Genomic DNA, 144,179 nt, shown 5'->3' with positions numbered 1-144,179 from the left:
ACTAGCCTTCCCACTCGAACCATGCTTTCAGCTCTTCATTATGGTACTTGCGCCACAAGTTGTGATAGCAGGCTTGCAGCACCAGCTGAAGGAGTTGAAGGCCCACTTCTGACAATACAGAGCATACAAGAAGCCATCACTTAGCAGAACAGCAATTAAAAAAAAAACAAATTCCACAAATAATTAGAGTAGAGTTTTGCAGATTCATCTCAACCATCCATGTATTGTGAAGCTAATTGGATTTGCAGCACAGTAAGCTTCAGTCCACTTGCAGGCACCTCGGTCTGGTTTACAACTTGATAACTCGAGATCAGAGGAAAATAGCTTGCAACAAAGACAACTTCGCTCTCCCCCTCTGTAATGCCTCTGGCCTTGAAGGAAAATTAAATAAAAAAAAAAAAAAACTTCCAGTTAGCGGCTAATAAACATTATTTCGAATGGATTGATAAACAAAATGAGCATGAACATGACAACCTGCATGACAATTTGTTTTTGTGTCGATGGTACACGACGCGAAAATTTTAAGCTATGGATAATATATATCCGGGCTTCGTACTGCCCAAGGTCCTTACCACACTACTTCGCGTTGCTCGGGAACAACTTGTTTGGGTCGCGTCACAGTCCCCAGCGTTGCGCTGCGATCGAGGTGAAACGGCGTAGAGCTGCGGCGAAGATCCGCGCTAAGCCGCGCTTGGCCGGCTGGCCTGTCAGGTTGCGCCAGTCATTCAGCGGGACAGGAGGATTGGCCCGTCTTGCAAGCTTACACGGCAGCACGCGCCGCTTTTGCGGCCACTCTGTTCGCCCGACTCCGACCTTAACATTAATTTTTTTTATTCACTTAAAAATACATAAGCAGTTACTCCTGCTAGCTGACTTTTCGGAGTGAACGATAAAATTACCGGTCACGGCAATTATTTGTTCCACGCGTCCTGGCAGACTTCTAGAGGGTAGCAGCCACCTCAGGTCGTGCGCGGAGTCTCCCACTCTTTTTTTATGCTACCTTGACGGTGGCATTTGAATCGCAACCGCGAAGCGGTTCCGCTCGTTTTCGTCATAGAATCCACGTGAGTGTATTCTACGAGTAAGACATTATTGCCAAGCATGCAGCTGCGGCCGCGCTACCGACCTTTCGTGCTCAAGAACGCATTTCAACATCCGAGAAATCGCTTTGTGTTTATTGAGTACAATTCCCAACTCCTGCTTTTTCGCAAAGGTGAAAGTAAACAATTATTTTGCGTCAGAATAAGCTTGAATGACGCGTTTCCTGGCATTTTACAATATTCCGCAATATCCTCGTAGCGACATGCCTTCAATCAGCATGATTCTTGCCTTTGTACAGAAAAGATCATGCGTGCATGTCGGGCTGACATTTTTGTTTTTCTTAGCATTATTATATCTTATTCTCGGATGTGTGGAGGGAACGGAATCTCGAAAGGTTTCGCGAGAAAAGGTTTATTTCTTGAGAAAAAAAAGAAAAAAAAGACTAACATCAAGGCGGCAAAACCGTTTTGGCGTGTTGTGATTTCTGCCAGGCTTTACGGCACATAAAAGAGAGAAAAAAAAAAGAAAACTCCCGAGATTTGGCACAAATAGTAGTCTATAATTGCAATATATAAAAAATTTGTACCATTCTGTAAAATATATATTGTGCGTAAAAAATTCACAAACATGGCTACTTTGTTGTTTTTACCTAATGTTTGTGATTTGTTATCTCGTAGAGTTTGTAACAGGTATTGCCTAATATTTTTTTCACAAGTTCTCCACATAATGGTCTATCGTCCATACACAATGGGTCGCTCGGAATTATACAAACAAATATTATTAATGATCTAAATATCGCTGAAAATGAGAAGTCCCGCAACTTCAACATACAAGAAAAAAAAAAACATATCCTTGATTTTTTTTTTGCTAATTTCAGTGAATCATTCTGCACTATATCGCCCTGTGTTACGATTAAAACGTGGTGCATTATTTTATGTCTGTTAGAAATACAGCACTTCGAGATGCACAAGTTCGTCTACTTTTACATTTTTAACTAATATCGGTTCGCTGTTATCTCGTAAGGTTTTTAACCTCTACTATTATTTTACTCAAATATTCTTCTCAAAGGAACTATCTTAGATGTATATATTGTTCTTTTCGTTTATAATTGAAAATAATTACAGCGCTTCAAACATGTCTCTCTGTAAAATGCTCTGCAAATTCAACATGCAACTAAAAAAAAAAAACACAAAACAAGCTGATTGTTGGGTAAAAGTATACTGCACCACATTGCCGTGCTTGTCATTAAAATGTGTGTTGCTTTAGTTTGTCCCAGCCAAAAACACAGCGCTTCGAATTGTACTAAGTATACCCTCCAGATTAACATGTTTGTCGCTAGCTGCCGCAGCCTCAATTAGTCCCACGTTCTATGAAATAATCTTTTCATAATTGTATACTTTGTTTAATTTGTGGCCCAGCTTTAGTTTGAGATATATAACTCTCTAAGAACATCGATTAAGCAGTAGTTCAAAGTTCAACTGCATCCTTCCAGTGACGAGCCAAACCATCATGCTTATTTTAAATGTCGCTGCTAGGTAAATGCGTGAACTGAAACACAACTGCCCATGAAGAAACGAACACAACTCCTCGGTTTGCGCCCTCGGGGTAGGGTACCGGACGCAACACCTCAGCGTTTCGAGCACTCAGCACACGGCCATTTTTCTTGGCCTCCATCGAGTCAGCTTTCGCCGCTCGTTACAAGACAACGCTGGTTTAGAGCTAAGCAAAGTGCGTCACTTGTTGAACTTTCGCCAGGTTGAAAGAGCGAGTCCCGCGTGACCGGACGACTGGAGCAACATGTTGTCACGAATGGCAATTGATGAGGCGATGATAGTTAAAGAAGTTTGCGGGCATCTTCTAGCTCCGATTACCTCAAACCCTGTCTCCGGATGAATATGACACTGCAATACTTCGCTCTCGGCAAAAGGGTTTATTCACTCACTCATTGCCTGGGGGGTTCCGGGATCGGGGGACGGTCAACAGCGAGGCCGGGGGAGAGTCCGCTGCCACAGCAGCTTCTCCGAGTCCCAGCGGTGGTCGTCCACACCGCGTCATGGGGACGTCGTCGTCCAGGGTCGCTGTCCGGTCCGCTTGTCGAGTCCGCCACTCGACGTAGTGCCCGCACTCCCTGCGCCAGCGTCCATCGCCGTCCGAGCTCGCCTCCATGACCGGTCCCTTGTGAAGTCGGCAGCCCAAGCCCTCTTCCTTTGTCTCCTTTCCCCTCTTAAGATTTTCCCAAGTCCTTGTCCCGCCGACCGTCCAATCGGGAACCTTGCCGCGAGCCGACCCTCCGACGTCAGCGCTGGGTGAGGGGGCGCTTGCCCCGTTCCTCCCGGAGAGCTCGGACGTTCCGCGACAGGACGGCGACGGAAAACGGGAAGGTCACGGGGAACGAAGGAGCGCCCGACGGTACGGCGGCGGGGACCGGGAAGGTCACGGAGCGCGGGGGAGCCAGGGAGAGGGTCCCCACACCTCCCCTCCCTCAAGGCTCGGACCCCGGGGGGCCTGAGGTTGCGTGGTCCCCAGGACCCTTGGCAGGGAGCTCGTTCAGCTGAGTGTCACCGATGACGACGAGCACCCTCGATGATGATGATGGCATCAAACCAAGCAGGTCAGCGGTGAACGTTGATTCACTGGGAAGCTCGTGACCGACGGAGCACGGTCCACGAACTGGTCCGGAGCACCACAGCTCACAACACGGACGGGCACTCAGGCACACACAACACGCCGGCACTTAAAGTTCGCTTCCGTCCCTAATGTAACAGACAGCGAATCGCGCAAAAACGAATAGCGGCACGCTATATCAGACAGCGCTACGAAACCAAAATCTTTCGATCGTTGGACATGCCACGAAATAATAACAAAACTTTTCATTTCAATACTAACGGGCAGGCAATCATCAAGAACGTCAAGCTACACGTTCAAGAGGTACATAAGAGGAAAACCATTCCTTAACTAAAAAGTATGAGCACTCATTGTATACTCAAATCGTACATACGCCCACTATACAACATTTGCTCCTATCAAACTCAACCGCATCCTTTTAAAACAGTAAGCAATTTACCAGAGCGTCAGAGCCGCACACCTCTGACAACACTATTAATCTCCAACACATTCGCGAAGAACGTACAAAACCTCAAGAGCTAACAATAACCCCCCGTAAAACAGAAACGGCCACAAATCCTGTCCCGTTCGCCAGGTGCGACTCGAAAAAACAGGCTGCCAACAACCCATGACGGGCACTCATGCACTCGGCGTTCGCGATACCCGAGCTACAAACACGTTACAGCCAAGCTACGCAGCACGCCATCATCAGAGGGGGTAATCACCTTACTGAGAGGCCGTTGTTCCGTGGTACCGGCCACTTACACCAGTACAAAGGGAACAGTACCTGGATTGTGCGAACAGCAGATCTCATTGGACAGCCTATTTACAAAGCTATGTCCGTAACGTCTGGGCATGTACCAGACGTTACCGCTTCACCGCTCGGAGGTGACCACCCAACTGGAGCGACGAGCGCGTAACGGCGGTCCGCACCGAACCCCGCACGGGCTCGATAACCGCGACAAGCGCATCGACGCACGTTAGAGTTCTCCCTCGGCCAAACCCCGACACCGCATAACTAAAAAGTCTTCCAGCTGATGTCAAGGCCGGCCGGGATCGAGCAATAAAGCATCCGTCAACGCGTCTCGCGACTCTTCAACGTTCTCGAATCGAGCAACGTGTTCACATACAAACGCAGTAGGCTGCGCACAAAGCTCGCCCCCAGCCAAGTCAACACGCCGCATGACTGAAAAGTCTTCTTGCGACTGTGAGGACAGGCAGGGTCCGAACAATGTAAGTATCCCACACACGCACCTCTCAACTTCCGCGCAACGAGCGCGATACCGAAATGCCAAATTATCTAACCGGCCAGTCTTGGAGATGGACGAGCTAATAAACTATATTTGCTCTGCATAAACAGTTTCCGCAGCGTCGAAGTGTCTACAGCATTTACCGCCGCATTCCAACACCCGCTACCCATTCGTGCAAAGGCTGCAGTTAGTACAGCGACGGGCTGACCCAACGCACAACAGTTATAGACCGCCGACGGCCATGCCGCTGCCATAATTTCTAGGCTTCCCGGGCACGTACCCGCCGACGTGAACCGTACGTTTTCCCGGCCCAACCGCGCATCTGCACAGGATAAAACTATGAACAACTCGTCACATCCTCGCAAGACCGCCACTCCCCTCGTGCAGGTTTTCACTGCACGAGCCCAGCTCTTTTCCCACCAGCTGTCTTTTCTCCCCTAAATCTATAATTTCACTCCAGCCCAGGTCTTTGCACGACCAATTACGCTCTCTACGCCCTCGCGTCCCAACGCGAACCAAAGCACGGCTGAGAACCGTATCCGGCGGCAGCGCAAAGCGCGCGCTGGCCGCCGCTCCTCCGGAAACGGAGAAAACGAAATAAAAGAGTAGCTCCCGCCGCGAGGCTCAACGATCGATATGGCGGTGTGAGGATCCGGAACAAACTGTGAACAGAATTAAACGGAATCAACCTCACGACTCTACGACTAGAAACGCACGGGTCATGCCCATCGCGTCAGACTTGACTCCACGGAGCATTACACACGCACAGCCACTGCTAAAGTGAAAACGGAAACTGTGGTTTTCGGGATTCCGATGTCCACGCACCGGACATCGCGTACCCGGCACGATTTAGTGGGCTCAGCCCCTAAATGCAGCCTCTGGCCAGAAGGTACTCGTTCAAAGCGATCTTGGTCGGAACCACAAGAGCGCATCCGTACCTTAAAACGCTGTCAACTAACGACGCTCAAAACCGCGCCGACAGCTCAAGCAAGGCCAACTGGGAGCTAGCATGCGGTCAAACCGAGACGCTAGTCTCCTCCCGGACAAAATGCAATGCGGGAATAATTTCCAAACACAGTACATGCAACCGCCATCCGCAATAGGTGCGTTCTCCACCCGGAGCGATGCCTCTCTAACGCGTCCGATCGGTAACAAGCGGTCCAAACCATTACCTCGATACGCGAACAAAGGCGGTTAGGCGCATCACATCCCCCAAAGCGTGAGCTGGCATCTTTCCCAGCAGACGTGAACGGCCGGAGGCGTAGGTGGGGGGACGCCCGACACTACAGGCCTCGAGGGGTGCGGTATTTTCGACGCACACAGCGCTCTTGCGCAGCAGGATCAACCTGCCAGCATCCAACGGTGCGCTGGACAGCAAATACTCATGGCGCTTCTCGTAACGGGGGATAAGTAAATTCCTGACAGGCTGGGCAAAAGGGTTAATCCCTTAAAACAGCGGTCAAAATCCGCGCCTCCTAGTCAGACAGGCGATAATGTCAGGACCTCCGTGCGGCGCTCCCGCAACGAAACTTCGTGCGGCGCTCCCGCGACAAAGATGACCCCCAAAAAGAGCGAGAAACAGTGCCCCAATTCAACCGGAAACAGGTTAGGAATCAGAATGCCTGCCTGATCTAAAATCAGGCCCCACGTTGCGGCGCCAGTTTATGCGGGCATCTTCTAGCTCCGATTCCCACAAACCCTGTCTCCGGATGAATATGACACTTCAATACTTCGCACTCGGCAAAAGGGTTTATTCACTCACTCATTGCCTGGGGGGGTTTCGGGATCGGGGAACGGTCATCAGCGAGGCCGGGGGAGAGTCCGCTGTCACTGCAGCTGCTCTGAGTCCCAGCGGTGGTCATCCCCACCGCGTCATGGGGACGTCGTCGTCCAGGGTCGCTGTCCGGTCCGTTTGTCGAGTCCGCCACTCGACGTAGTGCCCGCACTCCCTGCGCCAGCGTCCGGCGCCGTCCGAGCTCGCCTCCGTGACCGGTCCCTTGTGAAGTCGGCAGCCCAAGCCCTCTTCCTTTGTCTCCGTTCCCCTCTTAAGACCTTCCCAAGTCCTTGTCCCGCCGACCGTCCAATCGGGAACCTTGCCGCGAGCCGACCCTCCGACGTCAGCGCTGGGTGAGGGGGCGCTTGCCCCGTTCCTCCCGGAGAGCTCGGACGTTCCGCGACAGGACGGCGACGGAAAACGGGAAGGTCACGGGGAACGAAGGAGCGCCCGACGGTACGGCGGCGGGGACCGGGAAGGTCACGGAGCGCGGGGGAGCCAGGGAGAGGGTCCCCACAAGTTAAACGTTTAATGAAGCGAACTTGTGCCAAATATAAACATAAAACAGAAGATAACGATACAACGTCGTGGGCGTCGATGTCCGCGTAACAGCAGGATCGCACGCTGGGGCGAGATTGACTCCGCTCGCTATGCGGAGTCCTATGTACCCTCGTGGGTTTCTGGAATATTCGGCGTAGAACATTCGGAACTTGATCAGACGAGAATGATCTCGAACTTACGAGGACGCCAAGTTGAATTAATAAATAAAAGGAGAGTCAGTTGACTGGAATCGATCGTACACCTTCCGCGCGACAGTCAAGCATGGCAACCACTCGGCCACGCACGCGCTCACTCGCCGACGGGCGTGGCATTGCTCCCCCCCCCCCCCTTTAAAAGCGCATCCGTTCGATGCGACTTGCCGGGAAACAAAACAGCAAAACAAACAAAAATAATGGCAAACTACGTAGACTTGTGCAACACAATCCTATCGAGCGCATTACAAAACACAATTCACAGTCATATCGATCGTAGTACGGCTTGAGGCGCACAACGTGGACGACTTCCGGTCGTGGAGGGCGGCGTGTCGAAGTCCATGTTCCGTCGGGCATCATCTCGTAGTTCAGATCCCCGATTCGACGAAGCGCGTTGTAAGGTCCAAAGTAGCGCTTCAGAAGTTTCTCGCTGATACCACGGCGACGAATCGGTGTCCACACCCACACCCTGCCTCCGGGCTGGAAGTGGACGTCCCGACGAGGAAGGTTGTAGCGGCCAGTGTCGACACGTTGTTGGGCTTTAATCCTAACTCTGGTGAGGTGACGGACTTCTGCCCGTTGGCCAACCACCTGGGCGTCGTAGCTTCCGTCGACAGCCGGTTCGTGGGGTTACACTGTGTCGTCACCTTGCGACAATGCGCTAGTTGAAAGGCTGTAACCCCGGTGGTCCCTTGTACGGCCGTGTCGAAGGCAAATGTGACGTGCGGCAACACCTCGTCCCATGTCTTGTGCTCCACGTCGACGTACATGGAGATCATGTCGGCGATGGTCTTGTTGAGCCTATCCGTCAGCCCGCTGGTCTGCGGGTGGTACGCAGTGGTGCGAGGATGGCTGGTGTGGCTGAGACAAAGGATTTCTTGTGTCAGCTGGGCCATGAATGATGATCCACGGTTTAAAGACATAACTTCGGGAGCATCGAGCCGGAGGACGATGGACTCGATGAAAAACTTGCCGACTTACACAGCAGTCGCTGAAGGAAGGGTTTTCGTTTCGGCGTACCGCGTGAGGTAATCTGTGGCGTCGATTATCCATCTGTTTCTTGGCGGCGATGGTGGGAAATGACCAAAGTAGATCCATCTCCATCCGCTAGGACGGTGCGGTCGGGTGAGCAATCGGCTGGAGGAGGCCTGCCGGCTTCGTCGGCTGTTACTTGCTTCGCTGGCACTCGTGGCACGACCGTGAGTAGAGCTGAACGGTCTTCGGGAGCTTGGGCCAGTAATACCTTTCATGAATTCGGCACAGCGTACGGCTGTAACCAAGGTGTCCGGACGTCGGGTCATCGTGGCAGGCTTGGAAGAACTCCTCTCTAAAGTCGGTAGGGATTACCAGCAGCCAACGTAGGACGAACGTCGGCTGGGCTCTCGAGAAGACACGGGAGATGGTACCCCCCTCGTCCTTCGAGGTGCTCGATTAGCGCGCAGAACCCAGGATCGTCCCTTTGACGTCGTGACATGTCGATGTTCACCGCACCTAGGAAGCACTCGTCGTCATCGTCGGCGTTGCTACCAGGAGCTGTCTCGACAGGGGCTCTGGACAGGCAGTCGGCGTCGCTGTGCTTGCGGCTTCACTTGTAGACCACAGTCGTGTTAAACTCCTCCAGTCGAAGGCTACATCAAACGAGACGTCCTGCATGGTATTTTAGGTACGCAAGCCAGCAGAGCGAGTGATGGTCCGTGACAACGCGGAACAGGCTCCCGTACAAGTACGGGCGAAACTTTGTGATTGCCCAGACGACCGCAAGACATTCCTTATCAGTCGTGGAGTAATTTATCTTCTCTTTGAACAGTGTCCAACTTGCATAGGCGATGACTCACTCGGTGGCTTCTTGAATCTGAACCAGTACCGCGCCAAGTTATGCGTTACTTGCGTCCGTATGAATCTCGGTTTTCGGATCTTGATCGAAGTGTCAAAGAACCGGAGGAGTCTGAAGTTGTCGTTTCAGATCGTTGAATGCCTGCTGTTGCTTCTTGGGCCATTCAAACTTTTGGGCGTCTTTTGTGAGGTTTGTGAGTTGTGTGAAAATTCTTGCGAAATCGCGAACGAAGCCCCGATAGTACGCACATAGTCTAAGGAATCTTCGAACGGCCTTCTTGTCTGTCGGCGCTCGAAATGCCGCGACGGCGCCAGTCTTCCCTGGGTCTGAGCGAACACCATCATTGCTAACCACGTGGCCTAAGAACTTCAGTTCGTCATAAGCGAACCGACATTCCGATGGTTTGAGAGCGTAACCGGCGGTCTGTAGGGCCTGGATAACAGCTCGGAGTCGTCGCAAGTGCTCGTCGAACTCGGTTGAAAACACTACGACGTCGTCAAGGTAGACGAGACAGCTCTGTCATTATTGGGGAGGAGGACAGACCGTTACGCCCCAAGCGGTTAACTTATCAACTACACGGATGGGGACAACAAATACAATGACGCAGCGCTCGGCCGACATAACCGAACGCCGCGTCAGCGTTCGGCTGGAGTTCGTGTTCTCCGGCGAGGGGGAGGAGGGCTCTTTTCTTTCCACGACGGCCTGCATGAACAATGCAGCATGCACGATCCCAGCTTAGCACAAAAGCCGAAGTGGGTCAAGCTCGCATTCTCTGAGGATAGATCCGGCACTTAACGTCGCTTCGTCCATTGTTAGTATTTTTTACATTAAACTGTGCCCCGCGCTCTATTGTAGAAGATGACATGGCCATGCCCATAAGTCCTGTTGGCATGTGCACAGGCCTTGTGTTGAGTAAACACCGAGCGTGGGGAAAACAAACGGGTCAGAGCGCCCCCTATAGTTCGATCTCCTGCCCAATAGCCAAGCCAGTACGGTGTCCGTGACACGCTGGAACGTTGTTGGCGCCGTGTATAGTCCAAAGGGCATTTAACTCGTACAGTCCATCTGGCGTGACGAAAGCTGTCTTTTCTCGGTCCCGTTCGTCGACTTCGACCTGCCAGTAGCCGCTCTTCTGGTCGATCGATAAAAAATGTGGATAGCGGCGCAGCCGGTCTAGCATGTCGTGTATGCGGGGGAGTGGTAGACGTCTTTTTTCGTCACCGCGTTCAGCTATCGTTAGTCCACCCATAACCTAAGCGTTGAGTCCTTCCTTTTAATCAGTGCCACCAGAGGGGCCGATGGACTCCTTGAATACTGAATTATCTCATGATTCAGTATTTCTCGAGCTTGCTCCTGGATGACCTCCCTTTCTTTTGAGGAGAATCGGCATGGCGATGGATGCACAGGGGTTGCATCGTCCTAGGTAACAATCTGATGATTCGCAACCGTGGTTTGGCGCACCTTCGACGACGTTGCAAAGCAGTCGCTGTATTCGGCGAGGCGATCAGTCAGCTGCTGTCGTTCTGGGCCCGCAAGCTTGGGGTCCATGTCGAGCTGCGCTAGCGATGTAAGTCTTCCTGATGCGACGATGATTCCTCAGTAATCGCGGTGACTTCGGCAAAGTTTCCGAGTTTCTCAACATGGGCCCACAGCTGCACCTTAAGTGAGGTCTTGCGTTTCTTGTCGGAAATTCGTCACGAGGACCACAGTGCGACCATTTTGAAGTTCAGCTACTCCCCTTGCGACGCCTATTCCTATTTCCAGGAACAATTGAAGGTTACCTTCCAGAACAACTTCGCCGCAGGTAGCTGCAACGGTGACGACGGGTACTAGAACACTTTATCGCGACGGTAGATTCACGGGGTCGGCAGCTACTCGGACGGCGGCTGACTCAGTTGGGGTTTCTCTGAAGGCGGAACAGTCGTCCGCCGCGCCAATCTGTTTTCTCCAGGGTTGATGACAGCGTCGTATTCATACAGATCATCCATGCCAAGAATGACGTCTCTGGAGCAGTCTTGTAGGACGACAAATTTCACAGGACACGTTTCGCCATGAATTTCGATGCAAGCAGTCCACATTCCGACAGGCGTGATGAGGTGTCCTCCAGCGGTGCTCCAACCTCTTTTAGTGGCTGTCTCTGGCAAAAAGGGCACGCTTCATGTTCGTGGCTTCCTTGACGAAATCTTCGACGGTGGATGGGGGTTGCGGACAAGACCTCAGAAGATGGCATCCTTTACGCTTCGCATCAGGATCCGCAGCTTCTTTTCGTCGGTGGCTTGAAGGTCGGCGCAAGCGACCAGGCGCAGAACATCCTCGACAAAACTGGTGATACTCTCGTTTGCGCCCTGGGTCCTCATTCGCGTCGATATTGGTTGGTGAATGTCCGTCTCAGTGCATCCTTGGGGGCGGTCCATGATATCAACGAAGTTTCGCGATCCTCGAACCAGTACCTGGCCGTTCCTTCGAGTGCAAAGTAAAGATTCTGCAAGCGCTGTTCGTCCGTCCATCGGTTGTGTTGGGTCACTTGCTCGTACGGTTGTAGAAAGTCCTCGATGTCTTCATAAGGCTCACTATGGAAGTACGCGGGCATACGGGCAGCGACGAGTAGGACAACGACGGGTGGAGTGGTCATCGTCGCGGTCTTTGGTTTCTGCAGCAGGGGTCCGAGTTCCGGAGGTTGGCCTTTGGTGCGGCGGCTTGCTCGGACGTCGGCGTTTTCTGCGAGGGGAAGCCTTCCGGGGTTGAGCACTTCACTTGGCTGTGATGTTTTCGTAGGTGTACCCTTAGCGGGCATAGAAAGCGATAGCCAGCACCTTCACCACAATGTCACGATTGACAACTGATAAGGCGATGATAACTGAAGAAACTAAATGTTTAATGGGACGAACTTCTGTTCAAAACAGAAAGGAAACACAAGATAACAATAGAGCCCCGCAGACGTCGATGGCGGCGTAACAGAACGATCGTACGCTGGGGCGAGACTGACTCCGCTCGTCATGCGGAGTCCCTAAGGTCTCCTGGAACATTCGACGTTGAACGTTCGGTGCGTAGAATATTCGGCACTTGATCATACGAGAATGTTCTCGAACGTACGAGAACGCCAAGTTGAAAGAATAAATAAAAGGAGAGCCCACTCACTGGAGTCGAACCTAGACCTTCCGCGCGAAAGCCAAGTGTGGTTACCACTCGGCCACAAACGCGCTCGCTCGCCGACGCGCGGGGCAATATCATAGAGTCACGAGGTCTGAATTACGTTCATGCGGAGCCCGACATGCAAGCGAGCGTGACCAGCGCAGTTTAGAGGGACTTACAACTTTAACTCGCTGTTGACGCGGGCAATAGATAATAATTTTGGTAGCAAAACTAAAACCGTAGATCCTAAAAGACCCGTGGCTTGTGTTATTGGGCCTTAATAGGGAGTTTTCGTAGACCGCGTTGCCCCCTCCGCTAAGCGTTCCGCAACGAAGAAGTTGCTACTGTGCCGGCGCGCCGATAGCCTTGACTGTGGAGTTCCCGCTATCGTAGCGGATTACGGAGGGCCTTGCGGGACGGCGAAAACGATCTACGAAAACTCCCTATTGAAAGCAAACACGGTAAACGGAGGCTCCGATATCTAAACAAAATCTCAAGCTCCTAAAGGCGTAACGTGCGGCGATGGTCATGGGATTACGCTGTCGGCAACGACGCCCGTCTGAAGAGCGCCGATAAAACTTTATCTGGTGGCGGCTTAGCGCGTGCGTGTGGTCTAGTGTACCTACCTTACACCCTGGTTAAAGTAAAAATAAAAACAAAGCCTGTAGCATTGTGTGCAACGTGACTTTTGGTTGTGTTTGAAGTCCCGCCTTCCCTCGGCTTATTGAAAGAGAGAGAGAGAGAGTTGATTGAGGTAAGACGTTCAGCGTTTAGTGCAAACGTAAATTTAGTCACTGCATAAAGAAAGACACGGTGTGAGTTGTTTAATTTAGAACTGCATCATAGACAAGCCCCGTTTAGTTGCATCGTTGCACAGCGCTCATCAGCTATGGCAGCGACTTTCAGCGTCGACAGAGTTTTTTGTGCTGACTACCACAGTAAACACTAGAAAAAAGTGACAAAGCAGAGGAATATCCGCAGCGTGCAAGGTCTTGGTATTGTGGGATTCGACTTGCCTTACTGCACCACGAGGTCGATCCACTCCGTAGCTCGATGTTGAGGACTGCTACGGCCGGGCCCGTCCGGAGGCTGCCGTGGACTCCGAGGAGAGGATTCACTCCAAAACACAAAGATACTGAAGAAGCGGGTTTATTTGGCTCCTGTGCCACCACGCTGTGCCACCACGCTGTGCCCGTCGGCCAAACTAATAAAAGAAAAGAACGGAAAAAGGTCGGCACTGTCCCATTAGACAGATTCACCTGGAGGGGGCCCACGCTGCCGCATTAGGCAGATTCGTGGAAAGGGGAAAGCTCCAAAAAGAACGAGGCTCCGTGGCCCAGAGCCTTCCCCGACGAGAGACCGGGCCGCCGTTCGCGGCCGCTTATCTAGCCAGCGGAAAGTGGACGCGCCCGGGGTAGGTAGTGTGGCTTATCCCGCAGATGGGCCACGTCCACAATCATTTCCGAAGGGTGCGCCGGAGGCACTTTCACCCAAAAGGGCGAGGGAAGACACGCCCTCTTCGAGGAATGCGGCCTTACCCCCGTATCCGGGATGACGTCGCCATAACGCTCCCACGGCCTGCTTGTGCTAGGCCTAGATAGGGAGACGGGAAACTCGTGGTTCCCACAGTATCAACCACCTGTAGAAGATTTTGCACCAGGAGACATTTGTAGAAGAGAAAGAAACAGACTACCTCTGCCAGGACTGTTTCCAGCACTGCAACCGTGAAATACACCGTGTGCAGGAAACCTGTGACAGTGTGGAGGACACGTTTATCCCAGATATTGAAGCCGTCGAGAAGCTGAATCGTTATCTACTGCCCAAGAAAGTGTCATTCCTGAAGCCACCAAGTCAAGGGAAAAGCCGTTGCAGAGAAACTTACGGAAAAAGAAAACAAGCCGAAATGGAAAATGCCATAATCAACAATATTCGTACGGGGATTCGAACGGCATATGGCCCATTTGACGTCCGAGGACCATCGCGAGGGGACTGCAACAGGGGCAGAGAGTGGATGCAGAACTTTTGTCTCGCATACGCTGCATGTGCTTCCCACCAAGAACGCTGCCGGCGACTGACGCTCCTTCTGCCATATCTGCCTAAGAAAGAGATAGAAAGTATTGTACCGGAGGCAACTCCGTACATCATCAACAAGTCTCAGAAACTGAGAGATAACCATGGTGTGTGGTCAATACCAGATCCTTACTCAAGATGCAAGATGAGCGAAGAAGAGTTGTCTCTAGCTCTTGAGTTTTATACTGAGTACTAACTGGGCTGCTCTAGAGAAAGCCCCAACCAGAAAGACGTTTTTTCTGCGGTGGGTAGTGACGAAAACAGTACATGCCCAAGCGTTTCATGACAAGGTATACATTCGCGAGGCGTTTTGTCTGTTCAAAAGTGCACACCAAGAAACGAGGATTGGCCTCACTAGGTTTTACTTCTTGCGACCCCGTTTGATCAAGTGTGCACCCCAGAAAAGTCACAAATGAAAAGAAAACACAGCTGCTGTGTTTTCTGCCTTTCGACCATGGAATGTGGACGAACAGTTTAAACAATCTACCGCAACTGTCTGACGAAATTCTCGGAGGCCTGTGCGCTTGGCGACAACCTCGTTGAAGCAGCGGAGCAAGTACTACGCCTTCGCTGTGGAAGTTTACACACTGTGGTTTGTCACCAGCCTGTACACAGGCCTCTGAGGGTTTCTTCAGGCAGTTGCGGTTGGTTGTTCCAGATTTTATGGTAAGAAGGTGGAAAACACAGCTGCTGCGCCGTATCGCACTGCCGAATGGTTGTCCATGATGCCTCCACCGTGTAGCAACAAGACTTCCTAACATTAAAATGGCGACGCGTTCTCAGGGTTGTCAGACCACCAAATAATTTTGCATAAGGTTTATTGAGATAAGGCAATTTTCTCTGTAATAGACCCTTTCACAATCCAGTAAAACAACATTGGCGGTCACCATCTCTTGAACGCGAAGCCTGTAATGGCATCAGATGTCCTTGCCCAACACTGACGCAACATTCATTGTCGATCTAAGCCAAGCCGAGCTCACGCCGAATGCTTGCCCGGCCCTTGTGTCCAATACATGCCCAGAGTGTGTGCTTAAACAATGGCGGACTTAGATAATTAGGGCTGCAGCTACCATACTCTTGTTCACCTCTAAGCTGAGGCTGCGGTGGAAGCTACGTCTTCGTTAGACCAGTCATACGCCTCTCTTTTGCCTCGTCATCACGCTCCCTGCCATACCCATGCGCGGAGAGCCGGGTCAGGTGATAACAAGGAGGCAGCGGATTGGTCCGGCAGGCACGTAGCTCCCACTGCAGTCTCAGCTTAAGGGTGAACGGAGTATAGATGGCGCACACTTTTGAAAAGGGTTTATTCAAGGGTTGATGACAAGCTGTAGGGGGCTGCAATACAAATGGCAGAACCGCATACTGCAATATTTGCTACACGGGACAGGGTCTCATCAAGCTGCAAGCCATGCAGCTTTTCGCCCTATCTCCCGCGTTTGTATATAAAGGAAATAAATTATTTATTTTTTATTTATATTCACTCGTGCCGTATTACATTTAAAATACCTAGCCTTTGTTCTTGTCGTGGGCAACACTGGATCCCACCACTGCCACCATGTCGTGGTAACGACGACAACTGGTTTATTGCATACTATATGTGGTCTTGTGGGCTGTCAGGCTGGTGGCATCGATTACACGATGGGCCTTGTCTGACAACCCTCTTTCGCGTCTTTCTGCTGGTGCTTGCCTCATGACGTGCTGCACTCGGCGGTGGGCTGCGATCTTGCTCATAGCAGTTTTAAATTACTTAGAAAAAAAAAGAAAGAGGGTGACAAACCTGTAACAATGTAGCAAACAGAAATGTTTTGGGCTGGCTTGACACGAAGAATTTTTTTCCACACTTTGACATCGCAAGGCAAAAACAATTTTGGAAGTTTCACGGTCTAAACCAACAAGCACGCCCCACCAAAGGATTGATGTTTCATTCCCACCCACTGACATTGGCCTGACAAGCAGCTGAAATCTCATTTTACTTTGAAGTTACAATAGCTGCAATGGACTTTTTCCACGTACCGACGGCACCATGCGGTTGCTGCACGAACTGAAAATTGAGCAAGTGACTTCCGCTACCAATCGATAATGGCAACTACGCTACCATTTTCTTCGCTCTCTGAGCTGCGGCGCTTGGGCGACAGCATGCGAGCCACGCGAGCAGTACGAAGGTACGCAACTGCGACTTTCGTACCTACCCTAGTGAAAAATACACCAGGCCGAGGGCTGGTGTGACTTGACGTTACACCAGACTTTTTCACAGATGTGATTTAAGACATTTTCACACCAGCAATCTGGTGCTCTGGTGTGACACCAGAAATCTAGTGTGCTGGTGTGACACCAGCAATCTATTGTTCTGGTGGGACATCAGGTTTTGTTGGAGTGCGATACCAGAGCACCTGTTGATTGGGTGTTGCATTACTCACAAATAAGTGTACAATGATAAGTTTGACAATAACGCTGATGTCATAATTACTTTATTCAAAAAAGCAAAAAGGACAACAGTAAACTTTCGGAAGCTTTACTGTTGTAGGGAGTTGGCTAGTGTTTTTTTTTTAAATAAGCTGCACAATAAAATACGGCAAAAAGGATATCCTTACCTCATTTTTGCAAATTCTCACGTCAAGATAACCTCCTTGCGTCAAGCCAAGCGATGTCGGCATCCAGTGTTGTTGCTCGCGCTGACAAACTTTTTATTCCACCAATTTATCCGAATTGTACAACAGATCTGATCTTGGCGGATCTTGAAGGATCACGAAAGCTAAAGAAGAACATATTCTATAGTCTTTCTTTAGTTGTCTCAGTCACTCATATCATTTATGACTGCCTGCACGTAAATGTAGGATTGGAAAGTGCCCACACCCTGTCGTAACCTGCAGAAAAGTGGTCATTCCGGTTGACACTTTGCCCAAAATCTAGTCACTCGCTTTCTGCTGTAGTCAAAGCCTGAAACGGTACTTTGCCTACCTTTTTTTCTTAGAGTGTAGAAACAAGTAAAACAAGCTACCGCACAACGGTTTTGTCTGAAAAGGTTAAAAGTTTGCGAAATACATAAATACCAAATATTAAATATTAGATATGAATAAAGAAAGCTTTTTTTGTTATTAGACTTTGTTGCTATCTTTTAGATCATTGCTTGGTTACTCCAGCTCAGACAATTTTTCCATTGTTTCCACAACTTCCGGAAAGGAAATTGTTTTCTTTCGTAGTTTTTTTTTTTTCGGCCTTAAAAACTTCCGGGAACATTTCATCTCCACTTCTATACCTTTACAATTCTGACAGTATCATGCGTCAGCTGCCACGAACAAGCTTTGCTCTTTCTTCATGGTAAAGAGCACTTTCATCGCTCCGCTGGAGAAGCACAATGCTGTGCAATAAGGATTCGTAAGGAACAATACGGTACTCCCAACCAGTGTGTCAGATGAAAGGGTGCTAAGCGTGGCAGTCGATATCTTCACAAACAAATAAGGCAAGATATGACACGAGACTTTCGAGAGCAATCTCATGCTCAAAATACTCAAGCAATGATGGCAACAATAAAGATTTGAATAAACCCTTTTCCTTGGTTTTTTTTTTTTTTTTTGAGGACAGTAAATTTGGAAGTAACGCCACGAAAGTAACGGGTTACTTTTTGGTGTAACGGTCTCTTACCGCTGCTATTGATGGGTGATTTTAATTATCCTAAAATTCTTTTCAGGCTGAGTGGAGCCGATCGTCTAATTCATTGTCAGTTGACTCTGCCAAGGTTTTAGAAGTGCTTCCCGATTATATTTTGCTTCAAGTAGTTCATAAGCCAAAAAGAATAACGGCTACTGCATCTAACATTTTAGACCAACGTCTGTGCCTAACTTAATCGGTTTAATCAGTTATCTTTTAGGTCTTAGTGATAATTTAGTATTGCATTTTACGGTATGTGCTCCGTTGAGTCAAAGATCAAGATAAAGTTATTAGAGATTACAGCAAAGCCAATTTCAATACCATTAACACTGAATTGGGAAAGTTTTAGATGCTTTTTTCTAGATATTCTGTGAACGCTGTGTGGTGATAAACTGGTCACTTTTTAAGAAGAGGTGATTTCAAATACTAAAAAAATGCATACCACTAAAAAACAAAATCTAAAGTCCTGATTCTCCATGTTCCAAAAGAGCGCGCCTCAGGTTGACCAACAAAAAGAAACGCCTATTTTAAGCCGCCATGCTGACATCGTGTCCTGTCCAATAGCAGAATTATTTAGTTGCTGCTCACTGTTACAAAAGTGCTCTTCAAACTGTTAACCTTAATTTCTTTGGTCACTCTCCTCCAGTCGTGTTATCAAAGAACAAACGTCAATTTTGAAACGTAATGTCGCACCGTGATAGACCCTCCATTATCTCACTGAAAACACCAGACGAAAATTTTATTGATGTGTCACTATGTGCTGCAGTGTTTCAGCAAGTGTTTATTACGTAATTTTCTAACACGCCTAACATTGCCACTCCCACTTATCATTTTAACTTTCTTCCGTTAAGGGATCCCGTTATGATTAGTGCTGATGCTGGTTTGAATATCCTAAGTGGTCTGACGCTGTCTTGGGCAATCAGAATAAATAAAATTAACTCAAAATTCCTCAAAACTACAGCTCTTTCCTAACTATTTCACATATATTTAGTACTCCCTTGACACTTCATTTCTACTTAGCGACTGAAAAATTTGTAAAGTAATTGCCTTGCACAAATCTGGTAATGAGCACTGCCTTATCAATTCTAGGCCTATCTCACTAACCACTGTTCCCTGTAAAGTATTTGAACATGTAATCTATACAGAACTCGATAACTTCCTGGATACGAATTTGTTATTTTCACCAGTTTAACATGGCCTTAGAAAATACTTTTTTTGTGAAACGCAACTCCTCTCTATCACCAACAATTTTCGTACAGCTCTTGACAGGAATCTCAGGCTGACTACATCCTGTCAGATTTTTCAAAAGATTTCGACAAGGTGTCACATAAACCTCTATTGCTTGAGGTAGGTAAACGTAATATTGACACTAACGTGTTTAATTGCATTGTTTCATTTTTAAACAATCACTCTCAATTTGTCACGAGTAACGACGCTAACTCCGGTCCCGCATCTGGCACTTCTGGTGCACCTCAAGAGTCAGTTTTAGGTCCCTTGCTTTTTAGCTTTACACTATTGACTTATACTCGTGTTTCTTATTCAATCAAACAATTTGCTGCTGACTGTACTAGTCACCGTGTTATACGCAGCGACTCTGACTCACAAAAACTGCAAAATAATTTAGGTTTGATCTTGCAGTGGTGTGAACTCTGGCCAATGCAGCTTAATACTACCAGATTGAAAACGATTCGCATAACACGTAAAGTTAAATTGTCTGCTACCTATAACCTTTATCACACCCCCTTACCGCTTATAGATTCATACAAATATCTCGGCGTTCCTTGGATCAATATGGTGCCAATGACTGCCCAATAATAGACAATAGAGTGGGCACGGCAACAACGTTTCAGTGATGACTGCTAACATCCCACTACTATTCACTGTGCAGCTCCTGTGCCTGGTCTATAACGGCGGCGTTACTTCCACCCCCCACACGGCGGAAGCCATCGGCGCGGAGATGCCCCCGCTGATTTTTCTGGCCGACGCGTTTCGTTACGATAACTTCGACTCTGGATCGCTGGCGCTCCTTTTTCCGTAAATGCGGCCACGCATGACAGCACTACGGGCATCGACATCAAGTGCATCGGTACCGCCTACAAAAGCTGCCGCGCGGGAATTTTCTACCAGTGGGCTCGGGAACAACGTTTCAGTGATGACGGCTAAAAACGCACTACTATTCACTGTACCAGTTAGTAAGAAAGAAAGTTCCGGTTACAAGTGACTGCGTTGTCTCGTAGTGTTGCCGTGCCCACGGTCGTGTTTAAAGCGTTTTCTCGACTTACTGTTGCTACTCAGTGGTGACGTTGAACGTAACCCTGGCACCATGTCTAAGATGGAGGCAAAATCGTTGTCGAAAATAGAAGTAATTGTTACCCACTTACACTCCGGCCAGGGAAGTGTTTTAAATTAACTAAAATAAATGAGAAGAACCAAGTCGTACGAGTGAAACGATATCCGCTCTAAAAATGCGTGTCGGGAGTAATGAAGGTAACATTGCCATTTGTAAATCGAAAATTTACGCAACAACAAAGATGGAGATAAGGGTAGAATTCGTTCTGTCGGACACAGCACTTCAGCGTCGTTCGGACGACGCCGAAAGTCGTTCCCGTTGAGCTAACCTACTTTGCTTTGGGCTAGAAGCAGTCTTAAGTAGAAACGCGTTACTCGTAACGCGTTACTGTAACTTCGTTACTTTTTTGGTAACTTGTAACTGTAACGAGTTACTTTTTTAAATAACGTAACTAGTAACTGTGGTTATATTCATTTTTTTTTTTAGGTAACGATAAAAGTAACGACTTTACTTTTGTCGTTACTTTCCAGTGTTTTATGAATAATATATCACTGAACGAGTGCAATTTATCCATGCCTTGCCCTTTCCAAATCGTCTAATCCGACATTTCGAGTGTCAAGTTGGCCTTGCACAAAGTTGTGAATACGTTCTTTCTCGCGAGTCACGACCCGAATATAGCCACGTGTAGATTTTATGAAAAAATATATAGTTATCTTTACGCGCCCGCTTGTACTTTGTGACTGAACACTTACATCTTAGTGTCTTAAAGTACTATCTATGTTGTGATTTTTTTTTTGTTTTTCTGTGCTAACGCTTTTAATCGGGTGAATCAACTGTGAAACAACAATACACGCGGAGAGCACTACACATGTCTCGCATTTTGATTAGCTCCACTACTCTGGCGTGGAAACTCTCAAACACTAACTTCGAGATGCAACTGCTGCTAAGTTACAATATGAGAAAAAGTACTACTTAGACTCTAGCCAATTTCTTCAATGTGCCCGACGTTTCGAAGCCAGCTCGGCTCCTTGTTCACGGGTGACTGTATATGGGCCCAAAGGTAGCAACCTGTCGTCGTTTTCTTCTCCTCTCTCTTAGCTTTGTTTTCCTCTTCTGTTTCTGTGTGAGGCGCACTTTAGCCCGTGTATAGAGCTGCTTGGAAGCGTTCCGGTGGAGCGGTTCAGATTGTTGCTTGGATTTTGTATATGGCAAGATTCTATTAAGAGCCGCTTTCTCCAGTTTCTTTCTGTGTCGAGGATGAAACTCCTGTCAAAGCCAATGACGTGGCCGGTCTTCTGAGCATGTTCCGCCAGCGCGCTGCCTTGGAGTTCTTTCTTCTTTACGTCATACTTATGTCTACGCAGACGTTCAGGAAAGTTCTTCGTTTCCCCCACATAAGAGGCGTCGTACTCGGCACAAGGAATTTGGTAAAGCAGGCCTTGAGCTTTTTCTTTTGGTGGACGATACTTTGGAAGAGGAAGAAAATGGCCTAGAGTTGAGACAGGTTTAAGCGTAACTGCAATGCCGTACGGTCTCAAAACGCGGGCTAGGACCTCGCTTGTGCCATGGAGGTACGGGACGCACATGCGGCTGGAGGTGTTTTTGTTCTTGGATTTAGGAGGGTGACGAAGTTGTTTGTATATTTTGTTGACAAATCTCGTGGGGTAGTTGTATATCCGAAGGTCTCGCTTTAAAATATCGACTTCCATCTAAGCTAAGAAAGAGGAGAAGAAAACGACGACAGGTTGCTACCTTTGGGCCCATATACAGTCACTTGTGAACAGGGAGCCGAGCTGGCTTCGAAACGTCGGGCACATTGAATAAATTGGTTAGAGTCTACGCAGTACTTTTTTTTTATTACTTACCTAACCAGGCGGAGTTCCGCCGAAATGTTTACATTTAAGTTACAATATGAAGTAAAAAGCGTCCTTTTTAATTTCACGCAATAAAACATTGTGAGGGGCGTTTTCTAGTATTTTCTAATTTTCGGGGGTGTTATAAAAAAGTAACTGAAAAGTAACGTCGTTACTTTTTAAAAGTAACTGTAACGAGTTACTCTTTGTTGCGGTAACTGTAACGGTAACTTTGCTACTTTTTTCTAAACGTAACTGTTCCTGTAACGAATTAGTTTTTTAAGGTAACTTACCCAAGACTGGCTAGAAGACGCAGCCAGGGAAACATGGGCCGAGTCGGAGAAACTTGTTTTGGACGTATGTAACGATAAACATGGCATACAGATTAACGCCGATACAATAGACAGGACTCATCGGATTGGCAGGTTTAACCCAGATAAGAAAAGACCTATTGCCGTAAAGTTTGCTTTCTTTAAACGTAAGAAGCTGTGCTACGGTCATCCTACAAGCTAAAAAATTTAAACATTTCTGTTGGCGAGGTTTTCCCTAGAAATGTGCAGCTTGCGAGAAAAAAACTGCTAGACTTCGCCCGTACACAGGAAGGTGTTAACAAAGTTCGCGTTGACAAACTGTTCGTAGGTGATAAACAATATATTTTTAATTATGAAACTTGCCAAGTCTGTGAAGCTACCACCTGAGTAGCCAGACATAGCTTCGGTGAAACTGCAACTTCGAAGTTAAAGAAAATCAATGATAAAAAAAATAGCAAGTTCACTCTCAGTTTTGTTTACTAATATAAGACACGTTATCCGCAATGGTGATGAGCTGTCATCAGTTATTGCTGCGTCATCTAGTGATGTTGTTGCTCTAACTGAAACATGGCTTTCTAGTGCTGTCCGCGATTATGAAATTTCTGATTGTACTGAAAGTTATAGGTTTTTTCGTTCTGATCGAATTGAAAGACTTGGTGTCGGGGTTTTAATCGCAATAAAAATTAACCTTGAATACTATCATGTAGATATTGCTTCATCACTAGAACTCGTATACGTGCGTTTGCAGTGTGTCTATAGAAATGTTATTGTGTGCAATTGCTATCGTTCTCGCAACGCGACCGCAGACTTTTGCTCCAAGTTACACGATACTTTAAATACAATTTTGTCTAGATGTTCTCTTGCGCCCATTTTAGTGCTGGCTGACTTTAACCAACCCCTTATTGATTGGACTGGTGCTTTCCCATCAACGACTTGCAATTCGCCCGCTTACTCCGATTTTCTTGATCTTTGTTCTGGGTTTTCTTTTTCTCAACTTGTTACTGAACCTACTTGCATTACCGATACTACAGTTACTGTGTTGGATCTAATTCTTTCCACTGACCCTAGCCTCGTCTCTTCCATAACCCACTTACCAAGAATTAGCGATCATTGCATTCTACACTTCAACTTGCATACTCCAAAGCGTATTTCGAATAAACCTACTAAGCGATTCCATGATGATTGTAAGGCAAATTTCGACGCAATGAATAACGAGTTAGCTGCCTTTCTGGAGGAATTCCTACTTTCCTTTTCAGAACGTTCGGTTGAAATTGATTGGAACTTGCTTAAAAATAAGGTAAAATCTCTACTCACATTGTTCGTTCCATGTAGGTCCTTTGTTTCTAAACCACAGTCTCCTTAGTTTAATGGCACACTAAAACGTCTTTCTAATAAGAAGAAACGTTTTTTCCGTGCTGCGAAGTCTTCTCCCCTTACTGCTTGTTGGGATCTTTACAAAGAAGTTTCGAGCTCCTATAGGAATGCTGTGACATAGGCCAAAACAATTTTTTTAAGTATAACCTTACCTTCCATGTTATCCAATAGCACCAAACAGTTTTGGAATGTTGTGAACGGCCCCAAAAATATTGTTCTCTCACTCACAGGGGATGATGGTGTAGATATTCCGAGCGAGCACTGTGCATCTGTACTAGATGATATTTTTGTGAAAGCCTTTTTTTAGTGATGTTGACTTTGACTGCCCCACTTATCCTGTTTATAACTTCTTTCCAATGGACCCGCTTGTTTTTGATTATGACGGGATTGTTAAACTAATCGATGATCTTAAAATGTCCTCGTCGAGCGGTGTCGATAACATGAGCTCTAAATTTTGTAAATCTACAAAAAGTTAACTTTCAGTTTTCTTTCTAAAAATTTTCGAACAATCATTTGACCTTGGCATTTTGCCGGACGATTGGAAAATAGAAAAGCTGGTTCCGCTTCATAAATCAGGTAACACACATAGTCCTCTTAATTATCGGCCCATTTCCTTAACCAGCACGCCCTGTAAAATTTTAGAGCACATCATTTACTCTAATATAGTTAGTTTCTTAAATTCTAATTCTTTTTTTTTACCCTCGCAACATGGTTTCCGGAAATCCCTGTCATGTAAAACACAACTTCAAACTTTCACTAATGATTTCTTTTAGATCCTTGACCGTGGATCTCAGGTTGACTGCGTCTTTCTCGACTTTCGCAAAGCCTTTGATAATGTGTCTCACCAACTACTGTTTCTTAAGCTTGACAAACTGAATATTGATCCTAAAGTCTTGCCTTGGATTAAATGTTTCCTAACTAATCGATCACAGTTCGTTACTACCAATGAGGCAAATTCTTGCCTCAGTGCCGTCACCTCTGGTGTTCCCCAGGGGTCCGTTTTTTGACCCCTACTGTTTCTTATTTATATCAATGACTTACCAATGTGTATACCATGCTCTATTAGCTTATTCGCAGACGATTGTGTAATATATCGTGAAATTACTAACGAATCTGACACGGCACTTCTTCAAGCTGATTTACGCGCGGTATCGGAATGGTGCAACTTATGGCAAATGACTCTGAATACTAACAAATATAAAACCATGAGGGTGTCTCGTCGTAACACATCACCATCATCATACTCAATATGTAATATTCAGCTGGCATCTGTAACCTCTTTCAAGTATCTCGGTGTTCACGTCACTTCTAACCTATCATGGAAAACTAAATCTGATCATATAATCGCTAACGCAAATTCAGTGCTTGTATATTTAAAAAGAAAATTTTCTTTAACCCGCGTATGTCCCTAAAATTTTTCTTGTATAAAACTTTAATACGTTCAAAGTTGAAATATGCAGCAACAATCTGGAATCCAGGTCACTCAACGCTTACAGCAAACATCGAAGCCCTGCAAAATTGCGCCGCACGATTAATAGTCTGCAACTATCATCGCACCGCAAGTACGTGTCTCATCTATGAAAACCACCCCAGCCCTGCCTCTTTTTTCCTCACGTCTGAAGATATCTCGTCTATGCCTCTTTTATAAAATCTATCATTCCAACGCTTGATTGAAAAACAAACTATGCATTAGCCCCCCCCCCCCCCCCTTCATTTCTCCCTGCATTGATGAAAAACTTAAAGTTGCCAAACCTCACCGCGAAACTTCACCTTACATCAACTCTTTGATCCCAAGAAAGTCATCTGATTGGAACCACCTTCCCGCATCATTAGTAACTATTCTCTAACTACTCACTTTTGCTATGATTATGCCGTACTAACATTTATAACCAAGTTGCCTTGTTGTTTGAATTTTATGCATAGCCAATATTTTATGTCCACCCCCTCTGTAATGCCCCTGGACCCTGAAGGTATTGAAATAAATTAATAAATAAACATTGGACGCCCATGGGTGCTTCCTGGGAGGTAGTACCCAATTTTTCATAAGGGGTGTCAATGACTGCCCAATATTGGACAACAATGGAAGCCCATTGGATCTCCATTGGAACTTTATTTGAAGCAGTGTCCAATTCATTCAATCAGGAAAAAACAGGGTTGGGCAGTATCGCGATAAAAATGTATCGCGAGAGTATTTCAGAAATAAATTTCGTTATCTGTATTTCTGTGTCACGATACATTTTATTTCACCAGTATCTGTATTCCTGTATCGAAATACATTTTGGATATTTCTTTGTACCACGATACATCCAGGATGAAATGTATTTCGTTACATTTTTCGAGAAATACTCCCCCCCCTCTTCCCATACGCACACACAAAAAAAAATCCAACAGCTGGCGGTGGTTGACATGAAATAGTAGGATGACTCACACAGTTCAACACATATTCGAACGCCTCTGCGGTTGCGCCCATACTATTGCACGGATCAAGGGTACGACATCACTCATCAGCCGACCTAAACGTGATTCGCTGCTCTGGTGATCCGAAACCCAGGAAGGAGGCCAGACGTGGCCTCGTTTTGTGGACCCAGAATTCGTACACCTGTGACTCGTCTCGAGCGTGCTGTTCCTCGGAGACCTCGCACCTGTGCCTTCAATATGAGGTCGCAATTCACGAAGTCTCTGTTTGGATGATGTTAGGCGAAACTTGAAGACAGCAATCCGTGCGTCGACAGGAAGGACCATCACAACAGGGATGCCACTGTATCGTTTTTTACAACCGCAACAGAAGGAAAGACACATGATCCAGGATGCTTCAGGTGGTTCACTATTCTGAAAAATTCCAATTGAGAGTGCCTGCATGACCTTCAACGAGGTAACCTGCAACGAAAGTACGTATTGTCCTTTACTTTCACACAGCAGCGTGGTAAAGTTTTATGTTTAACGCCACAGCTTTAGATAAAAAAATACCAGTTCATTCCACCGTGACGTCATGTGATCAATGTTGACAGGGGCGTCCCTATTGGACAGATGCGTGGTGACGTTTTGCTGGGATTTAGGATGACATATAATTTATTTAGAGGTCGAAGTCTTTTCAAATCCCTCGTCAGACAGACAGGATGTCAGGGAAGGGACAGCGGTCAGTCTATGATGGAACGTTTTCCTGAGCCCATCGAAGACTTCTCGTCTTCCGAAACCACTACCTTCAGGGCAAAGTGCAAAACCTACGGGAAAGTAATTTCGGGTTCAAAAACTTCTACCTTCAAGCTTCATCTCAATTGACGTCGCCAACAAATTTGAAAAATGTATTGCAGTATCAGTATTTATGTATTTGTATTTCTGCCGTTCCTAAAATGTTTTCTTGTATTTGTATTTCCAAAGAGTTTTTGCCTCAAAAATTAATATGTATTTCCGATGCCTATTGCGATACACTGTTAAAGTTATATTTCAGTATCAGTATTTTAGCTACTATTTAATGAATCCCGGTATTTGTATTTCCAAATACATTTTTGAGTATTTCCGCCCAACCCTGGGTGACAACGACTGCACGATATTGAAAAATATGAAAGCCAATTGGCACTTCATTGTAAATATTATTCATTTATTCAATGAAGTGCCAATGACTTCCCAATACAGAACAACATTGGAATCCCATAAGAACTTTGTTGAATGTGGTATCCAGTTCATTCGTTGGGGTGCCAGATACCATCCAATATTGGGCGGCATTGGAACCTCATTGGCACCACATTGGAAGTGGTTTACAATTTATCCTATGGGGTTCCGATAGATTCCTAGTATTGGTCATAGATAGAATAAAGGGGGTTCATCAAGGCCTCATTTTTTCAAGACATTCCCAATATCGGTTCCAGAAAACGCAAAATGGGCCAATGATGTCCCTCTTTTCCCAAGATATTCCAAATATTGGCCCAATGGCCCGTGCTACCTGGGATACCGGTGAAAGGTGGGAGACGTATGTTCGGAGTTCAAGGTCAGAAGTCAATCCGTACCTCCACCAAAAAGTGTTACCATGAAAAGACTTCTTTTGATATATATAGATGAGTAGCGATAGCTCAAAGATAATCAAGTTGTTGCTGTAAGCTTCAGAGATTGAAACGTCATCTTCGAGAAACCTGCAACGAAGAATGTTGCCTGTACAATAGTCGTGTAGCGAATATGAGCAGCGCCGACCTCGGTGTCAAAAGGGACACCGTGAACGGTCTGTACAACCAGTTTTAGCAGACAAATCAAGGCGCAGGCAACCTTGGACGCGACGGAGGATACGCAGGCGAACAGGCGAGGGCTGGCGAGCAAAGTTCGCTTAAAAAATCCTGAAAGACAGCGCAAAGTCCTGCGTGCCCCCTTTTTCTCACCCAACATCTACTACGTGATACTACTGACAGGGAGAGAGAAAGAAAGGGTATTGCAGTGGTGCAGTTGCTCGCCTGCCCCCGCCCGCTTGCCTCCGTCTGTTTCGTTGCCTACGCCGACTGCCACCAGTTCCGTGGCGCCGCTGTTGGGTCTATTCGGTTTGCAACAGGTATATTAGGTTGGGCTAGTGCGATATTTTCCACGCCACTCACAGGGGGCCAGCGCGGGTGACATATTGAACTCACACGAGTGCTCCGTCAGTGTTCGGTTGGGACTCGTTTTCTGACCGATTGAACAAGTTTCCATCCGAACGCTGAATCAGCACTCGTGTCGAATATGTGCCCGCTCTGACCATCGGTAAGTAAAATGTGAAATTAATTACTACGGCTTCCTATCAGGGTCCCTTTCAAAACGCCTAAAATCAAAACACCGAATTATGAAAAGGCCGAGCATTGAAACACAGAAAAATCCAAACCCCCAAAAATTAAAACTCCAAAAAGATAAAATGCCGCAACCTCAAATCGCCGAAAATCAAAACGGCGGAAAGTATGAATGGTTGAACATACACTTAAGCTTAAAAATTTCTAGGCAATCAGATATGCATCAGCTTAGTTTGCGTGTTTCTGATGTGCTTTGTGTAATCTATATTCTTTCAGGTGAAACTCATCCAGCAATCAATTCCATTATAGTAAAACGCTTCGCTGCCATCACATAGTCTTGCGTTTGTCATGCACATCATATGATACTGCCACGAGCTTTTAGCGCGTAGTACAGCAAAGCATTGAGGTCAAATTGAACTAAAATTTTATTTTTGCTATCTCTAGTTCATATCAGCTGAACAAGGGAGTTCTGGTTGGCCGGAAATGAAAGCACCACTGCACAGTGCCTACGGAAAAATTCCAGACCAGTGCGCGATATTAGTTTCTTTCGTGGCGTTCGAACGGAATGAACGAAGCCGTGGTTGTCTTATGCTTCCAAAAGGAAAATAAAAACAAAAGCAAATTTTAAGTGAAATTTTATGGTTTCGTTTACCATCTTGACAAAAAAACAAAACAAATGGGTGCAAGGCAGTGCTAAATGTGTGAAAAACAAATGAGTGCAACGCTAGACTGATTACCGACCATTTCGAAGATGATATTCACAAAATTGTTTCGAAGACAAGCCAAATTGAAGTTACTTCCGGATGTCCGCAGGGTTACGGTTCTTCGTGTGCGAGAAGAGAGATATGAGGGGCTCTTACGACATGTTCAGGCGAGGCTCCCGTGTAGATTGTACAGCAAGTCTCGGCTAGTGTAGAAGCGTCTTCGAAGTAGCATGTATCCAAGCAACAAAGCTTTGCGCCAGCTGGTAAGAAGGAAGAGTAAAGCCGACTTTCCCCGCAAACCCTCACAGCAGCTCAACATTGAATCCGAGTTCAGGACCAAGGTGAACAGGACTACATGCGTTGTGACTGCATATGCAGTCCTGAAGCGACTGACTGACGCTACATTATGGTTGATGGATGCTAAGATGGTGTCGCCGCTCTTTGAAGAGATGCACGCATTTCATGGTTTTTGTTCACGGTCGCGCGCATCCTCTTGTCTACCGCCTCGTGACGAGACGAACCTAAGCGGCTTACGAGGTGCTTACCGAAGAAGGCTTCATTCCGTTGCAGACCATGGACTTGCATTAAATTCGAAGATTGCGAGCTCAGGACTAAATTTGCAGCAATCAACCCAGCTAACACATTTCTCCCGTCATCGAAAGTGTATGGTTGCATGTTCCACCTATGCCTTTCAATAAGGAGGCTGCAGACGTTTGGACGGCTTCACAAAAGTGATGTGGATGGTTTCGCTATCAAAGATACGGCAGCTTGCAGCTTTCTCGTTCCAGCCAATTGAAGTGCAAGTGTGAGAAGTGTACACATGTTTCAAACCACTCTCCTCACAACAAACAACTGGGCTGCGAAATAAAAAAAGCGGGAAAAAGTAGACGTCCCGGCCTTCTGGCGAGGAATGGCACGCAATTCATCAGTTTGAACAACATTAAACAAGCGATTTTTATCTTGTGTGACAGAACAAAAAATGAGTCTTCTGGTGTCTCAAGGGAACCAGGGGGGTTGGTATCCAACGTCATATTTTGTAATTTTCTATATGTTGTGCCGCAGTGACCGGCCAATTGAATTTCTGTTTTTCTTTTTTCATCTTTCTGCTATGTGACTTCTTGGCGTTTTATTTTTTCGGCTTTTTAGTTTTACGGTGTTTCGATTTTCGGCGTGTAGATAATTAGCCATAATAATTTTCGACATTTTGATCCCCTCCCTTCCTATCTAGGTGGTGTTCACTTTTCCAACTTCTTTATTTCTCCCGGTCTCCACAGTGTCAGGTGAAATATGCGCACGGACAAATAAAGACAATCGAGCTGGACACCACGAGCGGTGTCTGGAAGTGTCCACAAAAGGCCCATTGCTCCTTTGAGTTAAAAAATAGGAAACAGGCAATGTAGCTACTTCTGCAGAAACGCAGCGCCGGCCATCACCATTCTTGTCATTTTGGGCCTTCTACAAAATGAAGGCGAGGAACATGGAACAGCCTCGCTCACTAATCTCACGGCATAAGGCAACACGTAGCTATAGCCTACGCAAGCCCATTGTCAGCCTACAAGTGTTTACACAAATGTGGAGAAATCCGACGCTCAAGTTAATGTCAGAGTGGAAATGCGTTTTCATTGGTCCCTATGGAGCTTTGTTCTTGAAAAGGTTAGGAGTTGTATCTTCTCTATAAAAATGACTATTTTTTCGTTCGTGATCGTTCAAGCATTTTCACGTCGCGAAGACAGTGTATTGGAGCAGAAGGTTTCAGCCAGACCTTTGAAGATCCGTGGTGAGCGTTGTGGTTACTTGCCACACAAAATTTTAATATGAGTACATTCCTGAATATTCAGTAAATATAGTGTAAATTGAACTGGAATATTAAACATAACAAGCCGCTTTTGTCCGTGTATTGTTTTGCATTACATTATATTTAATTTGCGAAGAAAATATTTCCCGAAAGAGATGCGAGATTAGCTCATGTGTAATAGCTAGGTGGCATACAACACGCAGTGGGAAACAGCAGCTGACGTTCAATAACCTAATCTCACTAACGAAAATGGGCATGAATGCAGATCTCAACAGAAAAGCGAACTCGTCGCTGTAACTAATACAAAACGTGCACCGAAACCTTGCGACAGAATGGCGACTAACCCAGAAACGGGCGCTACAGCCCGTTTTATATATGCGCAAACATAAACATCCCAAAACAAAAAAAAACTGCGTTTCGTAAAAAAAACAAAAAAACTGAGCCCTTGAAGTTTGAACAACGTATCGTCTTTAAAACGCCCGCGATGCTGACTCCGTCACGCGCGCGTCAGTATCTTAGATGCTCAAATATCACAATACTTGGTATTTGAGCATAAAGTTTAGACTCTCTTCACACAGGACGGGTGTTGCAACCACACTTACCTTTTTGTATAATGCCGAAGATGCGGTAGATGTGGTGATCCTTGGGCTGATTATTATTTTTATTTTTTTTACTTAATGATATTTGTACAGTTTACTAAATAAAAGTAAAGAATTACCTTTAAAATTACCAAATATTAAAGTGTAACTTATTACTGTTACAATTACTCTCCCATATAAGTAAGTGACCGTTACTTCAAAAAGTAACCCCTTGCTTTCGTGGCGTTACTTTAACTTTACTTCCTAGGGTAAACAAGAATAGAATGCCGATACGCAGTCCAAAACGAATGTAGCACGGAACAGCCGCACAACAGCTCAATGCTCTTAGGTCAGGCGAGGCAACGGCAGCGAAATGCGACGCGGCAACAGCTAAGGACGGTCGAGTATGGAAGCTATTATTGAACATTGTTAATAAAACGTTCTGAAAAGCTGACGACAGATATGCATTTCTTTCATTTTAGTTGGTTTAGGGAGACTAAAATACAAAGCAATAGGTTCCTCGTCGAAATACGCATTCTACCGACAACGTGCAATAATTTTTAGAAGGGCATCACCAACAAAAATTACCAGACTTTTAATCTGGTCACAAAATGCTGGCGCAAAGCAAAAGCTGACAGCGATATGGGCAACCTGGAGTTTTTAGAAGAATAGGTGAAGAACAACACAATATTGAAATAAACTTTCGTATTTCCAAAAGGTGAGAGGTGTGCTGATAGCTTTTGAGCAGCATGCCAGTTACTGTCACATCATTTCCAGTCGATTTCTCGTAGTCACTATGTCCAAAGAGTAAATTTCTGAGTGTCTGGAGCTTTTGGCAGGCGGGCGTAATCGTTTGTGTTTTCGTCTTGCATCTTAGAAAGCAAAAAAAAAAGAGTGAGGCGACAAAAAGAATAGTCACGCTGTTCTTTCTGTCCCCTCAAACGTTACACCAAATATCGTGCACTTCTAAATTTGAATTTCTGTTGTTGTTGGAAGTAAACCTCTCGGCCTTAAGAGCTTGCCTTATCTTGTTTGCACCGAAAGTCCGATTCTTTAGATCAGTTTGCTTCCCACATCGATGTTTAGTGAGCAAGCTGCAAGTTGCAAACAACCAAATAACGGAAAAAAAATCGAAATGTTAGGCGACGTAAAGAAAGGCTTTGACCATATAAAGATGACTGCGAGGCACTGCTTTTTGTAAGTGCAGATGACTACGGATTTCCAATTAAACTCATCTTACAAACAAATTTCTCGATTTTAGTTTGGTTTTCAAATACTCGTTTTCTTTCCTCTGTGAATATAAACGAAATGTGACGACTTACAAACACTATTTTGCCTAAATAAGTAAAGAAATTACTTTACAATTACTGTGTAAAATATGTAAATATTCACTTACAAAATTACTGACAAATGTAACAGACTACAACTAATTTCGTCACTTGTAACGGTTTAAGTGCAAGTATGGTCCGAATGATGTTTTGTTGAACTAAATTTTTCAAAGTGTTTAGTTTTAATGTGAGTTACCCCTTGATCTGAAGACTAAGTAAACGTCAGTAACATTTTGAAATATAACAGATAAACATTGTTATGGCAATAGTTTCGTTGTAATATAACAAATACTTTTTAGTGCTTACGAGCACGTATCCTAATTGAGGACACCAAGTGAGGGAACATTTGTTTGCGAGTACCTCATAAAACACATTTCCTTATTTCCGAGATGTGAATGTACTGCATACGGTTCATTAGGCAACTGCATGAGTCCCTTAGTTCTCACACGCCCGTGAGATCAATAACAACTTCGATAAATGTAAACAAAACTCCTTCTAAATTTGTATTTTAGCCCTAATAAAACGCAAATGGCGAAGCGCATGGCTTTCATTACATGCGGCTCCACCTTGAGGTGTCTGAGAACTAATAAAAATGCGCAACGGAAATTAAGGGTTCAAGGGAGTGGATCCTACGTACACCTCCAAGATCCCAAAGCCGTCACCTTTTCTTTTCTAAGTGACTCACAGCAGACCAGTACGAAGCACATACTGCGCATGATCGCTCAGCGGGTGTTCGGCTGGTGTTTGATCAGGAGGAACACGATTCCCAGCCATACGCTGACGCAGCACTCGTGTTTCATGTGCTGGATGATTGCAGGTGACGTAAAAACCCCAGCACTGTGATCTTGCTATCATAAGGTGTCGTTGGGACCCGCACCCTGCGGGACCCCACCTCCACTGCTAATGAGATTAAAAGTACTAAGGAGCAGGTTCCTGACTGTTCAGGTTTAGTGATAAAAAGTTTAGAGAGTTATGTGGACAATGTGATCAACCACATGTAAGTTGGGCGGTTTGCAATAGAATTTGCTCGTAGCGTAGCGCTCGCTTCCGTCCGGTGGGTTTTAAGACAGAGAAGGAAAGGCGATCGACCCACCACGAACCACGACGAGCAGACGACCTTAGCGGCTGAGCAGCTTGAGAAGACAAAAGTTTGTGTGGTGCTGCGCGTAGCCGAGACCGGGATGGGCCTTTGTAGTATGAGTGGCTGCAGAAATCGAACTGGTCATCCTTCTGCGAGGGTTTCGTTTCACCGGCATGAATCTCACGAGTTAACGTGAATGTCGTCAGTTTTCCGAGGGCCACTGAGCTGTACAAAGGACGAATTTCAGCCATTGGCCAGGGCAAAAGGGCCGCTGCCGCGGGCCGTACCCCGTCGAAATGGAGTTTTGTGAGCTTCAAACTTGATGTCGTCGACGAACGCGTGCCAGTTCGTGTCCCCTCCCTGTTGAAAAATCCGGCAAAAACTTTCAGTGACATCCGGGGAAAACTGGTCTAGTTTCCCTCGTTTTTATCTAAAACCAGCGTAGTTTACCAGTTTTTGCTGGAAGTTTTGCCGGTAGCCACTCTCGGTTACCAGAATTTGCTGTAAGTTTTACCCGCTGTCACTCGTTTCCGCGTTTACCGAACTTCACTGAAAGTCGACGCGAGGGGAACGACTTAAGCCTAGACGGGCCGGGGACCGGGTGCGTAATTACGCCAATGGCGCGTCTCCACGCACCCTGTCTCCCTCGCGTTGGGTCCGTGGGAAAAATGTGAGGGGGGCAGTTTGCTGTTTCTTTATAGAAACCGGTTTTACGTCCAGTTTTATGATTAACGAACATATCTTAGCATTCCTTATCTGGTTTACTACCGAGGGAGAGTTAAAGTCCTTGAGAATGTTTAGAATTGCTAATCGGGTTATGAAATATAATGATAGCTAATCCTGCGAATAAATATTGAAGCTGTGTATTGATACATCGTAGTGTTGTCATGACGTGGCAGAGCCCGTCGCGAGTAAGACAGGCGTCCGGTGGTGGCTGAACGACTCCAAGGTTTATCGGTGCTCTGAAGACAAAAACGAGGATCGAACGCCACGTGCCAAAGCGAAAAACCACACGATCAAAAGAAAAAGAAAATATACACACGTGCTTTGGCACGTGATGAACATGATTACAAAATACACAAGGAAAACTTTCGTAGAAAACAATAACATGGGGCTGCGTTTTCTACAAGTGTTGTCCTTTTTTGTGTGTCGCACTTTTAGAAAGATGTTGAATTTGCTCTCTACAACCTTCATTTATTTCTCCACTACCTTCGTTTGTGTTTCTCTTTCTTTCTTTGCTATAAGATTTAGTTATATGTATATATATATATATATATACAACGGGCATAATGGCGGGAGGCCAAAGGCGTGGGTATATAAATGAGAAGAAAAAAACCTTGGTGGAAACAGCAACAACGGACGATTTATTCTTCGACGTTTCAGCGGGAGTCCGGCCTTCCTGACGAAGGCCGGACTCCGGCCGAAACGTCGAAGAATAAATCATTGGTTGTTGCTGTTTTCACCAAGGGTTTTTTCTTCTCAGTTGTATATATATATATATATATATATATATATATATATATATATATATATAGTGTGAGATAGCTCTGTGGCCTAATCTAGAGCTAAGGCAGCGATGGATACACTAGTTCGCGACGAAGCGACCATGCGCGCACCACACAGGCGCATGCTTGACCACATGCATGTTTCGCCAATCGCGTGGACAGAAATGAGTGCGCGGTTAGCGCCGCTTGTTGGCCTTGCCTAGATGACTACAGAAACTGGCTAACATATGCAATGCATATAAGGAAGTCAGCGATCGAAGTGTTGGCGGCGCCAACCCGGCACTGTTGTCTAGCCGCACCTCCTCCGCTCGGATTAGCAGGTTTTAGTGAATGGTACATCTCAAACATTGTTGGCCTCTTTCATAGACCTTTGGGAGAAATATTACATCAAAATATTGACCCTTTACTTCTTGTCCTTGTCACTAAAGATAAAGAGCATTATTTCTTACAATGTGAAATATATCGTAGTTGCCCTTTAAAAAGGTTTGTTCGTTTTCTTGGAATGCGGAAGTACAAGATCTTTGCTGTTTTTTCCTTCAAACAATGGCAAGAAATTTTTTAAATGCCAGAGTCGACATCTGGTCTTTTTTTTTTCTTAAAAAATATCATGGAATAACTCCGTTTCCGCTCAATATTAACATTAAGCCCAAACCCCCTTTGTGAGGACTAACAAAATGTTTAGCGCGTAGTGGTCAGTGTTGACAGTAACGCGTTTCTTTCTTCTCGTAACTTGTAACGTACTTGGTACTTTTTTTTTTCAAAACAGTAGCGGGTAACGTACTTAACTTATTTCGAGTAACGGGTAACGAAGTTAAGTTACCCATTTCGTTTTCTTCCCAAGATTGAAACGATTTACACCTATATTTGTTTCGAGTTTCTAGGCCCCAAGTCAAGTGAATTTCTGAGTTTTTTGCGTCTTCGTTAGTGTTTTTTTTTTCTTGTGGGTATTTAGATAAAACCATATAAGTATAAAGTAAATATATTCAGTTTGTACATGGAAGTAATGTTTCTTAAAATATGGCGTTACGGATACCTGCACCGCCAAAACAGTCAAACCTGTTAATCCATAATTAAAAAAAAAAAATTAAGCAAAATAACGTGCGTTACTTTTCATCGCTAATGGTAACGATAAAGCGTTTCTTTTATTACGAAGAAACGTGAGACGGTAACGCATTACTTTTATTTGCAAGTAACGAGTAACGTATTTAGTTACATTTTTTGTAAGGTTTACAACTCTGGTCATGGTATTTTCAAACGCAGGTCCAAAATAAGGTTGCGAAAATACGTAGCATTCTTTGCAATTCAATCAACATTACTAGAATACACAGTTGGGAAACTGCCGTAGAAGCCTGAATATAAAAAAAAAATGGCTCCGTCCAGCACTCGAGATCCGAACTAAACGCGATCGCAACGCCGCCATTTCTCCTGCAGATACCACTCCATGAACTTCCCGGCATCACGTATTCGTTCAGGTCGGGTCGCGCAAGGGCAGATGGCGCCATCTTGCAGTAACCAGAATATCGCATTCGACAGCGTCCGCTGTAACTCTTATATTGTGGCTTTGATCTTTTTTGGCGCCAACACGTATACTGTGGAAGGAATTTCAGTGCAAGAAAAAGTTATATGCGCACCAGTGCGCGTTCTCACAATGAACTAAGGTCATAGGTGATGCATGTTCAGCACCAAACAAAGTTTACACGACTCTGTCACCACATGGGCCGCCGCAGCCGGCGAGGCAGGACCAAAGAGTGCCCGTATTACACCATGTCCAAGGACAGGCAAGTCAGTTGCACCGGGACGTTGAGCACCGTCAGCTACTGCACTGCGCCATTACGTGGACGTTTGTCTCCACTGTGCTGCAGTTAGAACACTTAACACCGTTGACCGAATCCCCGACCTTGCTTCTACTGGAAGTCACACACTTGTCCAGGCAGGCTACTGTGGGGGTAGCGGTAGTTCTATGTACGATGACCCGCGTCCCGGCACTGGCGCCGGAAACTGGGATGAGTAGAGAATCTCAACAAGACGAGACACCGGATCCTCAACAATGTATTCTTTTGATACATGAGCGCGGAGCTGCCGGAAAGTCTTAATAGCAGCTATAAAAAGGGGAATCGTTGTCACGCTGGCGCAAATAAGGGGCGGTTGCGAGGTTTCCAGGTAACTAACTATACAATGTCCTGAGAAAATAAAACGCCATCAGACTGGACGGGTTCTCTGCGTCACATAGGATAGTTAAGAGGGTCTTAACAGCTAGGGTGGACGCTGAAGCCATGACGACGCGCCTCTCACTACGTTGAAGAAACGGGCGACGAACTAGGGAACACCTGACCCGCGAAAAGTATCGGAGACGCAGCTGCCAACCCCCGTCTTCCACTCGGACTCACCGCAATTAATCACCGAAGTTCAGACGCACCCAGGTTGGGGCACGCTGCCTGAAGTCATTGGTGAAACATAGTTGTATGAAAGCAATATTAATTGTGCCGCAAAACCCTGTCCACTTAATATTTATGAAAACATAACTCTCCTGTAATTTTGTATTAATTTCCCGTGAAATCTCTCACAAAAATAGCTTTTTCCGCGTGTTGTTTTGCAAAAACATGCTTTCGAAAAGCTCGTTGTGACCACAATAAAGAAAAAAGAAAATAATTGAACCAGTGAACAAAGGGTTAGGGCGCAAACGAGCTGGTGGTGATTAAACATTTCGCTAAAAATTCCCAGACTGGAACGAGAAGGGACGGACAGACACAAAGTCTCAAGCACAACTTAAATTTATTCGACAACGAAAGGGCTCATATAGGAATCAAATCCTACACAAAACACTAGACACGAGAGAGAGAAAGAAAGATAAAGAAAGAGAGAGGGAGAAATGGGGAATCCCACGTCGCAAACATGATGCCTATATAAGCCCTTTCGTTGTCGAATAAATATTAGCTGTGCTTGAGACATTGTGTTTTTCCGTCCCTTCTCATTCCAGTCTCGGAGTATTTAGTAAAATATCGAACCGCCATCATGGCACCTTGAGCCTTGGAGTTTCGGTACTCTGGAAGCATTCAGTGACTGTAAGAGAAGCCATATAATGCAGCTTTCATAAGAGCGCCACCATTCAGCGACGAGTGGAATTTTCAACTCGTCGCTGAATGGTGGCGCTCTTATCGTATTTAGCTCGGTCTCGGTGGACGCCAGCAGTCCAGGTTTCAAAGATGAGTTTCCCAATTAAGTGCTCTAGTAACATTGAATTCAATACCCTGGCACTGAAGAGCTGGGTTGGCAGCCGCGTGCAGTGCCAACCTTGCGAGGCACGCAGCAATGTAGTGGTGAACAAGCGAACTTCCTGAAATACGAACAATATACACATGCAATCCGTTAAACCAAATCCTTTAAAAGGTTCTCTTCACGAAGACGGCTCTTTCTGCAACGAGCAAACTTTTTCTTTAATCTTCAGAAACTATGCGCAGACGTGAAATGTGGTCATCGAAGCATCAGTTCATGATTCCTCATGCTCAACAGCTGATTGCAATCTGGGCATTATACATGATTGTTGAATTAGCTGGACTCAGCGAAGCAAAACCATCAGGTGGTGAGTATAAATATTTACGATGCATAATTTTTTATTAACGCGTTATATAATACTTCGACAAAGTGTTTAAATAGGCAAAAGCAGCCATAATCACCGGTCGTTATTAACTAGCGCTCTTTTAAAGTCAGTATTGCGTCGATTAGAATTTGCGAGCCAAGCAAAAAAGTTGGCGAATAAAGAGCGAGTAGACCCTGCAGTATTTACAAGCGCGAAGTAAGCCGCTGACTATCTTCTCACGAGTAACAAGCGTAAGAGGCATAGAAAGATAGGACCCGGATGCTTCGTACTTAAACGCAACTACCTTAATGGGCAGAACGTAAGGGCGGAAGTGAGCTGGTGTGTATTAAGCATTTTAGTGAAAAACCCGAGACTGAGGTAAAGCAGACGACGACAAGGAAGAGAAGGAGAACGTCTCAGACACTGCTAAACCTTTATTGAGGAAAGCATCCTTTATATAGGGTTGAAAAAAGAAGGAAGGAAAGAGAACCGTTCTTTCTATCACCTCTCTCCACAAAAGGTACGACATCAACACTCTCCACCAAAGACACGACACCAGACCTGTAACAATGGGGTCAAACCAACAAAAGAACTGACAGCACCAAAGATGACACTTCAAAAAAAAAAAAAAACGCTCCGTGAAAGGTTTAGTGCAATCTGTTAATTTCCCAGCGTTTTTTTTTTTTTTTTTTTATGTGTCATCTTTGGTGCCGTCAGTTCTTTTGTTGGTTTGACCCCATCGTGTCTTTGGTGAAGAGAGTTGATGTCGTACCTTTTGGGGAGAGAGGTGATGTGAAGATAGGTTCCCTTTCCTTCCTTCTTTTTTTCAACCCTATATAAAGGGTGCTTTTTTTTCTCAAAAAAGGTTTAGCTGTGTTTGAGACGTTCTCCTTTCTTCCTTGTCGTCGTCTGTTTTACCTCAGTCTTGGGTTTTTCACTAAAATGTTTACCTTAATGGGGATTTTTTTTAAATGTCAGAACTAATACTTAAATATCTCTTAGCAAATATAACACGTCATAATGAGATTCGGACTGCCCAGACAAAAAAAAAGTTCTTCAAAGAAAATTTAAAAAAAACGCAAGGAAGTAGACAGAGGTTGCATTGACAGCGATTTTAGCAAATATGGAAGTGCACATAAATGGGAACTCTCTCGTCGGACAGCGCCCGGCTGATATCGTTTTAGCGGCATCTCTGATCTCTGAACATGCCCATTAACACAATATTTGCTGCTCCGATTCGTTTAAGATGTGTCCAACAGCGTTCCAAGACTGTAATTGCTTTGCTAGCGTTGGCGGTCAGCTGTGATATAAATCGTCCATGGCGCTGTGCCCCTAGCCACTCGTCGTTAAACAGCCGTACCCTTTGTCTAAGATTTATCAGTCGCCTTCTCAGTCGCTCATGGTTACTAAGCCCTAAACATGGTCGGTGAATACCAAGTGCTTAGTTAGCTCTGATTACCACGACCTATCACGTGATCATTTTAAGAGGTGAAGTCGAAAGTCGAAGGTTAATAATACTCGAGTAATGTCTGGCAAATACGGCTTAGGGTGTTTCACCAGAAAGTTAGGATACTATAAAATGAAGACATTAAATAAACAAGTTATTTCTTCTAGATAACGCCATCGGTCGTGGCAGATCTAAGACTACGAGCGTTAAACGACAATTACCAAATTAATGCCAGAAATTAACTACTGTAAAACGCTTTATTTTCGTGGCACCTTTTTTTTTCGCGAATTGGTCACAGAGGACATAATCGCGGCAACTAAATTTCGCGAATTTCAGACGCTTGCATCCAAACTCTTTAGGACCGAAATTTTCACGTGCACTTAAATTTCGCAAATTTTTTAATGCGCGAAATTTGCTAAAATTAAGAGCTCGCGAATATTACGGGTTTTACACTAATTATATACAGAAATGTTTGCATTAGCCGGCACATTTTAGTAAGTTAATTTTTGCCTGTTGACAAATTTTGTCATTGCTGTTACAATTCAGTGAGCTCTATTCTGTTCCAAGCATATCTGTTACGTAGGATAAGACTCCGTTACGGGGAGCAAATCTTCGCGAACCAATCTGAGAACGTTGCATAATCTGAAATCACGTGGTCTTATAGGTCATGGTGCTGGGCGCCACAATTTGATATATGCTCAGGAGGGCAGATTTAGGCAGCCTTTACTTAGTTTCCGTATGGCTGACGGCGGACAGCCTCACATTCTTATGAGAATTATTGCCACAATTATAAATGGACAGCATCAAAAAGGACGAAGACAGTCAACAGATATTCAACGATATGTACTTAGAATTCGCCAGCTAAGGAGATTATGGCAAAAGGTAGTAAGGAGCGTCTAGTCATTAATTCATGAACGTTACCCATAATTTTACTTCCGCCTGCTGCGGTCCTTACCTTTATACCAAAGAAATCGTTGTTTTAAGTTTACTTTAAAATAAATTTATCGGTTGCCGTGGTAACAATTTGCATATTTTCTTCTAACTATTAGATAAATGTTTCGTCTCATCTAAGTGTTTATTACGTTTTTATTTCACTAGGTGTTAACGGAAAAAATGTATGTCGTACAGACGCCTGTCAACAAAGAGGTGAGAATACACACTGATATACGTTGGGTAGTATAAAAATATAAGGTATTTTGTTATATGTTGTACACCTGGTGATGGCTTTTTAATTAAATTATTATAATCGTAGTGTTTCTTAATGGGGTGTTTCGTAAATTGCCCGCCACGCTGTAAAGAGGAAGAAGCGGGCTGGGGGAAGAGACCGGGGCAGTGATGAATACTCAGGTTTCTGAATCCGCCTCGCACTGGGGGTCCTACAATACGCCTCGACACAGCACGTCATCGGCATGGTGTCATGCCACACTCTATACCAACTCATAGCACCACAATGCGTCAAGACATTGAAACAAGGGTGGTGGAGTTGATCCCTCATATACTACGATCCTTCAACACTAGAGACAACCACCAGAGCCACCCCACTGTACGCCCTGCCCAACATCCTGGCAAAGCTACTACCGCGGAACATGGACCCAGACAGAAACAAAAAAGCGGAAGAAATTTCGAGCGCGAAGTCTTACAAAAAGTTTACAAACCTTAAAACGAGAAGGAAGAGGAATTTATTTTATATATGCGAATCTTAAGTCCAATACCAACACAGGGAGAATAGCATATCCCCCTCCCCCCTCAATTACGCAAACACGTAGCAGAGTATAATAACCCACCAGCCATCGCAGCCTTAGAGGAGCAAGTAATTTCCCTAGAGATAGGGGATGTCTGATTCTAAACGCACACCCAGACCCCAACATTAACAATCTTAGACTCTTAACATGCCCATCGCAGCTACGTACCCAATCAAGTCAACTTTTATACACGCACCTTCCTCACTTTCATATTGCAACCCTACCCTCACCATCATTTGCGTTTAGTGTGCACCAGGCCACGTCTCAATGCAGGGTAGAGCAAGAGCAAACGGGCTTAGTTAAGCTACAGTTCCTGTACCTCCCCCCCCCCCCCCCCGTCCCTTTCGCTGGTCTAACCAATACTCTCCTAATACACGGAGAGTTATCGACCAAAATGCCGCCGCACGCTACTACTCGCACAACGCGCCGACCTCCGCCGAGCCGATGTACCACTCATCAGACAGGTATAGACATTTTCACTGCCATCGCAGCACATCCTCCAAAAAATTTACCGGCGCCACAACCGTCCCAATTGACAGAACTATAGCATCTACTCCTTGAAGCACCACGCATACTGAGCGTGCCCCCTGTACCCTCAACTTTCCTTCTTCCCCTGACATCACCAACTGGAAGGAGTGGTTTGCTCTATCCCCAGGAATTACGTGACTATTGAGGCCCTCGCTGATCACGCTAGAACCGTCTCGGCGCAAGTTCCAAAAAGAGTGCGAGAACCTGACACTATTCAAACACCTCTAGGAGACCATGACCGGGTTTTTCTCTATGTAAATCAAGTTAATTTGTTCTCTCTTATATTCTAGAATATTTTCAGGAAGGGCAACTTTACCTCGACCACCACACCTCAAAGCACTTTAAATATTCATGCACACTGCTGTGGGGTATAAATAATTTTAACAGTTACCATTGTTGTGAGCGACGGACGAGATATTTACTCAGTGATGGACTTAATCAATACCACCTAAAATATTCAATGCCTAAAAACACCATCCTCTTTCTCCGTGAAACGTCATCACAATCAAAAGGGTCAATCAAAAGGCGCTTACTCGTAAATTGACCCCAAACCGATGCCGAGCGTTTTTGGACACATTGATTGGACATGAGACCCAACCGAACGCTAACATAGCGCTCGTATTCAATGAATCTATTCCACAACCAGAATCGTTACCGAAGTCACCGCTCTTCTAGCAATTAAATCAGTCCCCATATGTGAGCTAGAAATAATTTTCAACATCCCAAGAATAAAAAAAAATTCCAATAGCAGTACACAGAGCCAGATTGAAAGAGACGTCCGTGATTACACATAAAGAAGAAAAAATGGCCAGCTCAAAATGCTATGCTGATAGTATGAGAACAACAAAAGAAAAGTCTTGAGGAAACTGGACGGAGATGACCAATGAACTACAACTCTCAGGATATCGGATACCTCCGTGCAATACGCTCATTTTAAACCTCTTCCTCTCAGTCAAACTTTTAAAATTTTAAATCCAACAAGTTATCGGAAATATTCAGTCCCTACAAGGCTTGTGGGACTAGATTGACACTGCAATCAACAAAAAACGAGCTACTGCTTGAAAATGACAAGTGTAAATACTGGAAAAAGCTACCAAGTAAAACTGCTCTGGCAATTGACGGATCCGTAAACTATACACAATTGCAGTGGACAATTTTAAAGCAAAATTCGCGGTCGAAAACCACATAATTTAAGGACACACGGCATGGTTGCTGGTAGTAAGAACAGTACATAACTCTTACCACACCGAGAAGTTCTGGTTATTGTGTGATGAAGTCGAGTCTGAAGTTTGAAGCTCTGGGGCACTCGGGGTTTGCTCGTGCAAGAACGAAGCACTGCTACAAACACTTTGCCAAAAAGCTGCGTCCTCATTACTTGATTTTTTTTTTTTGATACCATCGAAATAAAGTAACGGAAGACACAAACGAAGGCAACGAGTTGAAAACGACTACTCAACTTCTTTAAAAGTAAAATCGAAACCCGAAAGCGTTATCACCATTGTTACGTTTTCGTACGTCGTGCAGGCGGTCTGCGCTCCGCTCTGGGAACCACCACTCTGGTCGCTGTCCAGTGCATAACAAAAGTTTATTTCCACGAGCCCCAAAGATATAACCCGCACTTGGGGTCGTCACAACAAAAGGGTGTTATCGCTTAATAACAACAAGTAACATCTGGACAAGTAACTTTGACAGATTCCACCGGAATGATGATGCAGAAACATTTCTTCTCTTAATATTGCAACCGTTGGATAGTGTTACGGGTCCACGTAGACTGCCGTAATGGCGGCGGTTCTTGAACGCCGGCGTCTGAAACATCTGGCTGCATTGCCGGCTCCTGGTCCACTTGTGGTCCCCCGGGTTCTGGGTTGGAAGGCCAGATTCTTTTCTAAATCTACCTTTTTCATCCTTGCGAGGCCGTGATTAATCGTTCTAACGGCGCGTTCCGCCAACACGTTGTTGGGGTTGGTATGGTGCACAGCGGAGATGGCATACATTGTTACTGTTCATAAAATTTTCAAAATGTTGGCTTATAAACCAGGACCAATTGTCTCTAACAACCGTTTTTGGGAGTTCAAATCTGCTAGATATCTCTCGAAGTTGGTTTACTGTGGCTTCGGCAGTAGTGTTTCGCATAATAGAAACTTCCATCCACTTCGAGTGTGAGTCAATAACAATTAACAACATTTTTTCATGAATGGGCCCCGCCAAATCAATATGCGGTATCGGCCATCTTTCTTTCGTTTCTGGCCATTTCACTGCTGAGCACTTGGAGGGTATTGAGGCGGCTTTTAAGCACTCTTGACAGCTTCTGCTCAGTAGTTTCACTTCACCGTCAAGTCCGGGCCACCAGAACGATGGCCGATCCTTCCTCTTCATGGCAGCGATCCCCTGGTGTGATTCGTGTAGCAGCATGAGCATCTCCTGGCGCCCCTGGGTTGCGATCACGAGGCGCCGGCCCCGGCAGAGTAACACCTAATACACAGACAACTCGAGCTTCCTGTAAATGTGCGGTTGCAAGAACGACCAACTTTCTGGCAACAAATCGGGTCAGCCGTTTTGGACATACATCATGGTTTGTAACAACGTGACGTCCGTTCTTGTCAGATCTTTCAAACGCTGTGCGGAAATAAAGGTGTCGTCTACCTGGGTCATCGCTAACACGTATTCTGGAAGCTCTTCCCCAAGTGGCCCATGCTGGGGCATTGCAGGCGACCCAATGCATCGGCGTTCGCGTTTTCTTTCCCTGGTCGAAATTCAATACTCTATATCCAATCGCTCAGCAGCAAGGCCCACCGTTGAATCCTCCCGGATACCAGCAGCGGAATTGGCCGGTCTTCTTGTAGCAGGCCCACCAATGGCTAATGACCCGTGACTAAGATAAATCTGCGGTTTAGTAGATTTCCCGGAATTAGGTGACGCCTAATACTAAAGCCTGGACCTCCTTTTCCAGTTGTGAATAATTTTTTTCCGTTGGCGTGAGCGTTAGGGATCGAAACGTTATCGGCTCATCGATACCTTGAGCTTTGTGCGACAGCACGGCTCACACTCCGGTCGTTGACGCGTCAGATTCTAATCTGAGAGGCATGTTAGGGTCGAAAAATGTTGGGACCGACAACGTCAGCAAGACCGCTTTTGCCTGTTTCGCGGCTCCCTCTTCCCGCGGAGAAGAAACCGGGGGTAATATGTCAGCAGCCCCAAGAAAGAGCGCACCTCGGTTGCATTTGTGGGTTTTGGTGCCTCTCTGATGGCTTACAATGTCTTCTCCATCGGGTGTAGGCCTTCTTTGTCAATCCTATGGCCCAACTAAGTGATGTCTGGTTTCCTGAACTGACATTTCGAACACCGAGGCTTGACACCCATGTCCCGGAAACGCTGCAGCACACGCCTTAAATTGTCGGTTCCTTGTTGCTCTGCCACTAGAACATTGTCTAAGTACACCTGTACTCCCTCTAGTCCTGCCAATATGCTTTTCATCTTCCTTTGAAAAATCACCGGCGCCGAGGCAATTCCAAACGGCAGACGATTAAAACAAAAAAAAAAAAAAAAGCCCTCGGTGCGTGTTGATAACCGTTAGTTTCCTAGATTTTTCGCCTTGTTCCACCTGGGTGTAGGCGTCTCGGAGATCTGATGTGCGGAATACTGAGCCGCCTCGCAGCAAAGCGAACATAACCGCTATATTCGGTATTGCATGATACGTTCGCCGTCGAGGTTGCCCAGTCAAAATCGGGGCTGCCCACTCAGAATGACTGGCAGGTGAAAGCACTCGCGACTTTATTAACCAATCTATCTCCTCGGAGCCTTTTTCGCGAAGAGCTTAAGGAACTGGCCTTATTTTTATAAACTTACGCACCGCCGCTTCTTTCTCGTGCAAGCGTACTGGTGCTCCCTTGATGGTCCCCAGTTCAGGCTCAAATAGGTCTCGGTACTCGATCAGAAGGTTTCCTATGCTATCCGGTAGTCCTGGAACACAAACCTGACACTGTGGGGTCGAGGAAGTTCAACTTTGCAATCCCGTCTCGACTGCAAAGGCTTAGTCCTTTACAATCCACAACCACCAGTGACGCCGGTGCGATGACGTCTTCAATGGCCGCTCTCATGTGTAGCACCCTGAGAACGGGTAGCTTCCCCAAGTAGCACCGGAGTCGCAGTTTTCTTTCGGACATCGCCGACCAACGCTCCTTGTGCTGATGGGAAACCTCACGCGAAATAACATAAACGGGGGAGCCAGCGTCCACTTGCATAGTCAGGGGCACACCATCCCAGCAGATCTCTCTTTCGACGGGAGGCTCGAGTCTTGAATTTTTACGGGAGTGTACCACGTACACAGAAGACAAGTCCAATTCTTCTTCGCTTTCCGGTTTGGCTACGGCTGCTACCGCTGTCTTCCGTCGACCGGGCGACGACAACTCTTTTTTTTCCTCTGCCCTTCTTTGCAAAATGCCCTTGTCGGCCGCATCTAAAGCACTTCACAAACTTTTGGCTTCTGTTCCCGCAACGCTCGCATTCATTTTTCATCGACCGTTGAAACCTTATTTTCCGGTCAACCGATTTTCCCGCCATTCTGTTTAACTGGGCTTCGGTCTTGACCTTGTTCCCTTTTATATTCTTTACCTCTCTGGTGTCTATTTCGGCCGCGGTCGCCAAATCTTCAGCCTCTTGCAATGAGAGATCTCGCTTTGACAATAGCTGCCGCTGAACCATCTGATTTCGCACTGCTCAGACAATACGGTGCCTTAGCATTCGGTCTATGCTGCCGCTAAAATTGCAGTTATCAACTATTTTTCGCAGTTCCACAATAAAGTCTTGTACGGCCTCGCCTTCTTGCTGCTGACGGTTGAAAAATTTGTAGCTCTGCGCGATTTCATTCGGCCGTCGAGCGTAGTGTTGATTGAGAATGCCTACAACTTCTTTGTACGCTAGTTCGATTATCTTCCGTGGGACATACAATCCTTTTAAAACATCAATCGTCCGGGTGCCCAACGCAGCCATCAACAACGGTCGTTTCCTTTTGTATTCCGTAATCTCATTGCCCTCAATATAGGCTTCCACTTGAATCCAAAACGTATCCCACTTATCTGTAGTTTCTTCGAAGTGGGGAACTTGAGATGCCGTCGTCGTCGTCGCCATTGCTGCAGTGGCCCGCCTGTGCCCGTCGTTGCTTGCGTTCACCTCGACGCCACTGTTACGTTTTCGTCCGTCGCATAGGCGGTCTGCGCTCCGCGCTAGGCATAACAAAAGTTTATTCCCACGAGCCCCAAAGATATAGCCCACACTTGGGGGCGTCACAACAAAAGGGTGTTATCGCTTGATAACAATTGTAACATATGAATAAGTAACGTTGATTCCATCGGAATGAAGACGCTGCAAACAACCATGACAACCAAAGAAAGTAACTTAGCAATCCGGCTAGGTCTGCTTCCAATATAAGAGACCAACTAACGCAATACCCATCTTCGACAAGTATATTTGTTAAAGAAACCCACATCACTAACAAGCAGTGCCTGTTCTGCAAATTAAATGACCACCTAGATACTGTGATGATGATGCCAGTTAAGCCATATTTCAGTGGCACGAGAAATAGAAAAGCGTTCGGCATTCTCGGCCAGTACACACGCTGGAACGATTTTCCATGCTTTTTAGGAGATTTCAAGTTCTCCAAGCTGGACCTGAAGGACGCATACCATACCAACAGGTTGAAAATTGAGCCTGAGTCCCAAAAGATTGTCACCATCAATACTCCAAAGGATCTCTTTAAATGCGCCATACTACCATTCAGAGTGACCTCAGCTCCTGCGATCTTTCAGAAATAAATGATAAACCTCCTGCAGGACATGGCCCCTCGTCGTTATTTCGACGGTATTTTGGTGAGAGCCGCTATGACGAAGGCCGCCTGGAGAAGCTGGAACGAAAACTTCTGCGTCTGGATGGAGCAGGACTCAAACTCAAATTGGAAGGATGTACATTAGTTTTCCCCGAAGTTGAGTAACTCGGTCATATTTTCAAAGCGGGAGGACTGAAACCAACTTAACGAACGTTTGAGCCTATTATGAATGCTGCTCGACCAGTTGACCCCAAGAAGCTTTAAAGCTGCACTGGGCTTATAAAATACTACCGCCATTTTCTTCCCAACCTGTCATCAGTTCTTTTACCGTTGTATTACCCAATGCTAACAAAAAGGCTCGAAGTACACCTAAGCACTTCTTATGAGCTGTGAACGCGAAAGCACGCACGCCGCTCTCCGCTCTCTTCTTTAATCTGCGACGTACAACGCGCGGCCCTTGGGCGTGGCACGATGGAGCCGCTGCCTCGCTGACGCTCAGCGCCATCGGCTTAGCGATCCTTCAAACTGTCATGTGCCTTGCGGCGCGAGGCAGGAACAGACAGCAACGTAGTTCCCAGCAGAACGAACCACTTGGATTATTCCATGCGCCGTATATATTGCCGCGCACAGTACAACCGATAAGAGGCAAGCAAACGCGGGCATGCGCACGGGTCTGTAAGTATGACAGGTCAGTGAAAACACAACAGTGCTATAACACAGTCAGGATGACACCACACAAAGTGACGCGCAGCGGCCAATAGGAGCATGGTCGTCGCGCGTCAGACAATGGGACCGAAGCGGAAAATTCATCAGCTTAACTCCGCTCCTATTGGAATCGCGGAAACTAGGTGCCGTTTTCGCGCTTCAAACTGATGACGTCGGCTCGCTCCATGGGACAGTTAATGCTTTCGCATTAAGAATGGCGAAGGCAGGATGCATATATAACTAATTGAAGAGGAGTAAAGAGTTCTCGACATCTGCTCAAGTGCTCCAACACTTCAGTGCAAGGAACGTTGTCATCTTCAGTTATAATGCATATTCATGTGGATTCGGAGGTGTCCTTGCTCATCGGGACTCAAGGGTAGAGGACTGCCCCATAGCCTTTACCACCAGAAGCCTCCAGCGAGCTAAGTGAAACTGCACACTCTAAAAAAGCCCGTGCGACTTCTTTTTCGTACAATACTCGGAGAGCCAATCACCGCAACTTACGGAGGCAGCTCAGCGAATGCCGATGCCGGAACATAAGTTTAAACCAAAAAACGCAGTCTGAGTTGCGTCATTAAGCAATGCAAGCATGACATTTTGCATTTTGGTTAATAGCACAACTCAGACTACGTTTTTGGGTCTAAATATATGTTTCAGCATCGCCCTTTGCTGAGCTACCTTCATAAGTTGCGGCGATTGGATCTCCGATTGTTGTGCGGAAAAGTAGATGCACGGGCTTTTTTCAGTGTGAAGCCGGCTCGAGAAAAAAGCTTCGACGTTTGTCTAAAAAGTGCATCAAAGTCCATCAAAGTCACTGTGGGCTGGCTCACACACAAGGATCCGTTTTGTGTTATGTGGTACGTCTCCATCATTTCTCGGGGTAGTTTGTGGTGACTTTGATGAAGAGCGAGATCAGCCTTTTGGATCTCTGATAATTTGACCGGTATCGTGTTGAGTAATAGAAGAAGCGCCAGGGTCACGGAGGGGCATGCCTGCACGAGCAGCAGCAGCATCAAATGTATTTTGTTTTCAATAGAATCAGTTGCTAGTTCAGCGCTTGTCCTGTGTTTTCTCCTTTGTCTGTCTTTGTCCTAGTCGCGTTGTAAGTTGTAATGAACTCTTACCAACTCGCTCACTTGTCCATTCGACTATGAAATTAGTATCTCGACTCCGTCGGAAACCCAGGGAAACCAAAACTTCCTCCGTCACTGCGTAGTTTTTGGGAGGTCTGGAGATTTTTGTTGGAGATTACAACCGTAGATATGTTAGTTTGGTTTGCCTTACACACTTTTAGATTTTTAAGGAGCCCATGCAAATGAGCATTGAATGTGAGATACTCGTAGAGGGAATGCCAAGTTAAATTTCAAAATTCTATTGGGTATACCTGTATGACAAACTGGCCTGACGGTACAGCCCACCGGCACGTAGTTATGGACCACCGGCACGTGGTTATGGGCAACCGGTACGGGATACCGGTCTACCGTATAAATACACCGGTACCGATACAAGGGTACCGGCCGCTTAGCTATATGATTTATTGTTACCTGTATCCCTTTACCAGCGTACCTGGTAAAGGGATACAGGTAAGAGTTCATTACATTTCAATCGTATGAGTTCATTACATTTCAATCGTATGAGTTCATTACAGTTCAATCGTATACCGGCCACCCACAGCAAACCCCTGTGCGTGGCCGGTATACGATACCGGGTGACCTGTACCTGTTTACCGGAAACCTTTATTTGTGTGGGGGTGACCGGTAGGTTATAACGGTGACCAGTACGAAGCTATATGTAACAGTATAAAGAATTACAGCGATTATCAGGGGAGAAAGCTTGCTCACATGCCACGGTTCTGCCAAGATGCTCATGGGCGGGAAGCTAAAGAAAACCTTGAACCTGATGCACACGGACATACGGAAGGAAGTACTTTTGAGGCAATTCAAACAAAAGCTACGCTGTGATCAAGGACCGCGCGAAAGAGCACCTCTTCAGCTCGGGCAGACTCTTTTTGCCCGATCTTTCAAGAGAGGTTCTCGTGGATTCATAGACTTGCGCTGCAGCCATCAAGTTTGTCATCAGTACAAGTAAAACTCAGTAAGGTAACTCGTTGTGACCGCCAAGGTGATCATTTTTGAGAGCAACTTCTTCCACACCGGTCAACAGAAAACAAACTGCACGGGTTCGACATGTTTTCCGGTAAACAAGTGGAAGCACGCACCACATAGTGTTCTGAAGTCGGATTCGTCGGCTAAAAGTTATTTAAAACAACGCTCTGAGAACACTGCTAGAAAATGTCCACATCCTTTGTCTGCAACTCAGAGAAGTACAGTGATCCGGTACAATAAACTAACGATAGACCCGGTGAAACTTTATGACCAAAAATTTAGAGCTTAATACGCTATTTGCTTTGAGTTTTAGGAGTTTAGAACTTTGCAAACTCTAATATTAAACAGGAGAGGAGACTTATGATGATGCCAGTTAAGCCACGCTTCGGTGGTTCCTGAAATAATCAAGTCTCTGTCATAATTGTAAAGTACACGCTCTGGAACGATGCTTTATGTTCTTTCCTTCACCAGACTTTCTTGGGTAACTTCACAACAGTTGCTAACTGTCCTATGTTTGTCACATGCATCATAGAAAGAAAACACTTGAAAGAGAACTATCCTTACGTTCGGTGCACGAAGCTTAATCATTGTACAAAGGATTGCAAGAGCGCAAAGAAGCTGAAATGAAAATATTATTCCTATTATTTGAAACAGTAATGTCCGACCTAAGCTGCATAGCAATTGTTAAAAAAAGAACTATATCTGATGCGAGAAAGCAATTCTTAATAAAACAAGTGCTACCGTTTTCTTTCAATGCAACTGACAACAATAAAGTGGACCATGCTAAAGGACTACTAGAACGACAAATGCATCGTGTGCTCGTTATGTGCTTGTAAAAGTGAACTGAAATCGGTTGCCGCGCTAGTTGGCAAGTTACGGCGGTTTCAAGCTCGTTCGCTTTTTCCTCTTTTTTTGGTCTGTTTTGTGTCTTCTTTCTTTTCTTCGTCATCGTTTTCTTGGGCTTTGAAAGTTAATAAATTATAACAGGCGTCATAACCCTTCTCCCCGCGCGATTACTTCAGTTATCAGAAAGGTTCAAAACCCAGTTTAGGCACAACAAACGCAGACACAAAAAACACAATTTCAAGACGCCTTCTTTGCGCTTGACTGAATCCGGTGGCTGTAAATCACTCATAAAAACACAAAAATTCAGTAATCTAGCGCTTTTTGAGGAGCTTGATTCCCATTGGCTCGTAGCGTTGGTAGCTTTCAGACTTCAGAGAAAGCTGAGCGTACCATTATAAAGTCCTACAAGCAGCATTGAAAGACGCAGAATTCTTTTAAAGTTTTGATTAAAGCATACTCCTCACACATTCCCCCCATTAAGATATTTAAACTTGTCTTAATCATTCTGCTAAACTGGTAGTACACATAGGCGTGTAGTGGGCGCAATGCATCCAAAACCTCCCAAAGCTACCCATAGCCAAGCAAAACAAATTCTAACGCAGGTGTAATGCACACAGGACACATGCTGTGCAACCCCAGATTGGATGTAACAACCGTGCACACGTAGCACGGCTGTAAATAGTCGATTTGTTTTATCAATACACAATCATCAAAGGACTACCCGGGTTTCTCAGAATGACGAGGACAGGATGTTTTGCTAAGTTTGTTTTTAAATTAGTCACAGTATTAAGATGCTTTCACTCGTGTCCTGGGATAGATCAACGCACGCACAAAGTGAACGTCAGCATTGAAGATTAGTCCTTTTTTCTCAGATCATTTTATATTTTAGTAGCTCTTTAATAATACATTTCTGTGCAGCTAAATATATACTGGACGGTATGAACCAAACCGAAGATCCATGCACTGATTTCTATGCCTACGTGTGTGGAAACTGGAAAAAGTCCCACCAGATTCCTGATCACAAGAATATGATAGGACATCATGACATCCTTGCTGATAAAGCCGAGGAGGACGTAACACGTATGTTTTCCTTATGGTATTCACTTCACCCTCTTTAGTTCAATGGGGAATTATCTGTTAAACATTTATAGCTATGAGGGTGGGCTGTGATTATGACCGTTTATTGGGTTTCATTTCTTTGCCACAAAATACCGATACACTACATGAGCACAAATATAGTGGCGGAAGTGGTGTGTTCTTATATTCATACGAAAAATTATTATATCAAGTAGCGATATAGTAATTGTACAGTATACAATGTAAAATCTTACAACGTAAGATCAATTGCTCTTTTCAGGGTATCGCAGCGCTTACCCAATTGAGATATCTACCTCGGCCGCAATTTAGTCGTCTTCTTCCGCTCATCTTTCATTTTTCACTCACACTACAAACCGGAATTGTGTGAATATTTATGAGTGGTGTGTGGTACGATGCAGCACCTTATGTGGTATACATGGACATGTGTTGCGGACGTATACACACACGTATATGTACGAAATGAGGAAAAACGCATTTCATTTAATTTTTATTTTATACCTCAGTCTAACGTGTTTAATTTTTATCTTTTAATTGTGAATCAATTCTAACTAGCCCAGCTTCCAGTTTTCTTGTTCCGACTGCTAGCCGGCGTTTGGCTACAGACGCGTCCCTAAATTTTAGGAAAACCTTGTCTGCCAGTAACAGGCTTCCGAAGAACCCGTTTTTACTTAATCTTTCCAGCATTTTCTACCTTTTCTTTTGTTAAAACGGATTGAGGCTTCAAATTGAATAAAAGCATAATTACCACAAAGGGTGATGAAACCATAGAGTTACACTGAGGGCTTACTCAGATATGTGATATAAGCTGCGCTTCAGATAGCTACAGAGTAACAACACTGCATTCATTTTGGTTTTGTTGATTATTACTCCCAGTCATCTTAAGCTATATCTTAAATCATAGAATACTGTTTTTCGCACTCAAGTGGTGGTCTACGACGGAGCAAATCGATATCGCAGGAGCTTTCTGATGCCGTATCTAAAGCTTGGAAGTTTCATTTTAAAATCGAAACTGTCGCCAATTGCACCCTCTCTGCACTGTGAACCTATTTGGCGGAACCGCCAAGTAGATCGGCGAATCGGGGGCGATAATCTAAGCGTATCTTAATTGAAATAGAGTGGCTTTTGTAACGAGCTAACGTAGAGAGAAAAATAATATTGTAGGTCCGTATTTCGATTTAGTGGAATCGCCATCCGGTGCACAAGTTTACAAATGTATGCCATGAACCGCCATTCATTTCCTGTGAAGCAATAAAAGAACATCATGAGGCTACCGATTTATTAAGAGTGCCGATTACCACATTTCACTGAAGATTCATAATTTCCTAAACCAAAAAAATATAATATTGAACTAAGCATGTGTCTTTTTTTATTTAGAAATTTTATTGAACGCCACGACTAAGGAAGATGGGCCGCAAAATGCAACTGATAAGGCTATTCGTGCCTACAAAGTCTGTGTCTGCGAAAGTACGTACCTTTTTTTTTATCGAAAGGTAGTGAATTGACGATAACTTTTTTCTACACTTAAATAATAAAAGTTCTTGCATATTTCACAGTGATATAGCTACGCAAAAGGCCCAAGCCTGTTTTGGCCGTGTTTAAGAAAAAATAAACGTAACATGCGTACAGGATTTTTTTACGTAGACCAAACATTTGATGAATTTGGTGGCGGTTGTTTGGACTGTAAAATGGAGCGGGGAATTCTCGTTTTGTCGTTACAGCATTGCAACGGGTTTGCTGGGGGGGATAAAATACGTGTTCTACCTTAAAACACACATAGACAGCTTTATATAGGCATATTTATATAGACAGTTATATATTGGCAGTCTCTATATGCATATAGAAATATAGGCAGAATATGATTATACTTTATATTTTATATAAGAGGTGTGAGAAACGTAAAATTTAATCTGAAATCAAATTCGCATTGTTTAGAAGCCAACAGATTCAATGTCAAATCAAAAGTGGATATCAAAAATGTTAATAGTGATATCTACAAGACATGAAAACAGCATATATCCGTAGAAAAAAAAACTATATATTTATTCTGAAGAACATATGGAACTAGGAGGGGTTAGCGCGACTATCAACAGTGTTACGAAAACACTCAAACGACTAGCGTAAGACACAGCTAACTGATGTGTCCACCCATCTACGTACGGAAACGCAGCGTGCTGGATGAATGACGGCTGAGTCTCAACAGTTTGAATTTTGTGACGTCTTACGTCACTTAGTCCTGGCACTTCGCTTAACGCAGTGAGGGCGATGGGCTAACGAAAGCGTTGAAGATAGAGAGAGTAAGCAGGAGGAGCTGCTTGATGTTACACATTTTTGAAAAACCGCAGACGACGGGCGAAAAAAGGTACAACATACAAGACGTCTCAAACGCAGCTACTCGCTGTGTGTTGCCCCCTTTTTCGTACGTCGTCTCCGGTTTTTGAAATATATATAACGGAAAGGGCCGGGCTCATTATCGCATATTATTTGCATTTTGATCATAATTTGCCGTATTATGGACGTTGCCACCAAGAAAACGATCTATAGTGCACACTAATACTTACGTTGTGTGTATGTTAAGACAGCGGGAAGCTAATCAGCCTCAATGGACGTCTGGTGTCTCGGCTGAAGAGCAGACATTTGGCCGGTGCAGTCCCACTACTAGCATGTTGTCTTTAGCCTGCATCCCAGATACATCACTGCACGCCGGTATGATGCTCGGTCAGATCAAAATGTGCAGGGAAGGGGATTAAGCCCAGGCATTTTATCGTCTACGCTCACAAAGCCTGGCAGTTCGACGACGGAGTCACAGAATGCCCGATCGCAGATTGGGAGGGCGAGGATTTGGTAGCAGAGAAAATTTTTCAAAGAACCTGGTATTCAGCGCACAGCTCTTGCAGTGGCGAGGACACGAAACATGGTTCTCAAACCCGGCGAGAAAATAAACGGTAGCGCGAGGAACGCGAGGAGCACGAGCGGACATTTCATCGCTCGGGAGAAGTGTGTTTCAGCCTCTCGCCGCAGCGGGCCGCCTATCACCTGGCTTTCCTCTCATCCGTTGTCTGCCGCTCTACCTTTTCAGTTTCGGCGGCCGCATCTCATGGCGATCTGTCAGGCTTTGTCAGTACAGAGGAGGCTTTGGCCCAGGTCAACGAGTGTCCTTGCTACGTGGCGCTTACACTCTTAGCCGCCGATCCCTCATAGTGCGCAGAGCTGGCTGCAGCAGGTGCTGCAAGATGCTTGGAATTCCAAATGTCAATATGGGTGGTTTCTGGGTTTTCGTAGAGCGTACTCGAGAAGCCGGGAGCATGACTGCTTCCTTCGAGGAGCACATGAAATGAACAATGCTTTTACGGCTCGTGTCTTAGGCGCCGGTTTCCGGGTTGAAAGGCGTCGCCTTCGGCGTACTCGCGCGTTGCATTGTTTCCCATAAATACATCGGACGTGACGTCACGTGTGACGTCACGAGGGTAACATTTTCCCGCTAAATTTGGCGGTAAAATGTTTGCTGAATTTTGAGGGAGACATTTCTGCCTAATTGACGGTGAAACTCTTTCGCTAAGTTTGGCGGGAAATTTTTCGCTAATTTTTTCACTAAATTTAGTGGGACAATTATTACATTTAGCGGGAAACGTTTCCCGCTATTTTACAAAGTGATTCCTTAGTCAAGACTGCCGTATATGTATGCTTTGTTTAGATCCAACACAGGCCTGTAAGGACTAGTTCGTCATATGAACTGCGATGCTGAATAAAACCTGTGTTTTGGCCTCCAGTCCTTAAATTCGATGCATCGAAATATTTACGATCTCGAATGCTAGGATAGTGACAGTCGAATTAAATTATTCGGACAACCATTATTCGATTCGAATTCAAAACTAAAATGTGGTCACACTCCTATTTTTATTTGAAATGGGGAGAAATAATTCCTGTAACTAAAATTTGGATGAGCGCATCGACAACAAGGAACACAAAAGGGCGTAAAAAAATACATTTATTTTATTCGGCTTAATTGTATCGGAAAATTTTTATAAAAATTAAGTTTTGCTCAAAATATATGTGCAACGGACACTATTTGAATAATTTTATTTATTAAACAGCTGTGGACGAGGGAAACAAATTTGAGGACCTGCTGAAATTACTAAAGGAGAAAGGATTTACCAAGTGGCCAATACTGAAAGGGGAAGATCCACCTTATAGTACCTACAATGAGCTGCTCAATAAAACAGGTTTTTCGCCACTCATTCATTTTCAAGTATACCAGGACGCTAAAAGAAATGAAAAATATGTGATATACGTAAGTATTGAACACCTTTTCTCCAAACCCTCCCGTTGCTTCTCAACGCTTTTTACGCGCGAACAATGCCGCTCAACCTCAATGCCGCATTGCAGGCGCTCAAGTTATAGGAAGTAAACCAGAATAAAGTGTTCTCAACTAACGAGTCACGTGATAGAGAATGCCCAACCTCGGGAACGTGGGGGGAGGGGGTCGTCGAATCACTCTGGCGGCGCACTTGACATCCGAAAGACCTTTTTGCTATCCCCCGACATCAAGTAAACAGCGGCAAATCGTTGCCTCATTTTATCTATGTCCCGCTGGTCGCAATATTCGCATTCGGGCTCCACCGAGTCCCCGACACTTTAGAGATTTCGCGTGACCAATCCCGTGAAAATGCGGCTATTGGTTTTAAAAACCCAACCGACACATGCGATTGTATTGAAGAGGGTCTACCCGAAAATAGGGTGACTGTGTGTTCTACGCTTGCGAAGCAGAGTACTGCCACAATCTCTTTGCCTCACGTATTGCGGAGGAAGCGACCGTCGCTCATGCAGGAGACACTGCGGCCGTCACAGTATAGATAGCGGTTCACCCGGCACGCGCCGTCGCGCGTCTCCCCCTGTCCCTCAAAAGTGCACGCGCGCGAGCTGCGTCGTCGCTTGCCGTGTCGTCAGCTCGCACACCGCCGTCATGAAACAGCACATGCGTTATAAAACGAACGCCATCACACATGTCTAAGTGGAACACACAATGTTCAAAGCTTCAAAAGGACTCCTGTTTGTCAGACTTCAGAGTAAAATCTACTTTTCGCAAAGCAGGAGCAAAAAAATGTAGGCATCTGCCTTTACCTTCAAAGTTCTATAAGGCATGCAGCACAGTATATAAGAAGCGATCTCGTTAATTTGTCTTGAAGACTACATACGGACTAGCATAGTACATGTCACGTGACATATATATATATATATATACGCAAACGTTCTCGTGGCGAAATTGGGGAGTCGGTTCCTTCCAGATCGTTCTATCGCGCCACATTTTTACGGTCGCATTTTCTTGGCTACAATTCATTCTAGAGAGGCTGACTACAATAATGATATCCAATCAATCATTTAGTTTTTGGGTTTACGAGTTGTAAGCCGTCCGTGACTTGAAAGCTGGCGCATATTGGTGTATACGCATAGCTGCGTATGGTCATGGCTTGGCTACAGTCACCGATGTGCCGCTGTTGAGTACGAGATTAAAGTTTAGTTAACTTAACTCTGGCACTCTGGCACGCACATTGAAGCTCGGGCTTATTATGCTGAGATAGAAGAGGAGGTGTTACAATCGCGTGGACGAGAGCGGTCCCGCGATTGAATTCACAGAGAACACGATCTAGGGAGGAGGGGGGGGGGGGGAGGAGGCGGGGGCAGCAATGCCACCTTGCACTTCTAGAGTAAGACAAGAAAGGTACTGTAGACGCTTCCTTCACCAAACGTCTGAGCGGTCGAAAGTGTGCGGGAAAGGATGGAAGAGTCAGAGTAGTTTGAAATTGAGGGTGCAGCGCCGAGTTTACACAGTTTGCACTGTGTAAACTCGTTTCCACACATGTTCACATTTGGAGAGTTGCAAGCTTAGTATTACTTAAGTCCAGTGCTTTTATATGCATAAGAATAAGCAGCAAATAAACCTAATGCATGTATACACCACGTCAGTACACGTTTTCAGTGCTCCGAGTAGTTATACATTTGTTAATTATATTATTCGTTATTTCTCAAGCTCGACCGAATTACGTTTAGCTGGCTTGATCGAAGCCAGCTGATTCACCAAACTAAAGAAACCAACAAAAAAATAGTACAGGCCTACAAAGAACTTATTAGTACATCTGTGAAGCTCTTCAGAAGCGATACAAATGACAAGGGGACGGAGGCACAGGACGTTTCTGAAGAAATTTTGCAGTTCGAGGCAAAACTCGCAAAGGTAATATATTTTCCTTTCCTCTATTGGATTGAAAATCTTAAACTTTAATCTTTTGTCTAATGTTACCTCAGGTGATATTTGTTTCAATATTTTGCAACAGCCCTCTCCTGTTTTTTTTAATTATTTCCCGAAAACAAGAGTATTCATGATATTTAGACCAATTCTACGCTTTTTCTATATGCACCTGAGTTCAAGGTATTGTATAAAGCGCGCACTTTTATCCATTTGGCGATTACTGAGACACAACACAGTTTCACAAGCACCAAATTTCAGGCCAGTTCTACCGAATACAATTTTATGAGGCTGTCGATACTTTCTACAGTATTTCAAATCCTTGCCTATGTTAAGCGCTGGTATATTTGTCATGGAGCTCTGAGGTAAAGCAAAATTTATCATGGACATAATTGAGTTAAGATGGCAGTGCTTATTTTAGCTTGCACGTTATCACAATCACAATCAGTGATTTCAGGACTGATGAAACATTTATGAATGATTGATTTTTACAATCAGACATTTGTAAATGTTTCATCAGTCTTGAAATCACTGACTGGTTTAAAGGCTTTAAAAATTTTGATTTGCGTAACATATAGAAATGTAAAACAGAACATTCACGAGGTGAATTGCAAGCTATGCATGTTGACGTAAGAGAAGAGTTAAGTTATATTAAAGCCAGTGGACATGATATCAAATGTACAGTTCCCAGGAGAAACACATTTTCTAATAGTTTCTTTTTACTCGGCAAAATATTGTTGAAATTATGTTCAGTTGTCAAAGAAGTGTCGTAAATGTGCACACTTATGTGTAACCTATATAGGAGCACAAACTTATATTTTAATTTTTTTTTCGATTCCGCTTCTTGTACATAACTGTGTTTTGTAAAATTATTCCCTCACTGCACTCTGATTATGCAAAGTATATGTTTGAGCGTCTCAATAAGAATGACGTAAACGTTTGGCACCCATCCCAACCACGGGAGGTCTCCCAGGCGTGTTTTAACGATAAACTAAATAACTAGACAGAAAGAAAAAAAAACTCTAACTAGTAAAGAAATACTGAGGGGTAGATGTCAAGCACATAAAAATGCAGACCCTCATTCGACTTTCATTTTTCATTCTATTTAAGATCTCCTTACCGACCGTAAACAGGCGTAACGCTTCATTGCTGTACAACGAAGCGAATATCTCCATTTTGACCGAAGAGTTTCCAAAGGTAAGCGGACCGCGAACTTTAATAGTCACATTTATGACAACGCGTTTCCGAACTACTTAATAGGGGCGCACATTAAAATCCTTCTTCTATATGTATGTTTGTTGGGATAAGCCGGAACCTGTACACTACTCGTACATCTCGATTAACGAGCTGCATCTGGACGTGACAGAACAACGTGCACTTGGTTACATTGAGGGGAATTATTCTCCACGTACCACTGCAAAATAGCCCAAAAGATCCCTTCTAACTTCCGTCTAAGCATTTGGGAAGTTAACCCAAAATAGTGTTCTTGAAATGAGGGAGAGACATGGGAATCATAAAAATAAAAACAAAGATTAATCTAGGCTGACACTCCGGGTTGGCTCATGTTTGCGTGCGAGGAGAAGAGAAGGCGAAAATAAAATATAGACGGAAGAGATATAACACAATACACAATGCAAAAGATCACGCGTGCACACACACACAACTCCATATAGTAAATTTGTTCTACTAATAAGGGAGAAAAACTTAGCCAGTTAGCCAAAGAAACGAAAGGAAGTTTCTTATAGAGGCACTGGCTATGCGAAATTTATAATTTTATTGCACCAAGCCACTGCAAATGATCACTAAACATCATCACCAAATTTAAAATAGAAATGGGGGAATTGTAAAGAAGATATGAAAATTCATGGGCCATTCTACTGGATGACCAGCGAAGTTGTTTAGCACACGACACAGATCCGCCACGAAGAGCCAGAGGAAACTAGACACGCGCGACGGGACCGCCGCCTGACGGAAAGTAAACACGCGCGACGGGACCGCCACCTGGCGGAAAGTAGACACGCGCGACAGGACCGCCACCTCGGGAGAACGAAAGGAAAGGAAACTAGGCATGCATGCGCTTGGAGCGACGACGGACTTAGGGCGGAGCGTGCGTAGACATGGCCTACGCGGGTCGCATTGCGGCAAATCTTTTAGAAACCTTTATTATCTACCTTAGAGGCAACTGATATTGAACATGGTGCCTATTAATAACTAATCTACTGAATAGACCTAATGTGAAATTACCGAAGCATCAAGGAAAATTCAGGAAACGGTGTTCCACGCGCCGCACGTGCCGGCGTCTGCAGCAGTAACAGTTCTAAACCAAAAGCCTAAAACAATAGGCATCTTGCACGCGCGTTCGTCAAAGCTTTATTTTGGTTATTTACTTGGAGTCTTTTATACGGGGAAGGCGTGCGCGAGCGGCATGTGCGGCGGTGAGAGCGTAGAGTTTTTGCTCACGCATACGAAAAATCCGAGGGACCTTAGCCATAAACAGCTTCGCTGTAAAACTCGATTTTTTTGCTCCTGCGCATATAACCCTTCTTGCGGTTTGTTGCTTCTTTAAAACGAAAATGTTGAAACACGATCACTTGCGCGCTTCTCATTCTCACGTCGTCTGCGTCTTCCTTTTCATCGGAAATTATAATTAGGATTTCGATCAAACGTCATATCAATGCACCACACATAGCTCGACCGAGCACATGTATCAACAGAGACACCGCCTATTTCTATCTCACTCGTAAAAAGTGCGCAGATGATGGAAAACTTATATGTCTGCCATTTGCGTGCTTTGTTCATGACATTTCTCGAAACCAAATAGTGGCCTGGTTTATTCATGATGACTTACAAAAGCTTTTTAATAAATGTCATTAATGAATGTCAAAGATATGTAACTTCCGAGTTGTGTAAATTCCTTTTCCATCTACATCATTTTAGAGGCAGAAAAAAAAGCACGCGTTCGCGTGCAATTGTTTCACCTTCCTTTTGCGGGTTGCTTCAATCGTTTGTAACATCATCGTGATAGGCTTAACACTAGATATTAATTAATTTAAAATTAATTAAATATCTAGTGTTCAGTACCTTTTTAAAAATAGGGTGCATCTGGGTAGCAATCCCACTCCCACAAGAATACAGCCAGTTCTGGCTTATCTGCTAAAAAAAGTGCAGACGTCTCACAGTTGAAACCCATTCACGCATACTGGGTGTCACTTTGCTCATGTCAGCTTGTAAAGGCTACCGTAGCTTACGCAGAGCTGAAGCCCTGGACTACTACTAAAACAAGTGTCGTCATCTTCCGCGGTGCTCGGCTTACCTGTAATTTTCTCCACGCTATAATCTGTAATTTTTCTCCACGCTATGCGAAAGTTCTACTTACGGGCAAGTTGAAGCCCCTGAGGCGAGCTTTCGACGAACCTCTTCGAACCTGACTGCTTCGAACAACCAGTCAGGTTCTTTGAAGAACCTAACAGATAGGTGCGGATTTACAGAATTGCCGTGCGAAGAGTCGCTGGATGCAGCTACAATTTCATATCTGTCCTAAAAATTCAAGTACCCGTCGAAAAGATGGAAGATTGGAAACGCCATATATGCTTGGGACATAGCTGTAATATTATTGTAGAATAACATGCCACGTGAAAGTGTTACAACGACTTTTTTGCGCTAAATTTAGAGGAGAAGTTTTTCCGCTAAATTTTGCGTGACGTCAAGTGAATGAATGTGACGTCACACATGACGCACCTGTGACGTCACAAGGGTAAAGCTTTCACGGAAAGTTTTGCGGGAAATTTTTCCGTTAAATTTAGCAGGGAAGTTTTCTCGCTAAATTTAGCGGAAACACTTTCCCGCTAAATTTAGCGGTAAAATTTCCCCGGTAGAGTGGCGTCACATGTGACGTCACGAACGTAAAATGTCCCCGGTAAATTTAGCGGAAAAAAATTTCTCCTCATTTAGCGAGGAAATGTTACCCTTGTGACGTCATACGTGACGTCATGTGTGACGTCATTATAGGAAACGTCCCATAATGCAACGCGCGGTAAGGCCGACGGCGACAGCGACGCCGTTCAACCCAGAAACGGGCGCCTAAGAGCTGTGCTCTACAAGGATATCACAGATTTCTCGCTAACCGCCTCTCATGTGGGCGCAAATATAGTTTCTCCTCGGTGACTCCATGGTTAACGCAGATACATAGCCGTAGCACATCTTCTATACAGCCTGTCACATTCTTGATGGGTCCTTGACTTCTTTGTTTGAAGGAGCTCATCTACTCCCTGCCGCCTGTGTTGTTTGCCGAGCTTGTGAAGGTCCGCTTCAGTTCCTTAACGCAGGTTTCCCAAACCTAAGAACAGCCTCACAGTTATCAAACCAGTGCCTCGCCGTACCCTCCAGTCAACACTAGACGACCTAGAGGTGCTATGCTTCGCAAAGAGCCACACGTTCATAGTAATGAAGACAGTCCTCAACATCGTCGTGGGCATCGCCAGGGAATAAGTTTGCTTGCGAAGCCCCACAGGCAAGGTCAGCACAAGTCACCCTCTAAAAGGAATCTTGGACTGCCGAACATAGAAGTTCACTGACTTCTTTAGTTTCTGCTCGTTCTTACCTAGCAGAAAATAAAATTCAAGAGGTTGCTTCTCGACAGGGCGGTGGAATTGGATTTAAATGACGAGTTTTCCCATGGTGTGGTCCATGCGTAACGTGCGCCCCACAAATCTACTACTGATGTCATGAGTGACAATTGAAGAAATAGTGGAAGACGTAAGGAAACTGAAGAATTAATGTGGCGATCGAGCTTCTACGTGTCAAAATAAAATACAATAACTGTCGCCAATTTCAGCATAACATGAGAATCAAGCACTGACCTATGACTGACTCTATTTCGTTGGCTGCAGCAGCTTTCATACGCGCTCTATGTTCAACAAGGCACTAAACCAAAACATACAATATCTGTCAAGCATAGACGAGATCATTCCAGTAAAGCAACGGATTGTAATTTGAAAAAAAGGAAGAAAAAGAACTGGGTCAACAGGTTCCGAACCTGGTTCTTCCGGGTGGGACCCACGTGCGCCGCCAACTCGGCTACGCACACGGCCATGTATCATGGAAAATATTCGTTTTTATACCGAATTATTATGTTATCCTAACTCTGTTATATACGTTTGTTTCATTTGTTTTTGTTGCGTTCCAACGGAATTTCATATAATTGTGGAGTTTTTGTGGAATTTTGAACGCAATACACTGTGACCCCACTGTGACCATCAGTTTGTTCTGAAACATGAAACGAATAAAATAATATTTTTATAGTTACGCGACGAACTCCGAGAGACACTTTCAAAGGACGTTACAAAATTATTTCTGAACGCCTGCGTTAACAAAACAGTTTGCCTGACAAAACTTTAGAAATATCAGAAGGGGTAAAAGCTCCCACATAAAGTACAATTATCTGCATTTCTATTGCCACTCTCATATACTCCTATGGCCTAACCTTTTTTATGAGCCTAGATATCAGTTTGCAGAAAGATAATCCTCCTTGTGTTTTCTTTTTAATAATGGCATTCCAGATTAAATGGATGCAAATACTGAACAGTGTGTTTTCACACGCCAATATAACCCTTGACACAAGTGAACGAGTAATTCTGATCCAGCCGCAGTATATTTATGATCTCGAGAATATTCTGGAGAACACAAGTTTGTAAGTCACTGCATTTTTATAAACATTTTCCGCGAAATCAAGAAAACAATTTAGATACATAAAAATTACAACAATTTGAGAGGTAATAGTATACCTCATTTTGCGTTATCCTCTGCAGCATATAAGTGACAATACATTAGCCACGTGCACGATTCCTTGTGGCATGACAATTACTAGAGTTCATGTTTTCTACAGAGGAGGCTTTCTTTGAAAAATTCATAGGAATACGCCCATATATGTGCTTACTTTGTTTACGTAAGTTTAATAATATCTGACAAAAACGCTTCAGCACGCTTTTCAATAAAAGAGCTGTTTTTTTAATAAAGCAATATGGTTTTCAAAACAAAAAAGGTCAACCGAAATTACGTTATTTCTTATCGAAGTAAAATAATGAACCCTTTTGAAAATAAACTAATTGCCTCAAAATTAGAATATTTCTTGATTTAAAAAAAAAAAAACGACTGATTCTGTCAAGCAGGATACCTTGATTAATAAACTCTCGTTCTAGGGAATTCAAGGTGTTGCTTTAGATTTGGTACTTAGTTACTTGTCTTGTCAGTGGCAATACACGTGTTTTAATGGATTTTGGTCCATGTCAGAATAAATTTTATATGGGGTTACACAGGGGTCTATTTTAGATCCTCTGTATATTAATATTCATAATACTAATACTGTATGTATGCGAAACACTACTAAAATTGTTTTGCATGCCGACGACACAAGCTTTTTTTTTCTGGTTCATTTTTGCGTGATCTTGAAATTACTGCTAACAAGTGGCTCAACGAGTTATCGGACTAATCAACTGCAGCTAAATTTTACGAAAACAATATATGCAATGCTTAAGCCACAAAGTGAACCTGATGATTGTAAAATTATTTTAAAATTCTGAGAATCTGATTGAGCGTATCAACGTCTATAAATACTTAGGAAATATTTTTGAAGAAAATCTAGGCTGGACGCCTTATATGAATAAAATTCACGGGAGCAGTTCTAGATCTATTAGCATTTTATACAAAAAAAAACTGATTTTTTTTTATTCTGGTTAAAACGTCAGTTGTACTATACATTTGTGAACTCTCATCTCCATTTCTGTATATTAGTTCGGGGATCAACAACTAAATTTATATTGACTGGTTGTTTCTTCAGCAAAAATGCCGTACATTGCATTGAAAACCTTCAGCTTACTGAACACACAGCACTCTTCTTTTTTAAACTGTTTTGTAACTATCAGTAATCAATTCCTCCTTAACTTCCAATGCGTATCTATAATGAAAAAATAAAGGCCAGTTACGTTTCTGGACGCACATCCTATTAAATAACAATACAATCTTTGACATGGCTCCTCAGAATACTTTGGGCTAGGACAAATTGTGGACATCATCAATTAGCATTCTTTATATGGGTGTCCTTAAAATAAATTCCAACCGTTATGGAAATGATTTCAGATTGTGGTTCGAGACACAGCTTCAAACATACAATACAACGATACCTTCTGTCATGTCACGTTGAGTAAATACTTAAATAATTTGTTTTACTGCCTGTGTGTTGTATTGCGTGGTTCATTTTGCCTTTATAAAATGTTAGGACAAGCACTGACGATTATATAAACTCTGTAAAACATATGGTGTTCTGATTGCTGTTGATGTGCTGCTATTTCTTCTTGTACTTTTTCAATGTGTTGTATTTGTTTTTGCAGGCTGAGTAGTGTAAGCTGGTGCATCAGGCGAAGTCAGTCTGTTTTTGTTTGTTTTTTACCATAGAACTTGTGTCTAAATGGAACTACTTCAAGTCAGTAACTTTCGGTGCCCCTCCTGGGGCTTTGAAAGTTACTGACTGCCTCCAGTCCTCCGGAATCCCTCTAAATTCCGGAGGCCGTCCGCGAAGAAGTTCACTGGGCGCTCCAAACAGAGGTACCCGTCAACGCACCAGAGCAGCCGACGCTGAGTTACGCCGCCATGGCCCGTAGACTGTCGCCTGCTACCCGTCAATACCTGGCGTCACCCCGACGGCACAATGTGACGCCGCTGTACCCTTGCTGAGAAAACCCGACGTATGGCGACGGACGAATAGTGGTCGCTGTGCTACCAGTGCGGGGAAGCCGATTATATTTACCGCCGTTGCAGCTTACCGGCAAATAAGACTGCGCACCTTCCAACCAAACAACACCCCCCCCCCCCCATACGCTACGTTGAGCGACCGCTGGAGATCGAAGGGTACCTCTGATGCACTCAGTCTTTCCCTACTGCACCGTGCCACGCGTCCCGGCCGCCATCACCACGACATCCAGCTTCGCCGGAGCACGGACCCTATCGTGAGTTACCCTTGCCTAGCTGGGTTGCCCTTGCCTTGCTGGGAAAACTAAGAAAGGCAACCCCTGGAGGTGGATTTGCCGTATACCAACGACCTAAAGAGACTACAAGGACGCCGGAGCTCCCACTCGACCAACGCTTCTACAATGGTGCCCAAGAGCCGGAACGGGACGTTGGCCACGAGACATGGGCACTCGTGGTCACCGGAGCATACCACTCCGTCCTGAGTGGGAGGCTTTCACGCTATCTTTGGAAAGTGACGACATCGTGGGATGGCCCCCAAATATGAGCCTCCGGCAGGTACCTAATAACTCCGCCAGGAATGTGTAGTGCGCGTGTTGAGATCCATGGTGAGACCTGCCCCAAGGATGTCGTCGTTTTGAAAGCCTGTGCGAGGGACATTCTCCTCGGAATAGATTTTCTGCGTGAGTACGCCGCCGTAATCAAAATGGGAGCAAACCGGTTGACACTGGGAAAACCTGTCGAACCACCGGAAGAACCCAACACCACGTCCTCAAAGCCACGTGAACGTACCGCCATGGTCGAGTGTTTTCGTACCCGTCGGGTCAGATAAATCTGTATTTGGCGAAGTTCTGCTCGAGGGAAGCGTCCAGTCGTTTCTAGACAGAGGAAGCTGTGTACTAATAGCAAAAATAAATGTTCAAGGTGGGCGTGCTATGGTCCTGGTTAGACATTTTCGACAAGAGTCGCAACAGCTCCCGGTAGGTATCGCGAACTCCGGAACTCAGCTCCGACCGCTGCACCTTCGGAAGAGCCGATTTCATCACAGCACAAAAGAACGCCGCCCACGGAACTTCACATTGACCCGGAGCTTCCGGCCACTGAAAGAAAATGGCTGCTTGACTTTTTGGGCGAGCTTGTCGATTGTTTCGCCACGTCAGGGATGTGACAAACAACGGTAGCGAAGCACCGCATTGATACTGAGGACGATGCGCTCCTTGTGCTCCAAGAAGACTCCCCGTACCACGGAGACGCGCACCGTTACTGACGACGATGCCCTCCAAAGAGAATCGCCGTACCAAGTCTCCTTGAAGAGACTCGATACGGCGATTTATGATCAAGTTCAGAAGGTAGTTCAAGATCAAGTCCAGAAGGTGCTCGACGACGACATCATTTAACATTCAAGATATCTGTGCGCGTCCCCAGTCATCCTTGCAAAAAAGGACGAGACTCTTAGATTCTGTGTGGACTATTCTGTGCGACAAAAAAAAATCAATAAAAAAAACCCTATCCCCTTTCCCGCATCGACGATACTTTAAACCGGCTGCTCCACTTCCGATATGTTTCGTCGCTGAACCTGAAAGCGGCTACTTGAAAATTGAGGTCAACAAATGTGATTACGAAAAAAACTGCCTTCGTCACGCCCGACAGACTGTACGAGTTGAAAGTGAACCAGCCACCTTCCAGCCTGTCGTGGACACCTTACTGGCAGGTCTGAAACGGCAGGGCTGCCTCGTCTATCTCGACGATGTCGAAGTACTTCCACGGGTTTTAGACAAACACCTGAGACGATTGCGAGCCGTACTTCAAGCTATCAAAAACCGCCAGCCTTTACTCAAGCCAAAAAAGTGCCGGTTCGCCTATGATGAACTAAAGTTCCTTGGCCATGTCGTGTGCAACGATATGCGGCCAGACCCTGATCAGACACGCGCCGTAGCACGAATTTACTCCGACATCTGACAAGAAGGCGAAAAGCAGATTTCTTGGACACTGTGTGACTATACAGGCGGTTTTCTCGAGACTTCGCCAAGTTGTCAGCACCGTTGACGCACCTCTCAGCGGACTCAGTAAAGTTTGAGTGCAAAGAGAAACACCAGCGGTCATTTGATGACCGTAAACGAAAACTCCAGGCGCCCCCGATTCTTGGTCATTACGACCAGTTCGCTGAAACAGATATTCACAGGGGTGTCATTAACACCAGACTCTGCGTAGTACTGTTCCAAAGACAGGAGGACGCAGAGCAGGAAATCGTCAACGCAAGTCGGACGCCCTCTGAGGCGGAGAGGATCTACCAAACGACTGAAAAGGAGTGCTTTGTTGTCTTCTTGGCATTACCGAAGTTCTGCCCGTATATGTACGAGAGTCCTTTCCGCGTGGTCACAGGCCACCATTCGCTCTGCTGGCTTAACAATCTAAAGGGGCCTTCCGAACGCCTCGCCCAGTGGAGCCTATACGACTGCAGGATATCGATATGACCGTAGGTACAAGTCCAGCCGGAAGCACAATGAGCCGATTGCCTGGCAAGGGCCCCCGTCTAGGCCGGTTCTGCCTGCACCAAATACGACGACGATGAGTGCTTTCTTGGCGCTCTGGATGTCAGCGACATGGCAGCACTCTAACAAGACGACCTGGAACTGCGAGCACTTATCGTGCATCCAGATGGACAAGGAAGTCCCGTGCTTTCATACGAATCCTGCCTACGTTCTCCATTCGACAGGGGGCGCTTTACAAGAAGACCTTCGACGACAGCAACATAGCGTGGTTGTTCGTTATCCCCTCCAGCAGTTAGAAGAACTGGAGGACTTAAAAGCGCGAACAAAACGGACTATGAATACACGTAAACAACACGGGCTGGTGCTAACCTTCAACTGATTTATTTGATACAGTCAACAGAGTACACATGCGTGAACACTCTTGTCTATCTTCTCACCCCTCTGTGATAAAGCCTCATATAAGCACAAACAGATGACAATGCTTCAAGCAGTCGTATCAGTTCAGCGTGTCTACACAAAACTACCAAGAAAAAAATAACTCCCATTTTATTTTGTAAAATCGAAGGCGTGCTGACGCAGTTTTCACCCGAGGACTTCATAAAATACGCTTGGACTATTTCCCTTTCAGTCTAGTTATTTGATCCTATAATACACTTGGGTAGTTCTAAAAGGGGATCACATCCGCACCGCATGCAGTGTACTGCAAGATGTCCCTCCGATTTGTTACGAATCGCTAGACTAACCGCTAGCATCCATGGACAAGCGCATTTTGGAAGGCTATATGAGATGGATGTGTTTAGGGTTTTTTAGAAGTGTAGACGATTATCTGGTTATTGTGAATGATCCCCCGGAGATTTACGTTTTAATGACCTTCTTTGAAACGTCAAATTTTTGACGCTATGCCGGGCGGATTACATTTTACCTGGGAGCTTCCCAGGGACAAGTGCATTAAGTGCTTAGACCTAGAGCTTACTTTTGCAGGTCAACACGTGTGATGGTTGTACGAACCGCGTTCAAGAAGGAACCTCTTGTCTTTTGATAGCGCTCATTCTAAGCCAATACACCGAGATATTGCTGTCAGCTGTCTTCAGGCTGCTCTTAAAGGGACACTGAGAGGGTATTTATACTCGCCGATGTTTTTAATTGTACATAACATATGAGAGCCCAACTACCCAGAACAGAATTTACGGCTCGAAATTCGGTTTCTTTCCACCCGAAAACCGCCGATTCAGAACTGGCCGGTTTGAGTCGCCTTCACTTTCTTCTCCGTGGTGACGGGACGTTTTCTAAGGTTTAGACAAGACCACCAAATTTAATCAAAGTCGTGGGTCATTGAGGGCACATACTCAATATTAAAAATAAAAAAAAAAATATGAAACACATTTTTGTGGCTTCTAAAAAACTGCAAATCTGTTGATTGAAAAAGAAATTGCACAAACAACCGAAAAAATGTTGTGCGTTCACTGCGTAATCCTCACCATGGCGTCGAATGGCGTATCGTGGGACTCGTGGGATGGACAGCGATGGCAGCGGACGATAGGTCGTGGGACCTCTGCCTAAGAACTGCCGTTCGCGGTACCGGCGAAGTTGACTTGATTTGAACGAGAATTTTCGGAAAGATCAAAACAATTAGTGATCAACTGGTACGACACGCCCGACCACCAAGCCGATTTGCACAAAGACATGGCTCGCGCAGTTGTCCCCTATTGAGGCTCGCAGGAAGCGATTTGTCAGAACGATTATTTAAAGCTGTAGAGTAGTTCAGTAGCAATAAAGAAAAAAAAATAAAGTAGAGTAGCTCAGTGGAGAGGTGTCCTCTTCACACTCAGCGGACACAGGTTCGATTCCAAAATAGGTACACTCTTTTTTTAAATTTTGCGGCCTTTACATTTCTCTTTTACAATTATCACTAAGAAAAAAAATGTTGTAGACGAAACGTCCCTGAATTAAATGCTATGGAACTCCCTTTTTGACACCAGAAAACTCAATGTTGTCACTTTCTACAAAATGCAAGGAGCATATAAATCGGGTAGCGTCTGCTTTCCGAGGTGCTCATAACTGTTCTGCAGGAATTGCAGCCAGCTATTGGTCAATATCCCGTTGATCTTTCAAAAACTTGCGCAGACTCTGCCGCACAATGCCACTTTGGGATGCTTAATTTGTGAGACAGCTCTTTACGCGACATCGTGGGAACATTCTTTTTTGGAGTTCATCACTGGCATTCGCCACGGGCACTCACTGCTTATTTCTAACTCTTCATTGCCAAAAAAACAACTCATCTTGAAGTGCAGAACAGCGAGTGGAACAAACAACTGCAAAGCAGAGTTACAAAAAACAATATCCGCAACCCGGTGATGTCGTCTGCTGAGAGCGGCCAAAAGAAGAAAAATATAATAAAAAAGATGCGCGGTCGGGTGTAGCCGCGTTACTTCCGGCACTCGCTTCTCTATATTTCTCCGACCTCCGTGCGCAGGTTCCGGTTTCGGTATCCAGCAGTTGCGTTTCTTGGCTTTATTAAAACTATGCGTGATTCTGAAGCAAAATATTAATTGGGTAGTCTTCTGACACCATATTAAACCGCTTAGCAAAACATTGAAAAAAAGAAATTTTGGGGTGTCAGAGTCCCTTTAAGAAAAGCTGCCATCATTCTTTAAAGGCTTATTTTAAGTTCAGGTAGAATGCTTAGAGAGAAAGACGGTTAGGAGTTGAGCGTGTTGGTACATACTTGTAATTATATCAACTTGCACTTTAGAATAATACTTGAACACGAAGAAAGAAAGGACAGGAAAGGACGAACAGCCGATTACCAACGATGTTTAGTGTAAACGTATTTTTTCCGTGTTTGCTTCTTCATTCATAGGTCGAAGTAAGCACGATCAACTTAATACATAAATAAACCTATCGCACTAATAAATATTACTACTGGTTCATTCCCCCAATTCACATAATCCTTGTCTTCTTTTTTTCCCAACCGGCGTGTCGATTCGGCGAGCCTGCCAGAACATTAGCCCAGTTATTGAATCACACGTGTTTGGGGGAGCGGCAACACTGTTATGGCTAGTTCCGGGATTGTAGAAACCTAGAAGCGGATGGCGGCCGGAAGAGAGCTAGGGCACGTAGGGGAAGAAGAGCTCGAGAACTGGGTAGAGGGAGAAAAGAATAGACCTGTTGCAAAACGTACAGCGCCACAACGGCAGAAAATCTCGGGAACCCTCGGTACAGATCACGCGCGTTATCGTTGCGCCTCCGCGACTGCGCGCGCGTCCCGGCAGCTACCACCAGCGGCCGTTGCAGCCATCCGCCACCCCGCCCATCCGCCGAGTCGTACGTCATCGGCAGCGTGCCGTATCTGTGGCAGCGTAAAGGAATCGCGACAGTTGAACTTATTTGAATACGTTATTCGTCGTAAACACTAATTTTGCACCGCAACCGTGGCAAGTTTCGACCAGGTTCGACAAAGCGTTGGTGCAGCAGACGACAGAGCCGGTACAAAAAAGAGGAATGAAAAAGCGGCAGCCGTTGGATTGTCGCTCGTCCGACTCGGCTGCTCAAACGTTGTTGCCGTGATAACCAGCGTCTGCTCGCGTATGCCACGTGGTAGAGGGAGGAGACGTTGGGAGGGGCGTACCGAGGACTCCCATTATTCGTCGCGCGGTGCGCGGGGGCTTTTGGGATTTTCAAAAAGGGTCGACTGTTTGAGATAAAAGCAGCGCAGGCGCGCGAGAACGCACAAAAAGAACAACAAGCGAGAGAACGCACATGTCAGGCCGAAGCTTTCAAACTAGACGAAGAACGATAGATTTAAAGTAACGAATCACGGCTCAGGAGAGAAACTCGCGAAGCTCAAGACGCGGGGGACCGAAGTAATTCAGCTGGGCCAAGTTACTACCGGGCAAGCCCTTACAAGCTTGTTCCGCAATACAATAAGAAGCGCGACGACCTCGACGCTTATTTTCAAAGATTTGAGCGTACAGTGACATATCTAGAATGGCCACAAAAGAAGTGGGCAACTACCGTGAGTTTTTGTTTGACGGAAGCATTGAGCGTCGTTGGTCGCATGACTCTTGCGGACACGATGGGTTACATACACCAAGGTGAAGCTGGCGCTGCTCCAGAGCTTCTGGTTTACCAAAGAGGGTTATCGTGAGAAATTTTGTGATGCGAAACCGGTTGACAGAAAAACCAGACGACAGTTTGCGGCGAGGTTGGTCGGATATTTTAATAGATGGCTGGATGTTGCAGAGGTGGAGAAGGAATCCGTAACACTACGAGAGTGGATGCTCATCGAGCAGTTTATTATATGTTCCAGCAAGCCAACCGTTTTCTTAAAAGAGTCTAGCATCTGCACGATGCTAGACGATCTGACAGGAAAGGCTGACGTATTTCTGGAGGAAGTTTAACCAAACTATGCAAAATAAAAAGAAGACGAGTGTGAGTCTAACACCAGCATCAGGACATCCGGTAATGCGTTCAAGGAGGATGTGAAGAGAACTCTCCGATGTTTTTTATGCAACAGGATAAGGCACAGGGCAGAGAACATCCAGAGCCGAAGCAATTGCCCTAGACAACCATCATGTTGGCCCTGTGGGAAGCCGGTGCATGAAGCTGAGACGTGCAACCTGAGGTCTGGTGATAAGACTAAGTTTCTTGCCTATGGACGGCATTGGATGAAAGGCAAGGGAAACCGGACGATTCCAACATTACCCTGAAGAACGGAGACAGGATTCAGTGTTAAATCCGACCGTTAGACGAGCACCCAAGTTCTTGGTGGAGAACAGGCCTGTAATCGAAGGTCGTGTGGGGGGAACGGAAGTTAACAGTGCTGCGGGGCACTGGTTGCAATACTGTACTTGGAAAAAGTGCCCAGTTCTCATCGACTGCTACACTGGCGAATCAAGCCCTGTATTTTTGCTTTACCGGACAGTAAATACCTATTAGAGGCTGATAACTTTGTTAATACACTTTTCTTCACTGGAAAAGTTATCGCAAAGTGTATTGAAATTGGCAGCATCCCTCAGGCAAGAGAGGAGCGCGAGCCGGACCCGGCCTGGAATAGCGACCAACAAAGGAGTAAGGAAATACCATCGTAAACCGAACACGTAAGTTTTCGAGGACAAGGCAGAGAAGAAAATCGAGAACAGAACCGAGTCGTCAGGACATGAAACCGAGTAGTCCCTCTACAAGGCCACATGCCAGCATCGCCGGGCTCTGACAGACAAAGAACATAAGCGATAGAGGGCGGGCACCCTTGAACGTACCGCAGGTTCCAATTCTCGAAGCGACAGCAGGGGAACTTTCGAGGGAGCAGAGGAATGGTCCGTCCCTTGAGAAGTGTTTCGACAACGTTGGAAAGGGAATAAGGAAACACTAATCCCGCACAAGACATGACATGATGATTCGAAGCAACTTGCTTTGTTCGAAGCTGCGTGTTTGCCACTGGGAATAACATTGATCAATTGGTGAAATAAAGAAAAACAATATTGACCAATTTGTGCTGACAACGAGATACAGGCCAACTGTGTTGGCAATGGCACACGATGGCATCATGTCGGGACAGGAAGGTATGAAAAATACGCTTGCATTGGCGACAGAAGAGTTCTTCTGGACAGAGATTCAAAGCGGCATCAACAGGTATGTTCACTCGTGCGAGGTCTGTCAAAGAACAGTGCTAAAATGAAGAGTAGGTAAAGCACCTTTGGAGACCATTCCTACAATCGAGACACCTTTCAAGCAAGCGGCAGTCGACATCATCGGGCATATTAAACCAACAGCAGGTTCGGGCAACCGATATATTTTGACGATAGTGGACATGACCACAAAGCACCCAGACGCTGTTCCCTTGAGGAACATTGGAACATAGCAGGTGACAGAAGCGTTTTGGAAATGTTTGCCAGGTACGGTATTCCACCAGAGGCTCTTGGCGATCGAGAATCATGCTTCACCTCGGATCTCGTAAAGGAGGTGTGCAAACTTCTTTCCGGGAACTGTCTACTGACCACCCCTTACCACCCGATGGCAAATGAACTGGTAAAAAATATTAACTCGACCATCAAAGAGATGGTGAAACAAATGTGTCAGGAAAGGTCCAAGGACTGGGACAGCTACAATACAGCACTGTTGTTTGCCTAAAGAGAAGTTCCGCAAACAAGCCTGAAGTTATCACCCTTTGAGTTGGCAGCTGCCACTATCAGTGAAGCACTGAGTCCAGCGGTCTGGTCGACGAAACCTTTGCCGGACTCCGACACGTGGGGCTGCCATGCGCAGCTCCTTGCGAGGTCTGCGCTACGACCTCCAACCATTGAGGCGAAGGCAACCGCCTCCACGAGGATATGCCACGGAGGACTCGTGAGCCGAGCTTCACCTCAGGTGCCTATGTCCTTACCGAGCATCAATTAGCGCTGAGACGCATGCAGGCATTTCCTTATCGTACTTTCTCTTAGGATAATTGTCTCTTTCTTTTCCGGCGGTTAACATTTATCTTTTTTATAATACCAAGACTTCCACTACTTTAAATTATATGACTTATTCTTTATTCCCACAATTCACATGGTCTTTTTCTTCCTCTTTCCAAAAACGGACGTGACAGTCGTAGTTAAAGACTGAGAAAGGGTGAACGAATTAAAGTATACTTCAGTATGAGTCTAACAAGCGCGAGTTCCCGATGGTCAGATTTAAAAAGAACACGGACGGACCTCAGACTTACGCCCGGCAAGAACACCTGAACAGCAGATTTGAAGCATATACCATCGAGTGCCACTAAATAAGGTACGCTTCAGAGGAACGACACTGCGCCATATTGTGGGTTAAAAATATGGTTGACAGTTATCTTAAACTTTACCTGAAATCATAGGAAACGCTTTTCCGTTCTCCACAAACATTTAAACGGTTCGCGACAAAGCACAGCAATATTACATGACCTTCCTAACACCGAATCTAATGCTGACGAAGTCGCACTTTGGAATCATGATGATCAGCAGTTGTGTCTGGTCTGAACAAGCACCAAAATGTTGGCACCCGCAATAATGTCGCGGAACGGAGTGCCGACACACTAAGCGCACCTCATTTGCTGGCTCTAATCATTCATCGATGGCGTAGTCGTACTAATCCTTTTACTTTCCAGAGCGTCTCGCAGTAAACGATTAGTCATAAAAGCGCTTGGCTGAGTAAAGATTGATAGCGGACTACAAATATTATTAAATGCTTATGTGCGCTTGTTTATTTTTCTTGCAGATCTACGCTGTATAATTATGTATACTGGACACAAATTCGGACACATGGATCTGTGGCGTCCAAGACGTTTGAGCAGTTAGCATTTGACTTTAAGAAAGGGGCATCTGGAGTAAAAACAGACGTTCCGCTTTGGAAGAAGTGTACCTCGGCAATATCAGGCGTATTGAAACATGCACTGGGTCGTCTTTATGTGGATTATTTTTTTAAGCCCAAAGCTAAACGCAGTGTAAGTCAACTTTTCAAAATTCCTCTTAATGCCTTCCGTGAACGCAGCGCTTGAGATGTGACAATTTTTTTATTTAAAATAAAACTATCTTGTATTGTAAAGCTGAAAATGTATACAACTATATAAAGTCTAAGTCACGACACATCTTTAGCGTGTGCCACACACATCAGTCAAAATATTAACATGCTTCCTTACTTGTCCTAGTAAATAAAATATGTCTGCATTAATGCGGCACACTTGGATTTCAATTTATTATTATTAAAGAAATAAATAAACACAGGCGAAATCACATTTAGAATTAAGTGTTTTGATAAAATCCAACACGTTAGTAAAAAAATTGGCAGTGCTATATGACAAACCTCAGCATCGTAAGCACACGTCGTAGAGTTTTGGGCTATCCCTCGGTCACGTACAAACTATGATCTGTAATCCCTGCGGCATATTCTTCCATTTTTGTTAAATACATATCTCACCAAGAACATAGATATATATTCGGCTAGCAAGAAAGACATATTGTCGTATTTTATTTAGTTGGTTTTTATTGTATTTTCATTTTTTGAATGAATTGTAGCATTTATTTTCATGTATCTATATGTGTGCGTACTGTGTATTCATTCTTTGTTTTCTCTATGGAATGCTGCTGCCTGTAAACGGGGGAGCCTGAGCCCAGTCAAGCTGTTCTTGAACAGCTTTTTGCCTAGGCTCCCCTTCAGAATTTCTGGAGAATAAAAAGATTTGATTGATTGATTGATTGAAATTGCTACAAACAAGCAACCTCCCTCGCAACGAAGAATGTTGCCCAAACGTTACAGGGTTGTGGCTAATGTGGCACAACGTTAAGTCACATAAAAAAAATGTAACTGCCACGTTAGAAAGGTAACATTATCGGAACATAATCTAAAATATTAGCATAATTTTAGAACACTTGAATTTAACGTTTCTCAACCTTTAATTGACGTTATGGAAACGTTGCCAAAAATGTGATGGAAATAAAAATTAGAAACAGCGAGTATACGTTTTATGGAATTGGTACAATAATACATGTATGATAATACTAATAAAACGTAACTAAACCATCTCACAATCAGTATCATAGAGTGTTGGTGGTAAGCAAATTAAAGTTAATGAGCAACAAGGCACCACACTTGTGCGCGTTTCGATGTTCAACTGTTCTTATGCTGGTTTTAATGTTTCAATGTATAATGTCTACAGCTTCTTCGGTCAATCATCAAATTGCGAATTAAATGTTCGTTGTTCCAAATGTAGAAAATGTGGCATTTTAAACCAAGCCAGGAATGCTAATTCCCATCATTTAACACACGCCTTGCTTTCCCAGCATGCATTAACACCAAGTTATGTTTAGCGCAGTACAAGGACAAAACTCCCAAGGAATTTCATTCAATTTCGACTGTGCCTAGCTCCGTTCAACTTCTCTCGTGCTTGTCTTTTTCTAAATCTTTCCAACACATAAAAAGAAATCGGAAGTGACACTTTACACTGCTTACGGATGCACTGGGCACATGTTTAGTCAGCAGGAACCGTGGAACCGCCGTGGTGTATGGGAAACTTGTTCGTCTCGCACCCCGGAGGTCCGGGTTCAATTCCCAACCAGACAGAAATGTACGAAATTTTATTTTCAAAGCCATTAATTTATTCTGTCTAAAGAAAGCTCCATGAGGAAGTTTTCGCAGCCAGTTGAAATTTAGGTGCCGTTTCTCTGCTACGGACAACGAATCTTCTGATAAAGGCACACTCGGCCCTGGCTCTCTTTCGTGAGGAAACCCATTCTTCGTGACAGTCATTTGCCATGGTATCTTCACTTCTTTTGTAAAATGCAAGCAATCCTATAAGTTGAGGTCGGTTACCGCAAACTGTAAGAAGTTCTGGAATTAAAACGTAAACCGTGAGCTATATAGACGGGGAGAAACAGAAATAGAGACATACACATCGTTGTATGTCTCTGTTTCTGTTTCTCCCTGTCTGTGTTTTGTCCCTATCGTCTAGCTGACCGTTTACTTTTTAATTATGTACCAACTAGCTCAACTTCAGGTTGTTATTCTGGAACTATTTTTTTTAATCAAACTTTTCCATCTTAAAGCGAAAAAAAAGGCAACAAAATAAGTCTCTGTATTTCTCCACCGCAAAATACTTTGCGACATTCGAGGTCAGTATTGCGCATGACTAACGAACCTAATTCGAGCTCGTAGCTTGAAACAAATTAAAAGTTTTCACTCAGGCCATGCTAACAGGTCTGCCCAGGTGTTTAGGGACTATACACATCTAATTTTAAAATGACTAAACGAGCTGGTGCAAGAGTACAAGAAGCTAAACACTCCGTGTATTTTGGCCAAGGCAAAACATGACGTGCGTTTGTTTGTTTTTTTGCTTTTTTTTAATTTTAAGCGTTTTCTTGTGTCAGAGTAAGAAATCAAACAAAAGTACATATTGTAGCGCACTGTGTTTTCAGTTTACCTGTGGAAGCTCGCCGACATACAGTATTTCGAAGAGCCTTAAAATATGGTGTGCATGGTGGTGCGCCTTTGAATGCAGATTGGGAAACTAAGGGTTAATACCCCACGATTCGGCACTCTGGTCGAGTCTTGGTACATTTATTTTATTCTGTGAAAAAAAGTGCCGTGCTTGTTACAGAAAATAAGTAACGAATTAGAGCTACCCGTTAGCGTGTCAAAAATTAAGGCGTTACTGAGATTTCTTCTCGTTTTCGAAATGTCTCAAAATACGGTTACCGTCACCTCCCACTCTAACGAATGTGAACTTTTGACTTTCTTCTAATTTAAGTACTATTCGGCGGCGGTAAGCCACAGATGCGAGCTTCGACAACAATTAAAGATTTACAGAGTGATTTCATAGCGTTCATTTTATTTTTGTATCAGATTTGTAGCATATATATTAATTTTTTTTTTTATTCTGAAGAGATTGTTTCTTTTTGATTAATCTTAGTCAAGGATTTTGAAATAATGCCGCAGAGGAAAAAATATATTTACCATTATAACTTAAAATACAAAACCCGCATAAATTTATTTTTATGTTAAAAGTATATAAAATGTTAGGAGGACACTTAAGACCTCTTACGAGTAGGAATGCGAAAGCCTACGTATGCGTAGCGTTTTCCTACAAGCTGCATGCCCCGCTATCCTCCGCAGAGGCCGGCCGGGCTCTACAGAGTGGCGCCGCAACGCGCGGGCCGCAGCCAATCTGGCGGGGCCAATCCGTTGCAGTCATTCAGGCGCGTGGCAGCCATTTCAATAGCCTTTCCGCGGCGAGAATTTCTTTGCCATTTGTTTCGGGGTTATGACGCAGAGATAATTTTCCTGCCGTTTTTCGCATTTACGGAAAACGTCGGCTCCGTTCCATGGGACAGTTAATGCTTTCGCATTAAAATTTTATTTAAATGCAACGAGTAACATAGTTTGTTAAATGATAGCGTAAAGTAATAACAAAAATACTTTACTCGGCAGTCCTGTCTATATCTAAAAAGTATATTTGTATGTAACTGAAAAATTAGCACGTTATTATTAACGAGGTGCTGTTGTTAACGCGTTATTTTTGGTAACGCTCGATTTCCAGGAATTACAAAAACATAGCTCATGGGTTCAAAGGATAACTTAATATGAGCACATGCCCACCTTTGTTCCTCCCACATTATAAAACATTGTTCCACGATTCGTCAATACAACTTGTATTCTTGCAATGTACCTGGAAAAAAGAGCATGTTTAAAAATCTGCAATCTGCAAGCTTCAGCACATCGGTAGTTTAGCCCTGAGTCGCAGTGAAAAAAAAACCTCGTATAAATTGTGAGCTAAAAATGTATACTTTGTGTAACGCACATCAAGATACTAGGCACTGAGAAAAATCGGCCATCTACATTAAATCCTTATTTCGAAGTTTTTAATTCACGTTCCGCCCATTGAAAAGTACGGCGAAAGAGCACAAGTGCGCACCTGATCTCGCCTCCCCGCGCACTCCTCCCGCACGATAAATTCCGTCTGCCATAGCACCTTCACCAAGGCAACGAGTCGCCTTCTTTAGGAAAGAACGCGCGAACGCGGAGTGTGAATCCAGACATGGCAGGTGCCAATTCCGAATATCGTTTGCTATGCTCCGTTCAACCACAACCCGAGACTGCAGTCAATGCCACGAGCGCGAAATAACGAGTTCGCTGCTTTCAGACTATCTCCCGCTGACCAAGCACTCGCGCTTGAAATGCACTTCCCAAAGCCAGGAGCCTGCGCTAGATAGCGCTTGTAGCATTAGATGCCGTCTCATCTTAATGATGAACGGAGTGTAACACGCGACAATGCAAGCCAATGTCGGACGAGCTATTGTGGAGGATGACGCCCACGGCAGAAAGCAGCGGTCGCCTGGCGAACCCTTGGCGGTTCCAGCGAGAGTTGGTGCACGCTCGGGCCTGAGGTTATATTAATGTTTCCCCAAGCGAAGCGAGGGGTGAACGCGCGCAGCGCGACCTGCTTGGGAGCCTGGCTTGGAGTCTAAGCTTGCGTTGCCGCGTTGATGGAATTCGCAAGATGGCACGGCTGTAGCAGGGTTCAGACGCTGAGTTAGCGTGCACATCTAAAGAAATTCGGTGACCACAGCCACTGATCTCTACAACGATTTGCAGGGTCGCTGATCGCCCCTCCGCAAATGCGGCCACCGGTATGCCACCTTACGTCCGCCGCTCCATCTCGGTCAATCATAGACAGTTACTATGGTCCCGATCTGTGGGTCATGTGAAAACAGACGCAAAGGTCACATGACCAAAGCCTTGACAACACGAAGAGCAGGATATCGTTAACGTCGCTGTTACTTATCTTAGTGTTTATTTTGTGTTGTCCTCCTTTGGTGACGGTCGGGTGCCAGGGAGCTAGTGGACATCGATTCGTTTTTCAGTGCCCGAGACTACGGTATAAAAAGCGAAAATTTTAGTCGGAAGAAAAGGCACAAAAAGAGGAAAGTTTCAAACTCAGCTCCTTTCTTTGCTTCCACAAATCCTCATACACCCATACATTTTAGGCCGACTACACCCATCACTGAACGTTTACAAAGAGACCTATAGTTACAACAAAAGAGCAGGCTACCAGACATCAAACACACCCCTGTATCCCGAACATGGTCACTGAAAATATACAGACAAATTAAACTCTATTCCTTCTCCCCTAGTCCCCCGCTTTTAGTCTGAGCAACGAATCCAACCTTCGCGAAGAAAAACTTGTAGCTTTCAAGACTTACCTTCCAAAAGCCCCACCCTCTTCTTCACTTGCTCGGTTTACGGACAGCAACATCGACAAGAAACTGTTGTTAAGTTCGAACAGGGATTTTCTAAGATTGAAACGTATGATATGTAAAACGCTCGTGCAACGGGGGGGGAGGCGAAGGGGGGGGGGGGGGGCTGACAGTACATTCGATTCGTCTGAATCCAATTGGTAAAGGTGAATATATCATCAAGTGAAACCCTGTTTCCGGATGCGTTTTTTCTCCTGGTGTCCTTCCATCACGGCACCCAGATTCCTATGCTCCCGTTTGATGGGATAGATAAAAAAAATGTCCTCGATTTAATTATATAGGGTAGACATAAAAATACAAACATAACGTATATGTAACGATACGTTTCATTTTTTAAGTGTAACGGGAACGGTTTTTTTTTCACATATAGAACTTCTAACGTTAACGAGTTCCAAAAATCAGAAGGAGCGAGGAACGATCTTTCGTTCCTTTTTTGAGGAACGCGTGCAACACTGCATAGAGATCAGTGACTATAGCAGACAGACTTTGTTTTTTTTTGGAAGGCTACGACATTGCAGCAAGATCAAGTGCGGACTTGGGTTCCTTCGCCGTGCTTTTCAAAAGGCGGAGCGTGAACAAAGATAATTCGAAATAAGGACTTATCGCAGATGGGTGATTTCCTTCGGCGCATAATATTTTGGCAAGCCTTAGACAAAAAAAAATATGTTGTTTTAGCCATTTTCTTGTTGTTTTATGAGCATGTGATAAAGTATTACATTGCTTATGTTTCAACCCCTAGAGTCGAATGAAATTGTTTTAACAACCTCGAGGTGGTCAAGCTTGCTCTCGTTGTAAAATGTTTCTTGTTGATGAAAACTGTTTGCTGAGCCACCTAGATATTTTCGGTCTTACTTTTCGAAGCGCAGCAGCTTATTGACTTTCTTGGTTCTACCTAAGAGTCCTTACTATTGCACCAGCTTTGAACGGTCGTAACCTTTGACACGTCTGTTCGCAGTTCGTATAATGAGTGCTCGATGTTTCTACAGTGTACTGGTAACGGGGGCTGGTAAAGCTTCATAAGGCATCTTTTTACACCGGTCTCCGTCACTGGTGATGTAAATTAAACTATGTTCATTAGAAGACACTTGCTTTTATAATAATATAATCTCCGGTACTAAATCTTATAGGAACCTTGCTGTTCCTCGTGAAAAACGCTGAACAGAGCATAATTATTTATTCTCTCCGAAAATATAAGAACGAAAACCTGAGTTGTTTGTCACCTATTATAAACAATGGCTGAAACGCGCAGTTAATGCATATAAAGTGACCAATTCTGCCGTAATAAAAACTGTACATTCCGTTTTTTCTTCCCTTGATATTTGCACACAAAAAAATAGGTCGAATATATAAAACGCTCAGGACAAACTTTATCTGACGAAATAGTGATGAGCACACTTTCAAGATTATTACTCAATTCTTTTTCTACCAGATGGACCACTTAGTGGATGTCCTGAACAGTACCTTTGGGGAAATGCTTGAAAATAATACATGGATGGATAAGGATACTCGTGAGGAGGCATTAAAAAAGGTACCTACATCTATTGATATCTTGATAATCTAGTAATAACGTCATTAATTTCAGATTCAAAAAATGATTTATAAAATCGGTTATCCTGATTGGATTCACAATGACACGTATCTTAATGAACTTTATGAACATGTAAGTGGCATTACTAACATTACAGTTTAACCTTTTTTCACTGTGTGTAGAAACTCCTAGTGTCTTACAAATGTCTTCACTAGTTATCTCGCAAATTCCGGTTTTATAAACATTAATAATGAGCAACTACCGTACTGATCATATTCGCTTAACAAAATAATATTCTGCACATTATATATCGGCCAGCCGTAATATTTTACGGCTGGCCGATATTGGTCGAATTGATTTAATTTCTACCTAATGGTAGGGGGAAAGGAGAAGGTTGTTTGGTAGAGCAATACGATATTTGGATAAAGTTTCTCTGCGTAGCAATTGTTCCGTTTTGTAAAAAAAAAAAAAGGAAAACTAAAAGACATCAGGATAACTTTTTTTTATTTACAAATATTTCGTAATAATCCATAAAATTATTATCAGTCTAATGTTATGTTTTACAACAGACAGACAAAAACACGAATTGAAAAAACACTAGAATGAGATTTTGACGCACTCCGCTATGGAGCACTTCAAATAATTTAGATAAAACAACTAACCCTTTAAAATTGCCGTTTCATTCACCGCCTCAATTAGGCTACCACGTGAATATATAGGATTAACTTTTGTCTTTGTTTCAATTCGCCAAAGAGTGAATTAAATAAATCACCCTGTTATGCTCATGGGGCGCGTAAGAGCGCCGTTCACACTAAGATACATGTAGTGTGGCCACAGTATCTTTTTACACTGTACAACTAACCAAAAAATTGGTGCCCACGCATCGAACACTCGATTTCCCCGAGTGTGTATTAACGCAGCGGATTTCACTCTTTGAAGTTGTTCTCTTTTTGTAAGACGTCAGACCAAGAACCTTGCCGAAGTCAACGGCGGACATGTTTGGAGGCAATCGAGTAACCAATGAGTGCACCTTGTAGCGCCTCCTCCATATGAGCACGACGAGCAGACGACGCACTCTCTGATATACCTGCTATTTCGCAACTCCAGCCCGCCACTCGCCCTCTCGCGGACGAAGGAGGAACCAGAGGAGTGGGGACGGCGGTGGAGGCGGAAGAAGGGACTGTCGGCTTTGGCTCTGCTGTTTGCGGATGGATCTGGTCGAAATGTTTCTGAAAAGTGCAGTTTTAACGAAAAAAATTGAGTGCGTTTAAATTTAAATTATTGTGTTCCACTTCGCAACAGCGTAGCTCAACGAAACCGGGATGCTTAATTTCCTTAAGGATTTGTGTTTTTTTTTTTTTTGTTTTTTTTTTTGTAAATTGCGGATTTTGGGTCCTGCGGACGCCAGCTCAATCTGTCCGCAACGTGAAAGCAAAAGCTCCTGTTAGTAGAGCAAAGCCGTTGCGTGCGATCTACAAAAATTCTATTCTTCCCGAAAGTAAAAGAGAACTGCTTGCGCATCGGTATCCCTAGCAATAGACATCGGGAATGGGCTCGCATTTCGTGTGCTGTAAGGCCGTGACAAAGAGCATGACCGTTTGCTACAAGAAATAGAATATAACAGACTATGCGTACTTGCTTTCGCGTTATTACAAAGGCAAGGAAATTAATGCTCGCGGCATCTTTACCCCCGTCTGGGTTAGCCATCATATGTACAATAGCGGATGAGGACAAGAACATAAAAGGGACACAACAAGCGCTACTCACAACTGTTAATTTATAGAGAAATATGAGAAGGAAGCGTGGAATGTGATGAGTGAAAATTATGAAAAAAGAAAGAGTGTAATGATAAAAAATGACAAAATTATATTAAAAATATACAAAATATAGAACAAAAATTAAAAAACACACAGAAAAAAACGGAAGGTAAAAGTAATAATAATTTAAGAAAGAAAAGTAATTGAGGACATAAAAAATTAAGAAAAGCGGTTGAGGTGGACAGAAATAATAAAACAGGTTGAGCCAGCCGTTCGTGACGACTGCATAAAACGGGCGATTTTGGCGAGTCGGGTCGCGATGCTGCGAGTAACACGGTACACAGGTGTCGTATACGCTATATTTGAATATTTATTTTAAAAGAGCACGAAATAAAACTTCCATACACGCCGGTGTCGTTAAAGTGTAGTTTTAGCGTAGTGCTATAGCAGGCTACTGTGTGCACGGCAACGCTCCTGGTGCGCACTTAAAATCATTCTTCAATGGTGCCGTGCGAGCTTCCCCTTGTAATGTCGCGCCGTACGGTAGCCTGAGGTCACGCCATAACCATGACGCAGATTGATCACATGTTGCAACGCACTAAAACAGCGACGGCGTGCAGGGAGTTGGGAACCTCATCATAGAGACATCAATACTGCAAATGCTGCTCTTCCGGACCTTGGCGATCACCCTTTATAGCTCACTTTTTATAGCACTGGTGTCCAGCGCAGCGCAAACAGTAAAATATCCTCATAACCCTCAAAACTATTTTGCCACTTATAGTGACGTGGACCGTGCCCAAAACGTGCTCGCCCTCCACAAAGCTTCGCAAAATCTGCGGAATTTCCGGAACTTTTAAACGTCAACATGCTCTTGTTCCTAAAGCTTGCCAAGATATCTGTCATCTATGATATCCTACTGCCCTGACCGCTTCGCATTTTCAAAACAAATAAAAAGTAAGCGCACACACCAGCGTCAACAAGCAGGCAAACGGAATACTTTGGAAAATCTATCCCCGTCTCTTGTGTTATCTTGGAACCACAGCCCCGCCGTCTACCAGGGTGTTGGAGTTTCGAATACTTAGTTTCACCTTAAACTCGTAAAGAGAAAACGATCGGGCGTTTTGGAGCCAATCAGAGCCACCTAGGCGAAGCACGTGACAGCGCTTACAAAACGTACAGCGGTCAGAGCGTAACTCAAGCAGTTGGAGACAAGGATGTCCCAGACGGCGCTATCATTCTCTGCCTTGAAGATAAGCCTGCCACTCAAAATTGGGACAAAAGTGGCTTTCCTCTTTTACCCGTCCGTGAATTCGACAGCACTGCCCAATCGACCTTTTCCGAGAAGCGTTTTGCGCACGCGCAAGCGCCCGATGTCAAGCGGCGGAAGTTGGCACGAAAAATCGCGGAAATTCGGAAGGAGGATGTGGATCAGCGAGTAGAACACGTAATTGCAGCATATACATAATTGTGTTACACGAAAAAAGAAAGCGGATGGAAAGAAAAACACGACGTTTAGGTAGACGCCACGGATGCCCTTCTTTAGAGTCGCGTTGGGCACGCGCCGCAGCTCAGAGAGCGAAGAAACTGGTAGCGTAGCTCCCATTATCGATTGGTGACGCAGGTAGGTCACTTCCTTGATTTTTAGTTCGTGCAAACACCGCCTGGTGCCGTCGGTATGTGTAAAAGGTCCATTTAGTCAAGGGGAAGGGGCCGTAGCGTTCCAGTTTCGACAACTTATATTGAAACGAAGTATAACAGCGCCTCACGGGAGAGGGTAATTCAATTTAGGTGCATTGCTTACTCGGTCGACTGAGAACACGTACGCCGTTGACTTTGGACTTAGTCATCTGCGAACACCTATCGCTGTTAAAACCCTCTACCTGGCGGTGCGCCAGTACCCTCAAGTTTAACTTACGCTGCACAATATATAACTCTGAAAGAAATTTTAACAATATTTTATACTTCGAAAATAAATCCTAAAAAAATAATAAATTGTATAGAAAAATGCAAAATCAGTTTCACGTAAATTCAAAATGGCAACCAGAGTTTCCTTTCTTCGGGTTAGTGCTTTAAGCAGCCTTTTTAACCAGGAAGAAGCTTACCATAGCTGTTAAAAACGTAAGAACAACGAAAAAAACTAGTTCACTTTATTGTTGTACTACTTACCATAACGCTTAGGATTTCTTGACAAAACGTCAGCTACAATCGTAAGGAATGAAAGGAACGTATTTTTTGTCCTCCGTATTACTGTGTAATGCCTATCTTTTAGTCATGTTTCAAAAAAACACGGTGCTTTCTTCTTTATAGTCGCCACAATAAGATAGGTGATTGCAGAGACGTCTGTAACAAGTAAAAAACTTGATGAGTCGGTCAACGTAACGTCTCAACACCGTGTTTCTATCTACGATGGTTCTTTTGGGATTGTATTTATCTTAATCAGGGGAAAACTTTATGTTCTCCCTGTATCGTCTTGAAAGCGGAAGGCAAAATAAACTCGAAATAATATTAATTTTATGCGCTACAAGTGAATACCGTATTTTTCGAATCTTTGTGCATGTCGCACCCCTTTATAAGTACGTTTTAAGCGAACAATTTAATACATAAAAGTTGCAAATTTGTATAAGTCGCACCTATATATTTGTACAATCGGCGCAGCAAAACTGCTTTGAAAAGTCCGCATATATGTACTTTGATCGTAATATCTGCGCAAGCGAGAGGAACTTAATAAACCCGTCGACCAATCTAACGAGAAATGTTACCCCCGTGAAATATTTATGCAGCTAAGGCCAATAGATTTTGAAACAGAGAGCATATAGGTAGCACCGTTGGATAAGACGCACCGACAGAAAACTGTATTCGTTTTAATAATAATAATAATAATAATAATAAATTTGTATTCAGGAACATTCATAAATTCATACAGGAGTGCGGGGGCAATCAAAGCCAACGGTGGCTTGTGTGACGCCGCCCAAAAAAAAATGAAAAAAGAAAGAGACAGAGGTTGAATGTCCAAGAACACAAGAACACAAAAAATTAGCACAAAGAAAGCAGAAAACGGGAAAGAAAACGATCATAAAGCAGTTAGGAGTGCACAAGGCAGGATGACTAATATATACACAAATGCAAATGTAGTAAATATAGACACAATTGTGAAACGACCAAGAACAAAGTCAGTACAAAAATTCGCAAAAATAAAGCAACGTGGACGTGAAAAACAAGAATAAAGCAGTTAGGAGTGCACAAAACATGAATAATATGTACACAAATACATACGCAACTAAATATAAACATTATGTAATCTCTCCTCCAGAAAGATGAACTTTCATACTTTTCTTCAGCTGGCTCAAAGAATTAGCCTGCAGAATTTCAGAGTGCAAATTGTTAAATGTCTCAGGCACATAATATTCGCGCGTATTCTTACCATATCGAGTACGGACAAAAGGGACTTTAAATGTTTCTTGAAAACGAAGGGAACGAGTAGGTACGTTTTCTCTCTTGAAATCATCAGACCAGAAGTAACGTTGGACAACAGTTCGAGTAAAAAGACTTCTGAGACATGGGAATTGCAGGAAATTAAACAGGTCACTGTCGTCAGGTATTTGCAAGCCGTAAGATACACTTTTCAAAATATTTTTTAAAATGCTATCTATTTTACCATGCCACTGGGTAGAACAGTTCCCAAACACTGTAATCCCATACCTTAACACGCTATATGCAAGTGTGTGGGCGATTATTTTACGTACAGAAAACGGCATAAGCGATTTGGTGTTATATAAAAGACAACTTACACTCCTTAGCTTTGCACAAAGTGACACGAATTGAGCACTCCAAGTTAGGCCGCAGTCAAATAAAATTCCAAGGTACTTGACAGATTCAACATATTCCAATGAAACACACTTGCATGGTACACATTTTGAGTGATGTAAAACAAAAGGGAAATCCAGACGCACGTATTTAAGGGGATTATGGAAACAGATAAGTTTAGTCTTATTTACGTTAACATCCATAAGGTTTCGCTGAAACCAGTCCATGACTGTAGTCGCAGCACACTGTAGTGAGCGGGCGGCATTTTCAAAATTAAGATGTCGAGTGACTATTACGGTATCGTCCGCATATTGATAAAGCTTGGCTTCAGAGAGAGATGTTGAAATATCATTAACAAACAGATTAAATAGAAGTGGAGACAAAATTGAGCCCTGGGGTACCCCTGCTCTTAGCATAGTTCGCGGACTGCGGGACTCAGCTGCAATTACAAGCTGTGAGCGATTTAAAAGGTAATTGGACAGAAAAGAAAAAAACGGGCCACGAAAGCCGTAGCTATGCAGCTTTCTCAAAAGGACTGAATGACTGACCGTATCAAACGCCTTCGATACGTCTAAAAAAAGGGCACAGCTTACAAGATTTCTTTCAAAACCGGAAAAGAGTAAATCAGAAAAGTCTTCCAGCAGAGGTTGAGTTCCTTTTCCCCGAATAAAACCAAACTGACTAGGTGAGAGGACATTATGCACGTCTAGAAAGGATGACATAACTTGGAATACGTGTTTTTCTAGGATTTGAACAATAATTGGTAATATAGAAATTGGGCGGTAATTTTCAATCTTATTCGCTCCACCTCCTTTGTATAAGGGCCTTACAATAGCAGTTTTTAGTTCATCTGGAAGAACGCAACTCTCAATAAAGCCATTCAACATATGAAGCAATACATGCTTGATAACCTCATAATTTCTGCGGAGATCGGAAACTCGGATGCCGTCAATGCCTGGAGATTTGGAAGACTTGAAACTAAACAGTAACGAGTGCAGGTCGATATCATTGAGCGGTGGAAGAAAAGCAGAAGCTGCGACGACATTGTCAAAAGTGATGGAAGAATCTCTGCTTTTACCAGAAAAGGTCGCAAAAAAACTGTTGAAATCTCTTACAACAGTTGAAAGATTTGGACCGAAGTTTTTTTTCAGAACGTTATCAACAGAACTTGTAGAAGGGTTGCCACGAAACTCATTGACGAGAATCCAAGTCTGTGTCATGTTCGAGCGAGACTCTGAAAATTTTTTATGAAAATACTTTCGCTTTGCACAGCGAATCATAGCATTTACCATGTTTCTGCAAATTTGATAGTTCGATTTAAGTACAGTATTACTAGGCGAACGCCTATATCGAGCCCACAAGTTATTCTTTTCCGCTATTGCCGCTAAAATGTCTGCATTCAACCAGTAGTGATTAGGCCGACGTCTTTTAACGCAGATTTCTTTTCTTGAGGAAACGTAAAACATATTAATAACATGAGCGAACTTTTGGTATATGTCCGTGGAACTAACTGATTGAAGAAACCCATTCCAGTCAAAGGAAGAAACAAGACGATCAAATTTAGCGGTGTCAATAACAGATGTTCTAGTGCCCAGTAAGCTATTTTGCGGGGAAGGGTTAACATTGGACCACCGACATGAAATAAAGTAATGATCTGCAAGCTTCTGTGTGATAATTGCTGACTGGACTCTTTGTGAACAAGTTCGGAGATTGATATGGTCTATACATGAGGCGACCAACCGACCCGAGAGAATTTCTTCACGGGTCGGAGCATTTATCAAGCTGCTAATCCCGTTACCAGAGAGAGTGTTGAGGTAAGTGCATACTGAAGGCTTTGAGGGGGTCAAAATGTCGATGTTAAAATCGCCGAGGATGCATAATTGATCGTAAGTGGACAACTGCCGAAGAGCACCATCTAGTTCATCCAAAAAATCGCGTACGTGTTCTGATGGAGGCCTATATATTGCTAAAAAACATATAGAGCTAAGTTCATTTGTGATATTGAGCGCAATACATTCGGCGTGATTGAACGTAACCGTTAGGTTATTGATGGACCAGTTGTCACGAACATAGACTGCAATCCCACCCCCTCTGCCACATGGCCGAGTGGTAAACGTACTGTTATAGTTTGGCATAGAAAACTGACTTGTCATTTCTGCTGCAATATTAATTTCAGAGAGAACAAAAACGTCAACTGAAGTGTTGACATCACTACATATTACTTTGAATTCATTCCAATGTTTTCGAAGGCTCCTGATATTAACATGAACTACTGTGCAGGATGAGTCTAGAGAATCTTCAAAAAAATTACGAAGTCTGTGAAAATCTGACACTCGAGCAAAACTCATTAGGGGCCTATACAATGCTGTCAATGTCCGTTATCTGGTTGACACGAATGAGGTCAGAACCTTCACTCTTCTTGGCAAATATTTTTCCCCTTTTCATGCATACGAATTTGTAGCCCTGAGCCTTGCCTTTCTGTCTTGCTAGCCAAAACAGCTCCTTGTTCGCTCGGGTCAGGTTATCATTGAAGTAAAGCCGTGGGATGCCCCCTGTTTGACTCAGCAGACGAAGGGCACCACGCTCAGCCATCCAGGCTTCCTTCAGACTGACTGAAGAGAATCGGATTAGGACTGGTGCAATCCCGTCCCGCCTGCCTGGCAAGCGATGTACTTCCTGAATATCAGAACACTGGAATGTCTTAGCAATAGACAGCTTACTCGCGAGCTCGGCTATAGACGCTACGAGATTTTCTCCCGGAGAGGTCGGCAGCCCGTGCAGTTCCATGTTAGCAAGACGCGAGTACTGTTCGCTGTCATTTTGCTCAGTACGTATTTTTAGGATCTCTGTTGCTTGGGACTGTACCTTGGCTTGGAGATCCGAGACCTCGGCCTGGAGGGCTTTCACCGTTTGATTATTTGATGTTGCTAGCGTTAAAAGAGAGTTATATTTTGCAGAGAAGTCAGCAATCGATGCTTGGACGTCTTTCACTGTCGTCTGGAGGCACTCAACAATAGGCCCCAGGGCGAGGAGTTCGTCAAGCTTGGCGGGGAGCACTTCCAAGGAGTCGACGCTCTGTTTCAGGGAGAGTAAGGCTTCAAGTTTTGCGTTCATGGATGCTAGTTCTCCCCTTAAGGAGCCACTTTCCTTTGATGGATTTGGTGCACTGGAATGCGCTGGGCTTGGAACTGAGAGGCTCTCATTATTGCGACAAGACCTGCAGATCCAATTGTCTCTCTTCACTTGACTCATGGCGGTAAACGTTGATTCAGAAACGCCTGCGCAGTTTTTAGTAAGATGGAAAGCGTTCTTGCAGGTCACACAAATCAGGTGTTTGCCATCGTTCCGAATTTCTTTGCTGCACTTAGCGCATTCCACACCTGAAGCCATGGTCTGCACCAGTTCAGTCTCTGCTCAGAAGGCTCGTGCAGATAAACGAGAAATCGACTAGCTCACCGCGAAGATGGTCTTGCTGGACAGCTGGCTTTGGACGAACACAAAGCTCTGCAGGGTAATAAGGCGGAAACCTGCCCTGGCAGCCGAGGCCAAAAACGACAGTTCTGACCAGGTCCGGATTCACCTCACGAAGCACACGGGTCAAGCGTTGCAGCTCAAGTAGGAGTCGAGTGACAAGCGCTGGTTGTTGATGGACGAGCGTTCCAAGCTTCGGAGGCACCGGAGCAATGTCGTCGTTTTGATGGCGGTCGGTGGTGGCTCACCGGGATGGTCTGAGTAGATCTTCGTAGGATTTCAAAGAGATGGGTCACCTCTAGCGTGGCAAGATAGGGTAATCTGCGTCCATCAAATGAGTGCAGGATGTCGAGGTGTTGAATATAGCAATTAAATAGATGAAATTTTGCAGAGAAAAAAATATTCGAGATATACTAAATATTTCCATGTTTTTTTTGTTTTTTTTAAGGTACCTGACATTTCCTTGAACGACTCATTTCTGAACGTCTTGCACAGTCTGGAGCAAAATAACTTTATTAAAAACCTTAAAAATTTACGTCAACCGTATAATAAGGAAGATGAGTGAGTATTGGTATTATGCGCGCTACTTTTGGCCGTTACTTTTGGTCCACCGTTTGTTTTACATAGGCGTCACTTACATTACAACGTTACTCTTTCTTCATGAAACTTTCCACAGGTGGGACGCTGGCGTGGCAATAGCGAACGCGTTTTACAACTCAATGACAAACGCTATCAGTAAGTACGCCTTTTTTTAATTCATACTTTGTAAATTCCAAACATTAACGAAACTGGTGAATATTTTAGAAATTTTCAAATGTAAAAAGAAAATGTCAGTTAAGCAATCTTTTGTATTTATATCCATTAACGTGCAAGTGATAGAGCTATCACCACCATTTGTCATTTGTATAGCAATGTAGTATATTTTTATCTCGATATATTTTTACTCTTGCGTAAGCACAGAATTGTTCTGGGAGGTAAATTTTCAAATTTTTTTAAAATATTACGCTTACTGGTCTTAGTTTTAAGGATTAAAAGGTACTTTTATAGCGACCACATTGAGTTCAAGAATGTCCGACGTCATGTATTTAATCGAGTTCATTCAGTAAAACTCAAGCCTAGTACAGTTATTAATTCATCAAAATTAAAGGGATGTAGTAATTATATTAGTGAATAAAACCACTTTCTAATATGTGGTTTTCATGATCTTACAAATTGATCCCATACATAATTTACTTGTAATGTTTTAAACAATACATGTAAATATGTTGCTGTTTATTACAATGTTTAATAGCAAGTACACTTATCTAGAACTTCATATATAGTTTGAGATTATTACTAAAATGACGCATACAACCTATGTTTCAGCTTTCCCTGCTGGAATACTTCATCCGCCATTTTATCAAGACGATGTTCCTTCGTAAGTTTGTTATGAATTCAATCAAATTTGTTGCCAAAAGGCTTCCTTTGAAATAGAAGTCTGCTTTGCCATTCACCATTCATCTGGAAAGCGCCCTTAATGAGAGCTGTCAACCAATGTCGAGTATTTAAAATTGAATCAAATAATGAGCAAGGCTGCCCTGTTTAGGAAAAACTGTATTTTCCTTGTACTTTTTTTTTCTTCTTACGGCCCTTGCGATGAAAACTATTATAGACGGAACGGGTGCTTGAAAACAAGTCTGCATTGAAGCAAACAAATTGAAATTAAACAGAAAAAAATGTATAAAAACAGAACTACAAATCGTGTTAATCAAGATTGAGGTGTGTGGTATGGTTTCGTGGAAATTATCTATATTAGTTACAATAACAATATTACTTAGAAAATAAATTTATTTACTGATGGAAAGCCCATATTGTTTATAACGAAAACAATTTGTATACTCCCGAGTTGGGCAAGTTGCGATCTCGTTTTATTTATTGTGAATAAAGTTCAGGCGCGAAATGTGGCAGCGCTCAGTGAGTAGTGTAATGCAAATTGTCTCTTGCAATTGGAGACCGTAGTGCTGGGTGATTTTTCTAAATACTTATTCTTCTCCTACAGTGAGCTTGACAAAAATGATTCCTCTCCCTGTAATGCGAGATGTATAGGGTGACCCTAGTCGCCAGGATCGATTTAAAATGGACCGTAAAAATCGACGCCTGCACGTACTAATCAAAACCTTTCAGCAAAGGTCTATTTTTCAGGTCGCTGTTTTTTTGTAAAATTACAAAGCGTAGCTTTTTTTCTGTAAAAAAAAGGGTCAAGAAACTTGCCAAGATCTACGGCGGGTGGCGACGCAGACGACCAAGTCAACCAGCGAGGTGTGTTTGGCGTCCGTATTGATAGATGGCGCGACCTCATTATTGCGACGGCTCGCGACCACCGTGGGTTATTAAAATGAACATAATCTTTTTAAATGTACCTTTGGTTAAAAATAAATGCGGACAATAAAAGCAAAACTTAAAGAAAAAAAAAGCGTCTGCATAAGACGGCGTTTTCGCTGCCAGCGGATTTCGTATGCGTGCCGTCTGCTTTCTTTTGCTAGTCGGCTGCACCTTCGAACGCTGCTCCCGTCGCCACCTATCAATACGAACGCCAAACACACCCCACTACTGTTCTTGGTCGTCCGCGTCACCGCCCGCCGTAGTTTCTTGGTCCTATTTCTTTATGAAAAGAGAGCTACGCTTTGTAATTTTACAAGAAAAAACCGACCTGTGAAATACACCTTCGACGAAAAGTTTAGGTGGCTACGTGCAGGCGTCGATTTTTACGGTCAATTTTAGATCGAACCTGGTGACTTGGGTCATCCTATATACCACGATTATGAAGAGCTCATTTGGTATAAAATATATGACAATTCTACTACCCCACACGTTTTTATTGTTTTGAAAGGTATCATTCTAGCAAGCATCATCCTGGTAGCCAAAGCTTTGATAAAAAGCTTAAGTTTATCTAATTCCTGCTTAAAGAAACTCAGCTGCTGTGTGAAACGTACATAGGCTCATAGTAGAAAAACCCAAAGACAAGGAGCTAAAAGAACAGAACAACACCGTCTCAAAACCAGCACAACAAAGATTTGAAAAGGGAGCTAATGGTTTGTTTTTGACGACGAGTCACCGCCGTTTTGGTTGGTCTAGTGGTTATGTATTTTTGCTTGATTCCTTCACATGTGGCGCCTGCTGATAACCAGGGGATATGGAGAGAAGAATGAAGACTGTGCCTAATTGAATCCTTGTTGTGCTGGTTTTGAGACGGTATTGTTCTGTTCTTTCAGCTCCTTGTCTTAGGGCTTTTCTACTATGATTCTTCACCAGCTCGCCTGCGTCTTTACTTAATTTCTTTAGTACATAGGTTGTTATTTTGAGACTTATCGGAATGTTTCATTCGAAGATATGCGAGGATGTTTCAAAAAGTAAGAGTAAGTTAACAGTGTTTTATTAAAGAAGCACTGTAGGCCTTTGAACCGCTGGCACTGGGAAGTTACATTCCTAGAGAAGGTGATATTTGCCAATAGGTAGCGCGACGTGCTTCGTATGAACGCTAGAATATACGAAATGGCGGCTTCCCTAAATGTTTGCAACGTTAAGGAGTAGCTTGCGTCATCAAATTTTGATGATCGCAAGGCGTGAAACCTCAAATGATTCACAGAATTATGCCAGAACAGTGTGAAAATGCTTGCATCAATGACAGAAGTAAGTGACGGGTTTATAACTGGGCAGACATCAATAAGTGATCGGAAACGATCATGTCGTCCTAGCACGGCCGGGTTGTTGCTGGTCACTGATTGATTTACGGTTATGTTTAAACACCTGGTACCACTCGTGCTGTACTCTCACTAGTGCTTCACTGTGCGCAACAGAGCCATTTGTTAATAATCGCCCAGTCCTAAAACATGGCAAGCGAAAGGAAGGCTATACGTATGTGGTTATGAGTTCAACAAACGAACGGCACGAATCACCTTGGAAAGCCAGAAAACGGGTCTTATTTTAGATGAGAAACAAAAAGGTATGCTGAATTGAAAAGAAGTAAAAACCTATAATGTGAAACCCTTCATATGGCGTTTTATGTTCCAAACCTTTCCGTAGAAAGTTTACACGTCCCTCCAGGCTTGCATCTAAAGCTTTATTTTTTCTTTAGATCAATCAATATGGCAGCAATTGGCTCTGTCATTGGCCATGAAATTACTCATGCTTTTGATGACAACGGTAAGTATACCTTGACAATTTTTTTGGACGCGGTGAGCACACCAGTCCGATACCCGTTCCAGGTATTATGGTTACACGCGCTTACGACTGGTTACGACGAGGTGGTGGCTATCGCAAGCGAAATATGTGCAAAGCTTTGACGTGAAACGCAGAAGACATAACGCAATAAAAATCCCCCCCCCCAAAAAAAAAAAAAAAAACGCTAAGAAACCCGCTAAATTTCAAGCGCAGGACAAGTATACCTTTTTTAATTCAATATAAAACTGTGATTATACTGCTTCAACCTAGACTCTACCAAAACTACGATCTGATGGGACCAATCAGACGGCGTTCAAATTGTGCCATCACGGTGCACGTTCGTCATGTTTCTGTGCGTATATTGGTCATGGCATGAATCAATCACGAACAGAAAAGGCGTAGTCACTCGCACTTTCGATGCCGCTTGAATGGTCTAATTACCTCGTAGCGTCGGCTAAGTCTGGACTTAAAGGGAAATTCAAGTGCTTTTTGGAGACGTTTGTTTTTGAAAGCATATTGTTTGTTATGCTTCAGTCAATGAAAATGACCAGTTCTAGGCGGAAAGACGCCGGAATAAACTCGCAGCAATATAAATACGCAGGCACTATTTCCTCCTGGGGAGTCCATCCTGTGTCCCCACCACCGCCATAAAATTCAACCAATAAAAATTGTTAATTTTGTGGAGATTCCGAAAGTTACTAATATTGCTCGTTTTAGACACATGCACATTATATTTTGACAACCACGTCAAATCCTAGGATGTAGGTGACGTAATACAGCTATTATTGTTTGAAAACGAGCGAACTATGTTTTCACCTTGCCTTGTTACGCGGGAGTGATGTGACCGCGCGGCGATCCGGCACGCGGCTGCGTCAGCTGCGTCGGTCCGTCAAGTTCAACTCCGTAGTGTACCGGTTGTCTCGTCTTCCCGAGGCTCCCACTTCATTCCGTTCACGAAGCAAGGTTCGCGAAGACACGAATGCTTACGTAGCACCGGGCAAGAAAACGACCACCGAGGACCTTCTCCACATTCGTCGTCTCTGTGCGGACAACTTCGAGGCATTCTCAGCGGTGACCGTAGTTGTGGACGCCATCAGTCTGCTGTACCAACGCTTCTGCTTCCCGTCGCCGACGGGACCGAGCGAGGAACCGGCGAGAAAGTCCTGGTTAGTGTTTTGGTGATTTTTGTGAGTTTCATGAACGCCGCATTTGGCAGCAGTCTGCGTGACATACATGTTCGAAACTGAGGGCGTTTGTAGAAGAGAGAACCGTGTTTTTCGATCCGCGTAAATAAACTACGCATCGTAGAAATCTGAATATCGCTGAGACGCTAGTGATGACGACAGAACGCGAAAGTTTGCGAGCATGACGTTACCTGAATCAAAATGATACTAATACTTTATTTGTACTCAGTGGGTGAGGATTACCCACGCGTATAGGGTCACAAAAGGCAACGCTGCCCATACCGGAATGGAGCCGATGTACACCTAAGCCTAATAACGTCAGGATCTTTTTTTTTTTTTTTCTTTCTTCTGGGCCTAGGTTTTTGTCTCTTTTACCAAAGACTCGGTTAATTTTGAACATGATCAGCATCCACCAGCTCGCCTGTACACTGATTCTCGTCGTGTTCTGCGGTGCAGTTTATTTACTTGGACCAGAATGCACGGTTCTGTTTTCTCAAAGAGCTGCCACATCTCGCAAGCCACCGGCAGGAATTCTTTTTCTCCCGGCCTCTTGGTTCGAGCTTCATAACTTAGAACACGCTTCATTCGCGAGCTTGGAGCGTGTATGCGCAGCCAAAGCACGGTGAAACGAGTGAATGTGGAAACCGGTCATCCAAATGCGACACCCTGTGATGTGCCCGTGCTCGTCGTGCCGGTTCCCACGAGTGGCTCGCTCACTGAACGGCCAGTGCGCGAGCCACACGTCCCTTGTGATTCTTCTACGTCCTCGTCTGTTTTTGCTGCTTCCTACGATGAATTCCCACCGACTCTCCCAACTCTCTATTCTTCTAAATGTTAGAACCTATCGATCGCCCAAATTGCATAATTCAAGCATTGTGAAAAACATTGTAGGATAAAAGTGTTATTTGCAGGCCCTAGTCTCAGCAGCTGTACTGCTGCATCCAGCAAAGCAGGAAGGATCCTGAGGGACTGCACGGTCGAGATGAATCTTCCTGGTCGTGGAGGAGCCAGTACCGTTGGATACTTTCGACTCTGCCGTCCCCTACTGCCACAGCGAGGTGCCATACAACTGCATATTTCCTGCTCCCAGCAGCATGCCAGACTCTGATGTGACATACTCTCCACCCACTCTGCCTAAGATTTCGAGAGGTGAGCTATGCGTATGTACGCCTAAAACTTCCAAGTTTCTCTGATCTTTGCACGCCCTGTGCATTTGTTTACCCTCCCACCGCATGCGTCCACATGCTTGTGCCCCCTTTAATTTTGCCCACTAACAGTGCTTGCTTGCTTCGTCATCGTGCGTTCCTGGTGCTTTTTATGCTATCCATTGCTTTTTTTTATGTCCCTCACACGTAATACTGCATTGACTTTTCATGTGCTTCCACAGACATCCTGAAGAGGTTACACCTTGGCAAAGCAGCTCTCCTGTTAGTCTTCAATAAATGGGGCTTTCATCGAGGAGGTGGACTGGAACTGTATAAACCAAACCTGGACAACTCTGCATGACAGCACAAACACTTAAAACAAGTTCAATACCATTCAGACTTACAAAGCTAAATATATTTTCCAGTCTACACTACGGTTTCGCCTCCCATCTGCAACATTGTATCGTCTCGATTATTCACTGGTTCACAAAGATACAACCTATTATAATAACATATATATTATGCCTTGCTAACCTTTGAGGAAACAAATGAAAATAGTTTTAGCCAAAGCCGAATGATTATGCACCGGTTTTTTCGGACAGTTGAACTTTTGCCAAGCACCAAGAAGCATGCTGGAAGTGCATTTACATACGGCATCTGCAAGAGTAACTGTTGCAGATGCCAAGACATGCACACTCAGTATTTGCCCATCTCCCCACCATTCTCCTTTGTGCCTTGGCAAAAGGGTTTGAGTTTAACCATTGAAAGGAATGTCATTTATTCATTTACAGGGTAACTCGTATGTGCATTGAAGGAGCAAGAGCAAGCCTTGTTCCTAAACAGCGTAGTGTACGAGCCTTCCCAGTCAATGTGGCTCTGCGAACAAAGCCCTTGACTAGGATTTACATGCAACATAATCTGGCCGGCACTCGTGTTTTGGCCAGTCTTTCTCTCTGTCTGTATATTTATCCACTGATAATATTTCAAGTTAGATACTGCTGCCTGCCAGCTTTGGGCAAAATACTCGAAAAAAGTATTTAAGTTAATTTACTAAATACATTCTTCATAAAACATCTAAAATACCACTCAAGTTACTTGAACTGTAAAGTATCTTGATTAGAATACAAATACTTAGAAATGTAATTCCACTGCTTTTCAAGATATCATTGGATAATTTGTATCGACGTCAGTGACAGACACAATTGCACAGTATCGCAAATCTGGTTTACCGGAATAGTTTATTAGCACGTAACAGCACGCACAAAAAAAACTGTTTAAGTTTTTTGTTTGTTTTTTGTGCCGCCAAACTGTAAGGAGCAGGATATCCCTGATAGATGTTGCAAAACGTTTCCAGGGTAACAAAAAGAAGAGGTCGCTTCAGCTATAGTGACATCACGGAATATAACGTCATGCGGGACTCCTTAGACACATCCTTTAAAGGGACACTCAAGCGGTTTTTGGAGAAGCTACTTTTTGGTGCGATGGTGTTAAGGAAGTGTCAGTGAATGAGTATCTTCAGTTTTAGAAGGCAGAAACGCCTATTAATCACGCAGGAATAAAATACGTGCGGACTCTTTTCTGTACTTGCGAGGACCAATGAAATTATCGTATGTTTGAAAATTTTGGCGGTCTTTTTAAAGTTTCGTTAAAAAAAACAATTTTCAGTTCATTTAAATATGTTGTGCATGATAATTCTACAAGACGTAAAATATTTCTAGTTTAGAATACGCGATAGCGCAATTATCGTTTCACAAACAAGGGACTACGTTTTCTATTTGCCTTCCTCCGCGGGGGGTGAATTTCCCGTTCCCCAGGGATGCGCGGAAGCGCACGTATCTCCGCGCGTTGCAGGCCGGCCGGCTCCTTCTATCCGCAAACGTGGCGTCGGTGGTGATCGTCGGAATGGACGGCCTGGTGAAAGCTCATCGTTCCGCGTAAAAGCGCTATCCTTGACTGTGAATTTTCGTCGTGTTTCGCTATGATAACCCAGCACGTACTAGAAGGGAACATCCACCTACTCGTGCGGCGATGTCGTGGCGGCACTCTCAAGATAGCAGAAACGCCCGTGCCGCCGTGTTTGTTTACTTCGACTACAGTGGTGCTTTCTAAGCATTTGTGTCCTCGAACATCGCCCGGATTTCTGATTTGGCGCATTTCATGCGTGTGCTCAAGTTCAAGGTATTACTGGCGCGTACCGTATAAAGGATACGAATTTTCACGCGTTTTCATCACCGGAGAAAAGTGATTAGGGTTAGCAATCCTGAACGCTCGCAACATCTATCTGATCACGAAATCATATTTCTACGTTGCTATATCGCTGCTAAGATTACATTGTCTTTTATAATCGTAGAAAAGGCGTGTGGCGATATTTGTTCTATTGCAATGTCGTGTATTAGAGTCGTGATCGTCCAAGACGGCGCTGCATCTTTTTATTTTATTTTTTTCATTCGCTGTACCCTGCAAGCCTATCAAGAAAAAATAATAAAGCTTTAGACTAGAAAACTGTCTGTCTATATTCTGTTACGGCATTGAGTAGCAGTGCGTCCCCTTTTTTAGAGGGGCCGCTGACACAGCTGACGGCGGCGTACAGAAGCGATCGCCGTGCTGACGACCCGCTGCGCTTGTTGTAGTGGTTACAGGTGTGTGTACGCGCGGCGCAGTGCGGTCGTTCCGGTTGCAACGGACGCAGTCGTAGGTACGCGCTCGTTGCACATGTCTGAACCAGCCTTCCCCCCGTTCTCCCGAGGCGAAAGTCAACCTAGCGACATCGTTTGACATCACGTACCAGAGGTAACGCTGCGATGTCAAACGTTGGTTTGGTTACGACTTGCCCCAACCGCAAATCGAAGAACGCCCGAAAAGGTCTGCGTTTCGTCGTCCTCGGAACCCGAACATGACTCCGAAGCGCTGCTATCGTCCACATCGCACGTCGGAGTGGCGTCATAGGAAATCATCCCCAGGTCGGCTGTCCGCCGAAGAACTTCAACCTCTAACGGCGTCAGGTCCGCGAGCGTAGAGAACTCCGCCATGATCGAAGCTCGAATGACAAAAAGGTTCGGCCGATGCGGCTACCTCGGGATCACTGCGCGACGGAACGTCGTCCAACGCCATTGGTCCGAGATCCTTTTGATAAGCGTGCGACGACCAATGAGAGTGGTTTCGTTTTCGGATGGATCCGAGGTTTGGCGGCCTTCAATTACATTTTGATTAAAGAAATAATCACCGTATGACTATACTTTTTGGTTTTTAGGGATACTTAAGGCGTCTAAATTCAGCTGTCATTATCAAAACACGAACTCAAAAACCACTTGACTGCCCCTTTAACTACTATCTATATTCTGTTTATGGCGAGTTCCCAAAAAAAGAACTTGAGATACGGAAATCAGTAAATAGAGAACGAAGAGAGTGCACATAATAGCGAGGTCACTGGTCGCACTTTCTTCGAGTAGGCTGCATTTAAGTGGACGCTATGTTTGCATATTTAGAGGCCATCCTGCTCGTAGTTCGTTTCCTGTCCCGTTCTCTGCTGATTACGTTCACTTACAGTCAGTGTTCGCGAGAGCAATAAATGCCAAACTAACGGGCAAAAAACCTGGACGTTTTATTGTAGTGAAATCAAATAAACAACAAGCAAAAAAAAGTCTTCTTTGTGTGTTTACTTCTCATTTTCTTCTATTTATAATTTCTTTGACACTGAAGTCTGTATTGTTGGCGTGGATCATTTTCCGTTGTGCGCCTCAGTGTGGCAATCTTTACTTCCATAAAACCACCCCTTCTGTTTGAGGGCTTTTTTTTTTTTTCGGGGGGGGGGGGGGGGGGGGGGAGAGAACTCTAGAAAACAAAAGGCGCCTTTGGGAAGGCGAGGGGGAAAACTTCATTCTACGAACTTTTGGCTAAACTATCAGTCACAATCGGCACAAAAGCGATGCCTTCACTAGCTCGATCTAAATCACCGTAGCTTATCGTAGTTAGCAACAGGATTTGGTTGTTTGAAAGAATGTTAACTTTTGCTCGCATCATGCCCACGCCACTTCAGATCGAAAAACTCCGAAAATGGCGTAATGTCAAAAGTGTACGTGAGTAATGAAAACCAGATACTCAGAAACGTAATTAAAATACAGTATCAATAACTTTCGATCAAAACTATTTGCAAGAAACTAACATACATCAAAACGTATTTGATATACAGTATCTTGAGTAAAGTATTTGAGATAGGCAAAACTCTGCTGTCTATTCTAATTTTGACATTTTGTACAATGTCCTCTCCAGCACGGAGCCCGTGTGATGATGGAACCGTTCATTAAAGCCGAGTATAGTTCCAGGTTCTGTCTGTCTTCTTTCTTTCGCGTGACGACCACTCATTGTGCTTCCTTCCCGAAGCCGAGTCCGTTGTCTAGTCTCTAAATCCCAACATCTTCCACTTTGATATTATTATCTTACTCTTTCACTCAAAAGATAATCAAATCAATTGAGAGAATGTATTCAAAGTGAATGGCATTTCACTTCACCAAACTCTTCCTTGAAATATCGCAATCCTGAAATGGTGATTTCAACGACACAGCAGACAGTTCGCGGAACCGAGAAGAAGAAACTAAGGGCGATGAAAAGATGGTACAAATTATCCGTAAAAGCGCGGAAATCTGTTCATTCGTTTAGGACAGAAAAACCCACCAATCACATTAACCTCGGTTAGTAAAACAACCTCAAAATAGGTGAAAAATCGTAATAACATATATTTGTTTGCCCTCCAGCCGTTCTCCATTTCCAACTGAGCACGGTCAATATTGCCGCTCTACTATAAAAAGACTTTCATTTTGTGTCATCCCTCGCTAGTGTGAATCAGAAACATAAAGCTATGTATTGAGTGCTTTCTCTTTAAATTAAAAAAGAACACTCGAGAAAACGTTTTCAGTTCATACTCTACACTGGCGCGCATCAAATAACACAGTCGAATCAAGGGAGGACTGGGGACAGCTGAGTGTCGTAAGGAACAGGCTGAGGCCGGAGATGACCTTTTCAAGGTCCTCCCGCTGCTTGTCGGCCTTTGCTAAGTTTATCTACGCCCTCGCGATGCGCTCCAAAGGCGAACGTGGTCACCACGATGTTTCGCTCCTGGACTACTTGTCCTTTTTTCAAGCATCTTTTTCGGACGGAGGTTCTTGAACGTCCTGTAAGCTAACGTCGGGATTTTAGGCCGCCTTCGCTCACCGTCACCCTCACAGCCGCACTAACCTCAGCCCCTCACTCACCCTCCCCCTAACAACTACACTCAGCCTAAGCCCCTAACTCACACTCAGCCTCATAGTCACACTATCTTTCAGCCCTCTACTCACACTCACGCACTCACAGCTTTCACGGCCCTCACGCCCTCACCCCCCTTACGTTCGTCGCTCGCCCTGACACTCATGAATTTTCGAGGTTCAGTGACTAACTCACCCTCACCTTACCTGTGAAGATGAGGGTGAGTGAGGGCACTCATGAGTGAGGTTTGTCTAGGTATGCCGCCAACCAGCAATGCGTCGCCCGTTCAGCGGTGCCTCGCTGTCTGGAGCGGCGAGCAAGCGAGCTCCCGACAATTCCGACTCAGCTTCATGTTTTCTCTCAAACGTAACGAAAAAAACGGCCAACCTAACTCTAGTTGCGCTAACCGCGCTATCAAACGGCGCGGAGCAGCGAGCCTTAGCTCGCACTAACTTCTTCTTTCTCACCCGTTACGCAATAATCAAACCGCACCAAGCACCCGCGCGGCGAAATTATTGTGAGGCGAGCGTCGACCCCATTTCGCAGGAGATGCCGCGAGGTCACAATACCCGCTCGACTCCTTACAAAGTATGCCTTCAAGTGAAATCAGGACTCACAGAGAAGTCATAATCTCACACAAACCCCACACGCAAATGCACGCGCTTCATTCGAGCTCGGATCCCTCACTAACTGATGCCCCTCACTGCCCTCACGGCCCTTACAGCCCTCACACACTCATAGTCCTGACGCCCCTCATGCACTCCTAACCCTCGCGCACTCACCGCCCTCACGCCCCCCACGCACGCGCTAGCCTCACAACCCTCGGGGTCCTCTCGCCCCCCTGCACGCATGCCCATCACGCACTCACTAGCCTCACATCCCTCACGCACTCACGGTCCTTACGGTCCTCGCGCACTCATGCTCATCACGCACTCCTACCCCTTACGCACTCACGGTCCTCACAGCCCCTTATGGCCCTCACGCCCCTCACGAACTCAGGATCCTCACTCACCCTCAAACTCATGAATTTTCGGGGTTCAGAAACTCACTCACCCTCACCTCGCTTGTGAAGATGAGGGGGAGTGAGGGTGAGGGAGGGCCGTCATGACTGAGGATTGCCGAGGTATGCCTAGAAGACCCCATGGGAAATTTGGTTCTCAACAAGCTCGCGCAGTTCAGTCTTCGTGCATGTGCCGGTACATCTTGTCGTCTATGATTTCCAACGCTTTTCGATAGTTTATTTTGACGTTGCTTGACTCTCCCCTAGAAGAAAGGCAAGAAAACTTGCCTTCTGCCTTACCGCTTTTCCAGAAGGAGAAGCCGAGTTATAGTGACACCATTTATTGAAAGCCAATATTCGGTGGTTTGCGCCGTCATGCTTGCACTCTCTCGGCTCTTGTTCGGTCTGTCACGTTCATCTCGCACCAAGGGGCTCCGGAAATATAACAAGAACTTAGCAATAATATTGCTGAATTACTCGTGCTTCAGCGCGACCTGAGTCTTGATATAAAACCAACGCGTAAATATACAACGTGCAGAACGAACAGATAGCAAAGCGATACGGTAATGACGTTGAAAGCAAAGTTTCTAGGTCATGTTTAAGAGAAAATCTGCAAAAAGCATTCCCAAACGCATAGGATGAAATGGCATGGAAAAACACTTGCATGGAAGTGATCGGACACATTTTATCAAACCTCTTTACTATTGAAGATCCCCCCCTCCCCCCCCCCCCCCCCCCGCGAACTCCCTATCTCCGCGCCGCATCACCACATCCACCGCCTATCTACAATCTGCTGCGCGCTTCTTGCTTGATATCAGCGTTTAGAAAATGTAAATTCTGACATATACTGATATAGGTAATGCTGCTTGTTGTACCAACAGGAAACCAATATGATGCTGATGGAAAGCTGAGGAACTGGTGGACAGACGCCGCAAAACAAGCGTTCCTAAAAAGAGCTGATTGCTTTGTACAGCTGTACAACGTAACTGTAAAAGAAGTCAACATGACTGTAAGTGACGTCCAAGCATTTCTTACCATTCTGTTAAATAATAGTGAACGTGTTACAACAGTAAATTATAACTCGGTATATTTTAAAGGTTTTTAAAAACACGCTTGAAAACTCGCCGATTCTTAATAAATTCGCTCGTTTTTTTATATACTATTACGTTTGAAATCACAGTTATGTATTTATTTATTTATTATTTCATAATATATAGTATTTAAATATTTGAACAAGCAGAGTTTCTTACATCTATCTTCCTCTAAGCACCCCTGTAAACTCAAAACCACTCGCACTCATAAAAAGTGACAAGCCCAACGAGCTTAGCTCGTTCAGCACTCCACTGACCGAGAGCGCCGGCCTACGGATCCCCAGGTGGCGGGTTCGAATCCCGACCGAGGTGCCCGCGATATGACGGAGGCTTATTGTGGAGAAGGCGCCGTGTAACCGAGCTTTCGGTTGCACGTCAACAGATCCCCAGGTGGTCGAAATTAATCCTCAGTCCTCCGCTGGGGCGTGCCAGGTGCCCGTCGTTGGTTTGGCACGTAAAACCCCCAAATTTGACTTTTGACTCCACTGACGCCGGCAGTCAAGTTTGTTAGTTTCAAACCAAAGCTGGAGAATCAATCTCCAATATACATCTGAAATCACTAACTAAATCTTGAATATTTTCCTCTCAAACATAAAAAAAATAGTTGATTAAAATACTATTAAGGCACGGAGATACAAATTCACAACCAACCTTTCACACGCCAATCATCTCCCCAGCCAATGAGAGATGCAAGCACCTTGTAAGCAGGGGGCGGGGCTTAGCCAGGTGCGATTCAACTTCTGCACCTAAATGGCGTCTCAGGGTGTAAATATTGTGCAAAAAACAAGAAAGTTTTGTCGTGGAAATATTGTTTTAAAAAATACGTGTCCCATCTATACCCTTTAAAGAATATTTTTTCCTTGACGTGTTCTTTTAACGGCCTTAGAATAGAATATTTTGAAACAGTCTAGGCACATGCTTCATAGATTAGCAATGCGCAGATATATTAGCTTAATTACTCAGTATGAGACTTGAAAGAAAGAGAGAGTGGGGGGACGTTATAAAAGACAAAGAAATTGAAAGTTAAAATATCTAATAAAATACACCAGAAGAAAGACAAATGGCTAAGTCAATGAATGTGCCAAAATGGATGTTGGACCTTGGTCCAATTACTCCTCACGCTAATGTGTATTTTTTGTTTCGCATGCCTTTTCCCATGATATAAAAAATGTGACCCAGACATGCTCTGAGCAAATCTTCGTATTACTCATTCTATTTGTGCCACCCACGCCATAGCACTTCAAATTCTCGCACTTTTAAGTTAAATTCTTTGCACAACTTTCCTCAAACCTAGGTTTGATGAAAGTTGTGTGCATTCTTGTTCTTAAAGGTATAAGTGATTACCTCACACCTTTACTACGCTGTTAAAAATTACATAATGTATTTCTGCTTCTTTCAGATAGACGGATATTATACTCTAAATGAAAATATGGCTGACAACTCTGGTTTAACAGCAGCCTATCTGGTAAGCAGGTTAAACAGATAAAATATAGCGTTTGTGTAAAGTCTATATATTAAGGTAAAAATGTATCTCATAATATTTTTTTTACACGTCCATCTTAAGGCATGGAAAAAGTTCAATGATACGGAACAACTCCTTCCTGGTCTAGAACACTTAACGGGAGACAAGCTGTTCTTCGTTTCGAATGCCAATGTAAGTTTAATCTAATACGTCTTCTTAGATTTAACAAATTAGAAATATATGTAATACTCCTAGAAACCTTGCATAATACACTAAAAATGTTTCTTCTTTAGCAGTACTTTTTGGCGACATGACCCTGAAGCACCTTCCAGTGGCATAGCATTACCAAAACAGCTAGCTTCTCCCTGGTTTAAAACTGTCTTTAAGCTGTATCGCACCTAACTTTAATGAGGCAGAACATATAATTGAAAACGTTGAATGTTACATAACAGCATAAAATCTTATATGGCGAAAAAAATATTGTCAACACGTTCTTTCGCCGCATACTTCAGAGCCCTTGTGCAATATCTCTTGCCAAAACTCAGTTCATAGAAAGCCAAGGGGAATAGTATATAGGGTGTATTTATTTTTTATCGGATACATATTTTTTAGAAAGAGCCGTGATTCTACACAAATGAGTTCTGCGCAAGTGAGATATTGTCCGGGGGACATTATGTTCAAGAGAGAATGCAACTAAACAATGACTAATTCTCGCGTATTCACCAATTACTTTTTTATTCAAATGTTTTAGGAATCATGTTTATATTGGAGAAATTAAGGCAATCAATGTTGAATGACAGCCCAATTTTTCAAAATAATAGATCGAGCACGCAGTTTTAGTTATTCATCCTCAAGTTTTGTTCTGGAATCTTTCGATACTGAAAACAAATACGCGATGCCCGCCTGAAGGACAACCCTCGTTTGACGCCGGATGGTCACCTGTTAATTACGAAATCTGCGTCCCTATTCTTGTGTCAGCGTGCAGGAGCTTATTGCAGTCGTTGTTACGTGGCTGGCGAACTAAAGCGATAAGCCACCTTCTCTGCCGCGATATGTTTCGATATCACAAAAAACGTATTAAAATCATAGGTGCCAGTCAGGCTAAAAAAATAAACTGAAAATAAACTACTCAGCAAAAAGTGAATGCTTTTACACGCGGTGACGTAAAAGTGACGCCGATTAATTCTTAACACGTGACCCGCCGGCGTCATACGAGGGTTGTCCTTCCTGCGGCCATCGCGCGTTTGGTTTCAGAAACGACAACTTTTCAGAACATACTTTCACATTGAATAACTCGAACTGCGTGTTCGATCCAGGATTCTTAAAAAAAACTGGGCTGGACTTCAACATTGATTGCCTCGATTTTTCAATATAAACATGTGCCCTAAACCGTCTAATTTAGAACGTAATTTGTGACTTGACTTTTTCGTTTATTATACAGCTATTGCATTCTTTCTTGAACCTAATGTACGCCTGGCCGTATGACTCACCTTTCGAAACTGCATTTGCGTATCTTTCACGACTATTTTGAGAAAATATTTTATTCGATAAGAAAAACATCCTGAATAGTATACTACAATGTGCTCCTAATAACTGCACTATAATAATAAGACAGCTTAGGTGAACTTTGGCTTCAGACTCATGCTGCGCACGTATACATGGCTCGCACACGACGTCATCACAGCGTGGTCATTCAGTTTTTTTTTTTTTGGCGAAAAACAAATTTGGCGATGCGAACATACGCCGCTAAAGATATACTCAGCAGCAAGGCCATCACAATAACCGCTATATGATGTTGTTGCTAGTCATGTTTATAAACTCTGCTGCAACCCCTAACGGTCAGGTAGGTGCACGCGACGAATGTGTAACTTAATATATGTGCTATACTAGTAATCTCGAAATATACGTTATGTACACTTTAGGAATAATTACACTTGTTTCATGAAAGCTCACAATTAACGTACGTTAAGTGCGCTGTGTTCAGCTTTCCTATTCATGCAAATAGCCTAATATAGGTTATACAGTTATAAATGCGAAGGATTTTCGAATTTTCTCATCTATCAAAATTTGTGTATCGTTTAATAAATTACCAGTTTAAAAATATTAACAATTCTAATATTTTAAAAAATTTTGTTTTGCTAACAGTGTGTAATAATGCGCCTTTGTTTTCTAAGGTCTGGTGCCAGAACATCAGGGAAGAAAGGCTGCGACATGATCTGTACAATGACAACCACAGTCCTACCAAATATCGGTGAGAAAATCCTTGTTGGGGAGAAGTGTAATCCTGAAATGCGTTTTACGATTTTTAAGCATAAAGAAATTATAGTACATTCTCCTCTACTTTTCTGAAATATGTTTTTATATTGAAATCAGAAGTAATGCATTAACTGGCGGGGAAGGGGGGGGGGGGGAGATACACATATTCGAAGTCAGCTATGCTTAAATGTTATTCCAGGAGCAGCATGCTGTAAGCATCGTGGACTAACACACTTAGTTGTCGCCTTTTCCTTTCTGGAATTATTTTCATATATACTAGAATGTAGCCACCGCCAACGCTTCTCAAGAAGTCATAGATTACTCCTTTGGGTACATATTTTCTTGAACCTCACTACTTCAATTTCATAATTGACATATCATTACTTAATTTTTTTTTAGTGATAAACCGATAGTCGAAAAGGAGAATGATAGAGGTTTACGAGGAAGTTAAATATATATATATTTTTTTTTTTGCTGAACCGCAATAAAACAAATGATTCAGTTATCGCTGTAATCTTAGCCTTATGTGTGGGCCATATACACGAACGCGTACCTCGATAGGAAGGTATTGGTAATTAAAATTGTTGCGCAGACTGTGTGTCAACGTAATGTCGCGAATTCCACCATATTGCGCGCTTAATTCAATCAGAAGTCATATGAGCCACAAAATGAACGGGGACGAAAAAACGCTATAACTTCATAGACGGCGCCACTCAGGCGACACTAAAACCGTGCCAACGCCGCCGTGTGTGCTCCCGTTCATATTTCGGATGATATACGTTCGTACGTATTTAAGTGTAGAATGCCCTCTCCCCACCCCCGTTCTGAACACTTTGTATTCGCTCACAGCTTAAACCGAGGGCACTGACACATCGAAATCATACCTTTTTTTTATAATCCGAAACGATTGAAAATGGTGCCGGGACATTACCCTCAAAATTCGAAACTTGGGAATTCAGTATTTCTGAAGTCAAAAAACAATTTTCAAACGCCGAATTTGAAGTTCCCGCGCGATCCGCACCAGTGCAGTGACATCAAATTTTGCTGTCTCCTGCGAGTCGACTTTCTTTCGCACTTCTGCTTCACGCTACAAAGCAAGGCGCCGTTGCCACCGCGACCCGAAGCGAAGAGGTGAGAAGCGAACAGAAGGTCGCCGGCGGACCGAGAAAAACCGGTTTCTTCGTCCGCTTCCCTCTGCTCGAGTGCTGCCAAGTTTTCCGAGGGAGGGTACAAATCCAGGATTTGATTTTTGGTATTGCAAAAAGAAGGGCCGAACTGCCTTCGCGATTGCGTTAAAAACATGTTTTGTGATTGCCGTTCTTAAATGTTATAAAAATGTCGCCTACAAAGCTTCTAAATTTTGTGTTTTTTGATGTCGCCGATCAAAAAAAGGCAGGAGGTGAGGAGCGGTAGAGAAAAACGCCAAATATAAAAAGGCGCGCGCTCGCGGTGGGGGGGGGGGGGGGGGGGGCGGATATTTTTTTGCGATGCGTTTTTTTTTTTACGTCTTCATGACCACAACTTGCATCGTTTTAGACAATTACAAAATACCCTGTCAGTGTCCCTTTAAACGAACACTAACATCCCTAAACATTTTTTTTTTGTCAGGCGGTTTATTATGGTGTCAGAAGAGTACCCAGTCAATATTTTGCTATGGCGTCACATATTATTTTAGTAAAGTAAAAAAAAAAAAAAAAACGCAACTGCTCGAAACCGAAATCGAAACTGGACTGCGGAGGAAGAAATGTAGAGCAGGAGAAAGTTGGCGAAAATCACGTGGCAGTTCAGCTTTTTTTTTTTTTTTTTTTTTCTCCGATCAACGTATTTGCAGCTTTTTAGAAGTCACAGGAGTTGGGTATCATATTTTGTCTAATTTTAATACTATGTGTGTTTTTTCGATGGCCAACGACTTGGATTACATTTTGTGGTTGTGTCTAAACCATAGAAAACAGCTCGTGACTACGGAGAAGAAAGTGAGCGTGACACAAACCAGACAGTTCTCGATCGGTGGCTTTCGGGAGGAAAGAAAACGAATTTCGAGCCGCGAATTGTTTTCTCGGTAGTTAGACTCTTACATGTCATGTGCAAAAAAAAAGAAAAAGAAACCCTTGGCAAGCATAAATACCCTGTCAGCGTCCCTTTTAGAAAACAGGATGTGTCAAGTCTCAGGCGTCTTCACCTTGATTCGCAGCCAATCGCATTGCTGCATCAGATGATAACAACATCAAAAGACAAACCACGCTTAAGAAGCATGATCACAGTAGGACTGGCACTGCTTTTCTGCGTCTTTCGGGGTCTATGGGGGAAGAAAGTCAGCTTCTTGCGCGCCAGTTGCGGTAACGTCAAAACGACGCCGAGCTCTCATTGGCTTCGATCGAAAGGATAGTGGGTAGACCTCAACGCTAGATGACTTCAGGTCTACCCACTATTTTTAGAGCGCAGCTCTTAGGCGCCGGTTTCTGTGTTTCTCGGCGTCGGCGCTAAACCGCGCTTAACTTCGCGGTAAAAATGACGTCACGTAACCTTAACACAAATTCAATTCACCGCTAAAGTTAGCATGGAAATTTAGTTTCGGGAAAATTCACGTCACGGGACCTTACCACCAATTGTATTTCTCGCTAAATTTTTCGGGGAATTGAGTTGGCGTTGAGGTCACGTGACGTCAATTTTCCAGCTAAATTTAGCAGAGAAACTAACTTTGTTCATAAATGACGTGACACCAAGTCATTTGACGTCCTTTTCCCCGCTAAACTGAATTGATGTTGATATCACATCGCGTCAATTTTTCAGCTACATTTGGCGGTAAAACTGTGGGAGGAGGTGGAGGGGACGACACGGGGGGGGGGGGGGAGAAAGGAGGGTATGCAGGAGAAGGAGGGGAGGATATGAAGCAGGAGGAACGGAGGCGGAGAAGAAGGGGGGAAACGAGGATGAGGAGGAGAAAAAAAGGAGGATAGAAGAGGAGGATTATGACAGGAGGAGGAGAAGAGAAAGAGAGGAAGGGAGGAGGAAAGGGTACGGAGGAGGCGGGGGTGCATATCCTCTCCTCTTTACTCTCCCATCCTCCCCCTCAAGAGCTGCGTCCTAATATCTCATTGCAGAGTTTTGTAAACATCTTTAATTTTTTTTTTTTCAAATAGTCAATAAGACTTCGGCGTTGTCGCATCAACGCAACCCCTGAGCAAGAAGCAGACGAACTGGCGCCCGGTATTAGTAATACGCCAGTGGCTGAAGCGGAATCTCAACGTCATGGTGCTGGTAACAACAATTTAACGGAAGCTGCTTTTTTTTTTTTTGGTTTATTAAAAAGATGAATTAATAATTTTCACAAGAAAACTGAGGTCATAAAAAAAGATTCTCATGAGAGGGCGTAATTGTGCATAGGGGAAAATAAGTGACGTCCTTATCGTGACTTTTTATGTAGTATTTCGCGCATTCTCGTTGCCACTGCTAATTTTTGAATTACTACAGAAAGTTTTCTCTGATAATAATTGAAGCCGATATACAGACTCTTTTGTATGAAGCGTGGGCACCCGACGGCGTCAACTCAATGACTGGCTTCCAAGCCACTGATTTAAAATAAATTATAGGCCGAACCTTTAACGCGTCAATCCGGTCCTAGCAGCTAGTGTTAGCGTTCGTCTGTACTGTAATGGCTTTAAATTTTAAACGCGCGAACACAGACTCGGGCCTTGTCATGCACGATTCATCACTGAAGTAACAGGGCGGTAGAAGCTAGGTGCACGTTGGACCAATCAACCATGTTTCCTGTACCAGGTGATCACGCTCTCTCTGCAAACTTTCACGCAAAGAGCAGGGTCAGGCTATGAAATGTGGGCGATTGTTCTGATTCCGCGAACATGTGGCTGGCAGCACTACTTCGGCGTAGTTGTTTACAGAAGAAAAAACATTCCTGCGAGTAACTAAACCCCAAATTAATATAGATCATAATTGAAACCCTTTAACCATCCCAGTGATGCTCAAAGATTTCAGTAAAGTGAAAATAAAAAAGGCACATCGTGTCGAAGCCAGTGGCCCCTTTTAGACAGCCACATTGAAAATAATTCAACAGTCCAAGAAGACGTACTAAAACGCGTAAACAAAGTTAATTAAAACATCGCGCCTGCTAAAACGTGCGCGGTGTAGAACGTTGTATTCTTGTAAATGAACAACATAGAAGAATTTGTAAATCAGAAACTAGACGCAACGAACTGTTGCTGTCCTTGTAAAATCGAACATACGAAATGTTGTGAACAACCAAGCCATCTCAATTTTTTGGTGTTAAATTATTTTGTCTGGTTATTTGTATAGGAATTGTACTGACAGTTATAGTTATGGATAATATATCCCCCTGTTTCTCGCAATCCCTAGGACACGAAGCTTTAGAATACCTCTCGAAAGAACTGACACGTTTAATCCTCAACTGAAGAGTGTCAGGGCCCCTGACACGGCAACAAATTTTTTTTTCATGCTAGGCGTTAAAATGGTGTCTCAGGACATCACCAAAAAAGGGTTTCATTTTAGAGTTGCGTAGTGTTTTTATAAAAAAAAAATAGAAATGCGATGCCCGATTCAAAGTACCCGCCAGTGCCCTGTGACGTAACAATGTACCGCAAGATGTCGGGGCGGTCAGAAGGGAGACATCGCCGGAAGTCACGTGAGCTGTATCACTCCTCGTGCTTAACGCGACCGCGTGTAATATTTTTTTTTTCATATTTTTGTATTTTCTACACTCCGCCAGCAATGCAAGCAGACGAAGTTTCTTTTATTTGCTTTTCATTGCCTAATGTTGCTCTAAAGGTGGAAGAAGAGGAGTCAGGGAACCTAGTAAACAAGTTCTACTCACGTTCTAGAGAAAACACGTGCTTTATGCTTGACGTTTACTTGTACTTGGTACACTCACCAGTTCGTATTCTCTAGACGGGAGGCATCTTTAGTCTGAAGAGTATCCGATGATTCGACGGCCTTGGTGTCTGAACGTTCAGCAATGCGATCGGGCGTGTCGTATGCTAGCAGTCTTAATTTCTGCAACCTTTCCAAAGATTTTTTTTTTTTTTTTTTAAATTCAATACCTGGTTTTGTGCCCAGTACGGTTCTGTACCATCGGACTGATGGCATGCACTCGTACACTGGCTTGTACTCGCAACGCTTTGATCATTGTCCTCCATCATGTCGATCCACTGACTCTTTGTCCTCAACTTTTACAGCACGCAAACTAACCAACGGTGCAGCAATAAAAAGCTAGTGGAACTGAAACTTTGTTTTCTACGGTCATTCGTAAAAAATACCAAAATAAAAGAAATGAAAGCCGTTTACAACCCCCTGTAACGCCGAATTAGAGCGCAGCTCATGAGGATTAGGAGGGAAGGGTACTGAGGGGGGGGGGGGGGGGGGGTTACGTGACCTCAAAGAGGGGGTCACGTGACCTCGGAAAAAGGGCGGGGGGGGGGGGGGTCGCGTGACTAGGGCGTGGGGTCACGTGACTTCAGGGGGGGGGGGGGGGGTGACGTGACCTCGGGGGAGACGTGACCCCCACCCCCCTCGCCGAGGTCACCGAAGGTACCCGAGGTCCTCGGGGCGGGGAGGGGGGGGGGGGGGGGGGGAAGGTTGCAATTACGCCGTCGCCGCTCAAGCCTGAAACGGGCGCCTAAGAGCTGCGCTCTAAAAAAGTCTAAGGCACGGTCGTGGAGAGCACGGGGAGTGAAACTCACGTGACTTCCGGCGAACCCACTTTTAGTGACGTAGGTTGATGCCTCCCTTCTGACTGCCCCGACACCTTTCGGTACATTGTTACGAAACAGGGCACTTGCGGGCACTTTGAATTTTTTTGGCGTGTCAGAGGACTTTAAGGAAATCGTTAATGAGCCTAATTTGTATGAACAGCCACAAATGCTTGGCGGTTGCAAATGCTTGCATAAAAAGATTATTTTTAAATATTATACGAGACAATCGGGTAACTTATGTTTTCTCTTCTTTTATTTCACGTTCAATCAACACAAGCTGCATTCTGTCACTTTATACGATGTCAACTTTGACACAATGTATACGTATCGAGTTCCCCTGAGACTGGTCATTTGCGTCATTTTACCTTTTTTCTGAAGGAACCGCCACAATTTCAGTGATTTGCTTAAATAATTGTGGGCGCTGGTATCTTTACCCCTTTGAAGTAATGAACAAAAACTTGCTTTTGCCTGCATGCCCTAGTTTTTTTTTGTATGTCTTTTTAATGACAAAGGTTGAGGTTTTTTGGTGCCTCGTAACTCCGTCACCATCTTCCGAGTCACTTATAGACCAACTCAACTCTCTGACGTCACGGCGCTGCGGTGGCGCTGCTGTCGGCACTGGGCATGCGCAGGTGATTCACCTAGGCCGAATCTGGTTTCTGCGCGCGCGCAGTGCCCTCGCCTGGTGGGCAAACGCGGGCTTGTTTGTAAACAATGTGTTGGTCGATACGCTGCGACGTGAAAAAAGGGCGCGCGGGGTTACGGTGAAGCTCTCTCACTCTAGCGCCATCAGCAAGCAGCGAGAAGCTCACCCGCTCTCGACCACGTGAGCCCCTGCTTGAGCCGAGCGATTAACATGGCCAAAGAGGAAAGTGCCAACGTGCTCGTCCATCTCCGGCCGTCCGGCTGTCTAGAGCGCTCGATATCCGGAGTTTTTCCAAGTACCGCCATTGTTTAATCGTGCCACGGGCGCTCCTATTAGTCACCGGCGACGCGCCGCCGTTTCGGAGCCGCTGCCGCGCCAAACTATAATAGATGAGCGGCGTTTGGCAACTTCAGGAAGTTTCTTTTTTTAGCTGTTGACAATCGACGACGATGATCTGCAAGCCTGTCTAAGAACGGTTCTGAAAACTACAGTCAGGAGGTTTCAGAATTATGCTTGCACAGGCATGCAGCTGATTGTCGTCGTTGGTCAACAGTGAAACAATATTTGAGGAAGTGGAAGTTGCCAAACGCCGCTCACCTATTGGTGGTGACGCCCCTCCATTTTTGGTTCAAATGCGTCCCAGCATGAACTAGCTTGGCGGTACTGGTTTATTAAATTCAAATTCATCCAACGCTTTACGGCTGTCCGGCTTCTGGCGGCTCCTCGAGGTAGCAGATAGAACTGAGGGTTTTGAATACCTCGGATAGATGGCGCAGTGAAACTCCGTATAATAGAAGTTTTGTCGATGATCCCAGATTTTGGACACATTTATACTGGTGTTAGAACGATAAGATTTATAAAAAAAAAAAATAACTTTTATTAAACAAGTAGTTTAACAATTTTTTTTTTTTTTTTTTTATATATATATCCTTTTTTGCGTCACGCCGCATGCTCCTCATGGCCGCCGCTCGAGGCTGCAGATCGGAAAATATTTTAATTTTTGCCTCAAGATTACGCGGCGGAATAGCAACATTTCGAAGGAAGAATATGTCTTTTCTGTCCTTTTGTGACAAGATAAAAATGTAAAAATAAAAGGTGCAAATTCTTTAAACGTTAAAGACGTTGCACAGCTCCTTTAAAGAGGAAATACAAGAAATGTTGAAAGGAAGTAACCGTACTGATCGAATGGTGAAATGATTCCAAACCACTGATCTAACAAAATTTGGCGGCACTGCCAAAGTGTTTATCGGCATGATTTCTTCATCTGCAGATTTCAGCTGTTTTTCATTAAAAAGATTGGGCAGTTAGGTGTTTCGTTTTATAGTTGAAGAGAAGCTTACAAAATGCGCTGTCATCATTTTGTGTGCTATATTTACACTATCTTCTCAAAACCCAGATGTATTTCAATAGAATCATCAATGCACTTTAGGATATTTCCTGGAGCCTCAATTGCATTTCTTTTCCCCAGAGTGAACCTTCCAATGGGAAATTCTCAAGCTTTTCTGGATGCATTCAGCTGCGGCCCCTGTTCACCCATGAACGTTAAAAATAAGTGCGTTGTGTGGTGACCAACTGTAGGTTCGAAATAAAACTTCGAATTAAATAAAGGTGAACTGAAGAAGCCCAGGATGCCTCACACGCACATCTGTTCAACTCACTGACACTGCAAATAAAAAAAACTGTATGTTTGTAAAAAAATAAAAAAGAACACATAGCGGATTAATTTTCTCAAATATCACATTTCGGGTGAGTATTTCTTCACTGCAATGCGCGGCCTCCCTTCTTCCAAGGTACCTACTTGGAATTATAACCGCGCATGGTGGTTGCGTTTTCAAAACGTTTTGCTTAATGACTTTCTTCTTTGGCCTATTTTAAAACTGAATACAATCCCGAAACACTGACCTTGCTCTCAGGTTTAAGTATCAGGTGATAGTTGTATAAGTGTCTGTTAATCTCAACCTTCTAAGCACATGTAATTATTATCCCAAATACAGTACTTTAGAAATCACAACTATTAGTGCCGCATTATGGTGGCTACCTTGGGTTTTTTGTTTCGTTACTGCAAGAATGCATGCTACTTTAATATTTACTTTTTTTGCATTTCTTTATGGTTTGTGCCTGCAGTATGTCTTTGAATCGTCTCAGTTGTGTATCATGCTGCCCACAAGGCACACCTCAATCGTTTGTTTCGAGACTTAGGCCCAGAAATGTTAGCTAACAACAGAACAACCAAAGGTGTAACCTAATTTTGGCATTTTCTCGCGAAGTGAGGCACAAAAAAACGACATGAGAGCCAAAAAAACAAAAGCAGACAGTAAAACTTAGCTTTGGCACTTGATCGGCAGTATAGAGCCAAAGTACATAGCTGACAAGTGAACATAAAATTTGGTCATTCCTTGACTTTTTTTTAGCTTTCAGAGCACTAGACACTCAAACAAACGACACATTTCGGCTCAAAAAATTGTGCTTTTGGGATTCTACCTATATATCGCGAAGAAGAGAAAGACGAATATACCAGGGTTGCTGGTCAGCGGATTTTGCTTATTTTTTTTTTTTTTTTTTATTGCTCTCTTTTGCTGTTCTGCGTTGTTTTCTACAAAGCCGTTCACCGGATAGGCTTCGGGATGCCATGATATTCAAGCACCAAATCGAAACTGTTATGTTATCACTAGGGGACGGCTAGCTGCGAATCCAATTAAAAGTTTCAAACAACAGCTTCCTTTTTTTTTTTTTTCTTTAACAAAACGAGACTGACGCAATATGCTGCGCCATCGTTGTTCGTGCACCGTCCGCCAGAGCCGTATATGTAGAGAGTTCGGCCATTCGTTGGGAAGTATAGGAGACAAATGAGGAGGCGCCATAGGCCGTAAGCGGGCTGTGCGTGTTCCAGGGCGTCTTCAGAAATTCGAATGGGACCAACCAGAAGCCGGAAACAATACTCTGGCGGTAGTTGCGAGAAACAAACCTGATAACTGTATTGGAGTAACTCTCGATGGCTGAAAATGTGGTACACGTGATGTTTCAATCACGCTCATCCAAAATGATGGTGGAAGAGTGCGACTAGCGGAACGATCGACATAATCCGTAAGCCAAGCGCCGAGGGGCGGGAATCTGCCGTCCGAGCGGTCACACTCTGTCCGCGCAAAACAGAGTTGAGCGCCGCATTCGTTTTTTACATCTTTCTGCATGGTCATGATCAAAACAATACGTGCACCCTATTTTCAACCAAGAAGAGTTACTACACTTCACTCTTACGCGCTTATTAAAAGCGCTTATTAAAACCATATACGAACATAGACCTTCGATCGGAACTGTTTCTCGCTACCACCGCTAGGGGATTCTTTTCGGCTTCTGGTTGGTCAAGAGAGCATGCCAAGCCCTCTTTCCGAGTCTGCCGCACGCCCTGGCTCTGCCCGCACCTCCCATTGACCAAACTCTCTATATACACGGCTCTGCCTTCCGCCTGCTGTTCCAGCGGGTGGATAGTACGAGCTGCATGACACGTGACCATCATCGGCGTCCGGCACACGCCCTCTGACCAAGCAATCAACTTAATTTGAGAAGACGTCCAGAACACCCCTAGTCAATCGGTCGTATGATGCGTGAATCTTAATAAAAATTTGCCGCGTTTATTCTTGATAGTAGGGCGCAGTAGTTTTTACTTTTTAATCCGCCTTTAGATTGCATATAAGTTTCAGTTTTCTTCTCCAAGAACACTGAAAAAAGTAGATCGGTTCACGCACAGCGACTGCGCTGCCCGTCCTGCGCCCACAATGACCGTACAATTTTGATGCAGCGCGCTAAATCTTCATTTTCGATCGCTAACTTTCTAACAAATGCATACTAATGTTTCTAATGGTTATTAGATATATATATATAAAGCAACGCAGTAAATTAGGAGCAGACCTGTAGACGTTACCCCAAAAAAGTAACTAAGCGTTGTTACTCGTTACCCGCTCAAAAAGTAAATAAATACGTTACTCGCTACCGATTCTTGAAAGGAACGCGTGAGTTACCTCAAAAGCAACGAGTTACTTTTCACGTTACCTCAACGACCGAATACACAATTGTTTTTGTTTCATGGTTTATTGTTTTCTTTGAAGTAGTCGTTGCACCTAAGCAGTAGCTGTCTCCCGAAGTTTTCATCAGTTATGTTTCCCCGCTTCCTTGAGAATACACCTCTGGCGACGCTGAAGTGTCGTTCTACCGACGCGTTTGAAGGAACGGCAGTGTTGTGCTTCAGGAAGAACTGGTGAATCTTCGGGAACTGCGCCTTCATTTATGACAGCGGTTAATGGGTTATATGCCTTCCCGTGTTGGCAACCTCCGGGTTTTTATTCAGTCGGTACCCGGTTGTAGAAGGCTCAACCAACGAACCTGAATGTGGTCAATGGGTGAAGGACATTCCCAGCTGTAGAGTTCAGTAGAGCAACGTTTATCGCCGGACACGACAGTCGAACTGTTCGACTGACGTGTTCAGCTATATAGGTTGCAGTTCTGCCATATTGTTTAGTTACTTTTCGGGTTGCCCACCTACCGTTCTCGCAATAGACGCATACTCAAGTTAGAATAAAAACAAGGCCGTTTAAGCGGTGTCGTACACGTTACTCCTCACAAGTAACGAGATACCGTTACTCGTTACTTGGCCTTAAAAGCAACTAAATACGTTACTCGTTACCGAAAATAGTAACTAGATAGAAGTAACTCGTTACTTGTAACGCGTTACGTAGGAGCAACTTTCCCTTCTGCGTAACGTTCAGCGGTACGAACGTACCGTCACGCGTCCGCGACCGTCTCTATCAAGTACCAGTGTTGCCGTCCTTCTCGAGCCGGCACTTCCGGTTTCGTTGTCAGCCCCCGAAGCAAAAATTGAAAGAAAATACCTACAATATTATGCGCAATACAACAAAATATTCTTCAAAATTAAGCATACTAGCTTCATTTAAAACTTCCAATAACTTTGGAATGTATCAAATAGAGAGGAGTTACTTCGTAAGGTTATTTCAAGAGAGGAGAGTTGCCTGCACAAGAGTTTTGTCTCAGATCACTCGTGCAGGCAACTCTCCATATAGGTTGTGGCAACCTTGTGATCCAGGGCGTTGTACGAGTTTGCCTGCACGTGAAATCGTCCTTCACTATTTTCTACCGAGAGGTGGCAAAATGCAAGCGGCCAGGCTGGCGCCACTCCGCCGCTGATGAAAGGTAGACGGAAAAGTATGCGTGGTGGGTTTTTGAGTCGCGGCGCGTGCCAGCAACAGTCCCTAAATGAATACGTGTTGTTGAACCAGGTGCGTCATGTCATTCCTCGGGACTGCGCCGAGTGGCAAATCGTCATTACTTAAGCATTTGTCGGCCTAATTCGTAGGCGACTGAACCCTTTCGGTCATTCTGAAGTGGAGGGGGACACAAAAGGTCAAGGGGAAAGCTGAAAAAAAATTAGGGCTGGGCGTCGATTAACAATTTTAACCCGATTAATCGCCACCCCTTAATCGATTAATTAATCGATTAATCGGTTGCATTGATTATTTATAAATAATATTTTAAAAAGAATGCAAAAACTCGGCTTGCCTTTGAAGACTTTTTTTACTCTCTGTTACACGGCGCAAAGGACATTTACAATTGAGGATACTTGTAGTTCAACGATTCAAAGACTTGCATATTTTTGCTCCAGCTCCGAAGACGAAGAAGTTTGTCCACATTCTCCGGCAGGAAGACAAGAAGTCAGGGCTTGGGCGATGCTTTCTTTTTTTTTTCAGAGAAAGGGGTCTCGACGAGAAGGCGTTGATTGTTGTCTGCGTTTTGGCGGATGGTCCTTGCTGCAGCAGCGTACATGGGTGCTTCGCTCGTAGGTGGTACTGAAGCGAACGTACGCTTCCACTGTATGAAAACGGCTTTTTGCAGATGATACAGTGGACTTCCTTCTAGTTAAAAACTTTACCGACTTAAAAACTTTAAACCCCAACTTTCCTGCGAGATTGCCTTTCATACTCGTGAACTCGTCCATTTGTACGGGCCAAATACTGGAACAAGTTATCATGGCGTTGTTAGCTTCCCAGCTTGTTTTTCTGCTTCTTTGTCTTGCTTGGACAGGATGTGTAATAGATCCTCAACACGTGAAGTTTCGCGGTCGTAAACGGATCAATCGCGGGCCCGGCTTGTTCGTCTGGCCTCGGTAGAACGGTAATGCATACCCTCGAACACGTGACGCTTCGCGAGCGCGAGAATTGAACCTTGCCCGTACACCTGACTGGGAACAGAAAACCGCTCAGGACAGAACGACCGGATGCACGCCACGCAGCGTTTTCCTTAAGGGGGGCGGGGGGGGGGGGGGGGGGCGGGGGCATGAGTCACTCTATAGTTTGGGCAGGTCGTCCAGGATAGGGCCATGCGTGCGTCCAGTCATAGCCTCCTCTAGGGGCTATAGTCCAGTTGACTTACTTTTGAGTACCGATTAAAAAACCGATTAACCGGTTAAAAAATTTGATCGCGATTAAAGCCTTAATCGATTAATCGAAAGGTTAATCGATCAATTACCCAGCCCTAAAAAAAATACACTGCAATTCGCTCAAGTGAATTCGAAAAGAAAACAAGTGTAGTCAGCTATGTTTATCTTCAAGTGTAACATATTACTATATAAGAAACAAATCATGAAATCCGTTCGCAGGCATCCTCCCAGACAACTAGCATAACGTACATGGGCGCCAGTGTAGAATTTCCGTTGCTGCTAGACTCCGTTTCGAACTAAGTCCAGACGCAGCCGATGGTACACCGTTAGCAAGTCCCGTGTATTTGGTGAATATTTGGGGGGAAAAACACGCTATTTACAGAAAGTACCATACATTTACACGTTGAGTATCGGATAATTCGTTCAAAAATTATGCGAGGTCGCAAAAAACGTGTTTTGGTTCGGTCATACACGCATAACCGTGTAGCTAACCTTGAAAACACGCATCAGCTCCGGCAACGACCGCAGTATTGCCGGCTATCGAAGCTTCAGAGTGCTTGGGGACACACCTAGAAAGGACCGTGGAGACAAATGCGGCGGAAAGAAACATGCCTCGGAGACAGATGAGAACCAAAACCAACGAGCTTGAGTAAACTTAGAGCGGTAAACCAGCGGCCAAAAATGGCACCCCCCCGGTTGCCGCCATCTTGCCTGTTGGCCACATTAGTGATCACGTGATGTTAAGATGGCTGCGCCCAGAGGTGGGCCATATCAGATTGGCCAAATCACGGTCAGCAGATAGGCTCTCTGGGGCTGCGTTCCAATCTTACTCGAATGGGTCCGCTGTTCCGGCGGATCAAGTCACGTGACAAGACAGATACAGCAATGCTGGACGCGGGTAGGTTTTCGAACGCAGACCTTCACCCAAAAGTCAGATAGAAGCTGCGTTCGATTTACCTGCACCTCCTGCACCAGCGTACAAAAGTGTAGGTCGGCGTACTTCCGGTCGCATCTCAATGCACACACCGGAAGTAGACTGCCCTGCACTTTTCTGCACCGGTAAAGGAGGTGCAAGTAAATCGAACGCAACTTTATCTCACTCCTAGGTGAAGGTCTCGTACCCGTTGCATTCGAAAACGTACCGGCGTCCAGAATTGCTGCATCTGTCTTGTAACGTGACTTGATCCGCCGGAAAAACTCGGATCCATTCAAATACGATTGGAACGCAGCCCCAGAGTGCCCTTCTGCTGACCGTGATCTGGCCCACCTCTGGGCACAGCCATCGTAACGTCACGTGATCACTAATGTGGCAAACAAACAAGATGGCGGCAACCGGGGGGGGGGGGGGGGGTGCCATTTCCGCTGCAGGCAGTGTGTTCCGGTTTGCCGCTCTAAGGTAAGACCCAAGCTCGTTGACCAAAACCAATTACGCCATGTCGCGGGACAGGGCGAAGCTCGCGCTTACCGTGCTCGCTGCCATTGATTCTGTTCGATGGCAATCATGTCGCCCATGTTCGGATTCTTTTTTGGGGTCTTGATAATTGTTTCTTACACACCACAAATAAAGTTATGGGTCTAATTACTCGTTCTAAACAGTTAAAATAGATATAAATAGAGTATCCTCGATCTTAACACGTGATTTTGCAGTTGGTTTCGTTTTGGCTTCAACCTTTCAACTGCAAGCGAAGGCGCCGTCGCATATCATGCACCCTCCTCAGAATTTACGGCGCTCCATGGTGGCCGCCATATTAAATCTTTATACCAGTGTTGCTGCATCTGTAGGTAATCTGAGTTAGAGCTGACAGAGAAAATCTGGCCACGGCGCAACGCGGACGTGCGCTGGAAGCTAGAGCCAGTTTGCTTTCGTTGGTTTTGTTTGGTCGGAGAAAATCTGGCAGCAACGCGCGTTTAACATGGCGCCGGTATTGTTTTGGTTGGACGGGAGTGGGGGAAGCTCCGCGGTTTGCGAGCCCACGTAGCGAAGACGTGACCAGAGAAGTGCCCCTGTGATGTTCGCGGAAGGCGGAAAGTATCATTCGTAATCGTCGAGTGTGCTTGGAAAGCGAAGGGAGTCACAGGGTCCATGAGTGCGCAAACACAAGCCAGGGTTCACGACAGCGCTGCGTTGACTTGGGCGATCTCGTTCTGTTTGGCGCAACACGGCGATGCGAAAAAGAGCTGAAACGTTTTTGGTGTGGGGTGCGGTCCTTGGAGGTAGAAAGCCACACTAGCACGGAGCGCAAATTAGCTGTTGTGGGGTTGAGGTTCAACGGGTTCAGTCCCGTCGTCGTTAGCTGATCCGGTCCAGCTGGTCCGGAAGGACGCAGCGAGCGTCTTTGAGAGTAAATCTTCCTTCGTTCAGTTTAAAAATGTGGAAGTATCCCGACGCATACTGTTAGTAAAAAGCTGCGGGCGTTTTCATCAAAATGACGTAGTTTTAATTTAACAATGGAGTCCTGATTGTTGTCCTGTATCTGCCGTTTTTATGCTTCGTGTTTTTGTGTTTGCACAGCGACGCTCACCGCTCGAGTACATAATTCGGTCCTGCAAACGACCGGTTATACAGAATTTCAGAAAAACGTAAGTCACCACCGAGTTTTTCCTGTAAATCTCGTGTGAGTTTGTTGCGCTCATCATGCGGTGTGGATAAATTAGGGCACGATTTCCTACCTGCCCACAGATGCATGAACTGAGACCTTTTTTTTTACGTTGTGAACATAGTGCTTTTTTATGTTTGAAAGAGGCGTTGGTGCATTTATTATGGTACAATCATTTGAGAGTTGAGGAATTGGGGAGAGCGAGCAAGCTTTCGCAACTTTGTCCCTTTTCTCTCTGGCACTGCCCCTAGATTCAGTTTCAGTTGGCATACCTACTAGCAGGTAAAAACTGCTCTAAAGCTGGTAAAAAAGAGGGGAAGTCAGTACAGCGCGGACTCCGCGTTTCGGGCTTTTCGCACGGTGACTGCGTAAATGCTTTTGCGAGGTATGCGGAATAAGCAAACGATTTTGTTATGCCCGTCGTTTGCGTCTCTCCAGCAAAACGAATAAGATGATCTACAAATGCGCAATCACAAGCCAATATTTACGATATTAGTGCGTTTGCTTTGGTAGTCCGTGTAGTTGTATTTTACCCTGCTCTCTTCAACACCGTGTTATGACGAGAAGCTGGAACGGTCATGGTTTGTGCTGCCTATCGGTTGACAGAAACCCGCATCGCCCGCACCGGCACTGAGTGCACTTGGGCTATTGATGCTGAAGCCTCTCAACAGCGGCTTGTCGCCAGCTGATCCTGCTGGTCAACGGTGAGGAAGCGCCGAGAGTGACCTCTGAAGTAAATGTAAATCCTCGTTCATCCAGTTATCCGGTGTCAAAGTGTGGAAGATGTCCAACGTGTACTGAGGGTGGAAACTACGAGCGTTTTGCCTTGCTTCTATAACCGAAACCAGAGCAGCGAGATAAATGCTTTGTGTACTCCAAAATCAAGGAAGCAATAAGTTTCAACAGGACGAATACGTCACCGGGGATGTAGGCGAGACGGTGCACACCGTTTAAACGCTTGCAGTATCCACAAATGGTGCCAGGAAAACGACGTTAACAAAGGAGCTCGCGATTTAGCTGAATGCAGTGCTACGTGCCCGTGAATCTTCAAAATTCGGGGTGTTAACAATAAAAAAAAACGTATCAGCGTTACACCACTGAATACGAATAAAACCGGTCACAAACTCCCGAACCGCAACGCTCCACTCGACACCGACACGACATAAGGCAACAATCAGCAGCAAAGCTCCCCAAAAGTGAAGGCGCCTGCTCCCGTACTGCAACTAGCGGAAGTGAAGTGTTGGGCGGATGTCCTCCACAGGAATATAAAAAAAAATGCTTTGCGCAAGGATCCCATTTATTATTGAATGCATAATGGTAAATCCCAATAATTTTGTTTAATCTGATTCAATCTAGTCGGACTGCGATAACACTGGTCTGGCATGAAAATAACAAAAATTTGAAATTTTTCATGACCGGTTTAAGATTTATTGTTAATTCATCGTTATTTTTCGCAACCGCCTAACATTATAGATTTGGCCTCCATACCTTTTAAATGCAAACAGTTCTTACATACGGCTGTCCATTGCGCTATGCTTTGTGTCCTCTTCTATAATTCTGCAACGGTCAGTGACCAAAGAGCTCACCCGCACATGTCGAGCTTATATACGCCGCTGGGAGAAAAGCATGTTGAGTAGGAAGTGTCGGGCATTCCTTCTTCCGGTAGCGAACGCAATCGGTCGGAGAATCATGGGCTCCTCAGGAGCGGCGACAACGGCCCCCGCCGGCCGTGGTGACTCGGCTTTCTCCGACTCGGAACATTGCAGGTCGACGCTGACGCCCTCTGTGTCAGCCTCGACCAGCTGGTGAGGCAGGCGGTCGAGGTTGAAGGCCTCGACGCCGTCAGCCTCGACCGCCTGCCTCACCAGCTTCGGCTCGGCGGTTGTTCGGTGCTTGTGGTCGTGCCAGGGCGGGCCCCCATCTGCCTGCGGTGCCGCATGAGGGACCTCATTCTTGTGACTGCCGGGCCCCCAGGTGCACCGAACGCCGCGCTTTTGGCAACGAGCGGGACGACTGTGTCCGCTCCTACGCTCAAGCCGCGGGAGGAGGGGTCAACGGCGACTATGCCGACGACCGGATGGGTGAGGAAGATGCAGAGAAGCCAGCGACCCCGTCGGCAGCCCCGACTCCTTGTGTGAGGGATGACGCACCCCGCAGAAGATAGCACCTCGCCGCCGAAACCGCCGGCCGCCGCGGCTCCTGCCACTCCACCGGCAGTCGAGAGGGTCGAGAGCCAGTCGGAGGCCTCATGAGAGAGCGACGTGGTTGGCGCAGCCCCGGCTCCTACAGAGGTCTCCCCCAAGCCAGAAACGGACGCTGAAGCGAGCTGAGCGAAGCGCCGGTTCGAAGACGTCGCGGACACGACCAGTGAAGAACTTCGACAGCGCCAACTGGTGCGCAAATGGAAGGTGGTCGCCGGCTGGAAGGGCCCAGAAGGCAAGCAGCGGTCTGCGGCATCGAAGGAACGCGACAAGCCGTCGCAGTGACCTGACATGCCATTGGACTGCTCCGTGGGACACGGACCGGTGTGGATAAGCGCCGTTTTCGTTTGGTTTGGTCCTCGCTAACCCATGGTCTCCTTAGAACGTCCTGTTCGATTTGCCACCCTCAACGTTTGTGGGCTCTCGGACCACAGGAGGCAGAGGCAACTCTATCGCCTAGCCGTCGAACAGGACCTCGATATCATTGCGGTGCAGGAGACCAAGGTCGAGAGTGAGGACCAGACCGAATTGATGGTGCGACCCTTTACGGTGCGTTACAGCGTGTGCGTTAGTCACGCGGTTGGGGCGTCGGCGGGGCGTTTGCTGCTAGTGCACCAAAGTTTAGGTGCGACCATTACCGAGGTAATGACGTGTACTTCGGGGCGTTTTGTTGTGTGCGACTTTTCTTTTTCGTGTAATGACTGGAGAGTCATTTGTGTTTATGCTCCCAATGCGGCTGAAGAGCGGCGGGTGTTTTGTTTTTTTTCGATTTTTTCCACCAGTGTAATAGTGAACGCCCTGTCATTTTTCTAGGTGATTTTAATTGTGTCTGCTCCTCGGGGGATGAGTCGAGTTCGACACTCTATCGCGATTTGAGCACCGAGAGCCTTCGTAATTTATTTAATGAGTCCGGCCTAGATGACGTTGGAAAATGCCCGAAGCACGGCCGTGACGTCCAGTACACCCATTTTCAAAGGTCCAGTCACGCCGGTTTAGATCGGGCGTACGTCTCGTTAGATTTGATTTCTTTATGTTCTGAATACCGTGTTTCTTTTAGCGATCATTGTTTAGTTAGTTTTTGTATCGGTAGTAAGAGCAATATAGAAGAGTCTTTTGCTGGGATTTGGGGAAAATGAATGCGAAACTTCTGGATGTCGATGTTTTTACTGCCCAAGTGCAGTCCGTAATCGAAGACATAGTGAACGGGCAACAATTTGAGTATGGCGCGTGATGGGAACTTGCTAAGCAAGAAATAAAAATGATAGCGTTAGAGCGGGGCAGAAAGATGGGCAAGCGGAACGCCAACTAAACGAGCACTGAGCCTCGAGAAAAGCTACGCTCGGCGTAACGATATAACGGAGATAGAGAGGGACGGAACAGTTGCGAGGGATTAAGAAAAAAATTGAGTCTGCCTTTTCGACTACTACAGTTAGATTATTTGCAACCAGTCCCGTCAATGTGTAGCTTTTTAAAAAATAATTTTTGTGCTTCATGCCATGCATAGATGATGCAGCGAAAGAGGGGTTAGAATCCGCCATCACCGTAGAATAAGGGAGCGTAGCAATAGACGCACTAAACCCGGGAAAGTGCCCAGGCCCGGAGGGCCTAAGCGCCGCTTTTTGTAAGGCTTTGAAACGAGAACTTGCTCCATTGTTAGCCCACGTGTTAAACGAAGCTTATGTTTTGAAGATTTTACCGCCCTCCTTTACGTTGTCCCATACGGTGTTAATCCCCAAAACAGAAGACGCTGTAACGTTACGGCTAGTCACCGCTTATCGGCCGATACGTCTGACAAATGTCGATGATAAAATTTTAATGAAGGCGTTGGCAAGCAGGCTGCAATCAGTAGTAGCAGAGATAGTGGGACCGCATCAAACATGCGCCATAAAAGGCAGGACGATTTGTAGAAATATTCATAAAGCGCGTAGTGTTTTAGAGTGTTCTGATGCAATGCGTACATGCGTCGCAATGCTCCAGGTTGATCTAGAAAAGGCATTTGGTCGTGTACCCCACGACCTTCCTTTAAGCATTTTGGATTATGGGAACGTCGGAGCTGTTGTTCGGGAAGATGTGCGCATGGCGTACAACGGTTGCTCGACTAGACTTATAGTAAACAAGTCGGCTGGAAAGCGTATAAAAAAATCGATCCGTCCGCCAGGGGTGTCCTTTGTCCCCTCTTTTTTTTGTATTTATATAGAGTCTCTCTGGCGCTAGTGTCATTAGGAATAGTTCAATTTATGGTTTTAAGCTTCAAGTAGCCGAGGTTAGTGTTTTAGCGTATGCGGACGACATTGCAGTGTTTTGTACTATCCATGAGAGTATTATCGAAGTCGTCAACACGCTTAAACGTTTTTGTGAGGTTAGCGGCAGCTCGGTTAACTGAGAAAAGTGCCTGGAATTTCGGCACAATAAATAAAATTCCACTCCAAGTTTTTTTTTTTTTTTTTTTTTTTGAAGATGCACTGGGTTACGGTATCAACAAATATTTAGGAGTCAAACTAGAAAACTACCGGGACAGTGAGACGTATTGGCGAGGGCAGACGGCAGAGCTTCGCGAAAAAGTAGAGAAAAGAAGGGGGAATGATTTGTCTATTTTTGCTCGTGCCACAGTTTGCAATTTATTTTTTGTTAGCAAACTGTGGTACGTGCTACAAGTTGCGGGCATCTTCTAGCTCCGATTCCCTCAAACCCTGTCTCCGGATGAATATGACACTGCAATACTTCGCTCTCGGCAAAAGGGTTTATTCACTCACTCATTGCCTTGGGGGGTTTCGGGATCGGGGGACGGTCATCAGCGAGGCCGGGGGAGAGTCCGCTGCCCGAGCAGCTTCTCCGAGTCCCAGCGGTGGTCGTCCACACCGCGTCATGGGGACGTCGTCGTCCAGGGTCGCTGTCCGGTCCGTTTGTCGAGTCCGCCACTCGACGTCGTGCCCGCACTCCCTGCGCCAGCGTCCAGCGCCGTCCGAGCTCGCCTCCGTGACCGGTCCCTTGTGAAGTCGGCAGCCCAAGCCCCTTCCTTTGTCTCCGTTCCCCTCTTAAGACCTTCCCAAGTCCTTGTCCCGCCGACCGTCCAATCGGGAACCTTGCTGCGAGCCGACCCTCCGACGTCAGCGCTGGGTGAGGGGGCGCTTGCCCCGTTCCTCCCGGAGAGCTCGGACGTTCCGCTACAGGACGGCGACAGGAAGCGGGAAGGTCACGGGGAACGAAGGAGCGCCCGACAGTACGGCGGCAGGGAGCGGCAAGGTCACGGAGAGCGGAGGAGCCAGGGAGAGGGGGTCGCCACACCTCCCCTCCCTCAAGGCTCGGACCCCAGGGGGCTTGAGGTTGCGTGGTCCCCAGGACCCTTGGCAGGGAGCTCGTTCAGCTGAGTGTCACCGATGACGACGAGCACCCTCGATGATGATGATGGCATCAAACCAAGCAGGTCAGCGGTGAACGTCCATTCACTGGGAAGCTCGTGACCGACGGAGCACGGTCCACGAACTGGTCCGGAGCACCACCACAGCTTACAACACGGACGGGCACTCAGGCACACACAACACGCCGGCACTTAAAGTTCGCTTCCGTCCCTAATGTAACAGACAGCGAAATACGCAAAAACGAATAGCGGCACGCTATATCAGACAGCGAGACGAAACCAAAATCTTTCGATCGTTGGACATGCCACGAAATAAAAACAAAACTTTTCATTTCAATACTAACGGGCAGGCAATCATCAAGAACGTCAAGCTACACGTTCAAGGGCTACATAAAAGGAAAACCATTCCTTAACTAAAAAGTATGAGCACTCATTGTATACTCAAATCGTACATACGCCCACTATACAACATTTGCTCCTATCAAACTCAACCGCATTCTTTTAAAACAGTAAGCAATCTACCAGAGCGTCAGAACCGCACACCTCTGACAACAATATTAATCTCCAACACACTCGCGAAGAACGCACAAAACCTCAAAAACTAAGAATAACCTTCCGTAAAACAGAAACGGTCACAAATCCAGTCCCGTTCGCGAGGTGCGACTCAAAAAAACACGCTGCCAACAACCCATGACGGGCACTCATGCACTCGGCGTTCACGCTACCCGAGCTACAAACACGCTACAGCCAAGCTACGCAGCACGCCTTCATCAGAAGGGGTAATCACCTTACTGAGAGGCCGTTGTTCCGTGGTACCGGTTACTTACACCAGTACAAAGGGAACAGTACCTGGATCGTGCGAACAGCAGATCTCATTGGACAGCCTATTTACAAAGCTATGTCCGTAACGTCTGGGCATCTACCAGACGTTACCGCTTCACTGCTCGGAGGCGACCACCCAACAGGAGCGACGAGCGCGTAACGGCGGTCCGCACCGAACCCCGCACGGGCTCGACAACCGCGACAAGCGCATCGACGCACGTTAGAGCTCCCCACCGGCCAAACCCCGACACCGCATAACTAAAAAGTCTTCCAGCTGATGTCAAGGCCGGCCGGGATCGAGCAATGAAAGTACGCCGTCAACGCATCTCGCGACTCTTCGACGTTCTCGAATCGAGCAACGTGTACACATACAAACGCAATAGGTTACGCACAAAGCTCGCCCCCAGCCAAGTCAACATGCCGCATGACTGAAAAGTCTTCTTGCGACTGTGAGGACAGGCACGGTTCGAACAATGTAAGTATCCCACACGCGCACCTCTCAACTTCCGCGCAACGAGCGCGATACCGAAATGCCAAATAATCTATCCGGCTGGTCTTGGAAATGGACGAGCTAATAAACTATATTTGCTCTGGATAAACAGTTTCCGCAGCGTCGAAGTGTCTACAGCATTTACCGCCGCATTCCAACACCCGCTACCCATTCATGCAAAGGCTGCAGTTAGTACAGCGACGGGCTGACCCAACGCACAACAGTTATAGGCCGCCGACGGCCATGCCGCTGCCATAATTTCTAGGCTTCCCGGGCACGTACCCGCCGACGTGAACCGTACGTTTTCACGGGCCAACCGCGCATCTGTACAGGATAAAACTATGAACAACTCGTCACATCATCGCAAGACCGCCACTCCCCTCGTGCAGGTTTTCACTGCACGAGCCCAGCTCTTTCCTTACCTAGGTGTCTTTTCTCCCCTAAAGTTATAAATTATCTCTAATCCAGGCCTCTGCACGACCAATTATGCTCTCTACGCCCTCGCGTCTCAACGCGAACCCAAACACGGCTGAGAACCTACTGTACCCGGCGGCGGCGCAAAGCGCGCGCTAGCCGCCGCTCCTCCGGAAACGGAGAAAACGAAATTAAAGAGTAACTCCCGCCGCGGGGCTCAACCTTCGATATGGCGGTGTGAGGATCCGGAACCAACTGTGCGCACAATTAAACGGGATCAACCTCACGACTCTACAACCAGAAACGCACGGGTCATGGCCATCGCTTCAGACTGGACTCCACGGAGCATTACACACGCACAGCCACTGATAAGTGAACACGGAAACTCGGTGGTTTTCTGGATTCCGATGTCCACGCACCGGACATCCCGTATCCGGCACAATTTAGTGGGCTCAGCCCCTAAATGTAGCCTCTGGCCACAAGGTACTCGTTCAAAGCGATCTTGGTCGGAACCTCAAGACCGCATCCGTACCTTAAAACGCTGTCTACTAACGACGCTCAAAACCGCGCCGACAGCTCAAGCAAGGCCAACTGGGAGCTAGCATGCGGTCAAACCGAGACGCTAGTCTCCTCCCGGACAAGATGCAATGCGGGAATAATTTCCAAACACAGTACATGCAACCGCCATCCGCAATAGGTGCGTTCCCCACCCGGAGCGATGCCTCTTTAACGCGTCCGATCGGTAACAAGCGTTCCAAAACATTACATCGATACGCGAGCAAAGGCGGTTAGGCGCATCACATCACCCAAAGCGTGAGCTGGCATCTTTCCCAGCAGACGTGAACGGCCGGAGGCGTAGGTGGGGGGACGCCCGACACTACAGGCCTCGAGGGGTGCGGTATTTTCGACACACACAGCGCTCTTGCGCAGCAGGATCAACGTGCCAGCATCCAACGGTGCGCTGGACAGCAAATACCCATGGCGTCTCGGAACGGGGGATAAGTAAATTCCGGACATGCTGGGGAAAAGGGTTAATCCCTTAAAACAGCGGTCAAAATCCGCGCCTCCTAGTCAGGCAGGCGATCATGTCAGGGCCTCCGTGCGGCGCTCCCGCAACGATACTTCGTGCGGCGCTCCCGCGACAAAGATGACCCCCAAAATAACCGCGAAACAGTGCCCCAATTCAACCGGAAACAGGTTAGGAATCGGAATGCCTATCTGATCCAAAATCAGGCCCCACGTTGGGCGCCAGTTTATGCGGGCATCTTCTAGCTCCGATTCCCTCAAACCCTGTCTCCGGATGAATATGACACTGCAATACTTCGCTCTCGGCAAAAGGGTTTATTCACTCACTCATTGCCTTGGGGGGTTTCGGGATCGGGGGACGGTCATCAGCGAGGCCGGGGGAGAGTCCGCTGCCCGAGCAGCTTCTCCGAGTCCCAGCGGTGGTCGTCCACACCGCGTCATGGGGACGTCGTCGTCCAGGGTCGCTGTCCGGTCCGTTTGTCGAGTCCGCCACTCGACGTCTTGCCCGCACTCCCTGCGCCAGCGTCCAGCGCCGTCCGAGCTCGCCTCCGTGACCGGTCCCTTGTGAAGTCGGCAGCCCAAGCCCCTTCCTTTGTCTCCGTTCCCCTCTTAAGACCTTCCCAAGTCCTTGTCCCGCCGACCGTCCAATCGGGAACCTTGCTGCGAGCCGACCCTCCGACGTCAGCGCTGGGTGAGGGGGCGCTCGCCCCGTTCCTCCCGGAGAGCTCGGACGTTCCGCGACAGGACGGCGACAGGAAACGGGAAGGTCACGGGGAACGAAGGAGCGCCCGACAGTACGGCGGCAGGGAGCGGCAAGGTCACGGAAAGCGGAGGAGCCAGGGAGAGGGGGTCCCCACAAAGTTTTGCATTGTTTGCGGTTAAACGTGCAGAAACTGCATCGTGTGTTCGCGGTGTTCGTTTGGGGCTCCACTTGGCAGCGGTCCAGCAGGACGAATCTTTTCCGGCGCGTGCGTAATGGGGGCTTAGTTTGTCGCATTTGTTTCTGCACCAAATTGTAAATCGTTTTATTTATCGGAGGGACGTTCAGGACTCCTTTCTGCGCACTGTTTGTGAAGCGAGACTTGCAGGCAGGCTGCCCGAGTTGATGGTATTCGCGGCCGCGTTGCCAGGTGGCATTCATGGCCACCTTGTTGAGTCGTGTAGATTTTTGTTGGTGCGTTTTTCAGCTGAGTACTTCAGCGAAGTATCTCGAAAACGATTGTATAAGGATGTCTGTGATCTTTTTTTTTTTTCCTGTTCCTTTATGCAGATCCTTATACTGTGCAGGCCCAGGGCAGGACGTTTTAACCCTTGTTAAGACGATGACATTACCCGCGGGCATCAAGATTTTTTTCTTTAAATTACATTCGGGTACCTTGCCCGTCAAGTCATGGTTGGACGAGGGGTTTTTTTCGTACCGTGGGGCGTTCATTGTTTTTTATGCAAAAAGCCGGAGACGATCGAACATGTGTTCCCGGAGTGCTGGGATGGGGTCTTCTTCTGGGACGTCCTCCAACGCACCTTGAAGAAGCGCAAAATACGTCTTCTTTCGATTAAAAACGAGGAGGCCTTTCCGTTTTACTTGGTTATGCTAGACGCGCACAAAGTCCTAGACGCGCACAAAATACGTCTTCTTTCGATTAAACACGAGGAGGGTTTTCCGTTTGACTTGGTTATGCTGCTGGGGCTGCATTGCATTTGCAAGTCTAGAATGGCTGTGCGTCATGCCGAAAGTGATCCGCACTAGGCGCGGGAATATTTCCGAGAATGTGTTGCTTTGTATGTGGAAGTTCAAAAGGCAAAGAAGTGTGTGCCTGAGAGGCTCCCACGGATCGAAGCGCTGCTGACTATGAAACCTTTTTCATTTCTTTTACACCAACTCTCGTAGACTGCGCACCTAGTGCCGTCGTTTATGTATGATTTACGTCTTTGTTATTGTGCTTCTGAAGTGCACGTCCGGCAATGAAGAAAAAAAAAAGGAAGTATCGGGCGCAGTGTCGTTGTTGTGTTTGTGTATATGTTGGTGCTGTGGAGTACGTGGTACTAGTGTTTTCTGCGATGTATGTAGGGTAGCTGTCTACTCGTGATCGGTCGCAGCGTATTAACAGACTGTTTTTTTTTTGTATGCTCCTAGAAATCTCGCTAGGTAGCGCAAGTTACCGCCCGACTCCAAATAGTTTGCTCGAGTTATTTGTCCATGTAATTTCAGCATTCGTTTTTCTGTCTAGCGGCTTCGTCGTATAGCTACCAACGAGGTAGAGGGGCTGAGAGCGAATAAACGGGGTTCCGGTCTGCACTTGAAAGTGACCCCCGGAAGACGGCTGCCATTGTACGCAAATTTGACCACTCGTCACATGACCAAACCAAATACGTGACGTCACAGGAAAGATGGCAGCGCCCATGCAGCGGCTGGCCCCAGCTGGGCCGGAGCTTGTCGGATGCTTTGTTGGTTGTCGTTCGTCTCGGCGAGTTGATTTCAGACGCGGAAGCCGCCACATGAGCCCGGTCGAAAGCGACTTCAGAGTTCAGCGTGGTGTTTGACGTAGGTATAACGTGAAAATACGGAGGAACGGTGTGCGTTTCGCTGGTGACCGACGGGGATATTGCAACGAAAGAGACAATGTGCCCTACGTTGCTCGGACCTCCGATCGATTCGGATACCACTAGGATAAAATTTAAGGCGACGTTTCTGTGCTCTCGTTGACCATCGGAATCTTCGAGGTTGGCAGTGAAGCGTTTGCAGCGATAAAAGCAGCGCTTTTATCGCTGCTTGATTCAGCTATTACCTCGTATCGTCGGCTGCTTTTTTACTTAAGCTCATACAAAGAACACTTGTCTCCGAAAATAGTACAACGCATTGAAATGACGCAACGCACCTCGTTTATTGCATGGATGTATTGTTCATCGAATATATACAAGCTGCCAATGACAATCTTTTCCTTCAAAACGACGGGAACAAAGTGGCTGACCGGTGCCGCACTTGTCAGATGTCTGAATATTAATGAGTGCATGCACCTATGTTTTAAGCGCTTCTCCTCCCACCCGGTAACAACGATGAGGGGCGTAAATCATCAGACTCCAAACCAGTACACATGTCTTGGCGTTCATTTAAATAATGTTCGATTTTGGAATGTTAATGTTTACAAAAAAGATATCTCCAGCTAACTACTCTCTTGATTATATTCGTTTGGAATTTTAAAGATGCCCTTCCAACCTCAAAATGTTGGTTTTGTTCACTATTGTTTGACCTAAACTCTAATACGCTTTATCTATCTGGGATCTTCGCCAATCTACTTAATGTACCGAAAGTGAAGCCGCGCAATTTCGTACAGCTCGTTTTATTCCCTACACTTACTCCCCTTTATCTAGTGCCACTGCAAGAAAACTATATATAGCCTTTCTAATACTTCCTTGTGTCGTAAATTTTGTAGGCATTGCGTCTTTCAGGTAGGGTGTTTGTTACTCTCCATACTTTAAACAGCCTCTCCTTAGTCCAGCCGACTATGTTTCTTGAAGACTGGACGACTGAAACGAGGTTGCCCGATCTAGGACCAGATCCACTGCAATATTGCATTCACTTTTACCCGAATTTACCATGAACTGCAATGACCTACTCGTTAACATTGTCACCATCATCGTTTGCAACATATTTCGTCTCGCCAATATTAACCACTTCCGTCTGTAATGGCCCTGAGGGCACTGAGGGTATATGTAAATCAATAAAGCGAACGCGTTTTTGCGCCTTTTTCCTGACTTGTACACAATGATGAAGACGCAATTTGCTAATAATAGCCATTACATGCTGTGGGGATCAGTAATGACACGGAAAAGGCGTCTAAAGAAGTATGGACAAAACTTTAAAATGAACCATACCACAGTGAAATACTTATCAGAAATGCTAAACTCTCGTTCTGAAGAAAAGAGTTGTCTGGCGTAATCAACACTTTATTCATTTGTGCTGGTGTTGTTCTAGTGCTGCTCCAATACTGTGACCATTGGCGTCAGCCCCATTATATGTTGGTGCGGTGTCGTCGAAGTGGCCCAGATTAAGATTCCAAGTCAAGGCTGCCTTCAGTCATAATAAAAAGCTTGGTGGCGAGCATGCCATTCGAAAGCATGATGTTTTAGGGGAGAAATCAATGCAAGCGCAATGTGAGCGAAGTCAAAAATAAATCGACAGAATATCAACAAATTTCTAAAAAAAACTTCAGGCACCCTTTGAAAAATCAGGAGATGGGAAATTTTTAACGCCTTTAGTGTTGTCTAAGTCTGTTTGAACATCATGTTTGTTCACGATGTGCCCCAAGACCATAATTTCCAGATCGGCCAACCGAAATTTTGGTCAATTTAGTTAAGTCCGAGATAGTAAAGACACCGTCCATATAGCACAAGCAGGTAACCCATTTGATACCTTTCTGGAGCTGGTCCATCATTCATTGGAAAGTGGCTGTTGCATTTTACAGCCGAAACAGCGTAACTTTGAATTCAAAGAAGCCGTCGGGTGTGATTAAGGCAGTTTTCTCACGGTCAGCTTCGTCCACGCTGATCTGCTAGAAGCCGGCGCGGAGGTCAATGCATGAACTCCGTGGAGGCATTCGAGGGTGTTGTCGAGGCTTGGCAGAGGATACACGTTCTCTTTTGTGAACTTACACAAACGGCAATAATCCACGCAAAAACGCCAAGACCCCTCTCATTTTTATTAACACAATTGGAGAGAACCAGGAATTTGATGATGGCTTGACGATATATCTCTACAGCACCTACTTGTTGAACTGCATCACTTGCTGATGCTTGAGAGGGACGGTGGTGGACTGGTGTTTCTGTACCGGTGTCAATTGAGTTGGTGACTGCAGTTTTCTGCCCAACGGAGCAATGTGCAAGATGAAATATAGCGTAAGTCTTGCAAAGCACATCTTGAATTCGGTGTGCGTCGTCTTCTTCTAAAGCTGGGTAAATAATGCCTTCAACTTGAGCAAAGTTTGGACGTGGTACTCGATTGGAAACGTTGTCAGTTGACGTCACTTTAAAAATTACGGCTACCGCGCAATTGATATCAGAACAACTCTGCGTAAAAGTCATTTCGACCAACTAGTTTTTGAGTGTAATTCGAGGTCATCCTCAACAAGCACCTGATAGACCCTAAGGACCTGTCATATCACTTTTGAAATTGCTCGTAAACGTCAGCATTATTGATACTGTGCATGTGGTCCACATTTCAACCTGGCCTTAGCTGCAGAAATCTCTTACAATATTATCATTCTTGTGATTGTTGTTTGAGCAGGAATTGCTTAAAAAGCCTATAATTCACAACAACAAAAAAAAAAAAAACAGGATTTAGCTCGGAGTCCTCGGGGATTTTTATAGCATTTTTAGCGTTTCTAACTTAATATCAGCATGATAATCATGTGAGAGATTTCTGTAGCCCATCCAGGCTGAAGGGTGGACAGCATGCACAGTATCAAAAACGCAGACATTGAGGAGAAATTTTAAAAGTGACATGACGGGTCATCGCGGTATATCAGGCGCTTCTTCGGGGTAAATCTGATTTACGCTCAAAACCTGTGTAACCAACACTAGGGTTCAAATTACCGATCACTGAAGGGCCGAAGGAACACCGTTCCTGAATTTCGGAAAGCGTCTATTGCATGTGTGTCATAGGAGGGTTGAGGAAAAGGAGGGGAAGATGCCAGCTACCTGCACTCTTAGAAAAAAGGGTCAGTATAGTCCTCCCTAAAGGGAGGAACGCCCTTGACACATATGTTCCTTCAGAAAGGGAGAAACTTTCGTCCCTTAAGCAGGGGAGGAAACGTTCCTCCGTCGACTGCATCTCATTATGGCGGCCACGAGTCGAGCAAATCGAGCTCGGTAAGGCTTAACGAGAACACTAAGTCTATTGCACGAAGCGAGAGGAGCAGGAAATAAAAACGTAACACGAGCTTTCCGCGAACTGTATTTATTTCCGAAGTTTCTTTACCCCTGCAGGTAAAGAAACTTACGTTTCGAAAGCATGCAGTCACTCAGTCTTCTCATCGTCAGCACTGCGATGTTCAACGGAGACAACCGGCACTCAGTTCGCGCACTTTATGTCCTACCTTTGCTATTCCTCGAGCCACAATTCCTTCGTCAACCGTAGCGTCAACCGCACATCACGGAGGAGTGAAAATCATTCGCCCGCAAAACGGCAAAACCAAAAGCGGCTCTCAAAAAAAAGCAAATCCGAAGCAACCTCTTGGCTTATCTCAGCACGGTAACACAAAATTATGGCGTAGCCGCGTAGCGTAAAAGGATGTTAAATCGCTTGCCACCAGATGGCAGGGTCAAGCAGAGTAATCGCACGTAGCTAGGCTAGGTGGCGCTAGGTACCGCCCAATTCATGTTTTACAAAAAAATATTTTTATTTTCTTACGCTACAATTGCGTTTCCTTCTCTTCGGAATCTCTAACACATGTAGACACGTTGCGCACACTACAAACATCCACAAACATCAGGTCAACATATATTGAACGCATACACAGGCATCCCACATACAGACATCAATACAACAGCACACTACCCCGATCACTACTACCGAGCCCTGCGTTTCCGTCTTTTATAGTGGTCGTTTTGAACGTACAGAATTTTTCGGTGACTCCCTAAGCAAAACAAAATATTCCGAACATGTTCATTTTTTTCCAGCAATGTCATACATCTGAGGCTATTTTTAATGGCTCAGGGGATGAATCTCTTATTAAAAAGAAGACGCTCGATCATGCCATAATTATTTGAAAGCCAATAAATCGAGCCGCTCCAATGTGGTTCCAAGCCATGAGTTTGTTTTCCCGCATGGCCCTTCGTAGCCAGTATTTATATTGTAGTGTTCGTTTTTCTATTTGTGCTGTTCGCGCAAAGCTGCAATTGCCGTCTTGAATTAATCTCTGTAGAGCGGATATCCACTCAGCTGGAAGTGATGCTTCACGGGCACGGAATGCAGTCAAAGCCGCGACTTCCGACAACTGTTAAGTGTACGGAGCTGCGCCGTTGCGAGCTCGAAAACTTCTAGCGCTCATCCCAGCGCGCCACTTAGAGGGCAGTTTCTACAGGAACCGTAATATATTTAAACAGTAAAATAAAGGATAGCGTTTTATTTTTTTTTTTCGATTTTGCCTGTCTTTTTTTTTTTATGCTAAACTTCCATTATAAATATACGTACTTTCCGTCATACTTTCGTAGTGTTGTCTTTTCCCCAGAGCGCAATCGCTCTCGGGGACCGACAGTCACATTGGCCACTGTACGATAGGAGCTTACCGTTCAGACCAGCGTTCCAACATGACTATCCACACGTCGATCGACTGCACCTAATCCCTCAAGTGGTTTTAAACTCTTTAATGTAAAGCGGAATGTCATCCTGCGACACCCCGGCCCCTCCGATAACGGCCCGACTAGCGGCATCAATGCCCGACAGTTTACGTCATCTCATCTTGTTGTTACACCACTGATACGCGAACACACGGTCACATCGGCGATAATTCCAGTCTTCTGTTCACAACCCACAACACTGCCATCACGATGTCGCTGACACGAAGAAATACAGAACCACGTTGACGATGTTGCTGACACGCAGAAGAATCACGTTGAACGCCGGTTGGCACTCGGCACGGGACAACGGAACCGAACTCAGCACGGAAGGCACCCAGGCAGCCGGCAGGAAAACCTGCCTTCCTTGGACGCAGTTCCCGCGATTTCCATAACGTCGAAAACGTCGACACAGTTCCTCGTGGTTTCGCTGGTTTCGCTGCTGTAGTTCCGCGTGTGTCCCGCAAATTGGAGACGGCCGTCTTACCCAGTGTATGTAGCACTGCTGGCACTGCTCCGGAACTTCGCTGTTTCTAGCGGCTTCGTTAGCTCATTTGATAAAATTAGTGGTAAAAACGTCAATGCAACCGAAATGTTCTGCACGTTTGGACTAGAAGACGGAATTACAGGCGGCCTTCGCTGCCGCCGAAGCTCAATCAACTCAACATTAATTTATTAAACAACGTGCGCGATGTGCTCGAAAAACGAAACCGAAAGATGAGTCGGGAGGCTCGGGAGGGCGAAAGCTTTCTCCGGTCTGCCTGGAGGAGGAAAACGTCTCGGAGAATAATAAGGACTTTAATTTTCCTTTCATCGGTCTGGGTTTGTTTATGTGTGTTTTGGTAAACAAAAATAAAACAAAAAAACTTTACAAAAGAAAAACGAAAAAAAAAAAAAACACTCTCCTGGGGATCGAACCGTTGACCACTTGGTCAGTAGCGCGATGTTCTACCCCTGCGCCAACTGAACAAGGAGGAACTCGCCTTCCTCCTTTCATCTGAACAGCCGTTCCTCCCTTCTCTGGGCAACTTGTCCGCAACAAGGAGGAACAGTCGCTTTTGCTACCTTTCTCCTCCCTTTTTTCTTAGAGTGTGCTCTGTGGAAAAGTTATATCACCACTCAAAAATCACAGAGAGGCACGCATGAAAACGTAGTGTACTCGTTATCCAAGTGGCTATCTACTTGCGTACGGGCCTGTGCTGTACCCATCGATCTCTGTGGCGCGTCAGACAAAGTTGGCAAATTGTGCCACCAATGTCGACAACGGCTTGCTCGTGGTAGCTCTGTATCTCTCGCCTATGGCACTCGGTAAATATTTCGTGCAAGACTAAGAAGAACTTCATACCAGTCATGCAGGAAAACATCCCATTGGCCCCGAAGGACGTGCACTCGCTGTTCTGTCGTGCCATCTCGAAGGAGCACGCTCAAAACTAATGCTGAAGAAATAAAACAACGCCGAGCACTCTTCGACAGGGCGACAGCAAGTAGGATGACATCGAAAGTATCACGTGCGTCGTCAAAGTAGTGACTTTAACGCTGTGTCGTTCTCCCGCCTTGCTCCTGCTGTCCTGGCACCGGCAGAACTTAGACAGAGTGGAGCTTCCGGATGTGAAAACTATATTTCCTTTCTCCGGACAAGCGGCGAGCGAGAATACTACAATATAAATATATATCTTTGTCAGATGGTTTAGCACGGTATATCGCAAAATCAAAATACAGGGTGAAACAAGGAGACGGTAGGCTCTTTAAATCGACCGTAAAATTCAGTTTCTTAACCTATCGCGCTACGACTTTATGCAGCGTTGCCCACAGATGGTGCATTTTTTTTGTAAAATCTGCAAAGATCGAACATACCTGAGGAAAAAGTAAAGAAAGAAAAAGGCTTAGCTCCTATGGAAACTCAGCGACGCCACCGGTCTTCAAACAACACGGCGCCGTTTCGCACGGGACACAAGAGATGGCGCAACGAACGCAGCCAACGAACGAGCATACGGCGCCGAGAGCCGGCGTATTTAGCAGACAAGGAACTGCAGTTCCTCGTTGCTACCGCGCCTGTTTTTGTTTCTGCGACTGTCGCCGCCTGCGGAACGCGCGTCGCTTTTGAGTCGAAAAGATCGTCTGCTAAAGACGCTGGCTTTTGGCGCCATATGCTCGTTCGTTGGCGGCGTTCGTTGCGCCATCTCTTGTGTCCCGTGCGAAACGGCGCCGTGTTGTTTG

At 45.1% G+C, this 144,179-nt stretch overlaps 1 protein-coding gene across 1 annotated transcript; it reads left to right on the top strand.

Annotated features, from left to right (window-relative positions):
* The first annotated feature begins 39,113 nt into the window (after nt 1-39,113).
* LOC115317430 (neprilysin-1-like) lies at nt 39,114-118,845 on the top strand. The gene is made up of 19 exons (XM_040223781.1): nt 39,114-39,249; nt 41,792-41,839; nt 53,359-53,520; nt 57,630-57,826; nt 59,564-59,764; nt 60,887-60,973; nt 65,335-65,465; nt 77,239-77,464; nt 84,199-84,297; nt 84,352-84,429; nt 93,778-93,890; nt 94,006-94,064; nt 94,695-94,746; nt 97,444-97,511; nt 106,981-107,112; nt 108,594-108,655; nt 108,755-108,844; nt 110,827-110,903; nt 118,746-118,845. Exons 1-19 carry the CDS (start codon nt 39,120-39,122, stop codon nt 118,843-118,845), a joined length of 2,112 nt encoding a protein of 703 aa, XP_040079715.1. The 5' UTR covers nt 39,114-39,119.
* Nucleotides 118,846-144,179: the final 25,334 nt, after the last annotated feature.

The sequence above is a fragment of the Ixodes scapularis genome, unplaced genomic scaffold (genome assembly GCF_016920785.2).
Source record: "Ixodes scapularis isolate PalLabHiFi unplaced genomic scaffold, ASM1692078v2 PGA_scaffold1__304_contigs__length_218370807, whole genome shotgun sequence".
Lineage (NCBI taxonomy): Eukaryota > Metazoa > Arthropoda > Arachnida > Ixodida > Ixodidae > Ixodes > Ixodes scapularis.
Note: the sequence above shows the minus strand (reverse complement) of the source record. Positions and strands in the feature narration are given on the sequence as shown.

Bases quoted from the DNA above. Each gene is read 5' to 3' on its own strand.
- LOC115317430 (XM_040223781.1), top strand. From the start codon at position 39,120: ATGCGCAGACGTGAAATGTGGTCATCGAAGCATCAGTTCATGATTCCT. The intron at 57,827-59,563 runs GTAAGTATTGAA...TTATTTCTCAAG, and splicing joins ATGAAAAATATGTGATATAC to CTCGACCGAATTACGTTTAG. The intron at 77,465-84,198 runs GTAAGTCAACTT...TTTTTCTACCAG, and splicing joins AGCCCAAAGCTAAACGCAGT to ATGGACCACTTAGTGGATGT.